General features: G+C 41.6%; 1 protein-coding gene across 2 annotated transcripts; it reads left to right on the top strand.

Moving 5' to 3' along the window:
- The first annotated feature begins 46569 nt into the window (after positions 1 to 46569).
- LPAR1 (lysophosphatidic acid receptor 1) lies at positions 46570 to 119447 on the top strand. Of its 2 annotated transcripts, none has more exons than XM_071424479.1 (4): positions 46570 to 46825; positions 71140 to 71310; positions 82729 to 83476; positions 113698 to 119447. In XM_071424479.1, the coding sequence occupies exons 2-4, from the start codon at positions 71251 to 71253 to the stop codon at positions 113997 to 113999; spliced, it is 1110 nt and encodes a 369-aa protein (XP_071280580.1). In that variant the 5' UTR covers positions 46570 to 46825; positions 71140 to 71250; the 3' UTR covers positions 114000 to 119447. The 2 variants fall into 2 exon arrangements, with proteins under 2 accessions (XP_071280580.1, XP_071280581.1); XM_071424480.1 differs by lacking the exon at positions 46570 to 46825 and adding an exon at positions 47074 to 47424.
- Positions 119448 to 144179: the final 24732 nt, after the last annotated feature.

Raw genomic sequence — 144179 nt, 5'->3', positions numbered from 1 at the left:
ACAATGGATTTTTTAAAGCTCCATCCATGACAAAATTAACAACAACAACAACAACAACAACAACAACAACAACAACTGCAACAACAAAAATGGGAGGAAAGGGAGGTAATGGAAAAAAAAAATCCAAAAACCTGTGGTGTCAAGAAGTAAAAATGAAGTTAGTATCGTGTGACACTTTTTCATATACTGATGTACTGTTCTTCACCATGACATTTAATTTCCAACACAAGCTGATATTTCTTACCATATTTAATTCTTTTCTAGCTAAGATGCATGTGGAAAGACAATTCTAATTTTTTTACAGAATATTGGTTTTTTTGCACAGCAAAATCATCTTCTGGGCTGAACATGAACTGAGCCCTGGGATCAGAGAGTAGATAAACATTTACCCAAATCATATGTCAAACTGGCCACCACTGACATTCAGACATACAGTACCTCTTCCTTTCCATGAACTGCACATCCTTTCTGAGCTCAGGGATCTGTCTGGCTTTTGGGAACTGTGTCAGGTTCAGTGGGCAGAGAAAGGTTCAGGAATGATGAATTCCCTGAGGCAGAAGAGTCTTAAAGAGAAGCCAGGGAATGAAAGCTTGCAAAAAGGATGTTGTTGGAATAATTTTGTTAAAAAGCAAAGATTTTTTGCCCCTGATAACAGGAAATTTACCCTGATAAGTGGGCAAATCCAAGCAATCTAGCTATGAGCACTGCTGGCAAAGTAGGAAAGTGCCTTATACAGGATGAAAGGGAAGAATGAGACAAGTCAGAGGTTATTCTGAGCCACGCCTGGGAGATTTTACTTTGTGGTGGAGGAACGCCCTCAAAAGGGTAGCAGCATTGTCATCCCTGTGCACAGATTTAGATTTCACTGGAATTTGTGGAGAAGTAATGAATTAACCCAAGAGAAAAATTACAAAAAATAAAACTTTTGCTGTCCCTTTAGGGTTGCTGTCATCCTACCAAGAGACTGTGAGGCTAGAAGTATGGTGGGAGCATTGGGTCTGGGCAGCAGGACCAGGGCTGTTTTTCTCACCCAAGGTAACGTAAGAGCAGTCAGTAAAAGTCCCAGCCTGTTTTGCTCTGAATGCTTATGTGCTGTCTCTGTGCAGACTATGAACAGCATCACATAATTACTTTTAAGAACAGCAGTCCAGAACCCTAGCACTGTCAGATGTGTGCCTGTTGCATTGCACTACAGCCTTTCCCCTTTTCTGCCCATCTGCTGCGTCTGCTGCAGCACAAATGGAATGGGAATAGCAGACAGAAACCAGTGAGGTCACAAGTGATTTATCCTTCCTTTCTGTGGTGTTGCACTCTCATTGCTGGGACCAGAGAGGGAGCATGCTGACAAGGTCTCCATCGTGAGCATGCTCTGGAGAGCCAGAACTGGCTGCTTCATATGAACCTGGGCCAGATCACAACCAGGGGCAAAATTCATCTGAAATTTGAGAAGATGTTTTGATAATTTTGATGACAGATTCAGCTGTAGGAAAAATTAAGGTCTTGCTTGGCTCCCAACACATGTGAAAACCTACATTGGCATTATTAAATAAAGACATAAAACAGACCCATCAATTTAGTTTTGCTCCTCCCAGAGAAACATGGTCAGTGCTCCTCCCAGTGAGGAGAAGCTGCTGCTCATTTCAGCCTGAGCAGAGAAGGAATAGTCTACTGTGAGTGCCATTTTAATTAGCGTTAATGATTTTGGCCTTCACTCTACCAGCGAGATACATTTGCTCTTTTATAAGGTAAGGACATGAGCTCTAACTGAGAGATCTATCTAGCAGGACACACTGTACACATCACTAGCTCTGGGATTTGGACATAATGAGTTAGTTTCAGCTACTGCAGCTCTGCCTCTGTTGCTTGAGGTAAAGTTACACTGGGATGAACTTGAGTCAGTGTTCCTAGCAGTATCTCTAATATTCTTGTATTATTTGATGGGTGGGGCTGGAGGCATAATACAAGATATTTTTTTTTCTCACTGAATATTATTTCATAGCATTCCTTTGCTAGGCAGAAGTCTAGGTGGAAAAGCCAGGCAGGGCTGAGCCTACCCCCACATCTAGCTCTCCCGGGATTGAGAGCAGCCCTGAAGAGAAGAGGTTGGGGCTGTTGCTGAATGAAAAATTCAATATGATTCAACAAGGTACACTCACAGCCTAGAAGTCCAGGCATGTCCTGGGCTGTACCCAAAGCAGCGTGGGCAGCAGGGGAGGGAGGGGATTCTGTTCCTCTGCTCTGCTCTGGTGAGAGCCCACCTGGAACTCTGCATCCAGCTCTGGAGTCCCAGCACAGGAAGGACATGGATCTGTTGGAATGAGTTCAGAGGAGGACTGTAAAGATGATGGCTGAAGCACCTCTCCTACGAAAACAGCTAGGAGCATGGGAGTTCTTCAGCCTGGAGCATGGGAAGTCTTCAGGGAGACCATGTAGCACCTTCCAGTATATAAATGTAGCCTACAAGAGAGCTGGAGAGTGATTTTAGACAAGGGCACATAATGATAGGATATGGGTAATGGCTTTAAACTGAAAGAAGGTGGGTTTAGATTAGATATCAAGAAGAAATTCTTACTGTGAGGGGCTCAATGCACTGGCACAGGTTGTTCCGAGAATTTGTGGATCCCCTGGAGTGTTCAAGAAACGTTGGATGGGGCTTTGAGCAACCTGATCCAGTGTGAGATGTCCCTGTCCATGTTGAGGCAAATTGGAATTAGATGGTCTTTAACATCCCTTCTAACCCAAACTCTTCTATAATTCCATGATTTCGGAGGGATGAGCAAGCAGCTTGGCAATGCCACAGCGCACCTGCAATATTTTGCTATACTCCTGATTTGACAGACTGCTCCTCTGGCCCTGCCACAGATGTGTGCAACCATGGCAGGATCACACACTCCTTGCTGTTGCTACTTAACTCCTGTTCTGCAACACTGAGCTTTGGATAGCCTTGGCATTCACTACTGAAAGTGTTTGAAGTCTCCTCTGGTTGGATGGACCATTCCACCACCACTCTTTCTTTCAAGACAGCATTTCCATTATTTCCAGTATCTACAACAGAGGTCATCTTCCCGTGCCATCAAATAATAGACAAGAACTTGCTTTCTGACAGTGGAGGAGCCTGGAAGAAATCTTCATGTATTTCTTAAAAATCTGATAACAGAGTTAGCTTCTAAGCATGAAAATACATACGACTTTAAATGTCATGGTGGAATAATATCTTGCAGATATTAAGCACAACTGCTGACTCCAGCGTCTAAGTATTCAAAGGGTTCCACATGGGGCATAACCTTCCTTGGGAGTGATTGTGCAGATTGCCTTGTAGTTTCCTGTGTTGTGGTATTGAAAGTCTGGATATGTAACTAAAATATAGCACTAGATTTTTGGTGAAAGAAACCTTATATGAGACTAAAACAGTCTCATGAACACAGCTAAAATACCTTAACAAGGCAGAAGATCTGTGTCTATATGTCTTACTGTCATGTATGTCTTTGCTGTTGCTCAGAACAAAAACCTGACCACATGCATGTAAAACATACGAACACAGAAATATTTAATCCTATTTCATTGTGAAATAATAGGAAGCATGCTACTCTTGTCCTTGGCAAGATGGTCAAACCTGCTGCCAGGAAGAGGAAATGCTTTATGTGTAGAAAGTGTAAGATATACTTAGGAGTAAATCTTGTAAGTCTGGGTGTATCTGAAATATGCACATTTCCAGGCAGATTTTGCTGTCACTGTGAACAGTAATAAAAGTTGTGTTAATAGGAACAGGAACAGGATCAGACAAACAGTGATATCTTAGTATTTTGAGATTTACAGTGTACAGGGTCTGAAAGAAAATAACTCTTCATTACTGCTGAGAATTTGGATATCATGCAGGTAACAAAGGCTGGAAAATACCTCTTGTGCCATCCTTTCATGTTCAAACACCGGTCAGAGGCTGTCACTCCAGACAAAATGCAGCCCTTTTAGGATAAGATTGGAGGAAACTGTTGTATTTAAAATTTGTCCTCTGGTCCCCAGAGGATTATTCTTAGAATGATTATGAACTTCAGGGTCTCCCAAAACTATCCAGAGAAAAGCTGATCATCACTTGCTTGGATCTGATAGCATTTGTTTGACACTGTATAAATTCTTGGGCAGCTGATAAAATGCCTGGCTCAAAATAGAAATCTGGCAGTCCAATGAGATGGTGCGTTCCCCTTAAGTTATTTTACAGGGTAGTTCATGGGAACCACTGAGAAACCCACTGAAACCAATTAGTTGAACTGTGTACCCCTCCTAGAAACAGTGTACATTTATTACTCTGGGCCATATTCAAATCACAATTCTCTTAGTAGGATGGTTACAAAAACAGAAAAACTGTCTTTGGAGAGATTCACATGACTTTCCAAGCCAGGTTTTCTGAAAATGCAGAATGATAATGCATGAAATATGCCTGTCCATTACACCAAGCTCGTGTGTGACCTTTGATGTCCTCCAAAGGGAGAGCTGGATGTGGGTGTGTTTGCAGAGCTCAAACTGATCCATGCTCTGGGAAGGCTGTCAGGAGCCTCCCAAGGCATCTGGATCTTCCAGAAGGAAAATATCAAAGTTTTGTAAAGGATTTCTCAGCTGTTCTTTAGCTGATATGTGTTCTTATAACTTATTTATCACCTCCAAAGACAGAAATCTTTTTTTCCTGATTTTCTTATCTTACAAATTCTCCTGCTATTTTTTCTCCTGTGTCACTTGGCAGTTTTTATGCCTGCAGGTAATTAAAATTTGTACATATGCACTTCTGTTCTGAAAATGAGAAATAATACTGGAAAAATGAACATGTAATGTAAAATAGCCATTACATTTTTTCCATTTTTCAAATGATCTCTAAGGGAATTTTTAAACTCATCCAGTTTTGAATAAGTATTCCCTTTTCCTCTTCTTGTGGAATTGGAGAGCCTCCCTCTCCAAATTCAAACAAACCATTCATAATGTACCTTATATATGAAAGATCTTCATTTCCACATGTAAGGCAAAAGAAAATTACCACTCTTTCTTCTGGTTGTTCAGTACATTCCCACATATATTAAACATGTGTGGCATGTCCCACCAGCCAGCTGTCTTTCACATAATTGTGTGTGTGCTTGGAGACACTGCTGCTAAGTGGCTATGTGTTGTGCTATGTGTTATCTCTGTGTTATGTGTTACCTCTGTGCTATGTGTTACCTATGTGTTACCTCAGTGTTACCTCAGTGTGACTTTACTGATGGCTGTCAGTGCAAGGTTTACTGGGAGGGATGGCACCTCTTATTAGACAAACACATCCACTACTGACCAAAAACCAGACCAGGTGACAGGCACACAAGCTTTCTCTATATGTCTGAAACCAAAACAACAGACTAGAAGCTAAACATGTGTGGAAATTAATGTTCCATTTTCATAATTAAAGACATTTTGTGTCTCTGGCACAGGGTAATGTCAACAAGGTTTTAGAACTCTTAATGCCTGGGAGGGGACACAGAAAGAGAAGGGATTCATTTCCACCTCTAGGGAGTCATTTATGAAGTGGAGAAGAATGTAATTTTTTTATATTTTTAATACAGATTGGGGAAGGCTATAGAGGTGTAGCATACATTCTCCCTGAGTCAGTCCAGTGCCTTCTGTGCTCTGGAACACATTTTTTCAGACGGGAAGCTGAAACAGCACGAGCCGATCAGATAGTGTCTCCAGATAGATCATGTACATAGGAAATGGGCCATTAGTCACTATTATTCAATGATTTTTGCAGGAGACTCCTTTCTCTTCTTCACTAAGGCTCCAGGTTTTGTACAGCACATTCACTTCTGCACCATTCCGAGGTCGGCATTCCTGCAGGGTAATTGGAACCAGCTGCTTACCTACAAAAAAGGCAGAAGGGAGAGGTCACAAAAGTTGAATTTTTCTAGCCAGAGACATCCCTTTGGAGATAAGGATGTCTTTGACGGTGATATTTACTGTCTATTTGTCATTATAACTACTGCATCATTTTCTTTTCCTGGACACCTACAAGGTCTAGTGGCCCTATTTCTGTGAAGAGTGAGTGCATTTAAACTCTGTTTGGCAAACTGCAATGACTTTTTTCCTCTCCATAAAAGCAAACCTGTGTAACTGCACTGTCAGTGCAGTTAAATGATTATATATGCAAGCATTTTCAGGAGAGGTTTAGAAGGTGTTAACAGTGAAAGAAGACACTTCAAACTAAAGAGATTCAGCTGGGGCACAAATCCCTTAAATTACTTGAAGCTCAGGAAGCCTTGGCAGGAATGTGCTTCCTCACTTTTTGACAGACAGAGACAAAGAAAAGCCACAAGAAAGTTTGAAAAATATTACCTGGCTTCTCCTGCAGATAATTAAGAGTGCTTAATTTAGAGAAGGTGCATTTGCACATAAACCTTCAAACAGGTTACAAATTATACAAACATCTGTTATTTTGTGCATGTGTTAATGAGCTGGGAAGAAATAATTTTCATTTTCATCCAAAACTGAGACATGAAGCCTGCCTAGGAGGTGGACGAGGGGACCAAGCAAAGCTGATAGAATGGCTTTGAGAGGCATAGGAAGGAAATTGTGGTTTCATTGCTTTGTAGGGAAGCAACTGCAATGCCACTGCAGTATTTTCCCCCAGTGACTCCTTGGAAGTTGCAGGGTCTGCCACAAAGGGCCAGGATGTTTAGAGTGAGTGAAGGTGCAGTTAGCTGGGCTGAAACCTCCCATCTCAAAAAGCTGGGGAAAGATGTAGGATCTGGGTGAGGGGGGAAGAAATACCTGAGAGTGGATGAAATCTGAGCTGCAGCAGTAAAGCAAGAGAGGAGAGAGCTGTAGCCAATATTGTCTTGTTTGTACAGAGGAGTGCACAATGAGCCTCAAGCAGCTCTCAAACTCTGGGTTGGATCACTGTTGGTCAGGACTAGACTAGGAACCTATAGGCTCTCTCAGAGCTAGGAGTGGCGCTGGTCTACCTGTGAAGCAATGAAGTTTTGGTTAGCATCATGAAATGTATGCAGATGTCCACAGCATAAATCTGGAGGTTTTACAGAGTTGGAGTGTTGCTGGGTTCCATCCTGTCAGGCACTCTGTGAAAGTGACTAGTCTCTTCAATCACCATGGTGGCGTCCTTTTTATTTTAGCAGCTTACCTTGTGTCCCTACAAGGGGACAAAACATTCCATGTTTTAATGAAGAAGAACCAGTAGTGTTCAGATTTCTTTAAAATTATATGATATTATCAGAGTCCTCAATGTTATGATATTTGTTCAGAAATCTCAGGAAACTTCTAGACAGAACTCAGTCATGAGGAATTATGATGTAACTGAATGCTACTAGGAATGTCAAGAATCTCTGTCCTTGGCATTTTCAGCAAATTACAATCAGCAATTACTTCAGCCTTACAACCCTTACCTAGCCAGGATTTCTGAGATTCTCTGCAAACTCAGCTTTAGACAAGCAAAAAGTTCCATGGGAAAGTTAAGGAACCACCAAGCTTAACTTACTGTTTCTTCATCACAGCAATGCAAGCAACAACTTATGCTTTGAAAAGAGCATGAACTATGTCTCTAACAACAGGTCTGTGTTTGATCCACTTCAGATACTGCTTCTGAACTTCAGCAAAATATTCATCCATTTTTGATTTTGTGGTAGCTCAAACACAGGGTATTTTTGTATCTTCTCTACTTTTTTTCTTAAGCATTTCTTACTTAGCCAAACTTCATGTATCGGTATCACTCTGTAAATGAATTCTGCAATGTTTTAGAACCACTCTGTTGCCTTTGTGTGTTTTGCATGGAGAAACAACAACTGCACATGCCTTGGACCAAATAGTTCATATGTACGAAAAAGGCAGATTATTCTGGTACAGAAGGGCAGAGGCCTGAAAATATTATCTGCAATCCAAGCAAGAAGTGAATCAAACCAAATACAACAGTTTATAGATATCCCAAGTATCTTTTCAGTATCACTGACATCTGCCCATAGCTGGCCTGCAACAGGTGATGAAACCATAGGCAATGACATGGAACTGGAGCAGAGTTTGTAAAGCACCTGTCAGGAGTGGGTTACTGGAAACAGAGGTCAATGTGCCAAGGGATGCTGACACAGAACTTACATGTAATTACTGAGTTCATGATATTTTCCGGAAATGGAAGAGTAGACATGAGTAATGCCCACTGAAATCACTTAGAATAACTGTCAGGCTGACTGATGCAGGCTGTATCAATATATTTTCCGGGGTGACTTGTAGCATGTCTCTTTCTTCAGAGAAAAATATGGGGATTGTGTGTTGACCTAAATGATCTATGCCAGAAGCATTTTGATACCGTATGTGTATGTTAATGAGAGGAAAAGTCTTCAGCCTGGTCTCAGCTCGATGACACATCCCAACATGGCAGATCCCTCGGGCACTTGCTGGTACTGCAGGTGTGCCCCAGCACAAGGACAGAACAAGCATGCTAACACACTCTCCTACCTTGAGAAATACCAAGACATTTTATTTACAGCAACTTCTAACTTAAAAGCCTGCCTGATAGCACTTGAGGAAGGAAACAATTAAATAAATAGTGTAAAATATTCAAAAGGGAAAGCACTAGACAGGAACTTCAGAAGCGGTTTAAAGCATTTTCCAATTACAATGGAAGTTTTAGAAGGAAGTGAATGAAAATAACTACTCTAGCATTCTTTAGATAGTCGGCATTATTTAGAAAAAAAATACATTGAGCTATTTGTTTTATTTAAAAATAATAAGATTCCAGGGAAAGGAAAACCAAAACCAGTAGCATCAGCAAAGAAAAAAAAAAAAAAACAAACCAAAAAAAAACCAGGGAGCTGGATGTAAGCCTAGCTGAAGTTAAATAAACAGTATAACCTAGGCTTTGTTTGCAATCCTGGAAGACTGAACATAAGATAATGCAATGTGTGTAATAATCGTTAACGAGTTTCATAAAATAATGGGTTTGGAATAAAAAGATAATATAAGGGTAGAAGTATGATAAACCCATGGAGATCAATTAGCTCTGCACTTGAACTTTTGAATGCAATGAATACTTTATCAAATTTGGGACTGCACTGGATAACTCAAAATATTCCATATGTATTCATATGGAATACATATTCCATATGTATTCATATGTATTCCATATGTCTCTGTGCTATGTCATACTCCAAAAATCATTACTGTCTCTTTAAGGCCTGTCGGCTGGAAAGGGAATTGTGGCACTCGGAAATGCCAGGACCTTTTTTAAGGTCAGGGTAGCTCAGGCAGGAGCTCTCTTGCCTTTATCTTTCATTCTTGTCGGGAAGCTGGGATGGTGCAAGGCACAAGCCTGTTTTTCCTCCTTCTGGGATCCCAAGCAGATTGCTTCGGGCAGATCTCCAAGCAGCAGCCCAAGAGGCCGAACTTTGCGATCCTGAACTCCTGAATCAGGCAGATTCCACAATCCCTGTCCACAGCCAGGAGCTGGGGCTGTTCGGGGCCAGGCCATCGTCCCTCAGTGCTCGGTGGGACCATTCCATTCCCCTGCAGAACACCAGCAGCTCGGAACCACTGCCAGCCAAGGGAGAGGCCTCAGAGAGGCTTGAACTGCACATTGGATGAGTTCTTCTGTTCCTGACTTCAAGACGTCAGAGCCTCTCTGTCAGTTCATCAACAGAGAGACTGGCAGACAACAGCCACCACCAGAGAGACTGAGGGGGCATTTCCCTGGTTTTGGACTCCAGCTTTTCTTTTTGTTTGGTCCTGGTTCCCTCTTGTTTGGGGGAAGTGGGAGTTTTTGTCATCACAGTGGTCTCTCCTTTTTGGTAAAAAAGGGAATGGTTAAAAATAAAAGGGATGGTAACTCATTTTGGAGTATCTTCCCCTTAAATTGTGTTAAATCCAGACAGGCATCCACTGTACCCTAAGAGCCCAGAAATATTTAACATATTTTCCATATTATTACCCACTTGAATCCCTGCAATGCTTTGTGGTGTTGTGTATGTTGGATGTTTAGACCATTGCTGCTGCTTCCTTGTGACTGGCAGAGAGGTCACTTCCAGATCCACAGGTGACACAGCTCCCACTTGCTCATCACCTTCTTGGAGGCAACATTTCATAAATGGATAATGGGGTGGTGGTTGTCTTCAGGGCTGGATCATGATCCTTACAAAGCCAACAACCACCCACCTGGGTATGAGATGTGATTTTGGGCTGTGTCTTGTACGTGAAACATCTGACAGTGGTTTTTTACATGGGTATTGGTAAATCCAGGGCAAAGAGAGAGGCTTTCTGCACTACATCACACAGAAGCCTTTGGTGTTTCTGGGGTTGCTTTTACTTTTCTGGCAAGCAGTGATACCAGTTGTGGGATCAGACTGCCCTGTGCTCAATTTCCTACTCAAGCAAAGACATTTTTGGCACTCTGACCAAAGGAAAGTCCCAGCCTGGGAGTACACACAACCAGAGATGGAAATGGAACAAGTCCTTGGCAAATTATGTTACCCATCTTGAAAAAACTAGGAATAAAAAAACCAACAAAACCAAAACTCCCCAAGAAGTCAACAGTTGCAACAGTTTCCAAGAAGCTGTGCCTCATTACTGCAGACAAGTGCTGGATGCTGAGGCTGTCAATCACATACTTTTTCTTGCAAAAGTCACTGCCATCAAGGCATGTTACCTGTTGTGGTGTCAGCATGACATCAGTCCAACACCACCACCATGGCCCCAAGTGCTAATGGTTACACCAATATTACGCCATTACTAATTAAATTGTGCAACAGGCCAGGAGCACACGCCTCACATCCTTCAACAGAGGCTCATGTGGATGGGTGCCCTCCAGCCATTTCTGTACTGGAAGGGAATCAGAGGCCTCATGCAAAGGACTCTGTTGAGTGGCTACAGTCAGGGACACTAGAAGGCAAGTAAAGCAGATGCCAGTTGATCTGTTCCTTTGGTCTTGCCAGATCTTTCAGCTGTCACTCTATCCAACCTGCTGCAGCAGACATTATTCCAAAACACAAAATCCTGAAAAAAATGCCTCAGGACACCTAGATTAGAAGAAAACATCCTCAACAACTTTTGGTACTATGTAGTGACTTCCCTTCTCTTTATTTTACAGTTGCTAACCCTGCAGCAATTGCTTTATTCACATTTTTAAGCTTTTTTTTTTACCACTGTGAATAGTGGAAACCTTGTAAAAAGGCATTTCCTGGGGCTTCATTCATGTTCGTTCATTCAGTGTAGCCTCAAGCAAACAGCTGCATGACACAGAGGACAAACAAGGGAAATACAACTCAATTTGATTAAAAAAAACACACAGGAAAAAACCCAACAGTAATATAAAATACTTATTTTTCTTCTCATTTTCAATTTGAATTTTGGAGTACATTTATTAACCACTTTTTCCCACTGCTGCATATCGTTATGAAGGCTACAATGGCAGCAGCAATGCATAGTCTGTGAAGTTCAAGAAACAACTTCATGAGCAGAGATGGGCTCAGAGCTGTGTACAGTGCTCGACAAAAGGTGCAAAACTTACCATTTGTGATGATGGGCAGTCAGCTCAGGATCATAGTACCACAGAGTTAGTCTGGTGAAATTACATCAATCTAACCAAATCCATTTCTTACTGTGTCAAAACAGATATAACACCTTTGTCAGATATTTAACTTTTCTAAATGGATTTGGATCTAAAACAAGCCCTAAAAGACATGTAGTGTCAGTGGGGATTCTTTTTTTTTTTTTTTTATGTGATCTAGGAATTGCTGAATTTTCTGAAAATATTTCTTACCAACTCTGTAGAGTTTTTACCAAAAGCTGCAGGACTGAGATGACACTGACGTCTCCTGATTTTTAGGTGCCCCTATTAGTTTGTATTCAGTGTGAGACAGTCAGGATGTGAATCAATGAAGTGGTGTAGTTGCACTTGTGAAAAAAAGGACATTTTTTGAAAAGTTGAATTTGGTGGTAAATTTTTCTAAAAGCTTAGGCTTACACAAGGACTGTCATGATTGTTTTATTACTCAATGCCAGGTTTGCTATTCCCTTTGTCCATTTGATCTTAATGAGACACACATTGCAAAACCTTCGTGCTGTCTCTAGGGAATACATACAACCTTGCATGTTTATTTAATGTCAGTTACTTCAAGACCACTTAGGATGAGGGGAAAGAAGAAGGCTTGATTCCTGCATGTGCAAAAGTAAAGGCATATACAAGCTGTGTTATGAGATTAAGGGAATACTTGGAATTAATTACTTTCTGCCTTACTTTGAGAATATTATATGCTGGTCTTGAGGAGTGCTGCTGATGTCATCTGCCATGAAAGCACAGCTGGAGCACAGCGTGAAGGCAGCAAATCCCTGAGACAGAATCACACTCTTGGTATTTCAGACATGGCCACGTGTGGTTTTCTGGCAACTGGGCTGTCTTACAGAAAGGAAGTTTGTTTGGAAGCAGAAACACAGATCTGCCTGTACAGGTAGGAGAGATTCCTGCCCAAAGGCAGGGTGGCCCTCAGAGCCAACGTGGCACAGCCATGCACTGGCTCTCACGCACTCAGTCAAGCCATGGCCTTTGGGGTCTGTCTGCACCTGCACGCTGACTTCAGCATAAAAAACAATGAACATTTCTCACTTCTGTGCTACAGAGATGTCTCTGTACCCAAGCAGGACAGAGGTACCAACATAGAACAATAGATTGAGAGCAGCAAAGAGGTGAGGAATGATGGTCCCAGTTTAGCAACAGGAAGGAAAGGTTTGGGTTGAAATGATATCACTCCAAGTCCTGCACGTTGCCTTGAACCTCAGGCTAGGAATCTGAGCTCTGAATGATGGTAAATTCCCCCCTTGGCATGTAAATCCTAAACCAAGAACCCTCTGTGCCAGGGTAGATCCTAACAAAGGTGTAGAGAGAAATACCTTGTTGAAATGAGGACTAGCTGTACTCTGAATTTTCATGGTTTAAAACTTGGAAAAGGAAAGTCAGGCAGAGCTTAGTATAAATCAGAATGAATTAGGCTGTACATTTAATCAGGGCAAAATTACAAGTGTAAGTGCACAGCAGTTTTCTACAGTGCTGCCTCACATCTTGTTGATGAGCAGCATACACCCTTCCACTAGCTCCCTTTTCTTATGACACTGCTGTATCCTGAGTCACTGTCTTGAGTCCCATCTTCTTAAGACTGGACTTCCTCTAACCTCAGTGCAATAAAGAAACCTTTGCCTAGGAGTCTATTAGTAATGTAGTGGTCTTTTCAGAAGTGGAGGCCATTTCCTCCTGCTTCAGCCCTTTATCTTCTAGATCTTGGGCAAAGCATTCTCTATACTGTAATGTGAAATGCTGTTAAATTAATGATATTGCAGATATCTTTACTCATTTTGATAGAGTTATGCTTTCTCTTTCCCCATTACTTCATAAAAGAGCAGCATATCATCTGTATTGACAGCTCAGTAAAGGCAATGTCATCTTTCAATTGATATTTGGCTGCACTGTGAATTGTTCTGCTCTTTTCTCTTTCTTTTCCTGCACAGCTGGAAATTAATTCCTCTTCAGTCCTTTTTGGGATGAGGTGAAGAGTGGAGAGAGAAAAAAAAAACAAAACTGGCAAGGACAGCACTTGTTCTAGATAAAGTGGAATAAGCTGAAGTTAAACAAGGCAGTGTCTCCTCCTCAGCGTTAAGCTGACAGTTGGGTCAATGCTGGATTTGTGGAGCAGCAGCTAAAGTGTGGGGAGCATAAACTAGAAATGTTCAGCAGTTTGGTGAGAAGGGGGTTGGCTGCTGACCAAAGGTTTGGGCATAGGGCTGTGAAGTGGCCACACGCCCTCCTTGGCCTAAAATGGAGGACAGAGAGAAACACCCTGGTGTTTCACACAAGCTGTGGCTGACCCCTCGTTTGCACTCACTGGAGGTGGTGAAGCCTGGGTGTAGTAATGCAGCCACCTCCCTCCCTCCCTCCCTGGGAACAGGGTAAAAATTACAGCTCGTAAAAGGCATTTGACACAACTGCAAAGGATGAGAACACAGACTTGAAGCGGAGCTGAGATGCACAGGGCTCCTCCTGAAGCACAGCTTGATGCGGCAGAGGAGCTCCGAGCGTGACTCAGAGCCGGCTCCTCCCCGTCAGGGCTGCGGGACGGCTCGGCAGGCCGCGATCGGCTGAGTCACCAGCTCCCCTGCCTTCATGAAGCTCCGAGGGGAAGAAATTAAATCAGACCACGAATCCAGTGAGGTTTTATTGGGGTTTTGCTTTTGGAAAGTATGCTGTGGGTTTCTGTTGGGCCTGAAGTTTTTCCACAAGCCATCTCAGCAGCTTCCCTGCCTACCTCTCCAGCCCACTCATTCACATATACTAACTTGAATGTGTATTCTGCTACCAGCTCAGAAAACATAAAGCTTCCAATTAAGATTTTAAACTTACAAGCAGCAGAAGCAAAACCAGAAAAACAGAAGTACTGGCTTAATTACCCTGAAGCTATTTAGAGTAATGTTAAGTGACACCAGTTGTGAAGATTCCCAAAGGTTAACCACACACCTCCTAATTGCTTTGAAATTCTCCGCTGTTCTTGCAAGAGAATTCACAACTGCGACGGCTGGTACAGAGAAGTCTGAGGAGCCACAAAGAATGAAAGGCAGGCTAACAAAATGGGGAAAACCTGTAGCTTGTTCAAGGCGGGACATAGTTATTAACAGGAAATCCCTAAGGTTCCATAAAACCCAAAAAATACTAACTCAAACTTTCAAATTAAAACCAATGCAATGTTTTCTTCTGTTTGGCAGCATACAACATGCTAATTAGGACACATCCTCCTACATGTAAATACTCATAATATTCATTAGAAGTTAATAGGAAAATGCATTACAGCTCTTTGTTCTTTCAGCAGCTCCTTACATTGGGAGCATTTCCTTGCAGTGAGTACTTGTTCTTGAATGCCAGTCTTGGTCTGTGTATGATGCTTCCTTAGGCTGATGTGTAGAAATGGCACAAAAAGAAAAGAAAAATAGCAGAATGTAAGCAAGACTCAAACACAGAGGCTGGGTTTTGCCCCATCTGCCCTGTCTGGGCTATTCCAAGCAGTGAAAGGAGAACTAGAAAGCTTAGAAGTAATACATTGTCCATTCTTCTTATTTACAGGGGTTCTATATTGATTTAATTGTTTAGGTATAAATACCCTCCAAGCAACACTGGCCCAGCATTCCACATGGACAAAACATACAGAAAAGAGGGAGAAAGAGCCAGAAGTTACAGCTGCTAGTCTTTAGACTCACTTCAATGCAAAACCCTTCAATGGTCAAAGAGAAGGGGTTGTCAGTGAAATCTTGAAAGGGACTGAGATTCCCACTTGAGTTGAACATATTGTACCATACAATGCTTTCTTGTCCTTTGATACAAGTTTTTTCTCTTTGTAATAGCTCCATTCATTCATATTTAACTTTACCATGTCATTCATAATTTCATCTATATTCTCACAATTGCTTTTTCCTGAACATGCTTACTTGCCCTTTTTTCCCAGAGCTCTCCAACAAGCCACTGTCTTTCAAGCAGAACAACATATCAACAAGCCAATACAGCCATAAAATGATAGCCATAACTTAGAAGAAATCTGGCAGTCACTGGTAAGCCTCTGATAGCTGTCCCCTAAATGCCAGTCTAGTAGGAAAGGATAGGTATTTGCTTCTGTGACCCATGCGTGACTGCCACATCACTTATTTAGGGCGTAAAGAAGAATATTGGCACTGCACTACTGAATGTAAAAATTACACAATGTGATGTTTTGGGGCTTTTTATTCAAATCTTAAAATCCTCTCTGCATTTGCAAAAGTGTTTTGGACCTAGGATTCCACAGCTATTTCAGTTCCTGTATCATCATCCAAAGTAGCAGTTTAACAGGTTAAACTGTTCAGCTGTCACAAAGCACAAAAAAGTGGCATCACCCATGTGTGTGTGCAAGGATATATTTTTCTATCACCAATGACATTTCCAGTTTGCTGTCACTGTGTGAGTGCCTCTGGATTCACTCCCAGTAGAGGGCAGAAATCAACATGAGGTTCACCAGGCACAAATTTGATATTATCAGGTTTTGCCAGAGATGCTCAGCAGAGATGTGCCCAGCCCAAAATTTTGCATCCAAAGGAGATTTGAGAGAGTTTGGTGTCGCATGTGGTGCTAAATTCAATATTCACTGAAGTAGCAGTGCTCTCATGAAAAGTTCTTCATCCAAACATCACCAGCTTTTGAGCATTGCAGTTTGAACTTGATTCCTGTCATTCAGATCTCTCTCAGCTGTAGAGTTCTTTGTTTCCAGAGAAGTGAAAAGCCTTTTTTTTTAAGCACTTTTTGCAGGTAATGTATTTTTAAGTTCTTAGACATAATGCCATTATATGGTCTGTATAGCATACTGTTCAATGCTTCCTTTCAGGAGTATGGTACTTGTAGCATCTAGATCCTAACAAGTCAGAAAACAAAGAGGGAGTTACATTTCAGAAAATAGTGTCTGTGCAAAGCAAGTACTGCAGGGGCCCAAGCCTTTTTCATTCAAACTATACTTCCAGAAAGCAAAGTTAAAATACATATGTGAGAAACTCCAGATTGGGAATGACCTGTATTTCAAAGCCATTCTTCTTCCTTTCCTTTTCCCATGAGAACCATTCCCCATATATCTTGCTTTCATCTCCTGCCTACTGGTGGTGACCCTGTCACTCTTGCACCAGAAAAATATAAAAGGCCCACAGAAGGTGTTATTTCTACCTCTGAGGACTACTGATGATCTCAGAGAGGCCCAAGATCCTCACAAGGCAGCAAATTCTCTCACCCTGTTCCCTGAAACATATTTCTTCTTTAATCTCGTTTAAAAATATGCACAAAAGGTAACACATAACTTGTATCCCGTCAAAAAAACCTGAGTCTGTAAGTAAATTATATTTCTAAAAATTATCACAATTTTCTAAATGTTTGGTTGTTATCCTTAATATTGCATAAAATCTAGAAAATCACTGTGGCTCTTGGTTTTACCTTTCTGTGATCTCAGTCTTGCAGGCTTCATTTCACAAGAACGCTCTCTTGTTTAGGCTTGGCAAAATATGAGATGAAAAATTAACCTCTGCATTTGCTCTGCAACACTAATTTGGTGAAATTCTTAACTGCATCTCTTTACCTGTGGTAATGGTGGCTGACAAAGAATACCAATAGCTGAATACCTTCAGCAGCTGAGGTAAGGAATGGTCTTGAAACAGGAAGGAAAGAAAAAAAAAACCCTAAAACATGTCTAAACTAAGAAGAGAAATGAACATTTTTCTGTTCTATATGATAAACTGGGTTCCTCAGTTAAAATGAGGAATAAAACACCCTTCAATAAAAATTCTTACTTCTTTATATTTTGCAATAGTTTTTTCTTATTTGCATGCAGCTAGTCACTGTGTATCAGATCAGCAGTCACAATCCTCACCTGTAAACTGTGCTTCAACTGTGCTTCAAGACATTTTGGAAGGAAAACAGGGAGGGAGGTTCTTCTTCAGTTCTGTTTCTATGTCTAAAAGCTTATTTCTGACAAGCTTGATTGGCAGTGGTGTTCAAGCTGAGAACTGACTCTTCTGAAATACTTTGCAGATGTGTTTCTGGGGGCAGCTGCCGTTTGGAAAGAGAGGCAGGGAAGTCACTGCTCGCTCACACCACACACCCTCCACCCTTATCAGTGGCTTATAGATCTCGGTGACTGTGTCTTCCAATTTTACCAGGAAAACCATAGTCAGAGGTAAGTGTGGAAGAACACTTTGCCCACATTGGCTCACCTGGTTTAGCCTGCCTCTCTGCACAGTTGAGAGCAAGGGTCCAAGGCTGCAGCTGAAAACATCTCTGCCCTGATATTAAAGGCCACAGAAACCTCACTGGCAGAGGAACTGATACCTAATGTGAGCTGAGCTGTTGATGTCTTAGATACACAAGACTTCCTTTTGTGGTGCAAAGACTCATGCTGCAATGCAGCTCTGTGTGTAGGAAGTGCACTGTGGCCCTGTAATTACCATAAGCAATTGCTTGGTCATACATCATTTTGCAAATAAAAGCCATTTTTGTTCTCCAGTGGCAGTAAGTTAATGAGATGGCAGGTGATTTACCAGATGATGCTATCGCATTTGGAAACTTGAAATGTCTTACAGAATCAGAGAAAATTTACCAGTTTCATGGAATGGTGCTGAAGGAGGGAGTTGTATGACATTATGTGTCTCTGTCCCTTCCTTCCTTCCTGCCTTCCTGCCTTCCTTCCTTCCGCCACTTCCGCCACTTCCTTCTGCCACTTCCTTCCGCCACTTCCTTCCTTCTGCCACTTTCTTCCACCACTTCCTTCCGCCACTGCCTTCCACCACTTCCGCCACTTCCTTCCTCTTGTTTAATATATGAGGTTTTATGTGCTTAATATTCTGCATAGTTAAACTGGTCTGTCCAAACCCGCACGAGTTCTGCTGCCTGCTCCTCTTGCTTCTCTGCTCCTTCTGATGTATTTCACCCTTTAGGCTTTTTTCTGAACACAGGGCTGGACCCACGGCAGCCTCCACTCGAGCAGGACTGACTGCCAGGCTCTGGGAGCCTTCCATCAGGGGTTATTTGCAAAGGAGCAGCCTTTGTTCCATGGTGGAGGAGCAAGAGAGCGCCTGCCTCCTCAGGCAATCAGCATGGCAGTAATGACAGTTGTAAGAGTGAGCTTTTTACAGGGCTACAGAGATTTTTAGTAGGGACAGGCCTGATGACAGCAACCTCAAGATGTCTGAAATACCACAGGGATCCTCTAATGGGATACAGGAATGCCTTTATCCTCATTGACTGGCTACAACTGGAAAGACATATGATTTTAATTTTAGCTAGCTCTGCACCATTTCAGAGAGATATTTACAAGAGTATAAATAGACAGAATAGCTCTGCAGGCCAGCTCATTGAAGCACCCCAGAGCATAACCCCCTGCCCCCAATGCCACAATACAGGACCTACAATAACACCTGATGGAATAGACAAAAACAACCACCGAATGGTTTCATGCTTAATACATGCAATTTCATTTATTTTTTCCTGTCTGAGTACATTTGTGCCCCTCTGCTGAACAGACAGGGGAAGATAAATGCTGGACTAGTCATCCACAAGGGGTCTTTTATTACAAAAGCATGTAAGCTGCCTTCCCCTCTAATAATTTTGTTGTATTCTATAATGGATATTTTGTTTGGTGGGGTTTTTTGTTTGTTTGTTTGTTTAATTATATATATATATTTTTAGCAGGTGTTCTTTTAGGGTTGGTATGGAATTGGAACACCATGATTATACTGAAGGAGATAGCTGAAATAGTATTCATGTTTCACATGACAAAAAAATGATAGACTGTTTTGAGGAAGGTGGCCCTACTAGTGCAAACCTGAAGGTTTCTGAGTACAGTAATGACAGAAGAGAAACAGAACGTAAGTCAGTAGCATTAAAAGGATCCAATTAGGAGCAGATTAGTCTTATTGCATTAGCAGAACAACTACAGAAGAGTGTCTGAAGGTCTAGAAAACCCCCCAGGGATAGTTTGTCATTGGTGTACCTCCTGATGTCCAGAGCAGAAAGGATGCCTTATGCTTTGTGAATTAGTCCTGCTAGCGAGAATCAAGGCACAGAAGGCAAAGCATCTAAGTCCCATGAGACATTTTTCAGACTTTTTAAAATTTTATTTTTTTAACTGGCTGTGTTTTGTCTATGTAGCTGAAATCTACAAAACCAATAAATACCATTTTTAAATAACATGTTGAAAGCACTGGTCAGCTCCCTCACTGTAGGACTTTCCGGTTTTTCAGTCATGGCTGACACATCTGATAGTGTAAATATGATATGACTTTCTTGATAGAAACTAAACACTCTTAAAAAAAAAAAAAACAACTTTTTTTTTTAAATCTGACACTGGAGAAACCCAGAGCTTCGGGGAGAAGACAAGGCTCAGTCTGAAAGCTCACATTGGAGCTGGACACTAGGGAACTTTGCCTCTGGCTGATATGTTGCTGTTTGGAACGACATTTAATTGTCCTTAAATTTTATTATGAAAAATATCTTGAAACTGTGAGGGCAGAAAAAGAGCACAGCAGGAGGACATGTGGCTCATACATCCTCTCAGTAGTCTGGTGTTCTGCAAAAAAATGCAAGCAAACAAGGGATAAGAGGATTTTATTGGTCTTGAATTGCAAAGATCTCCTTTTATATCCCCCTACCAGACTTGCCAGCACACTGTTCTACCTTTCCTTATCCTTCTTTTACTCCTTGTCCCTGGAAAGAAGAGTAAAAGAACCATCTATCAACCCTTTGATGCTTTTTCAGCAAAATGCCACCCCATCCCAAAGTTGGCCACTGCAGCAAAACTTGTCCTAATGCTGTTGGTCACTGCTTTCTGTTATATGAGGAGGTCCTGAGTCTCCATGCAGTACCTAGAGAGCATGACATGAAGATTATACCTACTTGGTGGACTTGTCTGGCAGGGCTCTTACCATCCAACATTCCCACTTTTGCTGGTGCAAGAGGGGCAGTTGTGCTGCTCCAGTGCAGGCAGGGTTGTGAGTTGAGTGACATTACAGGCATAAAAGTTCTCAGGCCCTGCAGTGAGAGAGGTCACAGTGCTTCAGACAGGTCAGCTAAGTTTAAAACCCTAAGGGAAATCTTACCTTGTAGAGACTGAGAGGGATAAATAATGAATGGCTGTAACTTACCTAGATACAGGCAGTGTGTAGTGTCATATCTGTCTGTACAAAGCAGGGAACAATACTTGTATTTATATATACTTGAACAATACAAAGTAGCAACATACTCTTTGGCATGCGATGTCATGTCTTAACTCAGAGTTGTAACCCTGTGGGAAGGATCTCTGTGGGAAGTTTGGTTATGCTTTTGTTTTGTTTGAACCTGGAGATTGTGCATGTGCTGCCTTGTGCACACTGGTACATATGTGTGCATTCAGAAGCACACTTGTGTTCCCAGGAATGCTGTGACTTGCCCACTAGAGCTGGGGAATCCCAGGCCACTCCCAGTAACCCCATTCAGCAGGCAACAAGTAAGTGCCCAAGTGATACCAGAGAATTTGCTTCCTGGAAGTACTGGGTTACTTTCACTTCACAACTAGTCAAATTTACCTTCCTGAAGCCCTACTGGAAAAGTCAACAGAGTGTCAGGGCTTTGTTAGCTTGCATTCTTCCAAAGGATTATTTGGCAAAGCACAGCACCAAGCTGGTAGCTGCCTCCCTGAGCCCATCAATATGGAATATCAAACAGGAAAAGATAACTGAGGTTGACTCAACACAGTGTTCTATTTGCCATATTAGTAATGCTATAGTGAAGACAATATTCTGTCTCAACTGTTAAATTGCTTTATTATCTGAACACCAACCACTGCTAAAAACCCAATGACAAAGTCACTTTTGGCTTTGACCACTCAAAACTGTCAACTTTAGCCACAGCACTCCCATACAAAGGACACCCAGAAATAAGGTACAATCATCAAGATATCCAGAGAATATCTTTGCCTTTGTATCAGGTAATGGTTCCCTGGGTCCTGCAGAGTCCTGCAGTATTTAATGGTGGATTGCCAGAGGAAAGCACTGGGTAAAGAGCAACAAAATTATGAGGAGAAGTTGCTTTTGCATGATCCTTCCTCAGTGCCTGATCACAAAGCTACAGGGCCCTCAGAGTCCCTTCTGATGGCCATCCCTGAAAGCCATTCAAAGGAATTTAATTGTCCAAGACAGGAAGCACACAGATCTTGAAGACAGAGAACAATTACTTGCACTGGCAAAAATCTCTATTATAACCATTGAAAAGTAACTCAGGAGTCAACACAGTGGTGCAGGGTCTCATAAGAATGTAAGAGAATAAACTCACCAGATAGTCAGGTGCTGAAGCAGTGGAAGCACAAAGAGGAGACCAGGAACAGCCATCACCCATGAGAACAATGCCACCAAAGTATGGCAGGTCTGGGTCAAAGCAAGGGGGGCAGCAGTAAATCCCAGTGTAGTTTTGGACACAGTAATTCCTGAAGATATTAAGAAGGAAAACCTGCTGTAGGGATGTACTATCTACACAAGAGCATTGTTTATAAATAAACAAGATATTTGCAGCTTAGTGAAGTAGAAGCTGTACAGTGAAAATTGGACTTCAGTTAGATAAGAGACCTTAGATGCACTGAGCACTGTACCCATGAGGTTTCTTAGGGAGAAAATGGGATTATTTTTTTCCACAGGCTATGTAGATAGCACCTAGTAGGCTGAGGCTTGGTGACAGAGCAACAAGAGCTGCCCAGCTACCCAACTGACTACAGAATAAAACCATATTGGTGAGGATTAGCACAAACCAAAAACTGGGATAAACACAAACAGATTCTTCCTAGGAAAAAAAAAAAGGAGGAACTTATTAAATACAGTCACTTCTGACAACACAGATCAATAATAATAATGATGAGACAATGAAAAACCTCCTCTCATCTGGAAAAATGTTCTTCTGACCTTAGGTTCACTGCATGCTGAACTTCTCACCGGCGGGTACACTGAGACCCCTGCTCCCCTTCAGAAAAAGAAAAAGATGCAATGGTAAATAGAATAGTCATCTTTCTTCATATTTTGAAGTTTCTAGGAATTTAATTACTAAGTTTCAAATCATTTTGTATGTAAAATTGTATTTCCTGGCTATTTTTTCATTAAATATTAGTATTCAAAAACTGTAATCATTCTGTTCTGTTCTCCAATTATCTTTTCCAGTAAAGATGTTTCAAAGTCAATTCCTTAGAAATTAATCATAGTGTATTTCTGGGACAACCAAAATTAGGTTTATCAGTGAAATAACAAAAGTGTCACTGCTTAAATTATGGCTGAAATTAAGATTAATTTGCAAGTTGTGAAGGTCAGGGCTGTACAGCAAAATTAAACGTGCCACTGCAAAGCAGATCCACATTAAGTTTACAAGAGCAGACTTTTAGTCTTAGATTTTGCAATGAAAAATTAAAGATTTTGTATCTCTGTCTCTAGAGCAAGCATAAATTTAGGAAGAGAGTTCAGGCAGAAGCACTCAGCATGCCAGTCAATAGACTTCACAGAACAAGATCTTAGGTCTTACCATAACAAAATTAGGAACTAGAATAAGAACTCCATTTGAAAGGTATAGCATTAAGTTTATAGAAGAAGAGAGCCTGCCAAATAAACGTAGTACAAAGCTGCATCATCTTAAGAGAGGAACTGCAGAAAATGAAGCAACCTATAAAGCAAATAGTAATATTTAAAATAGTAATATTTAAATAGAAAAGGCAAGGCAAGGGAAAGCAAAAAGAAAAAGAGGAGAGGAGAGGAGAGGAGAGGAGAGGAGAGGAGAGGAGAGGAGAGGAGAGGAGAGGAGAGGAGAGGAGAGGAGAGGAGAGGAGAGGAGAGGAGAGGAGAGGAGAGGAGAGGAGAGGAGAGGAGAGGAGAGGAGAGGAGAGGAGAGGAGAGGAGAGGAGAGGAGAGGAGAGGAGAGGAGAGGAGAGGAGAGGAGAGGAGAGGAGAGGAGAGGAGAAGGAAAAAAAAAGAAGAAAAAGGAAGAGAAAGGAAGAAAAAGGAAGAAAAAGGAAAAAAGAAAAAAAGGGGGGGCAGGGGCTGGGGAGGGAGAAAAGCTTACAACCAGGCAGAGAGCTTTTAAAAAATAAGGAGTTAGAAGCCAAAGTAAAATCTGTACCATTGCTCCAAAATAAAACAAAGCAAAATAAACCCTTTATCGTTCACAGTCTGTAAGAGTTAAAAAGCTTTCAAAAGGAACACATTGCATTTAAAAAATGGAAAGGTTACTCAAGTGAAAACAACAGGAAAGTTTTGAAAAGGGATTGGGGCAAATTGGCAAGTGACAAGTCTGTCAGTTGGCTCTATAGTGCATATGGAGGTGCTCCAGAACATCCCTACAAAAAGCAGATATGTTCCCACCCCTCTTCTCAAAAAATTTAGGACAGTAGATTTTTCCTCTAGCGTCTCTGAGAAACTTCTCAGTCCTCTGTTTTTCAATCACATAAGGGTTAAGATAAAGGTTCTATTCAGTGAAGCTGAAGTAAGGGGATATTCATTCATGAATTCATTGTATTCTGCTCTGTCCTAACTCTCTCTACCCTTGTAAAAGCCCCTCTCCCTGTGTTTTATTGCCCCCTTTAAGTACTGGAAGGTGCTATAAGGTCTTCCTGGAGCCTTCTCATCTCCAGGCTAAACATCACTGACCCTCTGAGTCTCTCCTCATAGCAGAGGTCCTCCATTTCTCTACTAACCTTGGTGACCTCCACTGAGCTCACTCAAACAGATCCATGTCCTCCCTGTGCTGGGACCCCAGAGCTGGATGCAGGGTTCCAGGTGGGCTCTCACCAGAGCAGAGCAGAGCAGAGGGGCAGAATCCCCTCCCTCCCCTGCTGCCCACGCTGCTCTGGATGCAGCCCAGGACACGTTTGGCTCTCTGGGTTGGGAGTGCTCATGACTGGGTCATGTCCAGCCTCTCATCCACAAGAATCCCCAAATGTTTCTTCACAGGGCTGCTCTCAATGAATTTTTGTCCTAGTCTGTACTTATGTCTCGGATTACCCTGAAGACAATCCTTCAAGTATAAGAGGTAGAAACTTCATTCTGCCACTTCAATTAATGCAATACTTAGCTTAAGATTTATTTTTTAATTTACTAGAGTGATATTAAAAGAACAATGGCAGCAATAAGGAGCAAGCAGGAAATCCATGACAGTAGATTCTGCTTCCAAAAGACAGAAATACAAATTTCATTAGGCATCACTGTGTTATGTCTGAGTCTATGTCTACTGTTAGTCCAGATACATTAAAGAACAATCAGAATTGCAACAGTAAAGATATCACGGGAAGCCAGCATCACAGGTTAAAAGTTTGGGCTGAAATGTATAAGTGATCTATAGAAAAAACTATGCCGAACTCCTTTTGTTGACTAGTCCTCAAAGCACATTAAGAGTAAATTGTTTTTTAGTATCATATGTTTAAATTTGCATTTCCATTTGAGTTATATAAAACAAAGAAGTTCTAAGAAAGCTACAAAAGTTAAGGTGTGGCAGTTTCCAAGATAGTGAATTTATGTCTGAGAATGAGCTGTTTGCCATGTGAAATCCAGGAAAGTAAAAACTCACAAAGTGACAAAACTCTCTTTTTAAAACATATCTGGGACACATGGATTATTCCCATCAATTACTGTGGAGCACCAAATGGGAACACTGTGTGCTCCCCATAAAGAACTCCCTACACCACCTCTCTAGATCTTAAAGCAGTACTGCAGTCAGATGGCAATGTCTGCCTCAGTAAGGAGACAAAACTTGCTCTTGGTGAAGTATATCCTCAGTAGCAGAAAAAGCTACACAGCTTAATAATCAAAAAAAAGGGGAAAAATTCCCCAAAGGGCTGGATCTAATGTTTGCCTCATGTTTCCTAAAGCTGTCTTCCGACTCCAAAGCAAACATGATTAAGATGGCTATGATGTGTCTGCATGCAATTGCAGAGCAAACTGCTCTTAGTTTGTTCTCTGCCAATCTGTGACTTCCAAAGGTTACCTTACATTATATTTAGCTAAGACATGGAAGCTCTGTTGCAACAGGATTTACATACTCTCAATGACTCTGCAAGCAATTATGTTCTTTGCCATGTGACACAGTAGGTTAAAAGCACAGGTTTTTCTTATTCCTGAAGCCCATTTTTTTCTCTCATAGCAAAAGGAAAAATTTTAACTCTTTATCAATTGAAGCTGATCCTTATTATATAACTAATGCCTTTATTAAGAAAAATACTTTTTTTTTGTTAGTGTTGTTTATTCCCCTCTTAACATAGGAAATGTGGATTGAATCTTCAGAGTAATTTTTTCTGATACTGAGGGAAAACTTCCATCTAGGGATTAGAATGGAAGGGCTGTATATCCAATTTCATGCAGAGACCACCATTACAGTTTGCATCTAGTATCCGCTTGAGTCCAGACAACAACAAAAGGGGGTTTTTGCTGTAGAAGCTATTTCTGTTGAAAAGGTTTGTACCATACACACAGGGAAGAGAATTTGGATGGAACATATTTTTATTTTCTGAAAACTACCCCCCTTTTTTTTTTTTCTTTTTTCTTTCACAAAAGCAACCACCCTTTTTTTTTTTTTTTCTTTTTTCTTTCACAAAAGCATCCCATGTGACTGGAACTCTGGTTATGAGCTTTTAGGACTAAATGGGAAGCGGAGATATAGTCTAGAATATATTAGTCATGAAGCTGCTCAATTGTGGATTGTGAGTATTGCTGAAGTTGTTATTTCCATACTAACAGTCTTCTCAGCACTCTTTCTCTAAAGCATTTCTTAGATATAGGCTGCAGTTCTAAGGTACCTCAGACTGGGCAAGACTTTAAATTAATATTGGATGAAGAGGACACAGGGAGCTAGGGGGATTTGGACTTCTAACAGGAAGAAGAAACTAAATTTACTCAGAAACTTCCCATGTTGAAATTCTGGAATTCTCCTACAGTTTTCTTTATCTTTTGAGTGACTTCAAGATGGCGATATGAAGATAGAGAAGGGAATTGTTTCCATTAGACAGGAACAATTTGTGCTTCCAGACAGTTTAGTCTTATAGAAAAGCCCAATAAGGAAGGATTTGTTTTGTCCTAGCCCAGTTGCAGAGACTAAGAGATTCTGTTAGGCATCCGTTTATTTAACTGCTTTTCCAAACAGATCTCAAATGTATTAAGGCTGCAGATTACTCCAGACCATATACAAATAGCTGCTGAAGTCAGATGGAAACTTGCTGCATTCACATGTTTGCAACTGCTCCATATCCTCATGGAATGATGAAGCAGCAGGACATTAAATGGCATGAAAAGTATTTGTGGAACTGTGATTTGTTACACTTGTTACCTCTGACCTACTCATAATTCATGCTGAAGGCACAGACCTCACTCTTACCCATGACCCTTTCCTGTGGTAAGAGTCTTTAACCTGTGTTGCACTTGGATGCATGACTTATTTTCCAGTACATCAAAAATATTGTTGACCAGATGCAAAATATTGGAATATCACAGTTCCTGAACAGCATCACATCCTTTACTGAGGAATCTCTAATCCAGAGATTATGCCATCCTTTCCTTGCTTGGAATGTGTCTTTGCTCTGGAACATGAAAGAATGTCATCTCCATTCCTCCCTGCTGTATTCCTGGTCTGAATTTAGGCTCATGTCAGGATGCTTTAGTGTCAAAATTATTATTTTTCATTGGCTTTCATTCTATCCAGCACTCACAAGCCACCCAGGGTAACTGAGAAGGAGCTACCTTCAATTATTTTTTCTACTTTGCTGCACAATAGGTGCTCTGAGGAACATGCTGTTATTCTTAGGGATGGTGCTGTGCAGGACTAAGAGTTGGGCCTGATGATCCTTGTGGGTCCCTTCCAACTCATATTGGAATATATTCCAACATATTCTGTGACATTGTGATTTTGTTGCTTTGTTCATTAAATCAATCAAATTAATACCAAAGTGGCTGTATCATTGAGACAAACAATATCCAGAGACACAGACTTCTAAGTTCTTTGTGTGTGAAAGAGTTTGGGCTTGTTTTCATGTTATTGGTTCTGAGAATACTGAGAAAACTTTTGCTGATGCACATGCTCTAAAGATACTTACCATCTTAGCTGATGAAAGGAAAAAAAAGATGACTTCTTTGCTGGAGGAAAATGACTTATGTCGTAAAGGACATACAGCATTCTGCTGAGTGAAAAGCTTCTTTGTGCTAACAACTGGCAGCCTCTTCCTAACCTCCCCAGTCTTTGATCAACTAAAGAAAGTATTGCTAAGGCACATGAGTAGTTTTCATATTTTCCTAGTGTCTTGGAATCCTCTTTTAATTCATTGGTGGCACAAAGTTTCCTTGCAAATCTGTTGTGCAGAAGCTGCTGAGGTCATGCCAGTACATCAGAAACAGTTCTGTGTGCATGCAATAGGCAGAGCTTGGCTCTTTGGGCTGAAGATTGAGGCAGAAAGGAAGGAATGGCTTGTTTCTTCATGGGATGAGCCAGAGACATAAAATGATCCTGTGTACACATTATATTCAGTGCAGGGCCATGAGTGACAAAGAGGGGGCTCTTGTGGTGTTATTTGAATGAAGAACAAGCAGAAGGCTTCTTTATATGCATTCTGTTTTCAAACCATAAGGAGATTTTCCTTTAAGAATCTGGGTTCTGGAAGATACAAGCAGAGGCTGAAAAATTCAGACTATTTTCTGTTCTAAACAAGAGTTTCCTTCCGCTACTGACTGATTAAATACAATGGCAAAATACAGCAACCCAGCTGTTTGGAGTTCTAAGGATTGGAAGGATTTAATTAATTTTGGGATAGTCAGTTATACAAGTGCAACGTATAAGTGATAATTAGTTGGTGAAGCAGTGAAGCAAAGCAGGAGGAGTTGCCTTTCTTTCTCTCTCTGCTGATAATCTTCCACAAAATGAAAAGATTCAAGGCTGAGGAAATGTCCATTACAGAATGTGCTCACCTTTCCTTGCAATACTGTGTTTGTCCTACTAAAGCCAATTGGTGGTTTGGCAGTGTTTAAGTGTTGGAAATACAAATGCTTGCAATGGCAGCTCTGCCTGTTGCTTCAGCACAAGCAGAGCTTTCAGTCCTAGGTGCGACCCCATTTTTCCCTCAGGGTCTGCTGTCTGTATTACAAGCTGACAGAGGAAAAATATCCATCAAGCAGAACCACCTCCCACAGAAGTCCACATGTTCACCACATGTTTTCCTGCCTCACCCTTTGAAGACTCTGCTGGGAGCATCTGTAAATGTTTCCTCTCCATATCGGAGGAGACAGTGAATTCTCACTTCCTTGAGTCAAACCCTGCAAACTCTGCAAGAATTTCAACCTGCTACTGACTTAGACCTCCAGTGTTAAGCAGCACCAGTGGAAGGGTTGTGATAACCTTTCTCCAAAACTATGGACCTTGTTACAAATACTAGTGTGTTAGTAAGGAGTTAGCTGACCTGGTGCACTGAAGTGATCACAAGATGAATATGAGAAGCTGACCATCATATCCTACACACGTTCACCTGTTCTGTGAATTTACAAAAAAAACTGCTCAGATATGCCACATTGGAAAATGGATGGGAAAAGGAGTGGGATGGATACAAAAGAGCTGCATCCATGACAAGAGTGGTCTATAGCCTAGCTGGCTGAAAGTCAGTGGAGGAGAGCCTTAGGAGCCGTCATGAAGTTATAGCAGCTCACCTGTCAGTGACTTGTGGCAAAGAAATCAGGAAGTGCATTTATGACAGTGTCCTCCAGGAGAATAAGCACTCTTCCATTGATTCCAGCAGAGGAATGCAGACAACATAGTCAACTAACTATAGCTGCAATTTAAGTCTTACTTGGATCTGATACTATTTTATAACCAGAAAATGAGTCTGTCATGTGAATGAGGAGGAGTTACAGGACTCCCCACAGTGACAGTAAATTGATGTGTGCTGCTGCCACAAGACAAATATTTCAGCCTACTGTCAGGTGCATAGATAAGAAGAGGACCTGAAGAAGTAGCTTGCATGTGTTATTCTGATGGTTGTCTGCCCTTTAGCTTTTCCCAGAGGCCCTTGAAAGCATTCAGGATCTTAGCTCTGGGTATGTGTAGCTCAGGCAACTTGAGGATGCATGAGGACCCCTTCAAGAAACTACTAGATGCTGACCACATGAAAAAGGTATGATCACAGGTCACAGCCATGGTATAACATCTGCCTTCCATCACTTGGCCAGAAACACTGGCAATTTTAGGGTGGTTAGTTTTGCATATATGCTACCAAAGAAACATCTATGTGGAATGCATGCACACAGGCAGCCATACAAACACAGGCTGCTGAGACCAGCTGAATGAATGAGTTCAACAAGGCCGAGTGCCAAGTCCTGGTCTTGGGTCACAACAACCCCCTACAGTGCTACAGGCTGGGGAAAGAGTGGCTGGAAAGTGGCTCAGCAGAGAAGGACCAGGGGCTCCTGGTTGGCACATGAGCCAGCAGTGTGCCCAGGAGGCCAAGAAGGACAATGGCATCCTGGCCTGTACCAAGAACAGCGTGGCCAGCAGGAGCAGGGCAGTGACTGTCCCTCTGTAATTGACACCAGTGAGGTCACACCTTAAGTCTTGTCACCAGTTTTGGGTCCCTCACTACTGAAAAGACACTGAGGTGCTGGAGTGTGTCCAGTGAAGAGCAATGGAGATAAGAAAGGGTCTGGAGCACAGGTCTGATGAGAAGTGGCTGAGGGAGTTGGGGCTGTTTAACTTGGAGAAAAAGATGCTTGAAAGAGACCTTATCACCCTCTACAACCACCTGAACGGAGCACATCACCAGGTTGGTCTCTTCTCCCAGGTCACAAGTGACAGTGCAAGAGGAAATGGCTTCAAGTTACACCACATTTAGAATGGATGTTAGGAAAAATTTCTTCACTGAAAGAGTTGCAAGGCACCAGGTTGCCCAGGAAAATGGTGAAGTCACCATCCCTGGAAGTGTTTAAAAATGTGTGGTAATGGTGCTTGAGGACATGGTTTAGTGGTGAACATGATGGTGGTTCTACCTTTACAGCTGGATGATTTTAGAGATCTTTTCCCACCTTAATGATTCTATGACCTAGCCCTTCTTTTATGACCATTCCTGCAAAGTTGGGCACTGTGACACAATGTGACAATGAGTTGTACCTAGGGACATTTGTGCTGTCAAAAGTGCAGAGGCAGTTTCCATACTTACACAGGATTAGTATTGTCAGTGCACACTGACACTGTCCATCCATGACAGCAGGCAAACTTCTCTAGGACCAAAAGAGCCAATAACAAAGATTTCTTCAAGCTATTTTGGAAGCTTTGAAAGCCAGTGATTTGTTTTGCATGTATCTAAAGTGAGCTAAGTGGATGTATCTAGTCTGTACAGGGCTAAGCCTATATCCAAACTGTTCACAAAACTTTCCATCCATTGCTCCTTTTACTTCATGGAGTACAGCATTTGCAGAAAACTTTTCAGATTAGATACAGTTCACGACTTGTTTCCAGACATCATGGTTCTTGCAATCCCAGTTTGGAGCATTTTGACAGTAATTTTATGTTTTCAGTATGTTAGAGGGATGTCTTTTTTTCCCTCAGGCATCATTGCTGAGCTCTGCCATAGTTTCTTTTAAGTTGTGGATGTCACATATCCTTAGCATTAGTGCTACAACTTTTTTGACTGCTGCTCTGTTGTTTTTCATCTTCTCAATGCAGCTTGTATTACTGACATTTCTATTAGAGTGATATTAATGATATCTTGGCTAAGTTCCCACATTTCACTGGAAATTGTATTAAGGTGGAACTAACTCTGTTTGGAAGTCCCATGTCTTTTATTTTATTTTTTTTATGTGTTGTTCCACCCAAATCTGAGGATGTTTGCTTTCAGTTCAGCCATTTCTTCTCTTGCAGATTGTCACTTGGGAGAAGGCTCTGCATTTACCCACTTCACTGTAGTTTCTGCTTCAATCATTAGTTCTTCACTTACTTCTTTTGCTTTGCATTTGCCTGCTCTGTCTGCTTCCTCAGGCACCTCACTCCCCCACCTGGAATTTTCCAGTGAGCTTTGCAAGAGTTTTCATTGTGGTTTTTTTCTTTCCTGAGAAATTCTCCACATCTCTCTGTTTCTCCAGTTCTTGCTCACTAGATTGATATCCAGTTGTTCCACATACAGTTTGATGTCTGCTGTATCTGGATAATGTCAATTATTCTTCCAGTGTGCCTTTTCTCCTTTCTCTCAATCCATTCCTCAGTAAAGAAGGAGCTTCTTGCAGCACTGTCTTTCTTTTCCAGTACATGTTCTGTCTTATATTACTGCATCTACTCTGCATTTTCCATGATCTGACTTTTCTTTGCAGGAGCCTAGCTGCAGTGTTAGCTCAGCTCTCTCTAACATGCAACACTCCTTAAAATAAAATCATGTATTTCTGAGAACGGACTGTTCCTCTTACTGTGACTGTAGGAACAAAAGTGCAACATGATCTTCTTCGTCACAGAAATTATAATGCTTTCTGGCTGAAGGACAGGAGTTCTGTTTCTGCTTTGTGGGTCCTCCTGCCAGTGTTATTTGTGCTGAGTAGTGTCTTGCTCAGCTGATTCTGTTCTTGAAATCAAAACAGGAACCTCAGAATGAGGAAGAGCAAAGGGATTGGTCCTAGTGTTATACATTTATTACTAAAGATTTTGCTTGAAGTGCTGGACAATCTTCACAAACTTAAAAAAAAAAAAAAAGACCAAAAACACTACCCCAGAACCAGAGCATTAGGAAACCGTTCCATTAGGAACTCAGCAGGAAGGTGAAAAGTTTAATCAAGTGAAAAACAGGGTAATAGACAGCCGTTGGAGATTGTGGTGTAGATACATTTGTACAAAAATATTAATGAAGTACGTTGTCAAAGACATAATACCTCTAACTCAGCCATATGTAAACAGGCACAGTTTCAGATGAGTAAACCAAACTTCACCCACTTAAACTCTGACTTCTTCCTCGTATGTGTCTGTACACAGAATCTGCATTTGAGAAAGGAGGAGTTTTATTGGTGCATGTTTTGATACATATCAATCATTTTTAAAGCAATTTTTATTTTCTGTAATCAGAGCTGGGCAAATTTTGGACAAGTCTAGTTTCTTCTTTCTGGTACTTGGGAGCTCCCCAAGTTTTCAATTGCTAACTCTGACAGCAATTACATGGACAGCTTTGAGCAAATCACTATATCCCTCATTCCTTAATGGATAATGCACCTCTTCCCTGTCTCCCACTCGCTGCTTATTTAGAGTGAAAGCTTTAGAAAGTATGAATATCTGTTCATATCTGGCACAAACAGTCCTGATCCCCTCGGGTGGAGCCTCAGAGGCAGGAGAGATGCTGCTGCAGTAGAAAGAGTTTCCAGATAAACCAGCAAAGGACTAAGATGCAGTGAAAGGTAAGCAAGCAGGTGAGCAAGAAACACAAGCACTTTAGTAGCCATGACTCACAGGAGCTTTCATGCTCACTCTTGCTCGCTAACAGCACAAGGCAAGAGCTACTCAGTCTAAGATTAAACAAAAGAGCTGAGATGTGTAATTCTTGGTAGGTTTGGGTTTTTGTTTTTTTCAACATAGACACAAGCTTTTTAACACTGCTATGGTTTGGTCTTGTTTACGTGTTTATAGCTATGGCTCCCCCACTCCTAATGATAAATGATCCCTTCTCCCAAGGTCAGTACTAGTGGCTTTTGTCAGAGCACACCTCTCAAAGACACAAGAAGGTGGTATTGTGTGTAAACAACACTGGAGGACTTTTATTACAAGAGATATTCAGCATGACAGAGGTGTTTATTAGACCTTACTTAGAAGTCTCTTTCATAGTAAACTGACTGGCAATTTGAAGTAGATGCAGATAAAGGGGGTCAGTGTACTTTGAAAGAAAAAGGCCCAAATGAGAAGGAGGAATGTGTGTCCTTTGGCATGTACATTTCTGCTTCCAGCAGTTACCTCAGCCCTTGAAAGGCAGCCTACCTCTTCTCACTGAAATGTTCAGATACACAAACCATGTATTGATCAAATCTTAACATGAAATCTAAAATCAGTCATGCCTATAGGGCAAAACAAGTCTTTTACTGCTGGCAGGAGAGATTTATGGCATCACCAATGACTCCAGTTTTAACAAAAATGAAAGAGAAATATGCTTGCTTTTAAAACATTCTTCTTAGGTGAGGTCTTCAGATATGGTCTAAACTTATTTTTTAAAAAAGCACAAGTTATATGTTTTTCCCCCACACTGCTGTAGCATATAGATGACTGGAGAGCACCACAATTCTTGGACTAAATGGAAATTTTGACTGATAATGTTGTTTGCAAAAGGAAACAATAAAACATATGGGATAATATTGAAGACAAAAGGCATTTTACAGTTTATTATTATTATTATTATTATTATTATTATGCCATACATTTGGTTTTGCCAACTTCAGTTTTCTTGCTTTTTAATAAATTTTTGCTCTAGAATCGCAGAACATTACACAGCCTTCCAACATTTCTGCTCTATACCCAGTCTTTTTACTCCATGTGATTCAACAAAAGGCATCTCCTTAACACAGTTTTCCTTAATGGCAGCAGCACACTGGCAGTGGTGGAGTTAGAAGAGGGTTTGATAGCCATGTTTGCATCTTTGGTGTTGTCCCCAGCACCAAGCTATCCATATGCCAAGTGCTTCATGGACCAGAGGAGGAGGAATGTTTAGAGTTAGCCTGCTTTCAGATTTGCTGCACAGTGGAAGGGGAACTTTATGGGTCACAGCTGTGCTTATTTGATGGTTTCCTGGCTTTTTATAGTTCTGCCACCTGTAAGCCACCAAGTCTGCCATTGCACAGTGGTGGGTGAAGCTTCTACAGAGTGGCTCTAAGCTGTGACATGAGCATTTTAAAATCCCAGCACAGGATTTGTTTTGCTCTTGGAGATCGGCTGGCTTTTGTCATGGAGGCCCCTGTTTTTTTCCCCATGTTCTGTGTCCCTGCACCACACGTCCTGTGTTCTGTATCGCTGAGAGTCAGGCCTGCCATTTCCACTGCCAGCTGGCAAAGCAGGGCAGTCTGGTGGCTGTGATGCCATCAAGGAGCTCCAGTTCATGTCCCTTTTGTCATCATGGCGGTTTGCACAGAGCTGGAAGTGGGCAGCACAGACTGAGACCAGGACAATGTCCGTGTCAGTAAGAATGCGTAGCAAGACGTGGTAAGTAGTAAGACACTCTATGCCAAAGTATCTTTTATGTTATTTAGAACTCCAAGCCAGGAGTCACATGCTTTCAACAGCTAAAGATGTATGGAGTGGCTGTGTACCAACTGCATTTTTGTTGTTTGCTTTAAACTATAGTACTTGTGGGTTCCACTTAAACTGATGTTTCACTCTTCTGGAGACTGTCAAAGCCTGGTTTCTGCCTTAAGGAGTTTACAAATCCCTAGAGTTACTTTGACCAAGTTTTGCATTGATGCATTTAAATGGAACATTTGAAATGAGAAATATGTATTTTTTGACTGGAGTTACTAATTTCAGAGTTTTCAAGGCTCCCCTCTTTATTCCATATTCTGAGGGACTGCCCTCTTGAAACCTCTGACCCTGGCATGCTCCAAAAATCCTGGGAGCTGTTCAGGACTGCAGCAGGTGCCCAGCTTACAGATGGGTCCCAGAGCTGCACATGCCACCCTTCTCCTCCCTTCTCCTCCCTCCAGCCTAACCTCCACTACTCCATGTGGATGAGAGTTTCTCAGGATGATGACGTTTTAGGAAACAGATATTTTTTTACAGGCAGCCATTCACTATCCACCTCCAGATAAAATAATCTTCCTCCAGATAAAATCCATATGTGGGTAGAAGAGAAGCAGATTCACTGCTCTTGGTAGACTCTTGGAGGCAGAGTGGAAACTAGAATGGGATGGTACAGACACAGAGAGTTATGTTCTCATCATGCCAAGGATGCTGAAAGGAGCTTTTCCTGCTCTGCACAGGCAGCATATTTACTATGAGAGATAACCTATTTCTTGTACTCAGAGAGTATTTTGTACTTCCAGAAATGTAAAGCCAATAAATTTTTGGCGTAACAAAGCCCAAGCTCCTGACTCAGTAGGGAGCAGAACAGGGAAGTCCTGCTGCCTTTTATTCTCAGGCTTCATCCCAGGGAGCACGAGTATTTGTTCTGCTGAATGGGCAGTGTGAGGAGGTTTGCAATTTGAGGAGCAGCACTGTGCGCAGTCCTCGCTTGAACGACTGACCAAAAGAGCATCTGGAAACCACCAGTCCTGAGTCACAAGAAGCACATAGCTTCAGGCTTCCTGTGAATGTGCTAAAATACAAGGCCGTATTCCTATTTTGAATATGAGGGATGTTTTCCAGTCACACTCCTTTCAGGTACTAAGGGGACTCACAGGCCAAGCTACCTAGGCATACAGTGGTGTGGACGCTTTCATATAAAAGCCCCTTAAATTACATTGGCCCTTTATTGACACTAAGACCTTGATTTTGACCCCAAACATTAACTCATCATTGCCTACATGACCTCTGTACTTTGTGGTAGTTACTGATTTCTGGAGTTCACACATGTTATGCATGTGGCTGTGTGAATGACTTCATGGTCTTCTTCTTATTAGGTACTACATCTCCAAAAAATGTAAACTTTCGCTTACTGCAGTAGGTAAAAGCTTGGCTAAATCATACTAGGCACAAAGAATGGGTCACAATTCAAAAAGGAAAAAGACAATAATAGGGTCCAGAACAGTTTTTCTGAGAATATATTCTTTAATGTGACAAATTTAAAAGCTATTCTCGCAAAGTTCAGGAAGGCATAATAAGCCATGGTACTCAAAAGGCTTACTTAGCACATTGTACAGATTGTTATTCAAAATTTAGAGAATGTACACAATGCCAATCCTCTCAAAAATATTTTTTTAAATCATTTTGCATCCGGATTTTTCCGATCTCGCACACAATAGGTAACTTCTCTTATTCAGTGCTTACAGAATCACATAAGCTCACCTTATCTGAGTCGCAAGAAGATTCACTACCATGCAAGAGTGTTCACCCTTGTCTAGGAAGAGCCCAGAGAAGTGGATTTCACTTGACTCATCCAGCTGCTCATAGTCCTCAAACACTCCTTAAAGAGAAAAAAAGATAGATTCTTTGCAGTCAAATAAAGGGAATTCTTCTTTTTTGTCATTGCAATTTTCAAAGACATGTATTTTTTACTATGTGTCAGAAAGTAAGACGCATTTCTGGCATGATGGATCAGTGACTCAAAATGGTACCTGGGGGATTTTTTCTGAAAAGAAGGATTATTTCTGCTTTTTCTGTCTTATTTTTTCAGGCTATGAATCTTGTCCAATAGATGCCAGCCAAATGGAAAGAGGCACAGTGATATTACTGTTTCCAGGGATTCAAACCTTACTCCACCTGAGTCAGAAATAATTTCTTTGACCAAGAGATTGGGTCAAATCCATGGCTTAATCGGTTCTTCCCAATTAGAACAAGTTCAACAGACAGCAGTTTGAACAGGGCAGATTTGTGAAGCCTCGATGTTACATAGCTCAAGAAAGTGGCCACAAGTGTGTGCAGTTCAGCAGTAAGGCTCCCAGAATATAGAGACAAACAAGCTTGCACCCTGACCCATTTCTTCCCGTTCAACCTCAACATTTTGCAACTTTTTTTTTTGAGAGGTTTCGCTGAGAAGGAAAAACTCCAAATTTCAATATATCTGTGTAACTGCTAAAGACCAAATTTCTGGTTGAGCAATTTAATAATGTGGAGTTTTAATCCACTTCCCTGTAGGGCAAATGCAGTACCCATTAACCTTCACAGGGCACATGCACCTACCTCAAAGAAAGAAAATGTCTGTTTTCAGATTTCATGCACAGCTTATGATCTGGAGACTGAATTTTGGCCCAGAATCTTCTGCGGACAGGTTCCAGAACAATTTGAAGATATCAGTCTCAGGTGGTATATTGAAGATTTCCTATTGCATTTGATTATTGCATCCACTTAACAATCATTCAAATGGTGCATGTTCTTCATTAATTATAAAATAATTATAAAATATTTTTAAACATCTTCATAAAATTACCATTATTCTACTGATGTTAAGCTCAAATATTCAATTACAAGTTTGTCTCCTGACTCCTATGAGGAAAAAAATGAATGTCCATGTTAATCACTCACTGTTAACTTTCTGTTTGTTAATTCAATCCCAAAACTAGTGAATACCTTCATCTATTCTACTCTGTTGAATAGTAGTAGTGGGTAAAACCATACAGCATGGCCTGTTTCTAATTATCCTCTCATGTTTCCTCCTAATGAACAAAAAATCTCCATTTGGTACGTTGCCTGTTAACCTCTGCAGAGGTCAGTGCCTCGTTCCTGTAATGCAGCACACTTTTTTCCCTTCCATTTTGACACAGTTATTACTTTCTGGAAGGCAGGATGTTTCTTGTTCAGACTGATGCACAATCAAGCTGGCCCTTTTCACTCAATATATTACGTACTTGTGTACTTGAAGGCTCAGAGAAAAGTAATTAAGTCTGACCACAAGTGCAATAGCTGCCACAGAGGTTGCCTTGGCTACTCATCCTCTGTGTGCAAAACTGATGACTGATAAAACATGTTTTCTATAAAAATATATACATGCTCTTGGCTTGAAGATCTTAAGCCATGTTAGAGCAAGGACTTGAAATCAAATATTGCTAATCCTGAACAATGTGATAGCCATTACTACCATCAACAAAACTATAGGTATCAGCAACCCATATTCTTCTGCCTACCAAACAGCTTATTTCTGTCATGGTCTAAAAACCCCAGTTCTGTGACAGGAAATTTGAACCAATATACTCTATTGCCAATTAACAAGCTGTTAGTTACCAGCTGTGCACTGAGAAATAAATAAACGAACACATAGAGGAACATCTCAGCTCTGTGCCTGACATCTCTCCTCCTCCCTTTTTACTCCCTTCGTTACACTCAGCCCCTTCTGACATGTGAGTGATGACTCAGGGGACTTGGTTGTTGTTCCTTTATTTTTGCTTTTTTCGTTCCTGACTTCACTGCCCCAGTAGAGGGTCCTCACAGGCTGTATGCCCTCCTGAGCCTCCTCCCTGCCCCTCCTGGGTGACTCTTTGTTCGGTGCTGCTTGAGAGGCTCTTGAAGGGAAAAATTAAAAGCCAAAATCTGATGGGGCCCCAGGTTTGTTTTATGGCACAGAGCTGGAGCTATTTTTTGTTTCTCCCAGTGCTAAGGAGGTCACCATCAGGGCAAGTATGTCTCCAAAGAGTTACTATGGAAATTACCATGCACTTTGAACACCTTTTTCCTAGTGAAAGAAAGGAGAGCTGTGCATCTAGAAATCTTGGGAAATCACAGTCCAAGCCAGACAAAATCTGTCAGCTGGTCAAAAAAGTGGATGTGCCACCAAGAAAGGTGTGCTCATCTTTTGAAAATATGGGGTTAGACTTCCATCAGGTTTAAAGTGGCTTTAGTTGATGAGGTCAGGGACTCTGTCCCCCTACTTTGCTAGCATTAAACAAATGGCTTTCTACTTGTTTTCCATTGAAGCCCTTACTCTGCCTGCCTGGTGAAAGAAACACAAAAGAACTACAAGAACAATTGCAAACAAATGCTGCAAATACTGCATGTGGGATTGTAAACACAAGCAGTGATTCAGCCCTAAATGGCAAAGGGAGTAGCAGGCAACCAGGCCTTCAATTATTAACTAACAAGGCTGGACTGACCCCAAGGTTCTCCTCTGTGCTGGTGAAGCAGAGCAGGGGCATTTCACCGAGTGCCCAGCACCAGCGTGATTGGGAAAGCAGTGCGGTGGCAGCCAGCCACTAGAGCACTCCTAAGGGTGCAGCAACTGGATTACACAGGCTTTGCTCCTGGGGAGCTGAGAAAAACCTTCAGATATCTTGATCATCCTAGCTTGCTCTCTCTAGGTGGGGAACAGAATCCAAGCCTACACATCTCTTTCCATCTGCGGTGCCCCAGAGTGTCCGCTCCCCGTATTCCAGAAAGACACAGAAGGGTGTCCTGCAGCTTCCTTGTGTGCCAACACCTACAGGATGGGTGTTAGATAATCCTAACAGTGTCTGTGGAAAAAGTAATAAGATGGTGTGAACACCATTCTTATAGCTGGAGATCATTTCCTGTCCTTTAGTGTCCCTGAGACATGATGCTGAAGTTCAGGAGAAGCAAACCTCACAGAGCATCTCAGGAAAAACCTGGGATGTTCTTCTTAGAGAAATGGAGTGCCTCCAAAAATGGGCTTCTGGCTCTATTATCTGGTATCCATGTCTCCTGCCTTCATGCTAGGGAGGGTTGACATGAGAATTTCCCCCTGCCACCTGACCTCTGCTTCTTTCTTGCTGTGGCCCTGCCCCAAAAAGCAGTATCAGAGATAACTAATCTCTACCAACACCATCAGGGGTTCGGAGGAGCTAGGGGAGCAGAGGAAGCAGAGGAGCCCCAGGGAAGAGAAGAACTTGCCTCCAAGGGTCTTGTGAGCAGTCTGCATCCACACTTGTCTACTTCCGTTTTTTCCCTCCTGTTTGTTCTTCATTGTTTTTTGGGTTTTTATTCATTTTACTCTAATTTTAGCTTTCTTAATAAGTGCAACCACAAATGAATTGAAATGGAAGTAAAATGAGAGACCTGGGGTCACTTCTGATACTAGGGATTGGAGTCTTTCCAGCCTCTCAAAAACAGGTGTATAGCAAAAGCCCTGCTCTGACAGAAATCCTTTACTCACTGCTATATTCTAATATTCTAGATTTTTTTTTTTTCTTTATGCCTTTTGGTCTGTTCAGACGTGAGGATCAGTGATGAGCCACAAAGGATAGAAATAGTTTGTCACCTAACTACACCAGGCCTTTTTGTGACAAAAAGTGTCTGCAGAGCCACAGTGAAGATAGAGCCAGTGTTGGAGTAGAGTATTGCAGTGGAGGGAAAGTTTACAGAGGAGCTGTGTAAGCCAGAAAAATTAAACTTCCTGTGGTAACATACACATGAAGTGGGCTCCTAGACTGTTCATTAATTAAGCTTGGAGACCGGAAAGATTATTGCAATAGGAATTATGTTTAATAAGGAGGCATCTGCTCAGGAGGAAAAGTGTATTTCCTAGTGCCTGACATTGTTCCTGTATTTGCACATATCTGGAAGGAATTTCTCCCAACATACCTACAGCTATGATTTTCTTTTGTCCTACATATCCATCACAGGATAACCCTGTTGACTATAATGGACTGTCACCTGGAATGCATTTTCCTGTGCCTTGGAAGAAAGAATATATTGTGCATGGATCCTGCATACATTATTTAAATTGAAGAACTACGAAAAACAGCGTGAAATGTATTCATCAGCTTGACTGACAGAGGTGTTGCACACCTGCAGGTCAGTGGAAAGTGGGGACAGAGGCATCTCCTCTTTTGCATTCTGAGGAATTCTGAGGTTATTGAAGGTTTTTAATGGTGGTGCAATCAAATCATTATAAGCAAAAAGCTACAAAATCAAATTCAGAACAATGAATGCATCAGTTCATTAATGGAACAGTTCCAGCCATCTGGTATTCATATGTTCTACACTGGGGCTGCTATTGTGCAGACATAAATGACCCAATCTTACCTTCCAGCAAGAGCTTTCATTAACTAAATATATCCAAATTCTTTATTGTTCAGCTAGTATTACAGGTTCTATCCTGTGTTTTGGAAAGGCTGTGTTTTGGGGGATTTTGTTCAGTTTTGGTCAGTTAAATCTTCAGTCCCACACTATTTCCTCTTTGAGTTTGTGTGTGTGTTACCCATCTCAATGTGGACATGGCAACTCTTGGAAAACTTTTAGTGACTTCTGCTGCTGAAGCTCTGGAAAAGACAGAAGGGGTCAATTATTATTTCAGTAAAAATAAAAACATTAAGAAACTAGTAAGAAATACTGTCTCTGAAGGAAAAATTCTAACGTAGCACTGAGTTTTTCACTTGGCATTATTTACTTTTTCAAATGATAGCTCCAGCAGCTTTTCAAAGCCCACAGAATCCCAGAATGGGTAAGATTGGAAAGAACCACAGCAGGTCATGTGGTGCAACCTCTTTGGTCAAGGAGAGTCATCCCAGAGCACATAACATGGGATTGTGTCCAGACACTTCTTGAATATCTCCAGTGAGGGAGAGCCCACAACTTCTCTGAGCAGGTTGCTTCAGTTCTCAGTCAGCTACAGAGTAAAGAAATTCTTCATGTTCAGGTGGAAATTCCTGAGCAACAGTTTCTGTACATTGCCTCTTGTCCTAGTCCTTGGTACCACTGGCACCACCAAGAAGAGCCTGGCTCCCTCCTCTTGGCACTGTCCCTTCAGATATTTATAGATGTTGAAGAGGTCCCCTCTCAGTTGTCAGTCCTTGAGGCTGAACAGGCCCAGCTCCCTCATCATTTCCTTGTACAAGAGATGTTCCATCCCCTTTGTTGTCCTCTGCTGGACTCATTCCAGGAGCTCCATATAAGACCTGGCATTTAACCAGACCAAACTGGTGTGCAAAGTTATATACAGTACAGAGGCACGGCACTCAATTTATTGGTGTAAAAATATCATCCAGTTCAAAATGAAAGGGCACGGACAGGATAAATTATGAATTTTAGATGCTGTCTATTGATGAAGGATTGCTGTTGGAGTAGGATTTTATATTCATTGGACCTTGAGTTATAGCCAAAGGGGCAGGTGCTGGAGCAATGGACCCAACAACTGCTGCTGCACTTGCTGAAGGTAAAGCTTTCCTTGTTTTCCCTGTATCTGCATTTCCCTCCTCATTAGAAGAGGGATTTCAGCCATTTTGTGGCAGACCAGAGCCTTGTGCTTGATGAAAAGACAAATCAGAACATTCATTATCTAGTCATCCCTTAACACCCTACAAACAAAGGTTTTTTCAACAGCCTGGAAAGAGAAGGCCGAATGAGTAGCAGTGTTCGGGCAGCATAAATGCAGAGCTCCTCTGAAACAGCAGTGATGACTCAGCCCCAGGCTCCAACACAGGAGTTCCATAGAGCTGAAGGACATGTGGAGGTGTCAGTGCTGCAGCCATCCCATGGGAGATGCCTGCCCAGCCTCCCCACAGCTTCCCTCCATGGAGCCTGCAGCCATCCCTGAGCCATGCTTACCACAAAGCCAAAGCTCTTCCTCATTGTCTCGCCTCCCTTACCACAGTGGAACCACAACCAACAGCTTCCTGGCCTCCTGGCACCCTTCTGCCCCCATGCATGACCCAGACAAACCCCATATTTGCTTCACACAGCCATCAGCTCTCTTTGATGCATCTCATGGCACGTGATCCGTAAGACTCCTAAGAGTAACACAGAGGTTTATGGTTCTCTATGAGTTGTTACTGGATCACTCACTAATGCACTGAACTCCTTTGCATCTCTGGCCATAACTACCTGAAGCATCTTGCAAACCCTAGTCCAGTCATCTCAAGGCAACTTGGACAATGCAAGTGCCAGGACAAACCCAAACCTTCTTTCACGAAGAGCCCTGAGCCCTGGTCACTTGGACAGACACTGCTCTTATTTCTTGTGCAGGGATTGTCTAAAGAGCCTGATCTGACCTAGATTTTGCCAGAGAGGCTATGACAATCAACCACCTCCTCTGCTTTTGTGGCTATATTCCTAATCCTCAACATGCTCAGGCACCTATGGGCATCCATTTTTCCTTCAATCCTGGCCTTGCAATCCTGCTGTTAGGGGTTGGGCATGGGCAGAAAGCCATGAAGAGCCAAAGCTTGGCTTCCAGGAGCACTATGATCACATTCACTTTTCAGCAATCTGCTACTCTTCAGAAGGATTAGGATATCCTCAGGTCCAGACAACAGGAGGCTGAACTGGGGAGAGACAGAGTTTCCATGGAAAAAGCTGCTCTTTTGCCTTGAGACTTAGAGGTTTTAGAGGAGTTTGTGGCTCATAGAATGTCATGCACTGCTGTTGCATCATAGCAGCAGCTCCGAGGAGACTGAACCAAGGCAGAAGCACTGCCACAGAACAAAGATGACATGGATAGGAATGCTTTCTTTCTGCAAGACTTCTGATGTGTCTGAAGTATCTCTGGAAAACAGCATGTTTTCTAACTGTAGGTAATGTCATTTGCTCAGTTTTCTAGCTGTAGGTAATGTTATTTCCTCTTCATCCTGTTCTGAACAGAGATCCCCAGCATGTGAGCATTGGGCTTCAGAGAGTATGTACATAACAAATGAGCAAAAAGTCAAACTCCAGAGAGTGCTTTATTCTTTGTGAATTGTTGGAGCTGTTCTTTGTAATGTACACATGCTTTAGCAATCTGGGACTCCCACAAGTGGTGGGACTGTAACAAACAAAAGCTGATCAATAAAAAGTGACTATACTGTTCAAGTGTCTAGTTATTCCAATCTCAGACAGAGCTGAAGCATGCCATTTTTTTTTCCACAGGAATTAGTAGTGATCTCATCAAATGTTTCATTCAAAGCACTGAAAATTGCACTGAAAATTTCAGCACATTTCCAATGCAAAATGAAATTATCCACTGCTACCCACACCAGAGTATGCTGCATAGAGAAGTGACAGAGTGAAGAGAGATCTCAAGTGTAAATTCACAGAATTTTTTTTAAATTAAAAAGACCAGAGGTACTTTCCAGGCCGAGACCAAAGAGGAATTAGATGTTTAACTTTTCTGGGTTTGTATGACTAATCTTGCAGCCACTCAATTGAAACTTTATGAATGCTGAGAATGAAATATAAGTATATCAATGTCTGCACATGTTAAGCATACTTATGATTTGAATCAATTCACTAAATTGAGCACATGGAACTTACATGGTTTGTTCTGGAAACAGAAGTTTTTCCAGACTGAAGGATGTGAAAACTACTTCCCTATCTAATGCAATTCAGTACATCTGTGTGTGATTACATAAACACGTCTCAGACCACAGAGCGACACAGCCAAGTCTCATAGCAGTTACATTCATTAAACATCAGACCACGTGATCTTCCCTGGACCTTCAGTATTTGCCTGTTTGTAAGATTTACTGAATATTCCCTATATCTTCTATTTAGACCAAGAGTGGCTGACTGAGAATTCAAGATATTATCCTTGAATAAATGACAAGTCAATGTTTCAGGGCTGAGCAATCATGCCTGAAGTCACTAACAGAAAACAAAATAACTGAAAAAACATTGCTGCTTTAACTACATCAGTTCGCTTGAACTGGACTCAAAAATAGTTTTCTATAAAATGTTTGCAATCATTTTACCTTCATGAAATTCCATCTCATGCTCATTTTCCCATGAGCTCGGGATGCTATTTTCTGCTATTTTCTTTCAGGGGTCAGTAGCTAGAGTTGCTGCAGAGGACATCCTAACCAGCACTTTTTGAGTAACCATAGGGATGCTAAGCAGTGGTGATTTCCAATGTGCAGATGTAGTAGCTCTTAGCAGCAAGTACTGTCCTACTGAAAAAGACTCCTGCATGCCTGAGGTTGTAAGTCCCACCTACAGAGATGGGTAAATCTTATCAGATCACCCTTTGCTCAAAGCTTTGATTGCTTTCAAGTTAATCTTGGCTCTTATAGTGGTATCTGGGCAACTGGCTGAGGACAGGACAGATTCTGTAGACATGTACAGCCAGTTTGTGTCCCAAAATGATGAATAAATCTGGTTTATAATGAAGCTACAGCAGATACACTGCCACAAGACTGGAATAATCAATTCTGCAATCTGAAGACCTGCTTTCTAATCAGTGACTCATGTATGTCACCCTTTTTCTGCCATCAGGAGAGGACACATGCAGTTTAACCACATTGTTTCATGACTGGAGTTGTCCAGCCCGGATGTGGCCTGTGCATAGGTGAGAAAACTACTAAGACCTGTCACCATAATTGGTGTATAGAGGCTAAACAATCTATTAGAGCTTGTAATAGAACATGCTTTTTGGTCACCTCTTGCAAACACTTGGTAGCTTGCTTTGAACAGGTAGAAGATGAAATCTAGCACATTCCAAAATTAATAGCCTGCTGAGTACTTACCAAAACTTTTCAGCATGTTCAAGTCTAGTTTCAGAGCAAAATTACAATGCTGAGTACAAAAACAAGGTCTGTGTGGTGACAACTTCCTACAGAGAAAGCATCTCCCCAGCCATGACAGCAAGAGACCTGCTCTCACTGGTGCCAAAACCTTTGTTAATAACCATACCTGTGGTGCAGCAGATATTGCCAGTAGCTATAGCAGACAGTGTCATCACTTTGTGGATGCCACACAAGCAAACATCAGAGAATTGTCTCTGCTGCTTTCTGGTTCCTTAAGAAATACGAGTGCTTTTAGTGGTCTTGGTGCTTCATGATAGGCTTTTGTGCTGCTGGAGGCACTGATGGCTTGCATAGCTGTAGGTAACCTCCCTAGAAATCTCACTACAGGGGTTAGAAATGCTTAGCCATTTCAGCTACTGAACTCTAAGTGTTGTGCAACATATGCCTTTTCACTTGATGCAAGTACATGCAAAAGTGGCCTCTAGAATGAATAAATCCAATGAAATCTGGCTATTGCACACTAAAAACTTATGGAGGGCAGGAGGTGAGGAAGAAGAAGCACTTTGAACCTGGTTTTGTATAATAAAATAGTTCTTCTTATCTGGAAAAGTATCTGTTGTGCAACCCTGTCCCTTTCCAAGGACGAGTGCTTGGTGAGCCTGTAAATTGACTATTCCTTGACTGGGGCTCCCAAACGCCTCTTGCCCACATCGGCAGGAGACTCGAAAGTTTCACGGGACGAGAACTGTGGCTGTTCCAGAAACACCTGCATTCCACCGCCGCGCAGCCCCAGCCCCACCGCACGTGCCCGAGGCAGCCTCCGCGGCCGGCCGGGCTCTGTCACAGACCGAGTGCGCAGGCCGGGCACGCGTGGGCTCCGCGGGCCGGGCCGGGCCGGGCCGGGCCGGGCGGGGCGGGCACACCTGGGCCCCGCCCGCGGAGGCGCGCAGGCGGAGCGGGGGCGGAGGGAGGGAGGCCGTCCCGTCCCGTCCCGTCCCGTCCCCTCCCCTCTCCGTCCCGTCCCGTCCCGTCCCGTCCCTCTCCGCTCTGCTCTGTCCCGTCCCTCTCCGCTCCGCTCTCCTCTTCTCTGTCCCGTCCCTCCCCGTCCCTCTCCGCTCTCCTCTGCTCTGTCCCGTCCCTCCCCGTCCCACCCCTCATTCCTCCCTCCTTCTCTCCCCTCCTCCCTCCCTCCCTGCCTCCCTCTGTGTGCGCCGGCGGCGGCGGCGCCGCGCTCCCTCCAGCCGCGCCCGCGCAGCCCCCGCAGGTAAGCGCAGCGCGGCGCGGCGCGGCGGGCCCGGGGGCGGAGCGGGGCGGGGGGTCCCACCATTCTCGCCCGCGGAAAGGTGCCCGCTTCCCATTGCCCGAGGGCTCTGTGCCCACGGCGCTCTTCGCCTGCTCTCTTTGCCTGTTTCGCTCGTGTTTCCGAACCTGCTCCCGTCCCGCGGCGCGCAGTGGCGTGCCGGGCGGCGGGACTTGTCGGGGTGCTCTCCGGCGAAGGGCTCCTCCGGGGTGGGCTCGAATGAGTTCGAGGCGTCGGGTCAGGCTGCTATTCCTGCTGGGCTAGCGTCTCCGGGGCTGGCGTGGAATAAGTGATGGGCACTTGTTTGATTAAGGAACACTAACAGGACTTACTTAGGGGCTGCCCTCATACTTTTCTTTTTTCCTTTTTTTTTTTTTCCTTTCCTTTCGTCACCCCTTCCACCCCGAAATCTCTTTGGATTTATTTATACAAAATTAAGGCAGTGGAAAAAGTCCTAGATAAAAAATGGTTGCCACCTCTCTCTCCTGACTTCAGTCCTTCGGACGAAGAGCCTGCTCAAGTCCGATGGGAGTAGTGTTGGTGTATCCGTGATGTTTACAAAGGTAAAGGACGGGGCGAAGATGAATGACAAGCACAAGGGTGTGATTTATTAGAGAAAGACCGGGAGCGGGGAGAGCAGGAGGGAAGCTAGAGGACAAAAGCCGTTAGCAAACTGAAGTGAGAAGACAGAGGTGGAACCAGAGGGACCAAGTTTTTTCCTCTCACTTCTTTTCCTATGTTCTTTTAAAATAGCTCCACAGTGGGAACGATACCAAAACACTGCTTCCTATGGAAATATGTGCAAAGTTTGCATTATCACAGAAATGTTGGAATGTCTAAATTTCATTTTCTTGGGGATATCTCTGTGAAACAAACTCACACCTTCACAGATTGCAGTTGTCTGTGAATGTTAGAAGCTGCCTAAATCCCCCCTTTCTTCTTTTTTTTTCCCCCATCCTTATTTGCTCCAGGTTTGGGTTGGTTTTCTGTACATCTTTTTCTTAATTGTTGTTGTTTGCTTGTTTGGTTGGGTTTTTGTTTGGTTGAGGTTTTTTTGAAGTTTCAAGGCAAAATAACTTGGGGGAGACCCTGTAGGCAACTTGTTTTCTCGAAGTGTGGGGGAATTGTTTTAGCAATGTTTAGCAAAATTGTTTTAGCAGCAATGCTTTTGCTGCTAAGAACTGCCGCAACTCTTATCTTTTCAAAGAAAGTTTTTGCATGCTAGTTCAGGTTTGCAGTGTTGTACCATTTGGTCTAAAATGAATCACTTTCAGGTCTGAGAGTCATGTTTCAATTTGGCGGCCAGGGCTGTGTGCCGTGCAGCCTGTTACTCTTGTGTGAGGATGGCTATACAGCAGCACTAAAATAATATTTCTGGCAATTTCAGCAGTGGACTGAAGCAATACTGTTTGTGCACAGGCGTAAGTGAAGCTCTGCCCTGCAGCTTGCTATTACTGGCTCTAGGCGTGCCGCGTGTTTTTCCTTAACTGATATGGGCTCGGACTTACAAAGCAACTTGATAGGCCTGTGTTTTACTGTTGTTTTTATTAAATATTAACCACACAAAATTAAATGCTGTTCTGCTCCAGAATAGCTTGATGCTGTCTCATCCTGTACAATTGTTCATGAATGGTGATTGTTTTCCTTTTTCTACGGCAAATAACTAAGGAAATGTTGCTTAGGAATACTGGGAAGCACTGCTGCATGATCAGTGTGGAGCTGTCTCTATCACTCCCTATTACAGACTGCAGTAGTTAGACCCTTGGCTGTTAAAAACCTTGTTCTGAGGACTCAGCAGTAGCGGTGCTGGTTGAAGAGAGGAAAACATTGGCTGGTGTCTGCTTTCTCTTCCTTTGCTCTTCAAAACAAATATTGAGGGTCAAAAGGTTAAACAGCTTTTGAGATGAACCACATGGAAAATGCAAAATTAAAGTAATGCTGCACTGCATACCCAGCTTTAATATGTGAACTCCACGTGTGAGTAACAGACAATCTTATCACTGTGAGCAAAAATACTTTATGGTCATGTGGTTTTCATCAGTAGCTCTGGAAGATTGTAGCTAAAATATAACTCCTTCTCTGCTTAAAAATGGGAAAAAATAAAAATCTGACTTTAACTTGGTCTTATAGTGTTACACAGTTAAACTATTTGGGGAATCCAGGAGAGGTTGATGAAGAAAGTGCTTTGCTCTGCTTTGTACTTGCATGGGATTCACTTTGATATCACTGTGATGAGCTCTTAATAACACGTTAATGAAGAGTTTGCTGTTTCTCAGTGGCCTATCCATATTGAACTTGCTCTGTCTCATATTCAGAGGTTTAAATTAAAAGGCAAGTAATTCTTCTGAGCACTTTATTCCTTTGGGAGACCACCAAAGGAATACTCCCTTTGAATACCCAGCAGTTTGAGCACTCTCAGAGGTGAGCTGCCTTCTCCAGATGTCAGAAGAGCTGGCTTTGAGCACCTCTAGGTGGTGACCTGCCAGCACTTACTGAGCGCTCTTGCTGTGTGTCTGGCTTTTTGTATCATATGGATGCAGAGAAAATTGAATGCAGCCCTTTTGCCATCAGGGCTGAGTGGGGAACCCTTCAGAGGCCATTACTTATGGTCTTGGTAATGCTCAAGGATATGTGGAAGAATTTGAGAGTGGTAACCAGTACTGTACGGCAATTGTCCTTTTCACTGCTATTTCCCTCACAAAATTAGAATTCGCTACACAAATGCAATTTCCTCCCTTTCAGAAAGAAAAGTGCATGTAATTTAAGGGACACTTAAATTCAGCTTAAATCCATCTAAGTGGGATATTTGAAGAGATCCTGCTACACATAATGCCAAGAGAAAGATGCATTCAACTGTTTTACTGAAAGAAGAATAGAGCAATCAATATTTGATCCTTCCAGCATCTTTAGTTACTGGATTAGTTCTTTATATGTTGTGCATTTCACTACTTCATCTTTCACAATGGGCTGTATTATTTTTTCCGTCAGTTTAGTAGGGTGAAAAGAAACCCAACTTTTGAGAAAAGAAAGTGTGTCTTTTCTTTTTCCATCTCCCCATGTCCTTTTCTTTAAGATTGCTTTCAGTTTAGGTATGGTCCTCATTTGTTGCCTTAGGAGTTTTGATAATTTGAAGGGAGAACACTGCTCTCCAGAAATGTTTGATCATGAGGGACTTGAGGCAGTAGTGGCTTCAGCTGGCAGGGGTTATGTAGCATCTGATGTGGTTTTGACTTTTCCAGGTGTCACAAGGTGATACCGTAGAGATATGGCACTCCTCAGCAGTGCTGCATGAGGGCTAAACTTACACACTTCATGTTTTCTCCCCTGTGTTTTTCTTCATAGCTAAAGCAGAAGCTTAAGACTTCATCCGTGGCCCATAAATGTCAATGGCAAAATCTGTAGTGGCACTGAATTACTTTGGATCATGTGCAAGGCTGATGGGTTGCTTTGACAGAAATACAAAAGTATTCCCAGGGCAGAAGAAAGTTCTGTCAAGGAAATGAGAGCTGCTGTTCTACTTACATGTCAGGGAACTTGAATTTTGGTTTTCTCCATTTATGTTTTCAAGCTTAGTTCTTTTAACATGTAGAAGCATTGCCTGTGCTTTCTTGCACTTTCATAGATGTATTGTTATGGTGTTATGTGATGGTGAACATCTGAATGTCTGGTACCTTGGTTTGATTTTTGTTGAAAGTAGGGGAGAATTCTGAGAAGGGCCTGTCTCTGTGTACCCAGACCTCTCCTTCTCATCTCCATTGGTGTTTCTTGACTGCCTGACACACTTTCTGTACTCCCAAGCTGATTAACAGCACACCTGGCTTGCAAAATCTTGGTAATTGCTTGGATGAATGTTGCATTCTAGGGTCAATTTTCATTTTTAAATGACTGGTGTCTCTAATTGTTGAAATACTGTTTCTATTTGTACAACATTGAGCAACCAGAAAAGAAAAGGGCTTATGTGCTGGTGCTGGTTTGGGTAGTACATGTGTGTCCCCATCTCACATGGCAACTCAGGTGACCGTGGCATTTCTCTTATAAACTCTTGACAAACAACTTTGAGGTTGTTAAGGCATTGTATTTCTCTACAGAGGAACAATAGCCTAGCTTGGATTAGTGCAAAGTGTCCAGAATTTCCCGATAGGCACAGCCTGGAATAGTTTGTGGATCATGTTTTTTTCAGTCCTGTCCTGCTTTCCTACTGGATCTGGGTCCTTCTTGACCCACATACTGTAGGCAGTTAGGTTAGTGCACTTAAAGAGGAGAGCACTGGTGCCTTTTCCTCAGAAGTAAAGATGTATTTCTTCTTAAAAAGAAAGTGAATCTTCTCCCTTTGCTTCTGGCAGGCAAAAGCAGCCACAGACTTGCGGGGCTGCTGTGGTTCAAGGCGTCTGGGTAAGGCATGCCTGCCCCTGCCAGCAGCACAGCCAGAGAGGGGGAACCACATCCCTCCTCCTCAAGCCACTCCCAGGATAAATAGCCTGGACAGGGTTCTGGCCTGGGGTGTGTGCAGAGTGTTTTGCTTTCCAAGTGCCTTGAAGATTTGTGCTCCTGGACTCTTTGATGGATAATGGCCTGGCTGCTGGGGAAACAGGAGCAAAGGGTTGTGCCTTACTGTTTCCCACTCATGCATTGCAATGTGGTCTGCTGCTGAAGTGATGGTAGGCAGTGTGGATCAGTGGCACAAGAAATGCCTTCAGTTGCAGAAGTGGGGAGGCTGGATCTCTTTTAGAAGGAAAAGTATTTTGGGAGTACAGATACTATGATGCAGAGAACTATATGTAGACTTCTGTGCCAACTGAATTACCTTTATTTTAGACTTACTTAACTTGAGAGGAATTGGAACTGCCTTTTTTTTTTGGCTTCCATGTGATATACTCTAGATAAAATTCAGAGGTCCTCTTATTTTCTTTTTAAAAATACAAAGGTGATAAATATGAGAGACCAGTATTATCTCTCTGGTTTTGCTTCTTAGTGTGACTAAGAGGCAAACACCTCCTGAAGTAGATTTTTGAAACTGCTGAAAAAAAAGTCTGTGAGTTTGATAGTCACGTATGATAATTCTTAGTTCAGTGTGGGCCTCATGTTGCCAAATTACAAACCATTCTGGCTTTTCTGTAGGAATTTACATGCCACAGTGACCTTTGGAGGAGGATGAATTTAACAGGCACTAAATACAATACATCCATTTCTTTGCCAGCTAGAAAATGTATTGCATATTGCAGTGCTTGCAGGAGCAAGCCTGAAAGCATTGGATTGACATCAAAGGCAAGATCTTTCTGTACAGAATGCTGGAGATTGTGAGAGGGGTAAAAATCTGGCAAAGGGAATGCATACTGTTTTTCATTGCAAGCCCCTTTCCCTCCCTCCTCCATCTTTTTAGGGTGTGTATGGCAGATATGAAATGGTGCTGGTACATTATTCATGGGAGCAGAAGTTTTCCTTAGAAGTATTTTTGCCATCTGAGGAGGATTGTTTTCATCCTCCTCACCCAAAATATAGCTAAAGTAGTATCCATTTTTTATTAAGAAGAAGTTAGCTACAGCAATAAATGTTGGATGAATATTGAATGTTTGCAGCATAGAGAAATTTGTATCTTCTTTGAGTAAGTGGGTGATTATTTAATAGCAGTGAGCTGAACATGAGCTCTAGCAAAGACTTACTGGAATCCAAGCAGAGAAGAGAGATGCTGTACAGGTCACACCTGTTTTTAAGGTGGTAATACTTCAGGTTGGTGTTTGTAGGAAAGGAGAAAGGCTGATAAACTCTCAAGCTTTCATAGCTACACAACTTTTGAGTGTGGCAAGTGTTGTTTTGTCTACTCTGAAGGGGTTTTGATAAAGGGACTGTAGCTGCTGGATTTCATTAAGTGTTTAGTCTTTGATAGTGCAGTCTGTTTCTGACCCGTTGTGGTTGTCAGATCTGCCAAACAATGTCCTTGAGCTGCTGCTGGTGACAGGGCAAGGGAGCTGGGATGGTATTGCAGAGCTGCAATGTGAGAAGGACAGCAAGCCTCACCCAGCCAGGATGTGGGTGTCAGGGTGGGTGTCACGCCTCACACAGCCACGGTGCTTGTGCAGAAGAAAACTCAAGTTTGTTTGCTGCTCAATTCTGAATCAGTGTTGCTGGTGTCAAGTGAGGTGGAAGGGCTGAAGGAGGGGTGGAAGGCTCTGGGGGTGCCACCAGTGCAACATTCACTGTCCCTTCAGCTCAAAGCACAGAAACCCAGGGGGTGTTGAGCACCCCTACCTTCCTGCTGCTTTGGATCAAGGACAAGCAAATTGTCAGTGGCACCTGCTGCTGCCAGCTGGATGGCTGGTGGCAGAAGACCTGGGGGGAGGAGTTCAGGTTAGTACCTCAAGCCAATGGCAGTGTCAGGAAAAGGTCACCTTGCCCCTAGATGTTGCCTTGCACTGGGAGGGACTGTGGTGGTCGTTATTGTGCTCTGGTTTTTTTTGGTTTGTGTGTCTACCTTAGGTGTTCACTGACTCTCTTGGTGGGATCTGTTTTCTCGTGGCTACTGTGTTTTTTTTTTTACAATCTCTTACTGCAACAGTTGTGTCGCTTCTTGGGCCCTGGAGCTTTCAAGGTTTTGTGGTTGTGTTACTATTTTCACAGTTACTTGTAAGCAAATATGAAGTAGCAAAGGGTGGCAGTGTGTATGTGTGCCTGACTCCGGACGCTTTGGAGCTCTTTCACTGATATTCCAGCTAATATAAGTCAATTGTGTGCTTTTGTGCATAAATGAGTTGTTGTTGCAATGCCTATTGTGATAGGTGTGTTTTCAGTGATTGTCTGTAGGGACTGGATCAGTATTTCAGTGATTGGAGGGACTGGATCAGTATTTTATAAGATATGTACAGTCCTCATATGAGTTGCAGTGGAAGGGGTTTCATGTGGTTGTGAAGATGTAATGTAGAATGTAAAGTGGAAATTTGGCTACCTTGCCTAAGGTTGTGCTTATAGGAGTAAACTTCATAGCATGTTTCTGTACTTGCATGCTAACTTTGAATATATAAAACTAATTATTGAAGTAAAAAGCACTTGGGAAATTGGGAGGGGAATGTTAGATACAGAAGCATAAATTCAGACTGATAATGGTCAGTTTGTCAATCCCAAAGGAGAGTAAAGTGCAGCAAGGTCTGTATTGCTGCTCTGTTGCAAGTCAGTGACTATTGCACTTGGAAGGTGTCTTTGCAAAAGTGTACACAGCCCTGCTAAAGTGTTGTATGTTGTACTGGCAAATTATTAGTACAAGAGAATAACCTGAACATTTCCTGCATCCATCTGAGAATGTCTACAGGAATTTCTGTCTTGTCAGGATGAACCAGCCAACTAGTAAGAGCATGATGTCTTGTGTGCCTCAGTGACACTGGGATGTACTAGGAGTGGTGTTTGAGCATATGTTAACCATCCACGTAAGCATTAGATTTGGTAGAGGAGCAAAGCCTGGGCTTTCACTGAAGAAGTCATTGGGATTTTCAGCTGTTTCTATCCACGTGTCTCCCTGTTTGTTGTTCCATTCCTGCAGACACAAGTCCAATGCATCAATAGGTCATTGCCCCTTCATTCCTCTTGCCAAGGAAATGGAATTCCCAAATTGTTTTTCTGAGATACTGCAGCAGGACAAACAACTTCAGGGAAATGGATGTGTGGATAGGTACCCAGCATTCAAGGAGTACCATCCTGAATGTGACTTGTACTTGAAATGTCTATATTATAAATGTCTATTGAGTTTGTTGGTCTTTCTGTCTTTCCTTTTCCTTTTTATCCCACCCAAAGATGTGTCATATGTGGAGAGCAATTCTGTGGAAATGAGCCACATATCTTTGAGCTGCCCTGGGCATGGTTTCTGCATAGGGCTTTGAGAGCTAGCAACATTTCAGGATTGTTTTGCTCCTCCTAAATATTTTGATGAAACTGCTGAAAACTTTACCTCAGAGCAGTGTATTTCCCTGTACAGAAGCCTTGCAAAAAAAAGACTTTTCTGAATTAGTGTTGGCATCCCTAATCTTTTAGCTTTCTTGTTTACAGTAGTTACAGTGTCCTATTTCCATGCTAGTGGGACTGGAAACTGACTGAGACTTCAGGGTATTATTATAATCAGAACAATCCTGCTATTAATGAATGAATTAAAAATGGGTCTTTAGAATTATTCAATTTTGCAAAGAGTTTATAGGAATAGCATAGGTTAATGCCTGCTTCTCCAAGAAGTACAGTGTGTTTTTGTTTCCTGCCTTGGATTGCCTAAGTTTCACATGCAAAAGCATCCTAGGAGGTTCAGCCTAGAGGAAAAAAATTCAGTGGGAGATGTGCAAGCTGATGACAATCTGATGACAGGAGGGAATTATAAGATTTTAGAAAACATAAATGTCTTAAAAATAATGTGCCTGAGCAAAGGCTTATGCCATGGTCCTGCATATTTCCATCCCCAACATCTCTTCCACAAAGTTTCTTGCCATCAGTTGCACAGATTTTTATGACCAAGTTCTGTTTGAGAGACTTGCTTACAGCTTTTTCAGTTCTTCCTTCTAAATTGTTCCTAATATGCTATAAATATTAGGAGGGGATCTCTGTGGGGATCTTTGGTGTAATTTTTGTGTGAAAACAGTTACTTTTTCCCTCAGAAGAGCAGCACAAAAGTGCGGGAAGAGCTTTGGCAAAGAAGCCACACTGTGCTCCTTTGTGCTTCATGTGAGAAAGGGGGGAGGGAAATACTGAGTTTTCTTGGAGCTCCCAAGATGAGGTAACATTTCCTAATTGGTAGGAAACGCGAACGTGCACTCACCATGCATCTGCCTCTTCCAATTGCTCCAGTAGTCATTCTGTGCTCTGTGTATTCCTCTGACTGTTCCTCTTGTGGTTTGATTAACTTTCTTCCCAAGACCCTGCAAGTGTCATCTCCTGCTTGTATTAGCTGTGTCTCCACTAGAGGGGGGTGCCAGTGTTGCTGCAGCGGGAAATTTTGAGGATTTGGTAAGTTACGGTGCTTTACTCTTCCTTCTCACCTGGCAGTGTTGCCTGTTGGGTTAAGTGGAGTATTCTTGGAAGAAGGCTGCTGCAAGACTGAAGGCAGCAGCTGACTAAGTAGTAGATATTGGGCTACTCCAAAACACTGTACTGCCAGCATGCCATAGTGCATTTTTGTGTAGAATTATAGAAGGATTTGGGTTGGAAGGGACCTTAAGGGTCAGGTAGGTCCCAGACCCCTGCCACAGATAGGAACACTTTCCACTAGACCAGGTTGCTCAAAGAGCTGTGCAGCATAACCTTGAACAGTTCCAGGGATTGAGGAATCCACAGCTTCTCTGGGCAGCCTGTTCCCGTGTCTCATTACTCTCACACTAAATAATTTATTCCAAATATTAATTTATACATACCCTCTTTCTTGTCAATTACCCCCTGTCCTATCACTACATACCCTTGTCCCTTTCCAGCTTTTTTTATGAGTCCTCTTTAGGTACTGGAAGGTGCTATAAGAGCCTTCACTTCTCCAGGCTGAACAACCCCACTCTCTCAGCATGTCTTCATAAGAGAGGTGCTTCAGCCTTCTCATCATTTCTATGGTCCTCTCTGAACTTGCTCTTTCTTCTGTTAAGAGATCCAGAAATGGATGCAGCACTCCAGGCAGGATCTCCTGAGAGGGGAGTATAAGGTTGGCTGACCAAAGAGAGGCCACTCAGTAGTGGGAGGCTGAAAATCAGACCCAGCATGACTAAGTGTGTCAGGGAAGAGAGTAGCTGTGCATGGGCCTCTGGCGTTGGTGTCATGGACACAGCTGGTGTGTGCAATTGTGGCATGCCTAAAAAGTCTGGTTTGTGGGTGGATTTCAGTACGTTCTCCTTTTGTGGCCTGGATCCCTTGAACTTCTTAGTTTATTTGTGTGGTCACAAAAAAAGTCTTAGTGGTTCCCAAGTAATGCTTTATGGCTTATGCTTTTGTTACAAGACTGTCTGAAGCCGGCTTTGAAGTGTGTATTGTTTAAAGTTTGTACCCATGCTAATGTGCACCAAGATCCAATGGAAGAGCTGGAGGCAAACTACTAGTTAGTTCTTATTTTCTTTTTTCTTTAAGAATAATCCATTGATATTCAGTTGTGCTTTTGTCCAATAGGGTTGGGTTTTTTGCATTTCTTACTCTTCAACAAAGATGCAAAAGGAGTTTATCTAAAAAGTGGTGAGACAGACTGGATAGTGCTCGGCCACTAACCTTTCGGTCATCATATGTGTTAGAAGATAGGATTTTTTGGTTTTGTTCTGTTTTTACATCAACTCCATTCTGCCTCCTGGCTTTCTATTTTCACTTGAATTTGTGGCATCTCCCAAATATTCTGATTGAATATTTGTTGTTTCTGTTGGGCATTGTATATATTGAGGACTTAGTCAGAGAAGCAAAATAATCACTGAAGTATGGTGTGAATTTACAACAGCCTACTTAATTCATGTGACCTCTTGCAAGCACTAAGAGCCTGTCTGCTAAACACAACTCAGAGCTAATCCAAGTCAATTCTTAAAGTGAATTAGTCAAGCTGTGAGCTAATCCTCTGTATTTACCTGCTTGTTCAGATAGCCAGAAGCCTAAGTTGCTTTAAACTTCACTTGATAATGGAAAGGGGAAGGGTCAGAGGAAAGGTGATGAAGTCTTGGTGTTTTCTTCATATCTCTCCCTTCGGGGCATATTTCAATTGTGCTTTACATTTATAAATCCTGAATTCATAGAATGATCAGCATAAGCTACCCAAGGCCAAAACCCAGTACTCTGCTGCAGTTCTCTACTAAGCATCCCTGACAGAGCCTGCTGCTGCTCCCAGGGTATTTTGCGAAGTCTGTTACTTCTTGATCATCCATAAAAACTATTCCACAAAAAGTCCAACCAGTTAAGTTGGTATACTGTAAGCAGCAGGGACCATGATGCAGACTGTGAGGACTAGGAAGCCCTGTTGACCTATGCCAAGAAATTAGTAACCAGCCCCAATTTTACAGCAGGGATTCACAAATTCTGGGTGTATTGTTCTGAGGACACCAGATACTTGCATGATGGACAAGAAGTAATTCCCTTTCATTTGTCAACATCAGGATTTTTGTTGTCTTGAGCTACTGGGTTTGCTCCCCCTCCATTTTGACAAGATCAAAGGTAAGATCTTATTTCTGGGTCATTGCTGTCTATCAGATAAGTTTGTTTGTGGCCTTGGGAAAGAGCAGTGACATGAGAATAGGGAATTTAAATCCTGTCATTAAGATAATTCTTTCTTATTGTTAATTCTAAGCTCTTTCAAATTTCATTCAGGTTAACTTTGCAAAATACAGCACTGCAGAAAGTGTCTGGAGAGCAGTCAGTTGAACCAATGCAGATGTTGCATAAATATTTCTGAAGGAGCATGACTGTTATTTCTGGTTTGAGGGGTTGATAAATAGTTTCTGTGTCTGCACTGGTGGTGGCCTGAACCATGTTAAGCTATTGCCTTAGAGTCTCTAATGTATTGTTGTGAGTGAGTGGAATAGTTGGCAAATTTCTGTTTCAGATAAACTAAATTAAACTCCTGTTTTTGTATCATTGGTCATGGCACATGTAGATCTATACTGAGGTGGTGCCTTTGTAATTTGGGATTTGAGGTTTGGCATGCTTAATTGTGAACTTCCTTGGCTTCAGCTTTTCCAAATTATTGTATTTTGTGGTGGTTTATTCTGCCTGAAGATTGAACATCTGTTTTGTGGATGTGGGGTAAAAAGGAAGTATTTGTTTTAAGGCTGGCCCCCCTCAAAGCTGCTTAGAGAATTGTGACACTTTGTTATCATCCAGATGGTTTTTTTTATCTAGCAAAAGGATATTGCCTGAATGTTTAAATACAAACTTGTTTCAGAAGAGTGCCAGCCTTCTGCTACTTTTCTGAGTTTAAAACAAAAGGTGGAGTTTACAAATGGAGTCTCTGTTGCTGATCCATGAAGTGTTGAATTTGTTATTTCTTCTTGGAAACAAATATTAAAATTCTTTTTAGAAGTTTTTAGGAGATTAAGTTCTTGTGCTTTTCCTGCTGAGAAGTGATAGTTTGGAGAAAAATATCCTTATTTCTGATATAGCTAGAATCATAATCATATAATGGCTTGGAAGGGACCTTAAAGATCATCTAGTTCCATGCCCTCTGCTATGGACAGGGGCACTTTCCCTAGACCAGGTTGCTCAAAGCCCCATCCATCCTGATCTTAAACACTTCCAGAGATGGAGCATCCACAGTTTCTATGTGCAACCTGTGCCAGTGTCTCACCACCCTCACAGTAGAGGATTTCTTCCTAATATATGACCTAAATATATGACTACTCTCTTTCAGTTGGAATCCATTCCCTCTCCTCCTGTCTCTACATGCTCTTCTAAAAAGTCCCTCTATCTTTCTTGAAGACTCTCTTCAGGTCCTTGTAGGCTGCAATTAGGTCACCCTGCAGCCTTCTCTTTTCCCAGCTGAACAATCCCAATTCCCTCAGCCTTTTCCTATAGGAGAGGTGCTCCATCCCTCTCAACATCTCCTCTGGACAGAGTCTATCAGGTCCATGTCCTCCCTGTGCTGGGACCCCAAAGCTGGATGCAGGGTTCCAGGTGGAGCAGAATCCCCTCCCTCCCCTGCTGCCCACGCTGCTTTGGATGCAGCCCAGGACACATTTGGCTTCCTGGGCTGTGAGTGCCCATGGCCAGGTCATGTCCAGCCTCTCACCCAGCAGCACCCCCCAGTCCTGCTCACAGGACTGCTGTCCATTCGTTCATCCCCCAGCTTGTGTTGACACTGGGAGTGTCCTGACCCAGGTGCAGCACCTGTTCTTGGTCTTGTTAAACCTCATGAGATTCCCATGACCCCACTTCTCAAACTTTTCCGGGTCCCTCTGGATGATATCTACCTGCAAATTTGCTGAGGGTGCACTCTATCCTTCTGGCTATGTCATTAATAAAGCTGATACAAAAGCCCACTTTGTCCACTGTTATATTCTTTAATTATATTAATTAATAAGCAAAATAATAATGACAATGTATTTTGAGATAAATTCTGTCCACTACCCTTGCAATTCCAGTGCTCAGAATAATTTTAATGAGCATCTCCTTGCTCTGTCACTCTTTTTCTCCCTCTCTTTTTTTTTTTTTTTCTTTCTAATAACAGAAGAGACAGAGGAGGACAAAAGCATGCACCATACTTTCTTTTATACACACATGTGCACATAGTGCTGGCAACAGTTAATAATGTATCTTAGATTATGAACTATCTATGGTTACTTTGAACTTTTCTGCCTCTTCATTAACTAGTTCAAATTTCATGTCTGTCAGTAGAAATAAACAATTTCAAAAGAGTTTCAGAAACTGTTTTGAAATTACTTCTTTTAGGAGTACTTGGTACTATAGATGTCAGTATGATGAAAGTGTATATTTTGAAAATACAGTCACATGACAGCAACTTCATTGTGGTTGTGCTATGAGAGACCATCCATATTGTAGTGACTTGTTTTCATAAGCCTAAGCAGGCTGGCATTATTCTCCTGGAGTTGGTGTCTAGCTGTATTTTTCCTGTTTATTTTCTTGTGATTCTGGAAGTTTAAAGTAGTGAGATAATGTTGAAATCAGATGATTGCATGAATTATCACTCTGGAATCTTCCTAGTTCTTTAAGTCTCTTTTACTTGAAATGCAAAAATTAAAAATTCACTTTCAGGAATATCTTCCTGTTCTGGTATTTACCAAATAAAAAAAAACACTGTGGAGCTGCTTCTTCATTTCTTGAAGATGGTGCTCTAAAGCAATTTTTGTATGTCTGTGTGTTTGGTGTGATTATTTTTACACTGACCTGTTCATTGTGTTGAAGAAGCTCCTAATACTTCCCAAGAGATGTGCATCTACCAGCCAGCATCCCTTGCATTAAGGCAGAGGCTTACTTTTCCCCCAGAGAGTGGGAAGAGGTTCTCCAGCCTTAATGAGTGGCAAAGGAACAATCATCTCTAAGCAATTCCTAACAAGCAAACACTTATGGAAGTCATTAGGAGAAGCTAGATAATGACTGAAATAGTTCTAGGGGTGCTGGATAGTAATGGGAAGGCAGACTGATGTGTTGGCTTTAAAGGGCAAACTGCAGGAAAATGAGAAAACTGAGGAAGCCATACAGAACTATTTTTGAGTTCTCACACAGTTCTGCTTTTCAGAGAAGTACGAGGCTTCAATATAAGATGAGGTATCGTTCTGGGTTGAAAAAACAGCAACAAAATGCTCCCCAAGAGATGGGTGTGGAATGGATACAATATGGAAATAATCAGGAAAGGAGGTTTAGCAAGTGAGAGAATTGCACAGAATGGTGCAAACTGACCTAGGTCAGGGAAGTATGGAAAGGATTCTGGAAAAGGACAACTTCATAAAATAAGTGAAAGTTTTGTGTGACTGCGAATGAGAGTAAGTGCCTCAATCTGCAGCAGAGAAAAAGGTATCCTGTGTTCAGCAAGGAAAAGGCATATGATTCAGTTTTTGGGAGCACAGTCATGACAGTTCTAGCAAAAAAAAGTTGAGATGTTACACTCCTAATTTTCTATTGTCTCATTTCCTTTATTTTGGTTAATTTCTCTTCATCAGTATGCAGAAAAAATTGGCTAATCTGCAGGATTGGCCTGCTGCTGATGTGAATCCAGTTTGTATCATTACTGGAATGACTTAGGGTGAATGTGTTCATGACTTCATATGTTACAATGCCATATCCTATGGGTTTGTCCTTTCAAAGGATGCCTTCTGTCACTTAATAAAATGTGACATTTTCTTTTCCCTCCAAAAACCCCAAAATAACAAAATACACAATACTAAGACAAAAACAATTCCTGAAAGAATTAACATCTTGTAATTTTGGGAATAATCTACTCACTTAAGATCATCTGGAGGTCCTTTCTGGGGCGGGACCTCAGAGCACATAGAGGAGAAGGGTAGACATGTGTAGTTTAATTACAGACTCTTGAGCTGTCTGCCCTTTGGTGGAACCCCTGTCGTGATTGTGGTCAGTCTGCTTTTGTCATCCTCAGAAGGGGTATGAGGCAAATTAGAGTGGCATATGGAAAAGATTACCCTGCAAGGTAATGGCTTGAGGATATTGTTCTATCTACTGTTTGGTTATTTTCATTGAAAATCTGGGAAGATAGGTTTCTGTCCTTTTATATATTCAGATTGCTCTTCTGCTTTTATTTGGGGATGTGGGCAGGCTCTCTAGCCTTGCCCTGGTGGGGTCATTGTGAAGGTGCCTTTGCTGAACCACCTTCTTTGTGACAGCAGATGATCTCTCTGAGGGAGTGCAACTGCATGATGATACTATTTTATTGTTGTAAATTAATTCAGTGCATGATAAATTGTTAAGGTGATCGATCATCTCCCTAATCTTAGCATGGGGAAAGAGGACAGTTTCAGACCACATTCCCTCACAGAGTTCATGAAACTAGCTTGGTTAAGGAGCCTCCACCTGGGACATCTTTGCTGAACTTGCAGGCTCTATTCTATCATGGGAAGCCTTAGGAGCAATCTTGCAGTGCTTGTATTATTGAAGCCAGAACAATGATCTTCCCCAGATTAGCCACAGAGCTTCTATTCAAAAAGGTTTGAATGACATAATTATTTTTTTCTGGTTTGAAGCACAGACTGCACTGTGAATGCAAATGGATTCGATTTGAGAGCCTCTGTTGTAACCTTGTGTTGTGGAAGAGCCCACTGAATCTAAGGGCAGTTTTTAAAATTTGTATAGAAATAAATTTCTAGCCTCTAATCACTACTGAATTCTTCATCTTTTTTACTTACCTAAGAAAGGCCAACAGCCGTATTTTGGAAGTAAAGACTGAGGTAATGGAAACTGGAAATCTCTTTTAGCCCCAGGAAGTTGCAAGCATCCCTGCGGCAGCTTTTAAAAAGTCTAAAAGTCTTTGAGGTGTACAGTGTGATTTGGTGGAAGACAGAAGAGAAGATAGGAAACATGAGCTTCTTTTTTTCTTTTTTTTCTGGTTAGTAATGCACTTTGGAACTTCTGCATTTTAGTTTGATCTTTAAGTGAGCTTTCATGTACGTTTTGGTTTGGGGTTTTTTGTCAGATGCTTTTCAGGTACCTGGGCATCTTGAAGTTAAATTTTCCAAGGTGTTGTCTTGGTTTGCTTAAATAAAAGCTGAGTGCTCTGGCCAGCTGATGCTGTTTCAGTGAAGCAATCTGCAAGCTGATAGACAGCTAAACATGCTGCTGTTCTGCTTTTAATGCTGTTCATGGCTAAAGAGGTGGTTGCACTTAAGATTAATGTATGCTTTGGGTGACAAATTGCAATCAAAGCAGGCATCATACCACACAAAAGCAGATGCATTACTTATATGGAACCATAGCAGTAATAAAATCCTTGATTCTTTGTTGTATCACAGAATTACTTCTAAGACAATTGTTTAGGACACTGTCGTTCTGAAGGGGCAGCAGTGGTGTCGGCATTACCTGTTTTGACATGTTCAGTGATTAGGTTTCATCTGTAATTAGGAGAGATTTTTGTCCTGTTTTTCTGGTTGTCAAAGTCCTGAGTGCTCAGATTGCTGAAAACAAAGAAAAAGAATCCTACAAAACCACACACTCATACACAAAAAAAAAAAAAAAAAAAAAACCAAAAAAAAAAAAAAAACCAGAAAAACAAGAAAAAAACAAACCAAACAAAAAAAAATCCCACACACCACAATTTATTTTTTTAATGACAGTGAAACATTCAAAACACTACATTATTCTTGTTGCAGGTCTTCTTCCCTCTCCTCCCCTCCATTTTAAGCCTCAATGATATTTTGTTTAGGCAGTTTCTGTGTTTTGTATTTATTATGTCAGTTGGAAAATGACAGTTTTTAATAATTGCTCTGGGTATGTTTGTGCTCAAAAAGTACAATGCTTCATCAACAGCATGAGTTCTGTGAGCAGAAGTGGCCTGGATAGAAATTGATGCTGTTGGATTCACATTCTCAGATTGCAAGAGAAAATTCTGGTCTCTTAAACAATATCTGCAAGGAATTTAGATTTAATGTCAAAGTGAATGAACTATTGACAACTGCAAAGAAATTACTGGGTCCCTAGGGGATTCCTCCACAGAGACAGGGATTTAATGGAAAAATGTTTCTAGATATAAATTGATTTCCTGTAGTGGTTTGGGTAAATATATGCACTGTGTTTTGGGGATGAGGTATTATTTATATAAGCATCTTTTATTCTGTGTAATTATTGCCTGTCTTTGGTGCATATGTAAGAGCTTTTGCCCCTATATAGCATGCTAGTCCAACAACAGCATGAAAAATTCACCTTGTTTCCTGTATCTCAGTTTCTTCTGCAGAAGTGAACAAATAAGCTCAGTTTTGTTGTAACTTCAGTCTGTCTTTGATCTTTAGTCTTAAACTTAAAAATCTGGCAAACTTCTTAGGGTTTATTGTAACTTTTGTTAATTTTGTAAGTTTTTGTAACTAATACCGAAAGTATCCCACTTTTAATGCTGGGAAATGACAGAGTCAGGTATGTTTTACTATCAGTTTTGGTTTTGTTTTTATTTCAGTGTTTGCAAGGTAGAGATTTCCTATTGCTGTGTCTGAACCTTTTCATATGTTAGCAAATCCCATTCTATTTTTCTAGACAGTGAAGTTGGAGTCAAGAAATGTCTGGCTTTACTGGCAGGGACTGTTTCCAGGAGGGTCTATGGTGCAGCCTAGCACAGGAAATGTGGTGAGCTTGTCCCTTGTTTTTCGAACTCCCCTTCCAGACTTCCACAACCCCTCAGCAATACATCACAAATCCATTTTCACAGTGAATTTATTTATTCTTATGAAGAGCTTCCAACTGGGTGAGAAGTTATAGCTCTGTAGTTTTTTCAAGCAGTCTGACCAGTGATTAGAAACAGCAGACAGGAAGGCTTGGGGGTGGACATATTTGTAGAACTGGTCTTCACTGGGATGATGGAGGCACTGAATGTGCTGTAAGAACAGGTGTAACCTGCGCATTTTGTTGGTAGTTGTACCAGTTTGATAGCGAACCAATGAGAGATTCCAAGTCAGAACTACAGTTTAAAAGGAAAATTGAAATAAAGGCAGAAAACACTGGCTTAAACTGACAGAGTCAGAATACAACCTGACACTCTGTTGGTCAGGGTGGTGATAGCAGTCCAGTTAAATGGTGGATGTGGTTCTGTTGAAGTGGTGATCCTGTAGTAAAGTCTCGTCCTGCTCCCTTGGTGGTTGTGGAGTTCTTGAACTCTGGGAATCCAGTAGTGGATGCTCTGGTGTTCCAATCCTCAGAGTATATCCAGGTAGGAATGCTTGGTTCCTCCCTCTGGGCAGAGCATCTCACAAAGGGCTGATGTAATTTATGAGTCATGCAGTGACACCTTGATGTTCCATTAGCAGAAGATATCCCTCAGAGAGAGCTATCAGGGATGAGTCATGGAAGAGATAAAGAGCACTCCCCCACCTGGTTTTAACAGCTTATGAAAATGGTGATAGAATACATACTTTTGGTTACATCTTACATTGTAACCTAAGACAGTAATTGGTCTGAAGGTGTGCTGATTGTTGCAGTCACCATTATTGAACATGCTTAATCAATGCCGTATACTAGATCTATTTCAGTACTTATTGCCATGGTAATAAATAGTGGATGTGATGACACTCTTTATCCTGCCTTCTGGAGAGGGGTGTCAGGTAATAGAGCCAGGCTGATACCAACCACTATGCAGAATTTGCTCTGTAAAATATGTGTATCCAAGCACACCCTATCAGCAAAATTTGATGGGGACCGTTAATTTTGTGCTAGCTTCCAAACTGTTAGTGCATCTGCTGAGGCAAGAGAAACCATAGTCTCTTTGCTCAGACATCAGAAAGTGATGAGGAGATGGTAGAGAGTCTCATTAAATGGAAAAAAGTTGCTCACTGTTGTTCAGAAGAACTTTAGGGCAAGTGTACATCAATGGGCTTCACCATCTGTCTGGAAATCTTCTCTTTTATTTCTTTTCCGCTTCTTTTGCCCAACACTGAATCACGGCTATTACCTTCTTGCAGCTCTTTTAAGTATTGAACAGAGTGCAGGGGGTTTTCCTCAGCTGCATATACAATATCCCATGGAAGAGAGAGAGGGGAGAATTAGGAGGAAATTGTAAAGATCATAACCACTTCCACTGAAGAATACACTAAATGCAGATAGCTTGGCTTGCAATCTGCACACACTGAGCTATCTTCATTAAATAGATTCAAAACAACTTAAATTAGTTTGGCTTGTCCTTATGCTTTGGTGGTTATCATGGTTTTTGGTGAAGTAAACTCAAGGGATCTGCCCAGGAAATTCAGTTTTTAGAAGTAAAATGACAAGATGGATGTTGTCAAATTAAACAATAGATTGTTCATGCAGTAGCCCTTGGGCCAGACAGGACGAGACAGGATGTAAAAAGTGTACTCTACACTGCAGCCAGGGAGAATGGACCATCCTGGAATCTCTTGCAAGTACCTGGAGAGACTCAAGGACTCAGAACCTGTGGGATTCTGAAGTCAGCAATACAAAGGATCCAAGGCATCCTACAGCCTGGCTGAAAAAGCATATCGGGCAGCTTATGGGAGGGATCAATCTGCTTCAGAAGTGATTGGCACCAAAGTATAGCTCCTTCTGGCACGCTGGCTGCCCAGTGCTGGGCTGGATATTCAAAAGGAAAGTCCCTTCCACACTTCATGCCACTGATGCCATGTGGAATAAGTGGGATGTGCTTGATCACACAGCAAAATCAAGTAGGAAATCCAAATCACTGGAAGTAATCATGGACTGGTACAAAAGCAAAAATTTCAGATTATCATCAGAAGTGGAGGAGGAGGTAGTGGTGATGTACTGAGGAGACCTTACCATATTGTCAGCTGCCTGAAAATGGGAAACTATTTACTCTTTCTTTACTGACAGTTTCTGCCATGTCTTACGGGTATGTCAAAAATGAAAAGCTGCTCTATGGAGTCCTGTATGGCAAGCTGCGAAGCTGTTGATGGAAAAGTTGGATCAAGTCAGGTTGCAGGGTTTAAAGCCATCCAGCAGGCTTTGGATATCACTGAATGAGAGAAGTGGCCAGTGCTCTATCTCTGCACTGATTCATGGATGGTGGCAAATGCTCTGTGGGGATGGCTGGAATGATGGAAAAAAGACAGTTGGCAGCACAGAGGGAAACACATCTGGGCTTCTGAATTTTAGCAAGACATCTCTGCCTGGGTAGGGGAGTTGCTGTAAACGTGTGTGCTGTAGATGCACATGCACCCAAGAGTCAGGCTTGTGAAGAGCATTGAAACAGCAGACAGATGGATGAGCTGCTACGGTTGAAGTGTCTCGGGTGGATCTGGACTGGCAACAAGAATTGCTTCTGGCTCAGTGGGCCTGTAATGCTTCAGATCATCAGAGAAGAGATGCAACACACAGTTGGGCTTGTGAGCTAGGAGCGGATCTAACCATGGCAGTACCTCCCAAGTTATCCATGACTGAGACCTGTGCTGTGATCAAGCAGGCCAAGTGAGTGAAGCCCCTATGGTATGGTGGGCGATGGTCCAAGTACAAGTATGGGGAGGCCTGGCAGATTGACTACATCACACTGCCCCAGACACGCCAAGGCAAGTGCTACATGCTGACTGTGGTGGAAGCCACCACTGAATGGTTGGAAACCTACCCTGTGCCTCACACCACTGCCTGGAACACCATCCTGGGCCTGGAAAAGCAAGTCCTGTGGAGGCATGGTACCCCCCAGAGAACGGAGTGTGACAACAGGAGTCATTTCAAAAATAGACAGCTGGCCTAGAAAGCAGAGGATTGAGTGGGTTTATCATAGTCCCTCCCTATCATGCACCAGTCTCTGTGAAATTTGAGCAATGCAATGGACTGCTAGAAACCACATTGAAAGCAATGGCTAGTGAGTGGGACCTTCAAACATTGGCATCTACATTTAGAGAAGGCCACCTGGTTAGTTGACACTAGAGCCTCTTGTATTGGAGCTCTACTGTTTGAGCTGGCCGTGCCCAATCCAAACCTCCACGTACTGTGGAAGGGGATGAAGTTGCTGTGGTGCATATGAGAAACATGTAAGAGAAGACAATTTGGATTAGTGCTGCCTCAAGAAAAGGTAAACCCCTCCATGGGATTGTTTTTGTTCAAGAACTGAATGTACTTGGCAGATAATGCAGAGGGATGGGGACACATGGTGTGTACCTCAAAAGGATTTGCTTTTTGGGTGAGAAGAGTCTGTAATGTTGGTTGCAGAATGACACTGCCACTATATTCCATAACTACCAAGGACAATGGGTATGGATGCTCCAGATACAGCAGTTGTGAGCTCCTCACAGAGCCCACAGTCAGGGACTAAATGAACACAACAAACATCTTGGAGGGACGGCCACTGACTATGGAATTGATACCTGTGTTTGTGTGTATCTGTATATGAATGTGTGTAAAATTGGAAGGTGTAACACTGGGGCATGATGCAGATGGCATGGAGTAAGGAGTGGATAGTACTTGATTTTTGGCCAGGACAGAGTTAATTTTCTCACAGTAGCTGGGAGGGGTCAGAGCCTGGAGCCCTGTGGGCATGCCTAGGTGGTTGTTCTATGGCCCAGGTGACCACAGGGGGCTGGAAGTAAGGGAATCTTGCTTCCAAGAAATAGGAGAGGCTTGCAGTCAGGAGGAAAAACATGGGCACAGACAGTCTGTGCATGGTTCATCATCTTAGGGGCAGCATGGCACCAGGTTGGTCTTTGAGCACTTCTGCATGTATATCACCTTCTCGATGTATACTTATGTTATTAACAGTGTTGCTGTTACTGTTTGTATTCTTATCTCAATGCTGTTTCCAGTAAATTGTTCTTATCTCAACTTGAGACAGCAGAAAAACACCCGTTGTCCTACCTATCACTTCAACAAGTAGTAAAATGAAATTACAGGACAAGTCATTGCTGTTGCCCTTCCCTGGATGGCATTCACTTGTCCTTGTGACTGGTAAGGCTGCCATGGCGGGGTGATGTATTTATTTGTGAGCTGAATGAATAAATTGCAAGCAGGATTGTTTAGTGAAGGCTGCCAGAGGCAAGTGATGCCAAATGAATACTTTCAGATGGCAGAAATTCAAAAGTGACATCTGGAAGTGTGACATTTGTGTGAGATCTTTTTCTTACTTTCTCACCTTTTTTACATGGTGTTCAAATGTTTTATTTTCTTTGATGAGTTTACAGAACCTAACCATCTGGGATCAATTAGTGCTTTACACTATGAGCTGAACAGACTTCAGAATTTTTTTTGCTTAGTTTTTCACTTTTTTTCCTTTATGATGCTCCATAGTAAAAATGTTTGTTTTCTCTCCTTTTTGTTTGACAGACAGGATTCTAAGCATACCTTTGGTTTTGGTTCTGACATTTTTCTCTAAAGTCAGCTTTAACTGTAATTATTTCCCCCCCTTCATTATCCAAAAATGGCAGCATTTCGGAATTAAGAGAAAAATTTTAAAAGAAACTAACAATGACTGTTGTAAAGTAGGTGCACTGAAACTGCTGCTTTTAAGCATGCCATGGGAAGAATGGAAAAATTTCTTCTGAGATCATATTTAAGTTACAGTTGTAACAGTTCACAAGACATTGATGAGATATATGTTGGTTGAGGATTTCAGGCTGTTGATAGAACTTTACTGTCAAGTTGCAGAAACTTTCCTAAGTCAGAATTCCAAGCTGATGCTATCTGTTTCCCTTATCTGTCCATAGAAAAATTAGTGGATTTCAGAAAATTCATTCAATTCTCATTTTTTAAATAAAACAGGAAGCCCGAAGGTTGTGTTTGTTCTTTTACTGAGTGGAGACTATCTTGGAGAGATGCTGCAGCTCCATTTTCTGCCCTCCCCATGAGTATAGGAGAAGAAATTTGGAGCAGGGAGTGGAAAGAATGAAAGGTTACTAGCCAGAATTGAGTAGGAAAGAATAGGGGTCACTGGAAAGCTATATAAAGATGGAAAAAGTGATCCTAGAGCTTGGAAGATGAGACAGCTACATGTGACGTAAGGCATGTGGGGATGTGTTGAAATGTGAAGCAGGCATTTCAAGATGATGCTTTTTAAGAAGGAGGAATAATTTCCACAGTGGCGTGCAAAGGCTGAGTTTAAATTAACAAGACCAAAAACAAAGACATAACTGAATCAGAAAAGCATGTGGAGCATAACTTTCCTACAGCACTTATCTGTTCTTTCTTGGCTTGGTAAGTGTTGCCTTTGAAAAAATGAGCTTATGGCAAGGAAAGTTACTGGCATTGTCTGTGTAACTATAGCATGTCCTCAGTTTGAAAAATACCACAGAAGTTTGGAGTAATTTTTGGTATGTTTATTGGATGCTGATTACACTTTGCATGAGTAGATTTCTGCAATGACTTGCAGAATAGGAAGTGACAGATGAAGACAGCAATATGTGTCTCTCCAAAATCCTTTCTGTGGTGACTAATTTGTGGGTTGTGTTGTATATGTCTGGTCTCACTAAGGGAAAAAGCCACCAGTTGTCTTAGTCTACTTTAATTTTTTACTTTACTTTAATATTTTTTTTAATGGAATTATTATCTTGGACATTTACAGGGGTTTCCCCCTCCGCCTCTTTGTTAGTTTGTTTTCTGTGCACACAAGAGTGGAAAAAGAAAAGAACATATATATGGAAGCTAGACTGACCTTGATAAACATGATAGCTGTGGAGATAACTTCATTCTGATAAATCAGCTGAGCAGATTTTACAGTTCGGTATATTCATGTACTGCAAATCTGCTACTACCTGGGAAAAATGGCTGTCATATTTTTAAGTCATAATGTGTAAGCTGTTTTTCTTAACAGAGAAGAAAAGTTCATGTGATCACTTAACTGAGGGAATAAATGTCTCCTGAATTCCAGGGAGCAATTCTATGAGTACTCTTTTGTGGGGACTTTTTTTTCCCTTTGTTGTGGGGGAAAAAAAGTCAACACAGTTACAATGTTCTGTAGGTAAGCATATTTCCTTGCAAAAGAAAAGCAGTCTGTGCATTAGTCTTCTTGCTGATTTCAGTTTGTGTGAGTCTAGTTTGTGTTGCAAAGTGAATTTTTTTCCTGTTCTGGATCAAATTCCAGTATATCTATTGAGACTTCTGCAAATCTGTTGTGAGTGGTCATGTCAGCAAGTGGGGCTGTACAAACTCAGACTGGTTTTGCAGCAGCCCAGGGTCTTAGGTGTTGATTGCCTACCCAGTTCTCTTGTTATTCTCAACAGGTTTTTTTCCTTTACTTTTAGGAGTAAATATCAGTATGACTAGAGTCTGAGGAAGGGCTTCTGTGTTCCTACCAAAAGCTTGCTGGTGCAGAGGAACAGGCAAAGAGAGCAGCAGGGGCATTTTGAGCTACCATGGATGTCCCCACCGATTTGGTGCCATCATCCATGATGTCCCAACCTGAGGTGATTGAGGTGAGTACACATGATGAAACTCTAGCAGGTGAACTGATTAAACCTCTTTTTTATTTCCTCATTGAATCCTAGCCTTTTCTCCTCTCTTATTTTGAGTACTCAGGGGACTTTTCTGGAAATACTGTATTAAAGACACTCAACGCTTACTAGGACTGTTGTTATACTTTGAGACATAACATTGCTGTGTTATAGTACTATTTGTAGCTTTTATATCTGAGCTGACATCAAATGCCATGGGATATGGCTTTGGGAAGTTTGGGTCAGCTGGCCTGGTTGTGTCCCCTCCCAGGATCTTGCCCACCGCCAGCCCCCTTGATGGAGGCGGTGGAGGCTGTGCCAGTGCTGCTCAGCAATAGCCAAAACAGCGGTGTGTTATCAGCACCTTTCCAATTACCAGTGCAAAGTGCAGCAGTGCTGTGGGAGCTGTTAAAGGGGAAATGAGCTCCTGCTCAGCCAGACCCATTATAATCTCCACCCCTTATTCCATACCATTTATGTCACACTCAGATCCCACATAATTAATGTATCTTCTGACTGTTCCTTTGTATTTATTTCTCATTAACTGGAGCCCCTTCTTACCCACACATACAACTTAAACTACATCCTTAAACCATCTCTCTACCAAACATACATTTGCATTAACTACTGCTCTTTGGCAGATAGATATTATTATTTTCCTGTTTCATGGGCTTCTTTCATCCCTCCAGATCTCCAGTGCATCAGGATGAGTGGTCAGGACAGGACCCAATGGTATACTTGATCATTGAACACCAACACCATCCTGGCCTGGGTTGTCATTGCATTCTCCTTGCTCCTCACAAAATTCATTCTTCATCAGTTCGTGTCACTCATGCTACTTTACTTCCTGCAACATACAACTTACACCACAGAATGTTTTCTCCACCAGGATTAAATCTCCTTGAGGCACACACCATGTCCTTCCACATTACCCACCAATCATTACCCACCAAGTACACCTAGGTCCTTGGGTAAAGACAATCCCACAAATGGGTTTGCTTTAGTGGGAGGAGAAACCCACTCTGACTTCCCCAGCCACTTCCCTGTGTATTGCAGGGACTGTATCTCTTCCCACAGTGTGAAGGGATTTTGTAGCAGATCCCCTAGTGTTTACCAGCCAAATGGCTTCTACTAAATTTGCAACCCAGTGCTACCATGCCCAATTCCCTAATGCTCTTAATATGGTCTTCAGCAGTCCATTATACCTCTGAATCTTCCCAGAGGCTCCTGGGCTATAAGGAATATGATATATCCATTCAATGCTGTGTTTCTTGCCCAAGACTTTCTGAGGTTGTTTTGGAAATGAGTCCCATTGTCTGATTCAATTCCCTCTGGTGTACCATGTCACTACAAAATCTGTCCCTCAAGGCCTCAGATGGCATTCCAAGGAGTGGCAATGGTTTACAGGGCATGCTTACAGCCAGACAGTTGTTGCCTCTACCATGGTGAATACGCAGCTCTTGCTTTGGTGCGTTTGTGGCAGTGGCACAATGTAGTCATTTTGCCAGCCCTCACCATTTTGGAAACTCAGCCACCACCCTCTATTCCGAGGAGATTTCACTCATATAGTTTGCTCGATTGCAGCATGTTTCATATTTGTGTGCATCTAAGGATTGTTGTTCAAGACAAATGCCTTCTCAAAAGGAGAATAAGAGCAGCTGTAGTGTGAGAATGAGCAGAAGGAAAGCTATCACTTGTAAGGGACTTGATGATCAGCATGGTCACCTTTCTGTTGTGTTGTATAAATGCACATATCCTGGGTCTACAGAGAGTTTTCACTCAATAAATCTGCCTGGACTTAGATCACTAGGCCAAAGACTAGAAATAAATAGGTTCATTGATTAGTAATAGAGAGGTCTCTCTCCACACTCAAGGTTTAGGATCTCTGCTTCAATGAGGTTTGACTTGGGAGCCAAAAATAAATGACAACAAGAAGCAGAGGAAAGACTGGTATCTCAGTGTAGGAGATTATGGTAGAAGAAGTACCATTCTCTCATCCTTAAGTTGCAAAAGTAGGCTCAAAATTGGTGTCTGTACAAGAAGACAATGTTTACATGAATTCCCACAGATTTCAGTAAATCGTTGTGGATATGACAGTTTATAAAAGTCTTCAATCATATATAAATATCTTCAAGCATCTCCAGACAATATGCTGGGAGCCATCTATATGTTTCTGAGAATAAGGAAGACCTTTTAAACACACAAGGACGGATATATGAGATACATATGTAAAGAGACAATTACTAGATTAAATATTGAAGTAAAGCACTTCTTATACTTTCACTGCATGGGCAGCTTTTGCCTTTCATGTTTGGAATGAATTTTTGGATACAGTTTAGAAAACAACATTGAATAAATTTTTTTTTTTTTTTCCCCCAGAAGACATTATTTTGCTTTTTGAAATTGAGGTGCCATGGTGTGCTGCAGAAGTAATTTAGAGACTAGTGTTTTAAGGGAGGATTTTTTTAAACTTGGAAATAACCTTGCATGCCTTTTGCATGAGCTAGACAGCATCTTAGTTGCAAAAGAAGAGTTTTGCGACTTTACTTTTAATTTTCTTTTTTTTTTTTTTAATCCTTGTCTTTAAACTTTCCTTTGGCATTGCCAGCATAGTTGGCTTCCTTCACATTTGGTCAATTTAGACTCAGAAGTAAATACTACCTATTTTGCATACCTTCCTATGTATACGCATACATGTTTACACATTGCAGTAAAAAATACTCCACTACTTATCATCAGTCCTTTAACTCCACCAGGCAAACAAATTTATTTCCCTGGGAGAGATTCTCAGAGACCTCAGCAAGACCTTTTTTTTAAGCCAGAGCTCCTTCTGATAGATTTTTGCTTGGACTTCAGTCTTACAGCTGCTCATTGTGGCACCACAATAAGAGAAGTTTCTGTTAATTTAGCGGCAAATGGCATTTTCCCAAGATTTGTGTCCTCTGAGTCAGGTAACAAAAGGCTCACATTTTATAAAAGTTTTTGAAAGTCACTCCTGGGTACCAGATGTACTGCAATGTGAAATTGCTAATACTGTCTTAAATATTCTTACAGCTAGTGTGTCAACATAGGGCCTGCTTCTGGTGCTGCTCCACAACCCTCTATTGAAGCAATGCATTTGCCACAGTCATGTTTCTTCATACCCTCTCACCACACTAATTTATTCAAATCCCCCCTCTTCTTTTCCACCCCCAGAATCTTCTTACCAGACACAAGTAATGGTAAGAGCAGAGGCATCCTGGTCATGTGTAAAGGTGAAGGATAAGTAAAGTTTCAAGGTAGTTTACCTGTCTATAGCTGTGATCTGAAACAGAAAATAGTTAGGGGACAGCATTCACAAAATGTCAAAGAAGTCAATGAAACAAAAAATTTCCTATATATGCTTTGAGCTTTTTGCCACAGGATGTCATTGTAAGGCAAAATGATCTCAAGTTAATCACAATAGACCACAATCTAGTGATTTCTGATTAGATAAGCTGTTCTGTTCCTAAAGAGAAATAAAATGTAACAGATATTTATGATTTTTAATTTGGAGATATTTTTATACATGTTATGACTTCATACCTCAAATATGGATAAGTAAAATGATCTCATAGAAACCTGACTAGTCTGATAATGCATTAAACAAAGTTAAATAATTCTGTAATAATTATTTAGCATCCCAGAGGGCTTTGCTGTTTGCAAAAAAAAGAAACATCACAAGTAGTGACCAATATTGATTAAAGTATTCTCTGAAGTAATTAGTATTTTCTCTTTGTGAATGGCATGAGATGAATTCTGCAGTAAAAGCTTTGAAGAAGTAATGATTTGAGCTCCAGTTACTTAATGAACCAGGGACTTCCAACAGTGCCTCAGAAATGCTTAAAACAAGAAAACAACAAAAATTCATCATTCTCTCTTTGCTTTTGCCAGCAGTGGATCCTACCAGGCAAATACTAGAAGCAAATGAGTACTGCCTTAAATAACTGCCTTGCAGCTGTTCCAAAGAGAAATCCAGAGCAGTTTCCATTAGAATGGCCTTTCATGGCCAGAGCCAAAAACCACTTCTCCCACTCTGTGCCATTGAACACAACATCTCTATTTTCTCCTCACTTTGTTTGAACTGGGGGGGAAGAGATTTAAGCTATCATTGCCACAGAATGGTTATCCTTCTTATAATATGCTTGAGAATTGTCTGCCGTGAGCTGGCACGGCTTTCCCCAACAAAGTGCAACAAAATTTGCATTTTGGATTTGGTGCCCAAGTTTCTGCAGTCAACAAGTGTGTGGATTTTTTTTGTCCCCCTTGAGCTGAATAAACAAATTAGCCTTGTTACCAAAACAGACCTCTTGTGGTGGTAAAACAGTAAACAGGAGAACAAAAGGAAATGGTGGGGCTGGAAGAAACAATTTGTGATTAGCTGTATATCCATCCAGTTACAGACATCATAGGAAAAACTAAAATACCAGTACATCTTTTTCAAAAGTTATTTTACTAGATGAGATTACTGGAGGTTCAAAATGCATCTCCATTTTGTTTAAAGTAGACCAATACTGTCTTAAAGGCAACTGCTCAGTAAAGCGTGTACAAGTTAGTTATAGAGACCACATTGTTTCTAAAGTTTTGAGACAAAGATTTTTTTCTATATTCTGTTCATATATTTCACAAATATCTCAATATATCAAAGCAAAAGAAACCCAAATTGTCTAGCATATATTTCATTAAATAAATGTACTTGTTTTACTTTACTGTATTGTAAACACAGAACAGTCTTCTTATTTCCATCTGTAAATCTCTATTTTGAGTCCCAAAATGAAATTTGCTATGCATTTTGCTTGTAGGTTAAACTCTCCCAAGTGCTCACTTTGCTGGTTTGCTTGGTGAGGGGTGATGGGAGGTGTGCCCTGGGGGTGGAAGCAGCCCCAGTGTAGCCCATAGCATTTTTTCAGCATAAAATTGCTATCTTTGAGCTGCTGTAGCCAATAATTAACTCCCAGCTTGGTTTACTAACTGGGCTTAAAGGATGCCCATTGTAAATAATGAAGTGATTTATGCATGAAAACTCATTTGGGATGTTATAGGTGCAGACTTTTTTCCCCTCTGACTGCTTTCACTCTGGCTTTCGCAGTGCATAGATAGGACTCTGTGCTGCACCTCTCTCCAGAAAATCCGTCCCAAGGTGGGATAACCTCCGATAAAGGTCTGTCCTGCACTGCACTCATCCTCACAGCAGCATTCAGGGACACACAGTTATTTCCAACAGGGCAACAGGGGGTGAGCTGGGCAAAAAAGTGGAGCAGCCCAATCAGCATCATGGCAAAGACATTTTCTGAAGGCATAAGAGGTGGAATATTTCAGTCGCTGAATGAGATGATGAAATGTAATTGTCTTCCTGTGTCTCCCACAAAGCCGCGAAATGTTGAGCCTGTGCCCATGTTTGGCTAGTTTTTGTGAAGCTCAGCTTGTCATGAAAACTACCCCAAAGGAAAAAAAGTTTTAAGAGCTTTGCAGAAGCCCTTTCTGTACTTTGGAGCATTTGGACTTAAGTACCCAATTTGGGCTCAATATGCTCTACCTGCACCACAGCCAATTACTTTTTTTTTTGCAAATATCTCCACATTACAGTGAGGATCTCTGTTTGAGCTGGGATGACAGATAAGGTATGGCAGAGAAAAAATAAATCCTTAGTAATCAACATATATAAGCCATTCTAGGAATGTAAGTGAGGGTGTGATATGTAGAACTATGCCCTGATTCAAACAGTCTTCATTTCTTCCTCTACTGGAAAACTTCTCTATGAACATTTATGTAGTACTTGGGAGGGACACAGCTCATGAAAATGAAAATGCTGGATCTGTGGAAAAGGAGCAGCAATACAACAGTGTGTGAATTGCTGGCTAAGTTGTGGCTGGATAAGGCCACTCTGTCTTTTCTTTTTCAATTCTTCTTTTTAATTAATTCCAGCTTTTAATTTCTTAAATCTCCTTTTACTTGCAGAATTTTGGAAGGTCAACAACCTCACTGGTTTTTTAGCCAATCTGTATAATCATAGTTAATCAATGGGATCTGTTTCACTTGTGAATTATACCTTCCAAGAGTAAAACTGCCTGTTTTCTCACTGTTGCTGGGGGCTGGGTCTCTTTAATACCCTGAGTGCCTAGAATGTTAAGCTGCATTTTCAGGTATAAACTGTAGGATACAGAGAAATTCTCAGTTCAATTTCAAGTAGTTGTCAGCTTGACAATTTGTCAGCTCTGAGACTCTGTAGTAATACAGTCTGCTACGAAAGCATCCTAAAAATTACTGGATGTACTAGCTGTTGCCACACAATCACTTAAGTAACTTTATGCTTTAGGATGTTTTAATAGCATTAAAGGGATCCCCTTTAGAGATTAAGAGAGAGATTAATTTGCTCCTGTCTTGTCACCTTTGTGAAGGCCAAAATGAATCTAGTGAAATGAAGTAACCTGCTGTGACAGACCCACCCCATCTTATTATACAGATTTATCTTTAAGCCTGTTGAATGGTTATGTTGGGAAATGCAATTTTGAAGAGGAGGAGCCATTCTGTGTTGGTGACAGGGTTTCCTACTTCCATTGTGCAGATGAAAAATATGTCTGTGCATAAGGCTATAATGAATCAGAACCCTTGTCTTGTGACTTCATGTTGGTTTTTTTTTTACTTCTACTTTTATCTTTGAAGGAAACACATCTTTTCTGCCTTATTTTAAATCTTTTCTTTCATGTTCTGCAGTTTGAAAAGTAGTCTATGTTTCTCATTAGGTAATGGACAACTGTTTTTGCAAATTGGATTTTTTTCCTCATCTGTTGCAACTTTACTTTCATAAACCCCATGTTTAGCAGTTGTGGGTTGATGAAGTATTTACATATTGATTCAATTATGCCTATACTTACTTGCTTGTCCTTATTTTAAAGACATTCTTATTTATATCCTTCTTTGGGGATTTTGAAGTTGGTAGTTCCCTGAAGTTTTTCAGCTTGACCCCTTTCAATACGTTGGTAACCTTAAGATATTTACGTAAGCTGAAAGCAGGGATACTGATTTCCATTCACTGCTTCACAAAAAGTAAAGATATAAGAGAGTTGTTATGGTTTTTTAGTCTTAGTTTACCACAACAATATTAGAAAAATTGTTTTTCATCTCCTCTGTGTTCTGGGTTCAGAATTCAGCAAAAGACAAGAAAGAGAGGAGCAGAGTGTGTTTGGAGGGTCTAGGGTTAAGATATTTTTAAGAGATTTCCTGGATATGGATTCTTTATTTGTGGCTTACAAGTTTGAAAAGTGCTGTAAAAGTCATACCTTAGTATTCTAAGAATGTTCCACTCTGCTTCTCTCAACAAGAAATAGGTGCACCCATGGGTACTGGGGGTGGGGAGACAGTAACCTGCCTTTTTTTGTTTTGTGGATCAAGGAACTCTCAACCTCTGAGATTGCAGAGGGGTTTGTAAACTGATCATCTTCCCCTCCGGCACCTCATGCTAATTAATGCTTTTTTTAGGCAGGATCAGTCAATGGTATTTGAAAACTTTTTGATGTTTGTTTTCCACCCCAAGCATCTCTCCATACACCTTACCAGGTGAGCAGCCCTCACTAGGTGAGCTGTCACTCACCATGGAGCTGGCAGGATGCAGAGATCCCTCTCCCCTTCTGCTCCAGGCAGGCTGTGTGTTCTCCACTGCTGTCTCCGCCCCAGGAGGCACAGGTAGTAATGGGCTGCTCTCCCAAGGACATCCAGTGGTCAGGCTATTGTGGATCCAAATCCTCATCCTGCTCTTTGGGGTGTGATGCAGAGGTGGCACAGAAGCAAGATGAATCAGGCACCAAACATGGGAAAGCTGACATGGGCTCTTCTTCCCAGTGTTCCCACTGGCACCCCTGTGGTGTGATACCATATAACCAGAGGAGAGAAGACAACCAGGCAAATAATGCCTGAAAAGGCCAGTGCCAAGGTGAATTGAATGACTCATTGCTGAAGAAGAGTGACTTTTACTTATTAAGTCCTGGTGCCAAATTCCCTGGTTTGTGTGCACTGTGCTGTGGTTATAACTATGTCTCATGATATTAAGAGATTGAATTCCATTTTCCAAAAAAAAAAGTACATTTTCTTCTTCTTCGATTTGGGACAAATGTGTCTTGGGTCATTTTCATACAGCGAGAGGAGACTTTGCTTTTAGCCTGCTTTTACTCTATTTTTCTTTATCTGTCTTGTTGGTTTATAACTCAATGTTTACTTCTTCCACACAGATTCATCCTAGAGGTTTAGTTAACATGGACAATTTGCAGCTCAGTTTGTTTTAAACTTCTGTTGAGATATACTGAATGGATGAGGTAAATCTCCGGGCACCACACATCTGGCTTACACAGGCAGTGAAACACACTGAGTGAAACTTCAGGAAATTAAAATATAAACTTCCCTGCCCCTTTTCCTGCAGGGGCAGGAGAGGAGATGGGGTCTGCCTGCTTGGATATGCCTTTGTGGTATGTTAACACTTTGAGTACTGAGGGATATAGTGCATTTCTCTCCTGCTTGAGCCTTTCCAGTCAGTATCACAGCTAAATGTGATGCCTTGGGATTTTTATGTTTGTGACCTGAGAGGTCAAAACCTTCCTTTAAGATATACAGTGGCATCCAAGAAAGCTGATAATCTGGAAGTCCCCTGCTGGAATTTTTGCCAGCAAACTGTCTCATCTTCTTCTCTTCTTCCCCTTGGGGGGGTGGGGGGTGCAGGGCACAAAAAGATTACTTTTACAGGAGATCCTAGATTTTAGATTAGAATGCCTTAAAAACAAAGCTTCTCCAAAATCCCTTACATGAACACAGCATTTTGTTTTTCTGTCTTCAAAATGAGAGAAGCAGCAAGTGAGCCTCATGCTAACTTCTCTGAGATTGCTCAAGTGCTGTCATAGTTTTAAATTGAACAAGTCTGGCTCTGTAGCATTTTACATACCCTTATGTGTCCATGTTCATTCCACCTTGGCTTGGCATTTCATGATTAAGTCATATTTTTTGTCATACTTTGTTTCAGATTTCAAAATAAAAGGTAGGGGAGAACATTGCACAATCAGGGAATAATTCACATTTTAAGCCCATGTGCAAAACAAAACTACAAAGAAAAAAAGAAGGAAAAAGAAAATAAAAAGCATAATACTGGCCACATTTTAAATTTCTGAATTAAAAATTCATGTTTTTCCAGGTGTAGCACGCCTCTTTCCATAGGAGCAACAGTGAAGCAGGAATCATTACATATGGGCAGCAGACATATGAAAGAAAAAAACAGAGTGACAAATACACATGCAAAGAGAATTTATTCAAGATCACAAGTGTCCACTAGATCCTGCATCCAGATATCCCTACAGAGACTAAAAATCCTGTGCATTACATAATTAATGCAGATGTTGGCAAGCTTTTATAAGGGCCACTAATTCATTCATATTACTTCCTCTCTCCCTCAAGGGTTCTTATACTTGACCTGTTATTACTACAAGGTCTTTAACCAAAGAATTAAAGCCAGATGTCTTGTAGCTAGGTCTCCTTTTGTTAAACGTCCCTTATAATATTTTTTTTTTTATATGCAACAGATCCTACATGAGAACTTTCAAAATTTCTTAAATAATTAAGGCTAAAAGGCTTCAAACCCAAGGGTTGATGTATCCTAGAGGAGCAATAAAGGTATTATACTCACTGTGCTGAGAAATACTATTTACTCTAACTTTTTATTATCCTGGGACTGCAAATGTTTCTGGTCAATGTTTAGGCTGGAGGTAAAATCTTTCTTAAAAGACCTTTTTTCTTTAACATAAATTTAAACGTCATGTAGTCCATTTGGGATATAGGTGGAAAGTTTTGTATATTGCTTTATTGGAATTGGCTTAATTGCATTGACAAATGTAGAAATGAAAAGAAATAGAAACAGTTTTGGGTAATTCTAAGGAGATCTTTATCAGATACTATTTTCACTTCAGTCAAGCTATGAATTCTGTTTCCCAGTTCTGTATGTTTTTGTTTTCAACAAGAAGGTTAGGTTGGCTGTAAGACTTCCTGCAGAGTAACTGGAGCTGTCCAAAACCTATGGTTAACTTTGTATGTTTTAATGGGAAGAAATTGCCGTCTTTTAGTGTTGTCGATCTGTTCCTTGATTTGGCTTCTTACCTGCATTACTAAAACTGGTCCTGTTTTTGTAAAAATTCAAGTTTAGTCCATAGAGTTCCAGAGCAATAAAAGCAGAGAGGCAAAGGCAGATCGTATATAGAAAAAGACTTTTTTGACATGTGTTTCTTGGTTTGATTTTTTTAAAATTATTATTTTTACATATTTGCTGTTTACCCATGCTAAACAAGAAACCAGATTTTATTCAGAGGGGTTTCTTTTCCTAAGGTTTGCCTTTTGGGAATTGCACCTTGAGAAATTAAATGCAACTGGAAAAGGAAACTCATTAGACATTTTCTTATAAGCCAACAGTTTTATCCAAAACTTCCACATTCCAGTGTGGAATATGGGCTGGTTTGTTGTCCCCCTTGCCGTTCTCAGCAGAGTACTCTGCAAAAAAAATTAATCATGTGTTCTCTGACATAGCCACAACAATAGTTATTGCAGGAAATAAGGGTGAATGCTTTTAACACTAGTTAAGCCAAATATTACTTTTCTTATTTCTTGGCGTACTCCTATTTCAAATTGGAATAAGTCAGTTCTGGTGGGTTATATTTAAAAGCATTGTGTATTTCAAACCATTTCTAGAAACGTGGCTGGTGCTCATAGAAATGCTATGTCATGCTTCCTTTATTGTTCATAAAAGCACTTTTTACGGACATACATTATCCCTTGTAATTCACGGTCTCAGAACATACTGACAATTGTTATTTAGGGTGCTCTTCCCACATTTTAAGATGGGACAAGAAGGAATACCCATGATGGAAAATGGAATGAGTTAAAACCTACTTGGGAACATAATGCACATTTCCTCCTCTTTGAAGAACTATTCTTCCACTACATTCAAACAACAGTTCTGTGCACTGATAACATAAATAAGGTGTTTAGCAGAGTTAATTTTTCTTAATTATGAATTGCATGCCTTTAACTGAATCTCTCAGCAGAACTGCTTGGCCAGAAGCTCTTTTTCTATGCAATTTACAACTACATCAGAAATCATGCTGGCTCCCAGAGCAGATGGAACCATTTCTGGTTGTTTCTAATCTGGTTGCTGTTACTAGATTCCTCAGAGCAATTGTTCGTGAGTTGTGGAATACCATGTAGTCTGCAACAATTTATTTGTTCTGAGGCATGTTCCTTTCCTGTCCCCCTCCCAGCTCTTTGTGTATGTCTTAGCCATGAAGGCAATCATGTTTTCAGTTCTGATGTCATTCTGGATTTTTTTTTCTCTCTTTTTTTTCTCTCTTCTTTCAGTCCACAGCCATGAGTGAACCACAGTGCTACTACAATGAAACCATTGCCTTCTTTTATAACCGAAGTGGAAAATATCTAGCCACTGAATGGAACACTGTCAGCAAGCTTGTAATGGGACTGGGGATTACCGTCTGCATCTTCATAATGCTGGCCAACCTCTTGGTTATGGTGGCTATTTATGTCAATCGCCGCTTCCACTTTCCTATTTATTACTTAATGGCCAACTTAGCTGCTGCGGACTTTTTTGCAGGGCTGGCCTACTTTTACTTAATGTTCAACACAGGACCCAACACTAGAAGACTGACTGTAAGCACCTGGCTTCTCCGTCAGGGTCTCATTGATACCAGTCTGACAGCCTCTGTAGCCAACTTGTTGGCCATTGCCATTGAGCGGCACATTACGGTTTTCCGAATGCAGCTGCACACTCGGATGAGCAACCGCCGGGTGGTCGTTGTCATTGTTGTTATCTGGACTATGGCCATCGTCATGGGGGCCATCCCGAGTGTCGGATGGAACTGCATTTGTGATATCACCCACTGCTCCAACATGGCACCGCTCTATAGTGACTCCTACCTGGTCTTCTGGGCTATTTTCAACCTGGTCACTTTTGTGGTCATGGTGGTCCTATATGCTCACATCTTTGGGTACGTTCGCCAAAGGACTATGAGAATGTCCAGGCACAGTTCTGGACCCCGCAGGAATCGGGACACCATGATGAGCCTCCTGAAGACTGTGGTCATTGTGCTTGGTAAGTGCCTACTTTGCCCACCCTGTTCTCCCTGCTCTGTTTCTTAACAGGTGATTTCAGTAATGCATGCTCAGCTCCTGGGGGTCAGCAGAATTTGGAAGACACTGGAAGAGGTGCAGACAATAAGGACACCCGGAGTTCACTACTGTGACCACTGGGACTATCAAGCTTATTTATGGAAGTTGATGTGACATGGTCACTCAGCCCTGTAACATGAAACCAGTGAAAATGTAATGTGGTGGTTTTTTGCAGCAGCACATGTTTAAAATCTTTTGTAGCAACCTATTACATAATGTTTGTCCTTTTGCCTTTGAAGATGCCAAATGGCTTCCAACTTAAAATAGTACAGGGAAGGCTTGGTATTCCACTGAAATATCTGTTGTCTCCTTTTTGCCACCAAAAAAGGTGTTGTGTGTATTCATGTGAAATTCCAGTATATGGAGCACCTCAGGAGCTACAGGCTATTCACAAAAAGATTGTGTGTTAAGCAGGACTGCATGTACCCAGTCCTATAGTGTTTGGTGCATTTGCTAATACAGGAAGGTAGCATGTGAGATACTGGTGTTCAGCACACTGCTCAGGAGGTGCGTAGGCTTCAGTGTTTGGCATGAGGGAAATACCATAACACATTTTGGATTCAGGAGGTTATTGTAATTTTGTGTATAGTTTTACTAGGGTTTTGTCTGGGGCTCCCAGTTTCCTTATGCAGAAGCACAGCCTAAAGGCTGAGTACCATTTCCTATTGATCTTCTTTGCTGTTTGTTCTGTTCTTTGTTCCTGCAGATGATAGTGATGGTGCAGGTTGTCTCCTTGTCCCAATATGTGTTCTCACCTATTAGGTCTCCCAGTACAGTACATGTGTCTCCAGCTATCCCAGTAGCCTGTTGCATCAGATGGTTGACCTAACAGTTCATAAATGCAATTGTTATGCAGTCCACAAAGCCCAAAACTTAACCCCATTTCTCTCCTTGACATTATGGTTCTCATAGGTTTATGCTTGATCTTTCTATCACAAACGTAGCAGAAGGGTGACAGAGATTGGGTGTGAGTCACTGTGTCAACTCACTTTTTAGTTTAAGAATTTACATGTTGTACTCTGACCTAGTAATTTGCTTTCTAACCATAATATGAATTGTGCAGTTTACTAACCTGCTAAACCATTGATAAGATGTATTCCTTCATGTCCTGCTCTTCTCTTCAAGGAAGGAACTTATATGAGTTTTCCAAGGGAGACTGTAGTGGTTGGTGAAACCTCTCCTGACCTCCAGTTGGTTCAAAAATCTGTCCTTTCCCATCTCCATTATTCTTATGGCAGAATGAAAGATGAGCTTAAGAATACCAAGAAAATTTGGGGTTTGCAGTCCTCTTTTAGGAAATAGCTCTTTGTTTTCCTTCCTGAAGACATTATTGTTCATACAGTATTTCCTATGAGGTGAAAGACTAGCTCAGACTTAAAAAAAAAAAAAGAAGGCAAAAGACCCCAAAAACACCTACTAAAAAAGGTGGATGGAAAATAGAAGGCATTTCTATCAATGCAATGTGGAGTTGTAGCAATAAGCAGTCGCTGAATAAACTGCAAATGTCAGCTAATCCCAAGCATGAATGGTACTAGACTTATTATTTTATTAAATAACTTATTATTTTATTAAGTAACTTACTATTTTATTGAATCTGTTCAAAGGAAACAAAAGTGCTTGTAGACACTCTTTATCATTTTTGCAGCTCCCACCTTGGTATTATTTTGCAAAGAGTTTGGGGTTTGGTTCAGTTTGGCTTTTTCCCTAAGCAATGTGGTTTCTAGAGGAAAGCTAGAGGAGGTCAATCATAGGCCTGTAGTGTAAAGAAGCAGCAGTGCTTTCACCTCCTTACCACCTGGGAGGCACAGTTGCAAAATAAAGATGGTTGGGAAACAGCTGTGGGTTTGCTGTGTAAATTCTTTTAATTTAAGAAAGAAATAAATAAAGAATAGACTGAAGACAAGAGTTAGGCTTTGGGGTAACCACAGAGACTTTGAGGGAGTTAAATATTTGTGCATCAAGGTGTTACCAGACTGCTATGTACACCATGAGAAATTTTCATTAGTTGCCATCAGCTGGGAGTATCATCCCATATTGCTGAATTTGCACTTCATGGGGAGGATTGTTTTGTGGTTCTAAAGAAGAAAAGCTAAGCTTCACTTCAAAGGACTTCTGGGCAACAGATATCACAGATATCAGCAGGTATCTCTCAAGCAAATAGTGTGGTCAGCATGTTGATCAGGCAGGTCTGGCGATGCTCTATCAGTGTTTACAGTCTACTTGTAAGTCTGGCTTAAAGTTTTCTTAAGCAGAAGATTTAATTTCAAGGGTCATACATCCTGAGTGCCTTCTTGAAAAGGTAGTGCTTCATGTTTATCTACTGGAGCTTTGGGAAGGGCAGAAAAGGTGAGTGTGTTAGTCTGCATGGAGCAATTTGCTGAACATTTATCTCATGTTATCTGGCTTTTTCTACATCAGTGAACCTCAAAAACATGCAGGAAAAGAATCCCTGCCTTTCTTAACGGTGCAGATCAGAGTAATAATATATTGCTCAATACATTGAGCAATGAGGTTTGAGGCAGAAACCAACTTTTTGCAGGAAGTGAAGCTGGGAAGGAGAGTAGTTTATTCTGAAGATGCTCCTCCCTCCTCTCCTTCCCCACAGTTGAGTGGGGAAAGGAGCTGGTTTGTGTCAGCCTGCTTTACACAGGAGAAGACAATTCATTCTGGAGGAGAGGGAGGGTACCCTGGGATTGAAAGGAAAACAGAACTGGGGCTCTGGGTAACCCTGTGAGCATTGGCAGAGGGAGGCAAACCATTACTCATTTTAGAATCTTTGTTAAAATGCTGCTCAGCCATAAGTAACCCCATTGTGAATTGGGCAGCAGTGAACTGTTCATTTGACTTTTAAACTTCCATAAACGGGTGTCCTGGACTTGTCCTGCTGGCTTACTCCCAGGCAAAGCCATGCTGCTGCTGCTGCTGCAAGCAGAAGAGCATCTTTTCCCCTGCCTGCATTCTCACTGCGTTTGGGAGGCAGGAGGGGGAGGGAATAACACAAGAGCTTCTTGTTTGTTAGCTGCCTAACACGGCCTGCCCTCTTCATGCCTTGCTGCCTTGCTCCAACAGGAGAAGAGCTGCCCCAAAGGGGTGCAGTCCTCCAGGCAGTGATGCTGTCAGCATGTGCAGGGAGGGTGCCAGCTGCCTCTGACAAGAGGGTGATTGTGTGGGGAGGGCTATGGCCGCTTGACGCACTGACTGGAGCGGTCGGGATCTGGCACACTGCGTCATCCCACAGAGCGGGTGGGATGCTGAGTCCTAGCAACAAGTCAAAAGCAGAGAACAGATTTTTTTTTTTTTTTCATGCCCTCTTGTTTTTTTCCTTGAGTGAAATAGTTTAAACAGAAGGAAGTGATTTCATAGCTGAGCTCTTTTTTCTTTTAACAAGGCTGCTTTTGAAATCTTTCAAAAGTAACAAGGAACATAAAGCTCTTTCTCTAAACCATGCCTTTCCTTTGCATTGGAACTAAGGAAGAACTGATCTGTGTACTGCACACAGCCATAAAATCATGTCTGGTTTGGCTTGCAGCTCAGTGACACTTTGCCTTTCACCACCACCATGTGTTCCCTTTAAATGAGCAATCAGGGAACTGGCAGAAACTGAGCAGATACATCAGCTGAAACTTGGCATCCTCTCTTCTGTTCTCCACTTTTTCTCATGTTACATTTAAAGACAAAGCTAAACTGTTTTTCTGCTGGGGATCATAGTTAGACTCTGAAAGCATTTGTCAGGGCCAGTTTGGCCCAAAAATGGATGACAATATCTAACTATTGTTTTAAGAAATAGTGAAAGCACCAACTTAAGGATTTCAGAGCCCAGGCCTAGATAAACTAGCTCTGGTCTGGATTTCCTTGGCTTTGAATCAGTCATGAAAGGCTAGGGTCTTTCTGAAATTTTCAGGTGCATACCTGCATTTCTAGAGAAGTACTGGCTTAGAATGTTGCTGTTGAAAAGTTAGTCTTTATTTCTCCTCCCGAAATGCTGATTAAATATCCATCCTAATTTGTCACCTCTCATTTTTACAGTGTGGATAACTCTGCCATATACCTCCATATGCATCTTTGGGCATTTGTCTCTATTTAGAATTTAGACTGTGAGATTGTGATACTGAGGGTTTATAACTGAATTTCAAATAAGCACGATACCAACAATCCTTATTTGTATTTTACTAATCCTGATGATTAACTTTCTATGTTGGGTGAGCTCTCAATGTTGTTTGGCCAAAATTAGGCATGCCTGTTGAGCCAAGAACCACAGCTAGCCCCCAGGATGTAGGGAGACCAAACAATGAAATCAGAATTGTTTACCCTTTATGTTCCTGGGAAGTAAAAAGACACTTAGGACCTTCCTGCCCGTAGAATCATCCCCTTTGTTTGCAGAAATGTGGTTTACTCTGTAATATTGGGACATTAATGTGGGCACAGATAAAAAAGCTGAAGGTTCTTTTTGTATAAACTCTGAGTTTGTATAAATTTTGATTTAAAGGAGTCTCACAGTGTTTGAAGACAGTCCTTTACTTATTATAATGAAGAAATAAATGTAAGAAAAACATCTGGTAGTTCAGTTTAAACATCTGGAAGGGTAGAACTGCTCAGCAACAGCTTTTTTCCTGCCCTCTCTGCATCAGTTATGAATTGCATGAGACTTATTTTTGAACTTTTCTAGCTTTTCTTTCACATCTAGGTACCAAATGGGAGTGGAAAACAACAAAAAAAAACCAAACCTGTTAATTCACATGAGTGTTCACATATACTGTAGCTACACCATTGAAGAAAATAAAGTACATTATTGATAACTTTACTTTTCTGAATGGTTGTTTTGACAGCCAGTCTGCATTTTCACTTCCTTTTCCTTCTCATGCACTAAAAGCACTTGATTATCAGTAAAATATAAAGACTATGAAATAATGCTACAACCTGACTGAGAGCACATGGTGTCTTGACAGAGGCATATCTTTGTTTCCATATCCTTCATGCAGCCTCAGTCAAGTAATTAACTGGAATGGCTTATCTTTGTTGGCCTTAAGGCTTGAACAATATGAAATACATTTCATCAGTTACCAAGGCTGTGGTCCTGGACTGAGATGAAGATGATCATATCTAGACAGAGCTTGGTTATGGCATCTCTCAAACTTTGACAGACCCTCCCGCCTGTAGAACATTATTCCTGTGGGCCATAGGAAGCATCAGCCCTCTTTGCACAGTGCAGCCTATAAGATGATCTTTTGGGGAAGCCAGGGTTTAACTCTGAGCCCAGTGACTGTAAGAAGACAACTTCACCTATTTACCTCCTCCTTGAGGAGTCCTGCTGCTGTTGGGAGAGGTGAGCTTTGCAGCAGCCCTGAGATAACTGAAATTGAGGATGTTGTCTTAGCTTGGAGATGTCCTTCCACCAGGTAGCAGTGGCCTCGTGGGGAGAAGAGCAGCATCCAGTCAGGTGTTTTTCTTTGTAATTATTACATTTTTCATAGAGAGTTGGGCTGGGCAGTAACATCATGCTGAAGTTCAGACGAGAGCAGCATTTTTCACGGGTTCTTGTCTGGAAGTGGTGCAATGTGAAGCCATAAATACTGTGTTACCCTGTGGTCTGCACAGGGGGCCAGTTCAGAGTCACCAACCCTGCCTGACCCCTGCACCACAGAAATGTCACTTGTGTATTGATTTAATCCTGACAGAAAAACAGGGCAATAAACTCTGTAGTTGGTGCAGACAACACAAGTCTAAGCATCAATGAATTTCTGTTCTAGCATAAAGGTTGCAGTTATGTGCAGTCCCAGTGTTTTTAGATCAGTATATTTTAAATGTGCATATACTGTGAGTTTAACCTTACAGTCAAGTAATTGATTACAGTCAAGTAATCTGGGAAATTGTTGCCGATGACTGTAGCCTAAATGGAGAGCTCATAAGTTTAAAGGATAAAATCTTGTTTCATAGTATGGAGAGCAAAGGTTTGTAACATGCTTTCAGAGATGCAGTGTGACAGCAGTGCTTTCAAGCTGTATCATCAAATATTTGCATGAAAAAGTAGAATCTTGATTAAAATTATTATTTTGGCACACCTTATCTATCCTACTGGATTTTGGATGACTTGGATTTTTCACTCTTCCCCCTCTTCTCCTTCTGGCCTTAGGAATAGTTCTGATTGCTGCTCAAAAGCCTCCTTGAGGGAAAAAACATGCAGTTTAGAGAATCCATGGTTTCCAGGCCTTGCCATTTCCACTTACTGTGAATTATGTATTATCTTTTTGGTTTTGTTGTTGTATTTTTTTATTTCCCCTGTGCATCTTAATGACATTTTAGTATTGACTTAAGTAACAGTGTACTTACAATTTGCCAGTAGATGAAGGGGAATAAAATGTATTCATTCATATTTGTTAGAAGGTTTAATTGTGAAATCATTGTGATTTGATAACAAGAACTTTAACTCTTAGTCAGTGATTCATAACAAGTGTACTAATATTTTTATGTTTGTAAATCTAAATATCTGTTTTCTATTTTCTTGATAAATACAGCTTGATCACTATATTAGACAGGTCTAGCACTGTTTTCTAACAGGAAGAGAAATTTTCACAAAGAATTGTTAAAAATGCATCAGGTTTCCTTTTTCCAGTTAAAATAGTGGAGGCATGAAAACTTGCCAAGGATCTATGTACAATATGTACGTGATTACACAGGGATTGTAGTGTGTTTTAAATTTAACACCCTTTGTAGGATTTTTCTTGATTGCTTGATATATTTCATGCTGCTGGTAGAAGCAGTACAGAAGTGTGTGCACTGTCTCAAAATCTCAGTCACTAATCATTTTTATTGTCATTTATAGTCCAGCAAATGAATTCTGGTGGATCTTCTTGAATTTTTTCTAGTAGTCCCAGGCCAAACTCTTCCTGTTACTGGCTGGCTGGTGAGAATGCTGAAAGGAAAAATAATAAGGAAGCACAGGATCTGGAAATTAGAGTGAGGTCAGTTTGTTTGTGTGAGAAACTTCATAAGTAGCTTTCTTTTCCAAAACAAACCCGTGCAAGCTCCACTTGATGAAGCAGAAGTTACTGATGCCTTCTATCCAGGCAACTTTCACCGAACCCAGAGTACAGCTGGATGTGTAGAAAGTCTCATTGTAAATGTTTTGTTTTATTTCTTCACTGACACTCTCAGTTAAAGCTGATACATCCCTGGTGAATGTCTTTTCTCTAAAGTATTCCAGGTATCCCTACAGCATTCAGTGCTTCGCCCTGGGGAGTCCATTTAGAAGTTTTCTCCTTCTTTCCCCCTTCAGCTAAGAATCAGAATTATTTATTTTCATTCAAAATCCTTTGAAAATGCACTTTGAGGACCCTCCATCATTTCCCAAGACAGGAATGTGGTTTTATTTTATTTTATTCTTGAGAGGGAAAAATGTCTCCAGTAAATACATTCTTTTAAGTATGATGAAAATGAGGCCTTGTTTAACAAAAGTCTTTCCCCTGACTTCAGTATAATTTATTACCTTTTCAGGGAAAAAATAAATTTAAAGGGCAGATGAAAGATCTCTTCATTTTTCCAGGAATGGCCAGAAAGGAGTAAGCCTTAAGTAGTACTTACACTTCACATTTTGATTTTAAAAAAATTATAAACAAAAAACTGATTCTTCTTGCTTGCATAGGTTTTGACCTTTACCAAGAAGCTTCTAAAAAATAATTGCAATGGCAAAAGTAGGTATATTTCTCAACAGGCCCTGAGAATTGATTTGTATTTTCCTTTAATTTGATAATAGGATTTGGAAATCACATCTTGATCTTGAAAAGTAGAATCCAAGATTTTTCACTTGGATCCAGGTAAAATAACAAAATGCTGACTAAGGAGTGATATTCACTTACTGAAAATCCACACCAAAATCAAAAATTAATTGGTAACCTATCTTGCTCTGATATCAGACTCCACTTAGCAGTGCTCCATCCATGAGTAAGGAATCATCAACCTGGGCTTCTGCAAAACAATGCAGATGGGCATGTTTTTTGGGACATTTGCCCTAAAACAGAGGCCTTGGTAAACTTTGCTGAATACCCAAGTCAGAAATTGTTACCAAGAATTTTGAAAATCAGCATGTACAAGAAGGCTTACAGTGAAATGCCAGCACATGGCCAAGTCCTGCTGATCTCTCAAAATTTGAGAATTTTGAATTTTTTGGAAGAGAAGATGGGAACCCGTCCTTTCTTTAGAAGAGGCAACAATAGTGCTTTTAAAAAATGGCTGCTCACAAAATAACATTTTTGTCCTCTAGAAAGCACATGGTTGCATGGAAAATTTGCTTCTAAATGTTTTGCTTATTTTCTTCATGGACCTTCCAGATTATATTTCTTGCCCCCTCAGCTAAAACTGATATATCTTTGGCAACTCCTAAAGGAAAGCATTTGCAGTCTGAAGGTATGGGGTAAGGTCCTTGTCCACCCACTGGCTTCTGTTTTCACCTTTGTGATACCATTTGTCTTTCCCATGGTTCAGCACACCACCCAAGTGCTAAGTGCTAATTTACAGCTAGACCTCAGCTTCAGAAATTTTGTGAACAAAAATGCCAGCTGTTAACTAGTCTCATTGTAAAACTGCATTCAATGAGGCACTGAACTCTTGTTTGTTTCCACCAGTGGAAAGAAAGCACTGACAACAACAGACTGTTTTGTGCAAGAGAAGCAGTGGTCCTCCTTCTGCATTGCTTCATTGCACATGAGCAGTATGATTAAGTATTCTAGGCTTGTTTTTTCTGGGATTATCTGTGAAAACAGAAGAAAAACAATTTTCAATATCAAATTTCACTTTCAATTTTCAATATTACTTTTGCCTTTAGAGTTTCAGTGAAACTATGGCTCTTAACATCAAATCACAGAGTTACTGCTGCTGACAAAACTTGCTGAGACATTTGAGGTACAGCAGCCAGTCGGTGCAGTGGGAAATGGTCAGCAGTGATTGATAGCTTTCAGACAGCAGCCATGGTTCTATCCTTCTAGCCTCAGCATAAAAAATGTTTATCAAAAAGGCTTAGTTTCTGCATTTTTTTAAATTAAAGATATTTAGAATCTGAATATGGAAGGAATATATGATTGAGTTGTTCTGGTGGCAGCAGAACAGCTTCCTCTTTGCATGTTTCCTGCTCATGGGGATGCTGTCACTGAGCTCATTGATGGGCTACTTTTACTTTCTTTTTTTCTTTCAAAGATATTTTTAGGATTTTTTCCTTCCTTTTTTTTTTTTTTTTTTTCCCAGCTGGTCCACCATAAGTTTCTCTCAAACACTTACACATTTGGTACCCTTCTTTAAAGCTGGAAGCAACAATCACAGCAGAAGATCCCCATCCTTTCTGTAGTTCTTGTTTGGGAAAACTTTGTGTCACACTTCTACTTTCCTCAGCATAAGATAATGTCTCTGAAGTTCATTTTCCTCTATCCATGTGGACAAATGCTGATATTATGTCCAAGGGTGCTGCTTGTGTAGTGTGACAGGTCCACTGCTGGACACATATCCTCTCCCATCAATGCCTAGAGGACAGCAAGGGCTCAGAGTTTATATGGAAGGTGATGAGACTTTGGAAGCTATGACATCATTTGTAAATCTGAGGTATTTAATTTGCATGCTCTGGTGTTGTCCATCCGTCTGCGCTACTTAGTGACGTACTGGAGCAAAGGGAATTGCTCTAAGTGAAAATCCTTTATTTCCAAACCCACTAGCAAACAGGAGGAATTTGAACAGGGATGAGCGCTTTGAAGTTTGTGGATAGGGTGATGTAAAGTTCTGCAACTGGGAAAGTGAGAACTTGGTCTGTGAAACTGCCCCAGACATATCTGCCATGGGGGTGGCCATCTGCTGCTGGTAGGAGAGTAGCCTCTTGTGTGCTACAGAGGTTGAAGTAATTAATTCCTTGATGTTGGCATTAAAAGACTGTGAGGTTACTATAAAGAAAAAAGGTTGAGACGTGTTTGAGAGAAGTGAGAGAGTAATTCTGTTGCATTTTTTGTGTTTGAGTAAGAGCTATCTGCCTGGGTCTTTCTGTTTTAATAAAGTACTTGGTATCTGATTACAAGTTTGTTAATATAACCATAGATATGCGAGAACAGTTAAGATTTTTGAAATACCTTCCTTCAATAAAGAAGTCATCTCCTGAAGAAAAGGGAGGGGATTTAGCTGTTAAAAGGAGGAAAAGCTGCCAAGCTCTCCTGGATTCAGTACTTTTCTTGTTCTTCTAAAAGCAGTTTTAAAGGAACTGTTTCACATCTTCTGGTATTGATATAACCTTAGAAAGAACTTGTTCTGACACATGGCATTGATAATTCTCATCTTCCTTGTTTTAAGTTGCTTTAAGGTGCTCATTTTTTACTTTTCTAGAAAAGTACAGAGAGTAATTTATAGATGAATTTTCTAAGCAAAAGTTTAGTATATAGAGAGTAAAAAAATATTGTGTAAAACTATTGTGGTTTTGTAGAATGGTTGGTACTTTTTCTGTAGACTAAAATTGAAAATGGATAGATGCCATGTTGGGAGACATAGCTGTAAAGGTGCTGGGTGCCCAGGGATCATTGCTAGCAGCCTGCTTGCTGTCTGATACTCAGCCTTGTGAGCACATCTGGCCTTCCAGTTGCATTTTGTATTTAGCCTCCTTCAGCAAGGAGAGTGTAATATCTGAGTATATTGTAGCATAACTTCTTTCCTATTGTTGTTACCCACACACACAGAAAGAAAAGGTGAATGCATATTGGTTAATAGACTGTAATGCCCCTGTAAACCATAGGGGCTGAAAATGGTCCTTCATTGAGAGTGATCTGCATCCGATCCTTGCCTATTTAACTAGAGTTCTGCACAAGATGAATTGTGTGGGTATCTGTCTTTCCAGCAGAAAAGCTTGGCTTGGTTCACTCTATGGGGAGGAGGGATCAATTTAAGTAAGCAAAGTACTTAGTTTGAAATAAGTAATGTAGCATTCTTTAGAAGACCTTTCAGCCAATTCAGCCATCAAATACCTGAGTGCTGCACTCACCATGTGTAGTCCTGTGATAAAGCAGAAGGCGTTCAGGTACAACTGGCCTGGCCCCAGCAAAGAGGGCGAGAGGTGTGGATAAAGCCGTATGCACTCCAGAAATACTAGCTTTTAAGCACATTCCAGAGAACACAGTACTGATTGATGCTGTTTCCCATGAGATTTTCCTTTTATTTGGTTTTTTTTTATTATTATTCACCCTCCTGCCTCTCCTTTCCCTCTGTTCCCATCTCTTCTGCTCTCTTTATTTCTCAGCGTTGCCTTGCCCCTGTTTGGCTGGCAGGCAGGAGCAGCACCTCTGACAGCCAGCTTAACTGCCAGGGTAATTTGTGGGAGCCTGAGCTGTCAAAGGATGTTCTGGGGCCTTCACAGTAGAGACCACCCTGTCCTGGAGAAGTGGTGCCCCATATCACATGCCTCAGAGCTGGATTGGGCTGCCAGACTGTCCTGGCTTGTGGCATGGCATAGAAAAGCAATTCCAGGCCTATTTCCAGAAAACAAAATGTAGCCACCTTCCTGCAAACCACTATCGTAGGCATAAATATCCTATATATAGAGATTTACCCTTAGAAGAAAGAACAAATGGTTTTTTTCCTGAATTATTGGAACCAGGTTGTGCAGGCCCATCTGTTCCATTTTTACCCTGGCAGTTCACCGTTTAGGCCTCTGATTGATTTATCTCTCTGATTGTAGGAGAGAAGTACCTCAGTGGGAGGAGTACTGAGTGCTTTGCCTGCTGGGTAGGCAGCCATTTGCTTCCCAGCTTCCCTGACTATGCTGATCCAAGAAAGGGGGGCACCAGGATGCAAAAGAGCCTGCTGTCTTTGGCCACTGGCCAGGCACAGGTCAATTTACTACTGCTGCTGAGATTTTGGGGGTATAGGGGTTGGGGTTTTTCCTTAGCTAGCTCCCTCTGCATCCCACAGGAGTTCAGAGAAACCAGCTGGGGCTGAGACACATCCTCTGGTTAAAGGTGTAGAGGGTACATGACTTTCCAGAGCTATAACTTCTCCTCAGTGCCCTGGGAAACCCAACATCAAAAAGATACTTTTTCTTTTTCTTTTTCTTTTTCTTTTTCTTTTTCTTTTTCTTTTTCTTTTTCTTTTTCTTTTTCTTTTTCTTTTTCTTTTTCTTTTTCTTTTTCTTTTTCTTTTTCTTTCCTTTTCTTTTTTATTTTTTCATTTTATTTTATTTCATTTCATTTTTGTAGTTGTCTTGTACTTTCAGTTCCTAAGTCCAGGACTTCATTGATCATCAGTAATTCAAAAAGTAGATTCCCCAGAAATAATGGCCAGTTAAGGTTTGATTCATAAGGAAATTGCATCTGGGAGGCATGTACACCCAGAGATGCAGCAATTTTCTAGCATGCAGTGCCTACAACAGTGCCTCAAATTCCAAAATCTCCTGCATTTAAAATGAGCTGAGAGAGCTGGCTGAAGCACAAGTTCTGCATTTGTCTGTATAAACACATGGATTTCTCCACGTGTACTGTTGAAATCTTAGCAGGGACATGAACCAGATTTCAAACCTGGCCTTGACCTTGAAACCAGTGATGAAACACATTAAAACCTTGACCACAAAGTGTTCATAAGCTTTGTACTTTATGCACTTAACTTTAAAACAATTCACCCCAGAGTTTGCAGAGTGTCTCCTGCATCCAGAGGCTACCAAGAATTACCCTTGACTCCTACAGTAGAGGGAATCTTGCAAAGTGTCTCTTATGGGATGTCTTCATGGCATATTGCACTGTTGAATGCAGATTTCCCTCAAAATAACAAAGAAAATGTTATATTTGCCTTTATTAGAGAAGCTTGACATGCTTTTCATTTGAAATTTAGGTTCACTGCCTCTTTTTGCTGCAGTTGCTTTCAAACAGAAGAGATAAATGTCTAACAGATGCAGCAGTTTCACTGAGCGTTTCCTCAGATGTGTGTAAGAAAGCAGAAAGCGCAAGTAAAAATACCAGCCCAAGCAGAAAGCTTCTGTTGTAAAGAGTTAAGTTGGATTTTTTTAACAAGAAGTACTGTTAGTACAGTGCACAGCCTCTAGTCCTCTAGTACCCTGATAGAATTGCCTAAATATCTGCATGTAGGTAATTTTGAAGGCAGCATTTTGCAGCAGCATGTTATGGTAGGGCTTCTGTGTGTGCTGACGTCTGTGATAGTAAGAGATGTTTGTTGCCACATCTTGAAACAATATCCTCCACTTCTGTGACACAGACTGACCGCTTTCAAAAAAACGAGAGAAGTCCACATACTTAGAAGATGGGTAGTGTACTTTTTTGTTGTTTAAACACCTCTATTTCTCACGCCTCAGAAAAATGAAACACAGAGTTATTGGAAACACGAGGCACATTACCAGCTTTTTTAAGGCCTGTGAAAACAGTTATTAGGCTAGCTGTGGGTTTGGAAATTTGATGAACCAACATGAGAGGTATCAGTAAGAGAAATATCTGGAAATATTTAATGATTCAGTAGCTCAGTTCATGTATGAATTGTTCTTTAATTTAGATGGAGGACTTGTGTTAGAATATTTTCACCCTTTTTGATTAAAGGGTGTCTGGGCATATTGCAGTTTGTGCCCTTGGTATGAGGGTTTTCCAGGAGACCCCTTATTGCTGTGACCACAACTGCCCTCTTCATGGCAGTGTCTTCTGGCTCTAGGACTTGCTTGGAGTTCAAAACACTCAAGAGCTGATAAAGACACTTCTGTGGTGCTGTCACATTAAGAGTAAGGCAAACCTTTCTGACACATGAAGAGTAAAGAAATTTAACAGGGAAATAAACGCCTTTGTGTTCCAGCTGGTCCTCAGATGTCAAAGGGGCTGGTGGTGGCTGGGCTTAGATTCTGGGTCATAGACAAGTCCACACTAAGTAACAGAAATGCAGAGGCAATGCAGCACTCTAAATCCAGCAATGTCCAATAAGCACTACTCCTATTACAGACTCACAGGTAGAACAATACCATGCAATACACTGTAAGCCTAGTCATGCCCAGTGAACCCTCACAGCCAGAACAAAAAGGTCTGGTGGCATTCAATAGCACTCACCACCAGGTACAAAACAGTATCATTTCATGAGCAACAGAGATGTGAGTTCTTCTTGGATTGCTCATAATCAATACACTCTCTGTGAAAGCATGCTTGAATACTTAACATACAAATAATGCAGGTGACAAAAATGCATTAAGTTGTGAGATAAGTATATGTGCTAGAAGTGTGATGACAACATAAGCTAGCTTTCTGAATTTCCCCTTAGTATAACTCTTAGTATAGCCGAGTCTGACCCAATAGGTGTTCCTGTGGGTGAGGAGATGTGTACAGCCCATTGACCATGCCTGGATACATTGAGAAAGGACAGCTAGGGTTAAAGATGGAGAGGTGGCAAGTTAGAAATGGCTCTCTTCTGCCATAAAATAACTCTTGGGTTTTTCTCTTTCCATCTGGCTGACACAACACAACATTTCTCTGGAAAAGAGCGAGTTTTTGTGGTGTCCATAAACTTTTACATGTGTCTGTTGCAGTGATATGCATTGTTCTTGCTGGCATTGCCACCTCTGCCTCTCCCTTTCTCTGTGCTCTTGGACAGTGCTCAGATGGTGACTCCTGTATATGATCATCTCACTGCTTATCTCAAAGCCTCCTGACAATGTCTGCTGCAATCAGCTAACCAACTCATTTCTTTACTTATTGATGATTTTGCTCTTGCCTGTGCACTGCATCGTCTACTCTGAACATGTGAATTTTCCACTGAGAAAAAGCTTGCATTGCAGCAACATTCAAGCTCAGACTTCACAGCTAGCAGCCGTGTTTTACAGCCACAAGTGAACCTTGGGAGATCTCTGCATTAAGCCCTTTCCCATCAGCCCTGAACTCCTGCACAAAGTAACCCTTATGGATATGGGAATTAGTCTGTCATGCAGAATAAGGAAGAGATGAAGGCTGTGGGTCAGTTACAGGTGCCTTTTTTGTTGGTTTTTTGTTTGTTTCTTTTATGAATGAAACATACAGCCGTATCTGCAGTAACATACTGCCATAATTGCATAAACATGGAACACATCAAAGCCAGTGAACATCCAAAAGGTGGATTTCAACAGTTGCAGTTTTAATCTGTAGGGAGCTCCCCTGGCCCACAGAGAAAATATGAGATCCAGTACCATTTGAGACAGTAACACTGTTTATAACTTACTGGAACAAAACTCTCCTGTCTGGGGAGGGTAAGAGGGGTCCAGCAGTACTGCTTCTCCCCATTCTCATTCATTCCCTCCCCCAGTCACACACATTCAGGTTTTACAAAACCCCATGGTTCAGGGACTGATGCAAGCTTCTCCAACCATGGGTCAGGTGGGAGGAGAGCAAAGTTCACCTAAAAGCCATGTCAGTAAGGGGGAAGGGTGGCTGGACTGTAGCCAGGATGATATCTTGTGCACTGGGGCATGGAACTCACCAACCCAAGAGACTCCTGTGGCATCCCAACACTGCAGGCTTTGCAGAGTGCTCAGCCAGCTTCGCACATGAGCTCCACAAAAAGTGGATTAAAGTGTCAGGGAGTGAAAACTGTCCTGCACAGACCATGTTACTTGCCCCATACCTGTAACTTAGCCACTGATGCTGCATTCTTAAAGGACTTCCAGGTGGTGAAACTTGAATGAGCCTTCTCTAATAAATGCAATTAAAAACAAGAGGACACACAACAAAAAATATAATTAGTGAATGCTTGTTTTCAGAAAAATATGTACTGGAAATACTGTGAAATCAACAAATTTGCAGTAGGTCAGACTGTTCATGGCTATGTATTCTCATGCTCATAGATAATTAATGAGCAGGATTACAATATCAGGGTTTGGATAGCATACAACAGCAAGAACACCAATGACAGTAAAGTGCTTGTGGTGTCACAGGATGCCTAAGGAAACTGAGTGCTCATTCTTTTGAAGGGCAAATAAATGGGCTCATACCTTGTTGCTTGTCTCTCCTAGAAAATACCAGGGACACAGAAATCTCTGCTCCTTTTCTCCCCTTGTAGCTTGCAGAACAGTTAGAGCCCAGCAGATAAAAAGCTTGCAGTGGTGTTTGGTTTAGCTCCTTATTATTTAAGACACAGCTGTGATCGATCTCCAGGCCATAAAGTTTATAAGAAGGAGCTGGAAGCATGGGCTTTTCCTACAGCACTGAAATGGCCCCTCTGCCTTGCATTTGTCTCTCATTTAGCTAGCCTGACTTTGGTGTGGCTGCTGCTCTGAACTCTGTAGAAAAATGAGGAGAAGCCAGCAAGTATCACCAGGAACTTCAAATGAAGTCCAGCAAAAGCTGATCTGAGTTTGCCTCAGGGCTTTTTCTTTATGCATCTTCCATACACACTGTGGCTTTGTTGGAGCTTACCTCAATGTTGCTTGAATATTCCATTGTTAAAACATTTTAAAAGAAAATAAAGTCATTCCTGAGTGGTGTCCTTCAGCACATTGCTGAGTAGTTAGGAGAATTTTAATCTTTTCTGAGAAAGAAAAACTTTGTATTTCATTTAGAACAGCAGAGGTACTTCTTAGAAGCAATTAAATTGCTGAATAGAAGGATTTTGCAAGCGATTTTCTTTCAATGTACTAATTGCTTGTTTATCTCTTTTATTTTAAACCCAAAAATTCCTCAGTGGAGGGCCTTTTTGCCTGGAAGGTCTCATTTTATCTCATGCAGTTTCCTGTTTACTTTAGGCGCAAGCCTAAAAGTATCTGCTAAAACAAAATAAAAAACCAGAATCCTGGAGAAGCCTTTCAGATTCATATATCAGCATGTCTGTCCCAAAATAATCTGACTTGAACTACTGTGGGCAATGATGAACTAAAACATCAACGTGAACTAAAACTAAGAATGATCTCACAGGTAGTAATTTGGGGGGGGGGGGGGGGGGGGGGGGGGGGGATGGGGTATTGGAGGAGGAGTATTCAGTGGAAGAGCTTTGATTAGTTAGAATTGCAATAAAACATATTTCCTGTGTCCCCAGGTTCTACCTCCTGGGCATGTGCTGGTAATATTGAGCAGTGCTGGTGGGCACAGCCTTTCTGCTTGGTGTGGTGCTTTTTTTTTAACATGGAGCAATACCAAAGCTGGGAGCAGGGATTTGAGGAGGTGTCTTTTTTTTGATCCTCTCAAAGTGCTTTAGATCCTGTTTCACCCCTTCTGCTACTCTGTCAGTTTACGCCTCCTCAGCCCCTTAGGTGGGCTGCAGCTGAATGTGCAGCTGCTGAATGTAATGCAAGTGGAAATGGTCTTTGTGGTTTGGTAGCAGTCTTGGTCCTTTACTTCCTCTTCCATCAGGCAACAACTGACGTGTGCTAGTTCGGTTTTCTATTTCACAATCCTGCATCCACTGTATTGTTTAAAGCAGGACACAATACAGTAGATAGCCTATGCATACTAAGACCTTCTTTTGAGGACTGATAACCGTGCCAAAACTTCTTGTGGGTTTCCACAGAGTGTGGAGGAGCCTTTTGTTTTCCTTTCAGAGCTTAGCTTTCAATGCAGCTGTGGTGATTGCAGTTGTTTGTTTTTGCAATTGCTTGTGGGAGTTAGTGGAGTGCAGTATCTTTGATGGCTGACTCCCTGCTTGTATGCTGTCCCCTCCCTTGAAGCCAACATCCCAGCCCTGCACCTAGAGCCTGTTCACACGGAGGGTCAGGGCAGAATGCTCCACAGACGTGCCTGGAGATGGCACAGGATCAGCCGGAGGGGATTAGACAGCTATAAGGGCCATCAGATGAGACAGAACATATTAGGCTTGCTTTCTGGATGCTTCATCACTGTCTGCACAAAGTCTCAGGCATTCCAAGTGTGAAGCAAATGCTTTCACAAGTATTTTCTGTCTCTAGCAGCCATGGTGTGATCTGCATTGTATGTCATTATCTGCCACATCTGATGGAACTGTTATTAGCGGTTATTTTTAAAAGTAGAGTTCTACCCTGCTGTACATAATGGTGGTCTGCTTTTTTACCAGATCAGCTTGGTCTGCATCTTAAAGAGTTGTTTAAACTGTCTTTTCTGTTTTGAAAAATTCTATATTGTTTAATTTTCAGCTGGCAAAGATTTTACTTTGGATGGCATATAAATCCCTCATCACTTGAGGACTGAAGTCCATGGCAAACAGAGTGCTAAAAGGGAAGAGTGTTCAAGTTCTTGCCCTGCAGAAGCAGCACATTCACTGGCAGATCCATGGGGAGCAGCCCCTCTGTGAGCATAGCCATGAGCTCTGCCCTGGCAGCAGCATCTCTTCTCTGTGTCACTGTGAGAAACAAGTTTGCATTGCCCTTGGGCTGAAGACAGGTGACAGAAGAGAATGATTACTGTTGTCTTTGACAGCCTCATTAGAGAGGCCAAGAGTTCAGTGGGAACTCCTGCTCATGCCCAGCAGCAGAAAACCCAGGACAAAGCCAAGCAGCAAGGAAGGCATGCTGCAGAGAAAGCACCAGTGTTAACACCTCTGCTTTCCTTGCATGGTAGAGAGGGGCTGGATCTAAATGACCTTTGTCTGGCACTTCTCATGAACATGCCTGAAAGAGATGAAGGTGGCTGGGAGTCAGCCCACTTTTAGCACAGACAGTTATTTCAGTTTTTTGTTGCTATTCAATTGCTCTTTCATAAGAGGGTGGGAGTAAGGGAACTGAAAGTTAAGAGACTTAGCACCTTTTTTTTTTAAACTTCATCATTGTTGTCCGCTGTTATATATAGCCAAAATGTACAGTTTTTTATAGGGACACTGGAGCAAACTCTGCAAGAGGTCAAAGGAGTCACATCCTCAGAAATATGCAGACTGAGTAACCTTCAAAAAAGCATGATAATGTGCTTTTTTGTGGTTTCAGAGGCTATTTATATGGCAATCTTTAAGCCAAGCAACCAAGGATGTGGTGCTAGCACAGTCCAAGCACTACTCTTGGGTACTTTTAGATGCCATACTTTTCTTAGCAGAAGTTAAATTTAGAACAGGAGAGCAGACTGCCAAAGGTAGAAGACTGTTCCTGTAAGCCAATGGAAACACAAGGATCTGTTCTGTAAGCCAAATCAAGCTCACTTCTCCAACAAATGCAGGGATTTTGGGGAAGCTTAGTTGTAGGGGAAAGGGAGAAGGCATAGGGGGAAAACACATCCCTTGTCTAACCCAGGAGCAGTTTTAGTGACTAATCCTCTAAGTGGATGAGACTGGGATGCCCTCATTTGTAGTCATGAGGGTGTAGCCACATACCCAGGGTTTTACACCAGTGTGTACTGCTGAGAGAAGGAGCTAGCTGAAGATACACCCTTTTCCCCCCAGATAATGCGTGGCAGTGTGATTCTTGATGATATGACATGAAAGAAAGGCTAGGTTTTATTAGAGCTCTCTTCTGTATTTGTCTGAAAATTTTAAATCTATCTAGATTCTGATATGGTAAATTATTAGAGAAGCATCAGAGAAGCTGCCCCTGGAATCCATCAGCAGCAGTTAAACATTTCCAGTCCTATTCACTGAATTTCTCATTTGAAGTATGGAAAATACTGTTGTTACTACACTGAAATTATGCAGCAAGCATCCTAATGGGGAATCCAGAGAAATCTGTGAGAGCCAAAAGGTAGCTGCATCCCTTTAAACAATGTCTTATCTTCACATTGTGGAAATGCAGAACAAAACCTATATTTTCTGCCCTGGATACCAGCCTCAACCAGATAATTTTTAAAAGGTACATGTAGAATTAAGTGCCAAAACCTAGAATTTACCCTTTTGATAATCTGTAAGTATATACTTCCCACAATCAAAACACAGGTGGTTCTCTACTCAGTGCTTCTCCTGTGATATGCAATGCCACATCTGTCTGCTCCCCTCCGTTTTGGCAGTGCCATTTGTAGGTGCCTCCCTGATGGTCTGATAGCCTGAATAATGTCTGCATTCCCTTAACACAGCTTGGATGGTGAGGTGTGCAGACAACTCAGGTGATAGTGCCATTCATGTGCAGTCTGTCCCAGGCTGCTTTTGCTTTAAGGCAGTAGTTTGATTTGTTATAGTCAGGTGAGGACTAGAAAGGCTTTTCTAACTTGTCCAAAGGCAGACAGATTTTCCCGAGCAGGTTTATCCTAGAGTGGCATTCCCTTATCCTTAGGGGCTTACCCTGTTGCCTATTTCACTTTGGAGTTGTACTCTTCATTTTCTGAGAAGCACAGCTGTCAGCATGGATTCGCTTCTTAAAATCACTTTGTGTGACTGATCTTAATTCAGTTCCCTCAAAGGATGTCTACCACAGCTTAACCAGATAGCTATAATCAGGTAAATGTTAGTATGGCTATATAAATTAAAAGCACACACAGTTTTCTTGCAGTTCAGGTAGAGCTGGTAACACTTGGTAACACTTTCTCCTATTCAGAGTCTGGTATTAGCATGTTAAATAAAATAAGTTTTATTCCTATTAAGCGAGCCAACAGAGGCTAATATTTTTCTTCTTGTATTATTAGTTTAATCTTATGTAGGAATCAAGGCAGTCCTTTACATATTAAATTGCATCCACCCAGGCTTCATTTGGAATCTTGTGTTGCAACTGGAGCTTATCCAAACATAATACCAGTAACACTTAATGTCCTTAACAACAAAGGAAAATACAATTAAACAATCTCACATAGCAAAGTTGTTTGATAGCTGCTAAATATGCTGTATTGTTTGAGTGTAGCATTCTGACTGTGTAGCAGAGTACCACAGAAGTTATATGGATTTCTGTAGGAAAAGTGGGCAGAACAGGGCTTTTACAACATGGCTGTGAATTATTTTTCTGTGATTGGAAACTGCAGCTGCTAAAAAAGCAGTAAAACACCCAAGTCCCAAGCACACTAAATGTACCTTGCAGAAGCAGGCAGAGGACAGTCCAGCCTGCGAGCCCTGCTTGCATGTGCCAGCTGTCCTGCCCTGGCCTCACACCACCTCTTGCAGTGAGCCTTCACTTCTGCAGAAGCGTCTTCACGTTTTAGGAGACCTGGTGACCTCCAGCTGCCCCGCATATGGGACCTGAAAGCCTCACCCAGACCCTTCAGACAGGGTCCTCTTGCTGTGCAGGGAGAGGTCTCTCCCCCACCGGAAGTCCCAAGTCATTCCTATGAGCAGTCAGGGCCCCCAAAGAGAATCCTAACCAAGTTTGGACTAGGGAGTGGAAACAGGTTGCCAGGTATGAGCTAAAGGTTGTTTATTGGACCCATTAGAGCAGATTCAGAGAAGGGCCAAGATGATCAGAGGGCTGGAGCAGAGGCTGAGAGCATTGGGCTTGTTCAGCCTGAAGAAGAAAAGGCTCTGGGAAGAGCCTATAGCAGCTCTCAATACCATAAAGGGGCCTTCAAGAACACTGAAAAGGGACTTTTTACAAGAGCATGGAGTGGTAGAACAAGTGGGAATGGCTTTAAATAGAAAAGGAGTAGATTAAGATTAGAAATTAGGATTAAATTCTTTACTATGAGGGTGATGAGGCACTGGAAAGTTTGCCCAGAGAAATTGTGGCTGTCCCATTACTGGAAGGGTTGGTGGACAGGGCTCTGAGCAACCTGATGAAATGCATGGCATCCCTTCTCATGGTGGGAGGTTAGAATTAGATGTTTAAGGTCCTTTCCAACCCAAGTCTTTCTGGGATTCTATGGTTCTTGCTTCTAGTTTTCCCCAGACATCTCTTGCCTGCTTTTCTTTTTCCTGCGACCCAGGGAGACCAGTACCAGGAGCCTGTTATCAGCTGGGCTTATGTGTTCATTTTCCAGCCAAGCTACCAGCAATGATTTGGGACTGTAGGAGTATGTTTTCAAGTTAGAGCATAAAGACTTGTCTAGAACACTAGAAAATTGAAAGAGACACCAAAATTTCCTCTGTGTGTCAGGTTTTTTGGCAACAGAGAAACTCCATGAGGACTACTGTTTTTCTTTACACAGAGATAAATAATCAGATTGCTTTGGCAACAGCCAAGCTTTTATTCAGACATGAGCTTCACATATCTTTATGAATTTAGAAATCAGTTGAAATGCTGACCACTGGCATTTAATGACTTCCTGTTTTTGTTTAAAATGCTTTCTATAGATAAAAGCCTTAGTTTCTCCCTTTTAAGAGGGGCAGTGCACCATCTCTCTCCTGCACTTACTAGGTCAGGAACAAATTCCATTTTTCTTGTGTTGAGGGATTCAAATGGATACAGATAAATCGCAGCAGGATTAAGCTTTTGCTTTTCTTTTTAGAATACGTTTTGCACATTCCTTTGTGCAAGTTGTTCTTTAAAACCATTACAAGTATGTTCTACAAGAGGGCTATTCAGACACCTTTGGTTTGCAGATGTCAATTGAGAAACCCTCCTGGTCTCTTCCATTTGCATTAGCACTGGAGTTCTCCTTCAGAGATGTCAGCTGCGGGATACTTGAGGGCAGCTGGATCAGCTGGCCAAAAACCAGTACACCATTTGCAAGACTGCAAGCATCAGGTGGGGAATTACGTCAGGTGTTAACCTGGGCTAGAGTTTGGCAAGTACCCATGAAATAAGCAGATCACTTCTGGTGGGTTGCTACTGCCCAGTTTCATTTTCTCTTCAGTTAGTTTTATTCTGTTATTGGTCCTCCCCAGTCTTTTCTGTCTTTTTGCTGTTTCACACTGTCAAAGCTGCAGATGCTACAGGGATACCACAGTGCTTGGAGACCGTGCAGTATTGGAAACATCCACATCTGGTACCAGGCTCTGTGGAAGGACCACCTGGTGGTGTCCAGGTGGGAAGCCATGCAGCAGGTAGGATCTCCAGAAGGAAAGCCAGGAGTCTGAATGTCAGCATACCCTGCCTCCAGCACATGCCAGTGAGCACTCAGGGCAGTAAGCACAAGGTGCCGCAGAGAGCAAGGTCACAAAGATTCCCACAGCTGCCACTTGGGAGTCTGGCTGAGGGGAAATCTGCTCTTCATCACCTCTGGTCTGGATTTGCAAAGTGAAGCAGGGAGAGAAGATGAAAGATGTTGGCTCACTCTGAGATAAGGGAAGGTATGATCACTGTAGATGCAGCCCTACTGACCGCAGGCATTTTGTGTCTGTGTGTCTCCATGCTGCTCAGAGATGGTGGCCATGCAGCTAGCAATGCCAGTGGGATTATTGGCTAATGCTTGTTGTCAGCTCCCTGTGTAACACCATAATAGGTCAGATGTTTCTTCAGTTAACCCTTTGTGTAGCAGGTATAAGTGCCAAAGTGTGTCTGGTTTAAAAGAAAGACTTTGACCTAAAGATTTCACCAAGATATTTATGTGTTTTCCAATGGGGGCAATGTGATGATGTGAGTGCTGGAAGACAGCAGGTAGAGCAGAGGCCAGCCTGTAGTAAAGGAGTCTAGGTGCCACCAGAAGCATCAATCATGGTAGTCAAGAGAAAGAGTTTTTTACTTTCTTTTATTTTAAATGAAAGAAGGTGATGAGGACTGGATGGATGAAAAGACACACATGAAATACTAAATATTAAGGCCCAGAAAGAAGTGATGGTAATATACACAGGATTTAACTCTTTGGGTTTGAGGCTTGCTGGTCCTCCCAGCTCAGCCAGAGCACAGGCAGAGCCCCAAGGCTGCTTTCATGTTAAGTCATTAACATGTTTTAAACCAGACAAATGTGTGAAGATGGAAGCAGATGGGTTCTTCAGAGGAGGGATGGTTTGTTGACAAAGATAGCCATGCCTTAAACACCAAAAAATTATGTGCACCTTCAAAGGTGAAAACAAATGTTTGAAGCAGACACATTCTGAATTCCTGCTGAGAAGAGGAAACACATTTTTGAGCAGGACATGATTTCTCTATTCCTACACAATCCTGCCATTATTTTGTACAAAGTCTGGCCAAACTTGCTAGCTGAAATTCCCAAAACAAGATTCAGCAAGGGGTTGGACTGAGCATGTGCATGTAGCTGTGGAAAAGTAGGGAATCAGGGATCTGATGCAATACTAGCATAACCAGTTTATTCCAAAATCTCTTTACAAACCATGGGTACAGTAGACTGAAAAATCTCCCAGACCTAACAGTTACAGAATTCATGCACAGTTAAGATATTTGATAAAGCTCAGGATAGGGTTTTATCTATAACTTGCACATTTAGAGCTGCTCAGCTCCCAGGAGACTAGAACACAGATCCCTAGGGACGGGGCATAGATACTGTCATGAAAGACAAGATAGTGGCTTGTATCGCCCAGCTCCTTTCATATGGTCTCTAGTTGTGTATTTTCTCTTATGTGCTCACATCTTCCTGCTTCAAATCATCTTAGAAAAGTATATGTAAGACAGCGTTGCATGAATATTAATGTAGTTTTTTTTATGTTTGCATTGTTTCTCATTTCCTGTTTTACACTGTTTTACATCTTTCTTTCTGGAGATATTTCCTCTTTCTTTCACACACAGCCTCACAAGATGAACGTTTGGCTTGAAACATGAAGGCACCCATAGTGTTAAAGTCTCCCATAGGCACGTCAGAGAAGGCAGCATTTTACAATCAATCAAAAACTGCAGGAGTGTGCTATGAATCTCTCACTCTTTCATAATTCATACAGCTTTCTTCAATAAAGACAATAAATAATAATATAAAATAAAAATAAACAGCTTCAATAAATGAAGCTGTTCTGATAGCACCTTTTTCAGCATGGCCATCCTTACCTCTACCCTGTAGGCAGCTCTCCCCCACCAGGGGTATTTTTCAAGGACTTTCCTTCACTGTCATCCTTCTCAAGTCTTTTGGAGTCTGTGGATTGAGAGGCAAGCCTTTCATATATCAAGTTCTTCATAATTTTTCAAGTTTAGCACACAATTAAATCTATTAATCTAATCAAAATGTGGTAGTCACATTTTATCTCTTCACATGAAAATTCCATGGGTCAAAGCAAACATTACCTCTAGGTTAATTATTTCCAGCAAAAAATACAAAAAACAACAACAGTGTTTTCATCTACCAAGAACTATTAGCATATATTGTAATAGTGTTGTGTCAAAATTGGGAAAAATTAGGTCAGACTAGAATTAGAAGAATCGCTTCTACACTCTGTATGTTTAGAGCATGATAAATGCTCTTCGTGATCTTTGGCATCTATAATCATTCATTCATTTTAGATTTCATGCTGTCATGTTTGTGTCAGGGGAAAACAGTACACAGCTGTAAACAGGCACTATTGCAGTACTTGCAGTACTTATCTCTCTCTGTTCAAGCCATGCACAAGAGAATGCTCAGTGTGATAAGAAGGACTATTAATACAGTTTACAGATGGCTAGGACATGAAGAAGTGCAGTTGTGTTGCAGCTGATGAGCTTGCACCTCAGCTAGCATAGCAAGTGGCTTTCCCTGATGAGGGTGGGATTGAATCAGAATGTCGAAAATGCCAGGCACTTCTACAGCCCTTTTTGGCTATGGTTTTGTTAATTAAAACAAATCATTCTCCCAGGGCATTGCATTTAGCCTGCACCAAGTGCAGAAGGACTCTTCTCCCTGCTGGTAGCAGTGATAACAGTGACGTTCAATGCCCTTTCCTCTCTCAGTCGCTGTTGTCCCAGAGGAAGAGGGGGTGCAGCTGCCTGCCACAAGTACCACTCTGAGGGCAGGAGGGGATTTGGAGAGGTCAGCAGATGGACAAGAGTAGAAGGGCAACAGCAGCAGATTATAAATGTTCCTGCAGTTCAGCTGGAATGCATCTTTTCTGCTTTTCTGTCTTTGATATGCTAGTTCTTTATCCTATTCCTGTAATCCTTAAAAAACTGCAAATACAGGAGAGATTTTTTTTTCTTCTCTCACTCCCTAAAAGAGGCCCTTTCAGTATTTTTCCTCTCCACACAGACTGAGGAATTTGCAGGCTGAGTGTGAGCCCATGCCAGATATCAGGGTTAACACACAAGATGAATAGAAGAGAGCACATGAAAGGGACACAGTGTGGTTAAGGCAGAGAAGAAGGGTGTTTCAGAATAGGTGCGCATTGACAAGAGCTACATCCCTCTGGAGCCTCTGAAGGACAGCAGTGTATGACTTGGCAGAAGCAGAAGTGCTTCTTTTATTTTGCTTTTTTGAGTTAGAGGAAAACAAATGTTCACAGAATAAACACAGACATAGGCTCTCCAAGGCAAAAGACAAAAAAAAAAAAAAAAAAAAAGAGTGCTGCTTAGGAAACACTTTGCCTGCTAACACAAGAAGCTTCATGAGTAGCCATCCAGTCTGGTATCCTAGTAATGAGTGACTAGCTCATCAGTGTTTATTCTTGTGTAGTTTATTTCTTTTCTGCTGCTGGTTTTTGGAGTTGTTTTCTCTTTTGTTCTTGCTCTCACTGATTTTTGTGTGATTTATCATGGCTGGTTTCATATGCCTACTGCCTACAATAGTTTTTAGTCTCTTGCAATCAAACCTAGCTATGAGGCCTTGTCTCATTTACCCAAGGGTTTCCAACATCCAGCTACCATGGAAACATAATCTGCACTGATGCACCAGACAAAGGCTCAAGACAGATGAGATGTAGTCATATCACGGACACTGGAAAGCCTCCAGTGGACTTCTACCACAGCTCTGCAAGACAGACAATGCACAAAGAGTCAGAGTTTCATTTCTTATTGTGACGAGAGGTATCACACCTCAGCAGAAAATTAGATTAAGTCATAAGTGCTTTTTTGTAACTCATTCCTGCTGTAAAACATGCTTCTCAGTCCATAGGGATCCTTCACTCTTTTAAGATGTGCTATTTTTCTGGTTCTCTCAAGTTTTCCTGTCTAATGGCTAGCCATTCACCCCTGATGGGCATTCAGCCTGATTGGCATTCCTTCTTCACCCAGCCCTCTGTGGCCTGACCCACAGGACAGACCTTGGCCATGCTCCATGGGAACATTCTTCTGCTGCAACTGAAGAGCTCATTTAGCTTCTTGCAGTGCCATCACCTTTGAAGGACTGCCAGGGCTGGAGGTAATATCCCAAGGTGCTCTTCAGCCACCCAAAGACATAAAGTCTGCACGTTTTTTCAAGTGTGTTGGGCTCTCCTAGTGCCAAAGACATAAATTTGGTACAACTCTGGCATATCCACAAAGGTTCAAGTAACTGAATGCAACAGATCTTCTTTGTATGTTATTGTAATTTAGGTTTGACCAAGTTTGTAAAATGTTAAGATGCACCTGGAAATTACTAATACTGTAATTTAGACTGCTCTTAGTTCTGATTCTGAGCAGAAAAACATCAATACTTTGGTGTATGATTAAGGCTTTCCAGTATATGGCAGCAGGAAGCTTTTGGATGTCTCTGTTTTATTAAATGTGGTATTTTTAGATCTTCATTCTTGGTGAAGTCAATTCACAACAGATTTCTGGGAGGGGAAGAATTTAATTTCACTTCCAGCTTACTTCAACAAATATTCTAAGTAAGAGGGGAAAAAAAAAATCAATCCTTGTTTTCCTTTTTCATGCAGAAAAAGAATTCCATGTTTAACCAGATGAAGTTTCCTAAATCTGAAGTATTAAGAGCCTGACATTTATGTTTTCCTCTGTACCTAATTCGAACACATCCTTACCTGAGTGATGCTTCTCAGTATTTTCCAGTGTACCAACAGTTAAATAAAGCAAAGCTGAGGCACTTTTGTGTCACCATTTACAAGCACTTAATAAGCTGCCAGAGCCATTAGCATGGGGGGATGTTTTGCTAGGAGCAGAAGAGTGACAACTTGCACAATGGTGACTTCCTTCCAGAGCTGGGTGGGAACACAACTTTTGTTTTTATCATTTTTCAGTGTAGCCTGAGCTGCACAGAGCAAGTAGTTGGTTGTCAACCACAGTCCACTTTTTCTTGAGTGCAGCCAATCAAGCCTCAGCACATAGGTTATCAGACCTGTCTGAGATACTGAGGAGCCCAGAGAGGCTCAGGAGCTCCATCTGAGACAAGTGTTCAGTGCAGTGCAGTGCAGTGCATGTGGATTTTTCTGGATGACTTTGGGACTTTCTCAGGAGCAAATTCCTATCTGCCTCACCATAGAGCTTTTTGTTGCTGTTTCTAACATATCAAAAATTATGCCAACAGAGCGTTCTGTTATTCTTTAGCAACAGATTAAAAAAAAAATGGAAAATTGGAAGCCTTCAATTGCAACTTTGAACAATGCTATGAGAGCTTTCCTGCTAGTTCCATTGTTTCCACATTGGACTTTCCTGCTACAGGCCTGGTGAGGATGCTGTCATTGTCTTTTGTCATTCACTGTAGATCCTATGACTTGCAGTGTTCCCATCTCTGATGTTGTTCTCCCAAGGCAGCCTGTAGTGAAGAAAATACATGCTTAAACTAAAACAAAGTGCACTGCTGCCTTACTAGCTAGGAGGCTGAACACGACATGCACAATTTCAACAGTGACTTGTTGAATTTGAATTAATGACTTTGTTTCTGCAAAAAGCAGCTCAGCAGAGCTATTCTGTGCAGGGGCAAATTCTATCAGCATGGACAATGCTGCAAATAAAGGAATGCAGTTTTCTACTCTTATGGCAACGGGCAAAAGGAAGGGACAAAAGCCTCTAGTCCTTTGCATGGGTTTCAAGTACTCTTTTCTAGGACTGCTGGAATCCAAAAGAGCTGCAAAAAGACAAAAGCTATGAAGCGGGTTCATGTGTTTGATGCCACCTCAGATTGGGAGAGTTTCATCCCCATGCTGTCAAATTGCTGCCAGGGACCCTAACAAAGTCATTTGGTGAAAGAGCTCGATGCTTTGACCTGGCAGCTGGCAATTCATCCCCCAGCTTCTTTCCATTGATGAGCTTTGTTGGTCAGCAAAGCGATAGGCATTGAATGGCACCATTAGTTGCAAGCAACCTCAGTTTAGGGATGCTTTTTGGCGTGTAAAAAGCCTGTGTATGTGGTTTTCTGGCTGGTAATCAGTGTCTGTCCCCTGGCGTATATTGCAGGCTTGCAGACCCTTTGGAAAATCTTCTTCTATTTGATCTACCTGGGTTTGCTGTCCAAACTGCACAGTTTACAGTTGTCACTGCCCAAGCTGGAAATTGCTGGCACCTTCTTGGCAGGCATGGCAAAGTCTGCCTGGTGTGGGAATTGACTTAGGTGCTAGTACTGCAAGAGGCCATCACTGTAATAAAAAAGGGAGCAGTATATAAACAAATAAATACCACAGTGACGGGAGAACCAGTTTGAAAACAGCGCTCTCAGCGTAGTGCTGGGAAGTCCTTATTGCTGCTACCCGTGCTAATCCTGCTCAGTGTTGATAAGACTTTGGTTTCCACCTCAGTAAAGCAGCCTGGAAAATCTCAGGAGCCCTGTCTTTGTTCTGACATGACTGGTGTGTAAGGGCTTCCCCAGCAGAGCTTATATTTAAAGTCTCGCTAACCTCCTGTAACTCCTGCAAGGAGTTACAATCTTCCTTTAATTCAGTACTCCCAATAAAGTACAAAGCATTTGACTTAATTTCTGCATTGAGCTCTGAATTTTGTTCTGGGCTTTGTTCTCCTCAGAGCTTTGGAAAACAGAGAAAGGAGGGGGGAAGCATTTTAATCTGGGTAAGACTCTGTGGCTTTGACACTATTGAAGCCTGATGAGCCTCTGAATTTTGATTGAATAGACCCATAAGAAAAGAAGTAGATCCGTTAAAGGACGGCATTTCAGTGCAAGAAGGATGTGTGTTTAGGACTTGCCATTACATAATGGGGCTGAAATGGGTTAACAAGAACCAGGCTTTCTTTTTCTTGAGAATTGCTGCCTGCACCACTCTTTTTCTTTCTCTTTTTCTTTTTCAGCACTCACAGAAAGGTTTTCTTTGTTGTTATAAGTTTGAGAAGTAAATTGTAGTATTATTTCTTCTGATCGAGAGATTGATTAGTCAGAGGTCTCTAGCTGAAGGGAAAAAATGTTCCTCATTATCAACTTTAAATGTAAATGTATTTGCCAAGCAGAGTTTCAGATGGTGGGGGGCTGGGGCTGGGGTTTGGGGGTGTGTCTTGCTCTTTTGATGTGCTGCCCATAACCATTTACAGATCTTTGAAAGGCATCCCTCTCATTGGGTCAGTGAAAAGAGAGTGTGGGAACAATGGTCCTGAAAGAGAAAATTAACCATTGCTGCTTCTGTCTGGATGGTTCTTGTGGAATTTTGACAAGTAATGGTGTATTGGTATATTTGTAGACTTTGTGTTTTGTCCATTCTTTCTCTTTCTAGGTGCTTTCATAATCTGCTGGACCCCAGGATTAGTCTTGCTGCTCCTTGACGTTTGCTGTCCCCAGTGCAATGTCCTGGCCTATGAAAAATTCTTCCTGCTCCTGGCAGAGTTCAACTCTGCCATGAACCCCATCATCTACTCCTACCGGGACAAGGAGATGAGCGCGACGTTCAAGCAGATCCTGTGCTGCCAGCGCAGCGAGAGCACCAACGGCCCCACCGAAGGCTCAGACCGCTCGGCCTCCTCCCTGAACCACACCATCCTGGCTGGCGTCCACAGCAACGACCACTCCGTGGTGTGACACCACAGCCTGCCCCTGGCCCACACAGAGCAGCCGGCGTGGCCCCAGGGAAGGTAACCCACTCATGTTTTCTCAAACACTAATGGACTACAAGTGCATCTTTTCCAGGGGGCCTGGCATACCAGCGCAGATTGCCCTGTCCACAGGATTGGCCATGCTGCAAAGCCTTTGATTTCTGCTTTGAAAAAGTAGAAAGTAGTTGCTTTGCAGAAGAGGCCATCAGTGACCCGCAAAAGCCTTGCTGAGACTTTGTTGGACTTTGCTGCATCTTGGTGCCAGTCTGAATCAACTCTGATTAATTAAGCTTATACCTGCTTCACTGCATTTACATGTAGCCACTTAGTATTTTTAAAAAGGGAGTAAAGGGGATAAAAATATGCCTATCATTTAATAGACATGTAATATGTATCACCATCAGCATGCTTGTGATGAACATTTTCTGTGCAGGGAGTAAAACTGTGCTCTAGTCTTTGTATCCTTAGCCACACTGTCATAACTACAGTAAAAAGAAAAGTATTTTTTTCTAACACAGGCAACAGGAAGATGAGGGAAACTGACTCTTCTTACCTTCATTACTGGTGTTAGAGAATGCATGTTCTGTGTGTATGCAGATTGTTTTAATTATGAAAAAAAATCTCTTTGTAAAGTCTGCCAGAAAGTAGAAAAACATAGACTGTATTCCAGTGTTTGTTTAGATTATGAAATAAACAGTACATTAGTCACAATGTATATAAGGTTCTTCTTTGAAGTACAGTATGAAATTTGTAACATGTGAGGGGTACCAAGTTTTTTATGGGTAAGTTCTTAAAGTAGGACACATCCCTAAGGCTCTTAAAGGGCTACAGTCAGGTTGGTAGATTAGAAAAATTGTATTTATGGCATATTCTTGGAATGCTTTTCTTGTTCATGGCAAAAAGCATATGCATTTTTAATGGCAAAAAAGAAAAGGTGTGTTTTTATGGAATCTTTCTTATAATTGAAAACAAAACACCTTCTGCATTTTTGCACTGAGAAATATTGTAGGGTACCATTCAATTGATGCCTCCTTCATTTCAGAAGAAGTGGGCTACTAAGAACCATGGCACAATTTTATGTTGTGAAGTCAACACTTTATAAGATAGTCATCCAATGCAAATGACTAGACCATATTACAGATAATAGCCACACATGTACACTGTTACAAATACCTAAGCTAACAGGTGTGTTTTTTCCATATGAGACTGTTTTGAAGAGAAATGTTACTCATGTGAATATCAGTTATCAAGAATCACTGATAGTAAACAAAACTCATCAAGAGGGATACATGTGAGCAAAGGTGGGATCTTGCTGATAAAAATCTTGGGACCTCTTTCCAGGAAACTCTGTGTTATCCTAACAATGTAAAATATATCAACAGTAAATTCCTGGTGCTGTTCTCGTCATTGTAATTTGTCTCTATAACGAAAAGAAAAAAAAAGGGGGGGGAGGAACAAACAAACAAAACCAAAACCAAACAAACAAACAAAAAAAAAAAAAAAAAACCCAAGGGAAAAAAGACCACACTCACAAAAAAATAACCCTGCAAAACAAAACAAAAAAGCCCAGAGATATATATCCTTCATTGTACCATACTGGAATGTAACTTAAGGGATGATATTCTCCCATTTGGGCAGGGAAAAAATGGAGAGTGGAGGGTCAGCTCAGCAAAATCCAGTGTTTTCAGCATTTCTTGCTTTGAGGAGATGCTTGGATTTTGTGCTTCCAAGCAAAAAATTGCTTGGAATAGGCAGTTCCTTGCTTAGAGAGGGAAGAGAAACAAGTGAACAAATCCTGCCTCCACAGAATGAAGTGAGAGTTATGACACTGCTTTCAGTAAAACTGAAATCCACCTGAACAGTCAAGCTAGTTTTTTGTGGACGCTGTGGAAGGTGGAGTAGGCAGAAAGAATAAACATTACATTGTCTGCCAGTTGACCAAAGTTTTGAATATATCCACTGGCTTTGAACAAAACCAGTCTTTTTTCTGACTGTATTTGAGAGCAAGTGAATGTACAGATGGATTTGGTTTTATTTGCAGAACTGTACTGAGAAACAGAAAAGCAGGCTGCATGAACTTTTTCATTTAAAAGCATCTGCTTGCTAATCCACTCATATTTTTTCCTTAGTGCCTGCTTGATACTTGAACTATGCAGGTAAGCAGAAGAAAGGAGAGAGTAAGACTGCCTCCAAAGACAGATATCTCAGTAAAAAAAAAATTCTTTTTCTCAAGAGTGCTTGGAGTTCCTTTCTTCCTTGGATCCAGCAAGAGCACTTTTTCCTGTCCCTAACATCCCCACGAAAGTAGAAGATCGTAGACACTTTAGGCTAAGGTTTGGAGGTTTTTGAGCTGAGGGTTGTCCTTTCCAAGTGTTCTTTTCACTGCTATTTGCATGCTTTTATTGAATCTCATCTGGATAGGGTGGGAGGATAATGTTACAAAATAGCAGCAAATCATTCACCCTAGTTTAACCTGCTGGAAGTCTGGTGGGTTTTGAAAAGCCATGGGTGAATAACTTGAAAACAGGAGGGGTGTGGTTGTTTGAACATGGGTGGATCCAAAGGCCTCTTATGAAGACAGATGCCCAGGGAGGTTTTCTGTTGTCACTGTGATTGTGACAGAGGGCAGTTACTGTCCAGGTACATAGTTCAACCCAAGGAGTCACTCAACAATTCAAGAAGGTGAACCTTTTGAACTCTTAGCAGCAGTTAAATTCCATTGTCAGGTAGATTAATCCAGGAGCATGTCTGACAGCAGGTGGCTTTTCTTCTAAAAGGTGAAGTGTGATGTTTCAGATCAAATGCAGCAGGAGGAATATTGCTTGTACAATTCTGCTAGAGGAGCTCACCGAGCCTATGGCTGCTGTATAACAATTTGATTAGTGCTTTGTGTTGTTGACATGTTGTTCCTATATCCTTAAGAAATCTGATCTGTGAATTGAGTAGTTCTTTGCAAGCTAATGAAATTAAAGCTCCAGTGAGCAAAAAGAATAAAAATCAGAGCCTGGAATGGAAGGACCCATTTCCTGTGTTCCTTAGAATGGTTCCCAGCCATTTGTTGTCATCTCAGAATTTTTTTAAGTTTTGATCTTCTATTCAGTTTTTCCAGCCACATTGTGCAGTTGTAGAGCTCACTTCTGCCATGTGAAAACATGGTGCAAAGTACTTAGGGAAAAAGATTGCCCCACTTATTTTTACTTATCTCAAATTCTTCAAAAGGTTTTAGAAGACTTCTTAAAATACCAACGATCCTCCCACAGTCATTAAAATTCTTTTGTTGCTGATTGCTTCTGGTCCAAGTAAATCCTCTTGAAGTTCAAATGTAATGGTGTTCATGTCAGCAATTGTAGTGGTGGGAAGTTGTGTAATAAAAGGAATATGCAGATCAAGGAAAATGTGTTTTTCTACTTCATGTATTTTCAGTGGCAGTATAAATCTGAAAACTAATTAAAAAGATGGCCTTTGAATTTTAATTCCCTGTTGCTGTGATATATACAGAAGCTAGGTAACCCATCGGTCAGAAAAAGCACAACTTTTTCTATAAAAGATTGAAAATATATTCTATGTATGTTTGACACATTGATTTTCTTGTCAGCACCTTTTTTTTGTTCTGAGTTTTCTGGGATCCCTTGGCAGCTTGAGGCTGGCTTCTGTCTGAGCAGAAAAGCTAAGCATACTAAAAGCTGAGCAGATAGAAGAGAGGGCAGACCGAAAAAAGGCTTTTGCACTGATTCCTAAATCAGTGCACCAGTAATGTCCATAGTGCACCAGTAATGGAGTTTTTTTAAATAGTTGCTGCATTGTTTTTTTTTAACTCTGCCTTTACCAAAGAGTCACAGCTGTAGCAGCATTTAAACAATCAGGCAGCAAAGGCTTGGAGTAGACCACTTGGTGAAAAAGAAAGGGCAGGCCTGCTATCTTCATGGGGCAAACTACACCTGGGTAACTTGGATGTCAAAGAGTAAAGGACATGTCTTACGTCCAGTGTTTTAGTTCTCCTTCCTCTGCTATGTAACTTCTGAATATCAACATAAATTTGTACCAGTATAGGATTGCACTGAAATTAAACTTTTCAGGTCACAGCATGGGCTATCTTTTGATCTGTACTGGTGTGGTGGGCAGGGGTTTAACCATGGCCAGCCTGGATTCCAGGAGCAGTGTGTCAGTGGAAACTGAAGTGGGCTCTGCTTCTGAAGCAGGTTTTGTAGCTTTTTCTGACCTTTGTGTTGCTCCAGTAGCATACTACCAGATACCATATTTTACTGTAAAGCCATCTAGGGTTTCTGTCTGTGACACTGCTGCAGCCAGCTCTGTCTGCAGTGGGTATCCTCAGACAAAAAACATGCAGATTTTTCTGTGAAAGAAATAAAAGTCCACCATGCAGATTGGTCTTACCAGGTGGAATTAGAAAGAAGACCACCAATGGAGAGGCTTTGATACAAACACCTCTGGCCTGTCTTTCAGTCTGTGTGAATCGAGGTGATGCAAAGCAGAGTGGGCAAAGGCATTTCTCTAGGGCATTGTCCCCACTCTGTGCAGGAGGCATGACCCCGTCCCTAGTGTTCCTGTCATTGTCTCTTCTAACTTCAAGACTGGATGTAGCTGGCAGAGGTCAGTCTTAGCAAACTGGCAGATTTTTTCCACTCACTGCAGAGGTAAATACAGGCTTTTCCTTTTTCTGGTCCTGTTAAGGGCTTTCCTGTTATTGCAAGTGTACCTGTCGTGTCCTTTCAAACCAGTTCTTGCTGTGAGGCATCAGTCTGTGCTGTACTCTGATGTCTGTAAGGAGGAGATTTGCAACTGCAATCTCATTTGTTCAGACAAATTGCTTGGCTTTTCCATTTTATTGGAAAGGCCACTTCCAATAGAGAGTTAGCTTTACTGGCATCCACACCTGTCCAGCCACAGCTCCTTAAGAAAATGTGCCCTTATCTTTCCTTCCATTTTCCTCTCTTAGAGGATTTTCTAAGAAGCTATTGACCCAGCTTCTCTTTTCTAAATCTATCAAGAAGACAAAAAAGAGGTTTATGTTTAAAGAAAACAAACAAAACAGCCAAACCAAAACAAAACAATTACAATAAAAACCTCACAAAACAAACTAAAAAAACCACAAGAAAAACACAGAGCACATGGATGTTAAACTATGCTGCTCTCTTCTGCGGTACATGGAAATCAACACACTGATAACTGCCAGCATTTTAACAAGAGCCTCCATGAAGTGTTCCCTTTTGCCTGTGATAAAATTCTGATAACCAGAAGTGTATGTGGGAGACTCAGGAATCTGTTAATTTTTCCTGTTTAAATAAAGCCATGTTTGTAATTCAAAAGTATTGAGAGAGCCAATGAGCTTTGGAAAACAATTTTGTTACTAAGTGCACTTACTGTAAATGTTTAGAGGTTGTATCTAGTACAATAAAGTATTTGGCATGTGTAATATGGAGCGTGAAAGAAATACCCTTTTTCGGGAGAGCTGGTATTTTTGAATGTGGAGGGGAATTAATCAAAAGCTGTAACAAGACACAGGCTTGTCTCTTCCAGGAGATAGCATAGGGCTAAAACACAGGGGCAGCAAAGGGACAGGTCATTTCCAGTAAATCACTTAACCCACTCTGTGATTCTTATATGCCCACCTTCCTTTCTTTGAAGTCCATATTTGCACTATTTTAACCTCAGACCTCATCTTGTTGCTATAGAGAAAACATTTCCTGCACAGAGAAAACAAACTTACTGCTTCTTTTCCCTCTTCCTATTCCCTCCTTCCTCCCTCTGCTTTCTTCCTTTTCCTTTTGCTCTTCACCTTCCTTTCCTTTTTTTTTTTTTTTTGTGCATGGACATTTTTGTCCTACAATGTGTTCCCAGTTTGGATTTAACCACAGAAGGTTAACTGAACCAAATCTGGTTGGCTTATGTATAGAAATGGATGTGTGCACACATAGATCTGCATAGCCATAAGAAGAGGGCAGAAGTGAAATAAAATTATTCTTTCAATGCTGTTTGAGTATAGGTCTTTATGACTCTATTTTTCTGCTAAATCCTATTTCACATTTTGAAGAAAAGAGGATTTATGTAAAGGGTTCATTAGCCCCCTGCCTTTTGCTAGAGAAGCCAATCACTTACACACTGATGGGAGCCAAGTGTCTGCTTCAGCAAAATGACAGAAAAAGAAGTTGGTGTTCCTAATCACTCTAAGCATTATTACGTACAAAAATAAAAAATGAGAAGAGTTCAAGTTTTTTCATCTCCCCAGATCCTGGTGATTCATGACTAATGCCTTGGTGCTGGGCTTTCCATGGCATGGCATGTGTAATATAAAGAAGCCACATAGAGCTTGATTACTGGACATAATGAGCAGAAAGCCAAAACATAAAATTCCAAAATAAATCACGTCTCATGAAAATGCACTGCAATACCTCTGGGATTTTCTGCTTGAGCCCTGGATCACCATTTGCTGGGAAAGCCAGACTGTTTATATGGCTATCTGTTAACAATAAATACACAACACGTGCAGTGTTGCAGCTCTCAGCCTCGGCGCACAGTAGGAGACGCGCAGAGCTGGATCTCTGAGAGCAGAGATCCAGAGCACATTTGAGATCACAGTGCCCAGAGCCCGCAGTGCACTTCCCTGCATCGCCTGGGCCAACACTCCCTTCCTGCTTTGTGCCTTTTTGTGCCCCTTCAGAATAGGTGTGTCTGGGTTGGCAGCACTGCCTCTCACGATCTGGACCCAGCAGGGGCAAATGCAAGTCAGCCTCTTTCATGTTAATCAAAGCCCTTCTCTCCTTAGCTGCTTAGACTTCACATGGTTACAGATCTGCTACTCACTCCTCCAGTCTTTGCATGCCCAACATCTTGCTGAACATTTTTGTCCACCCTTCAGAGTCCTTCCAGTTCCTCATTTGTATTGCGTTTCTCTGTGCCTCCTCTAGAAAGCCTAAACCATCTTTGTGGCAAGATTCAAGGTGACAGCCAGGCATTTTACACCACAGATGCAGTTCCTTTGTAATTCCCTGGAGGACAAGGTGGAAATGGAGTTAAAGTCAGTAGGCAGCCTGTCTCAAGTGGTGTTCCCCAGGGCCCAGTTTTGGGGCCAGTTTGGTTTAATATTTTTATCTATGATGCCTGAAGGGTGTCACTAATCCTGGAGATATTTAAAAGATGTGTTGATGTGGCACTTAGGAGCATGGATTGCTGCTGGGCCTGACAGTGATAGTCAATGGTCTTAAAGATCTTTTATAACCAAAACCATTCTATGTTTAATGGGAAATAAATAAATACAATATATAGAGAAAAAGGAGGTGAAAAATTGTGAGAAGGAAGAGACAATGCAGAAGATACTCCCCTACCTTCTGTGCAGAAGCCTTTCAAAGGCTTTCTGGCAAGTTCAGGAAAGAATTCTTGGTTGTTGCTTTTGTTCAAAAGGAAAGAATAATGTCCCTTCCATGGCATTACTTTTTTTGTTTCTGATGAAAAACTTTGTTGGTTTAGGTGTATCTAATTTATTAAGAGATCAAAAGGCCAACTGAAACAAGTAGAAGCCTTCCCATTTACCACCCACACTGAGTACAAAATTAAACTGTTTTTATATAAAGGGTGTTTACCACTCAAAAGATTGAAGGATGCTTCAAGGATCACTGATATAGGTTGGGGTTTCTCTATTTCTCTGTCTTTCCAGAGTTCATGACATCTGGATATTTTGTTGCTTATTCTGCGACAGATTTTTAAGTTTGTACATTCTTTTTGTCCTCAAGTGTCTCTTTGCAATCCTGCTTTTCAAAATATGTAAACACTCCTTAGTTCAAGGGAGTTACTCAAAAATGTGCCTGATTTGAGCTAGTCCAGCTGCTACTGCCTTCCAGACCCCTCTCCTGTCTGATCACAGTGAGGTCTGATTTTGAGCCACAAATATATGCTAACAAGTGACAATTATTTTGTTTGTGTCAGGGCAAATGTCAGTATCATAGATATGTCTCTACAGCTAATGCAATGTTCTTCGGGCAGGCTGGCTGCCCATGTGGTGTTTCTTAAAGAGACTCATCAGGAAAACAGACTTTCCTGAGCTGGACGGGGTTAAGAATTTGATAAAGGTGACCAACCTTTCTTTCATTTTTGAAACATCATTCCTACATCTTTGCATGAACATGCTTAGAGGTGAGCTGTTGTTTAGTCTCCAGATCATCTGTCCTTTTTCCTGCTGCTCAGACGTATGCACATTCCTATTTGTGCTCCTGAAAAAGCCTGCATATTTTCTATAAAGTGTAAAACCTGATTTTCAGTCCACATGCTTAAAAGCACAAGGCATTCACACCTGATCTACCAGAGAGAGAGTGCACAGCAGAGTGGGAAGTGTGAGACCTTGACTGTCAGACCTCTTTACTTGACAGCTGGTCACATGCACAGTCTGTGTTTTGAGGTCTCCTTTGGTCTGAGAACACCAGACGTGTTTAATGACTTATTCTAAGGGCACACATAAAACACAATTGTGACACAGGCAATTATTTTGTTTAGCCAAACTCCATGAAAACTTGCAGGACTGGAAAACTTTCAGGGAAAACTTGAAGGGTATACTTTTTTATTTCTATTTTTTACTTCTGTGCAGAAAACTGGATAACAGTGGGCAGCATTACTTTTTTTTTTTTTTTTTTTTAGTCAAGAACATACCCTGAATCTAAGTAAGAGTTCCAAAATCCTGGGAAAGCACAAACAACAAGACTGAAAGGTGAAACTACTTTTTTCTTTTTTTAATTGCAATCCATGGATGACAGCTTCCTTTTTCAAACAAACCATGTCTAACCTAGCTGCTGTAGGAAGATTACTGTGCTTGAAAACTGCTGCCAGCTTCTGAACCTGCCCTGCCCCCTGTGAGCTCAGGGAAGGGGAAGCAGTCAGGGAGGTTTTGCTAACCCCCCTGCCAAGGCTGCATGGTCTAGCAGGCAGCAGGGACCAAACGGGCTGTGGAGTGGGGGGTCACTTGTTTCTCTGAGGTGTGAAATCAGCCCAGGTGGGCAGCTGTGCCAGAGCAGCCCGGCCAGGTGAGGCAGCCACAAACGAGCCACAGGGCCATGTTGCAAGAGGGACATAGCAAAAAATGTTTGGAAGGAGTTATATGAAATGGAGACAAGCTGGACTACCCTCTTGTCTGCCTCTAGCACTTTACAAAGAGGTGGAATCTCTGTAGAGATACAGCAGAACACCACTAAATTGGGATTGAAGGACTATATGGTTATAATGAACCCATAAAATGGATTGTAAAGATTCAAGACCTGGCCCAGAGAGCAAGGATATAAATTTTGTATGGGATGAGACTTGAGAAGGAGGAGGTATCAGAGTGCTCCGCTATGAACTCAGGATGGGATCCTCTGCACTGTCCCTAAATCATGCTTTAAAAGCCAAAAAGGACAGGCGAAATAATGTTGCAGCGTGCGTCCAACCACCAGTGATCTCTGACCCGGCTGGAGATGGGCTGGCACCAACACCCTGAGGGATCTTCAGGGCGTGCAGGAAAACTCTGGTTCTGGGAGCTCAACAGTGGTGTGGTCATGGGCAACAAGGAAGGGACGGGTACAACTAAAGTGCCAAAACTGAAGATATTTTTTAAATAAATAAAAGGACACAAACAAGGGTGAAAAACAAAACATAAAAAGGGGATAAAAAGGCTGCTTCAGAAGACCCTGATGTGAGGCTGACTCATACACACACAAACACACACACACATATATATGTGTGTATATATATATATATATATATATATATATACACACACGTATATATATATATATATATATATATATATATATATAGTCTCTCATAGAATGTTCTAGAAGCCTTCTGGGCTGTTGATTTGCATGGCCACCCCCAACTGGTCCCAGAGTCCTTGGTGAGTCCTTTGCTCCTCATCATGAGCTGTCTGGATGTCATCAGTTGTGGCTTCTTATTTCTTGAGGCTCACTGTTTCTTGTCTGTGATGTGGCTGTGTGGCCAGTATCTGGCCTGTGCCCTCCTGGGTAAGCTCCAAAAAAATAACATATATGGCTTTGAAAATGTGAGAGGCTTCTTCCAGGGGTGTGTTAAAAATGACAGCCTGCTGGCCCCTCTGCCTCTGCAGTGTGTACTGCACAGAGGAACAACTCTGGCTTGCTTTGCCTGCCCCAAAGGCTGCACTACAGCAGCAGAATCCATCCCACAGCAGGTACTGCCAGAAGGATGCATGTATCCTGCACATAGAAGCACAATGTGGGAGGTTTTTTTCTGTCTAGCATTTGAGTAACATTTTAAAAGTTTATTGCAGCACAGTAACAGCCGAGGTAGACATTTTATTAATTAATTATTAATTATTTAATTATTACTGTTTAATTATTAATTAGTGAGCACCAGACAGTGGTGAAAGAAAAAACATCTAAGTCATCTCTGCAAAAGTCAAATTCTTGCTTTTTCCACTCATGTTCTAATGAACAGTGGCATAAAAGGAAGCCTTTATAGCATTGTTTTTTCCCTAATGTCTGTGTTCTGTTCTTTTACTTGCAAGGCTAGCATTTTCAAAAAGCATTTGCATAGCTGAAGAAGCATCAAGTTTTATTAGAGTAATTTGGCTCTTAAAAAATTCAAAAACAGTTTTCTTCACAACTGCCTTAAATGTGCACAAAGGTGGCTGCATTCATTTTACTGAGTTTGATAGAAGAGACACAACTCAGTTTGTGTCAAGGTATCCATGTTAGTCTCCTATTGCTTGTGCCAGTCCAGGTTAATCTGGTTCAGGAACTAAAAGAAACTGCTCTAGTAAAAGGCACTTTTGTTCCAGTGTCTTGTACTTCTATCTGAAGGTATAAGCATTGAAGAAAAAACATCACATCCAGTCCAACATGTGCCAGTGAAATTTTTCTCGTGTAAGCCATGGACTCCTAAGTAGCTCAGACACTTTTGAAAATATTGCTCTTCATCCAAATAAAGTAAAAGAGCGGCCAATATTCAGAGTAAGTGGCTTTACTAGTAATGTTACTTAAAGCAACCTCCCACATGCTTCACCTTCAGTGAGTAACTCCATAACTGAAATGCCTGGAGATGGTCCAAACAAAACAGTGTGTTTTCCATTAAGAGTGAAAAAAAAATTACACAGCGTATAAATTTACAATGAAGCCATGTTGTTTGCTATGAACTAGCAGTGACATACATTTGATTTTAGTAAGAAACCCCATAATTTCATTAGTTAACACTGTCTGCAAGTCAAGCATACAGTGAAAAACAAAGCAGATCCAGTCATTCATCAAAGAATTGTCCATCAATAAGCTCCTAAGCCTTTGCAATCCCACCACCGGTCTGGGTGGGCTTCTGCCTCCTCCCCCTCCTCCTTCTTCCCTAATCATGACCAGCCCATTCCTGGCTGGATTTGCCCCCACAGTCAGCAGTGAAGCACCACACTGAGGAGGGCTGTGGTTCTAGTCCCAGTGCTTGCCCCTCTCCTGGAGCTCAGTGCCAAAGCACAAGGCTACCACATGATACAATGCAGAAGTCCAGACACTGTGCCACCCCGTGCCTTACCTTCTGGTCTGCCTCTAGTCCAGACACCCAGGACAAAGTCAACAAATGCAAGGAATAATCAAAAGAAAGAGGAAATACAGCCAGATGAATAAAATATTGTGCCAAGAATCCGAACGCAGAAATTACGCCTGGCTTTGCCACATGTTATATACAACTAGGCAATTAGCCTTCAGTATTTAAGTTTTCCATTTCAGTAAGGGGTATTAGGTTTATGCCCTCTGCTCCCTTTCCACCATGAGTTCTACAGTACGGGAAATACCTCTTTGTAATGTGTTTTTGCAGAACCCAGAGCAATAAATGAATGTGTTCATGGGAAAACATTTCCAACAGCAGATGAGGCCATTTCTACATCAGGACTCGAGTCACTCTGTTAAACAGCTCTGTCACCCCACTGACTCACTGTCAACTTGGGCGTGAGCTGGTTGGTAATCTTTTTACCTCATTCTTGGAGGAGAGTTTGGACGAGAGAGAATTACATAAGAATCAGTTGGACACCAAGAAGTAGTAACGAAGGAAGAAAGCAAAATAAATGTTCAGGGATTATAAACTAAAAGGAAAATTGTAGAAAAAAATAATGGATTAAATGTAAAGGTGAGAAACTCCTTGCAATTAAGCTTTGCTGAACCACAGACAGGAAACTAATGGGCTGCTAAGCTTGATTTTCTGCAGGCCTGGAAATGAGGAAGCCATCAAAGGACTTGCTGAAAAGTAGGATGCTGAAGTAGAGTCCACCAGGAAATGGCTGTTTCCTGAAAACCTGGAAGGATTGAGTTACTCAGCAGGTTTATCATTTAAACAAACCCCTTACAGCTGCTGAGGAAGGTTATGGAAAATCAATGGGACCATGTAGGCCTGTGGAGTGGTGTTGAAGGGGGAACCTGTGGAGCTTGGGAGGAGAGAAATAAAGGAATGGGCTTTGCCTGAAAAACAGGGAGCAGAGACATTCAGCTCCAAAATATGACTAAAGCACAGAGCAGCATCTGTTAGAGCAGACGTAGTTAACAAGAGATCCATTATGGAGGATCTTGGCTGGAGCCTACAGCATCAAACTCACCAGCGGCTGAGATGGCTGCTGGATGGGAGCATGAATCCACAACACTCTATGAAAAAACATGACCTGAATTTTCCCTGGTTTTCTCCCCTCGGGTTATGGTCCTTTCAGGCTTGGTGATTCCTCAGGGGCAACCAAGAATTTTCATTCACAAATCCTAAGATGAAATGGGATAAAAAGGGCTCTGGTGACCATGTCAAACTGACCCTCTGTGTGCCAGCTGCAAGCTCACTGGGACTGATTTCCACCACACTCTTTGCAGGATGGAGGCCAAGCCATCCAGCTGCCAGCCCCAGTTTCCTGTTGTGTTTAGTTCAGTTGGACTTATTTCTTTCCTCCCCTTTCTGATGGCTGGAAACATATTCCTTGCTTCCCACACCAGAGCCAAGGCCATGGCCAAGGCAATGTTTTGCTGAAACAATCAACCTGACAGTCTCTTGCTAAATTTTGTTGTAACAATTAAATTCAGAAGGAAGGTAGTACATTTGCTCAAAATAAGCCTTAGGACAGAGTGTTTATGTCTCTCTGTAGAGACAGACCAAAAGGCAGAAAGGATTTTCCCCTGCAAGTGCAAACATAACTGAATGTGAATGAGGCATCCAAGACAGACAAGGTTGGTGCTATTGGAAGGGATTTCCTTCTAGCATAACTGAAAGTATGAAATTCTAATGGTGTCGTGCCACATGAAAGCCTTCTCATTTAAGTTGTTTTGCAAGATCATTGAGTTCAGAGGTCTGTAATCTCCTCCCAGGACACTAAAGGTGATGCAATGAAAGTCTTGCTGATTTCAGGGACTTTTGGGTGGGAATATCCCTGCCGTGGAAGGAAGCAGGAGTTTCACCAATGGCTCCAGGGGCTGAAGCTAGCACAGAGCTTCCCATATTGCCCAGCATCTAGCATCTGTATGGGATGTTCAGGATGCTCAGGATGTCAGTACCCACTCAGCCCTTGGACATCTCCCTGGAAGCAGAAAAGAAGGTAGCACACCAGGGGTTTAACTGGAATGCACAACACCAGCCATTCATGTCTACTTTATAAGCACATTTTTCTGTTAGGTAAAACAAGTGCCCTTCAGGCAAGCCAGTGGCCCTTTTTAGGAAGAAAAATAGTATCCCTTTTTTATCAATTCTCCACCAAATTTGCTGCAATGTTCGGTGCACAGGTGGGAACTACTTCTGCAATAAGATCATTAACTTGTTTGCACAGTTTTGCAGATAGCATACCCTGGAAAAATCAATTGTCACAGGTTTAAATTCCTACTAAAATAGATCTTTTAAGCTGTTTACAGAACCTCATAGGATGAAATACAGGAAGTGGTGTTACTATCTCCCAAACAGTCATGGTCTTATCTCATTTCTCTGGAAATGCCAGATGATCCTATTGCAATCAGAAGATCAAATCCAGGTGTGCTCTAAGACCGTGATCAAAACCTGGGCACTGCCTTCTATACTTTTTTAAATAGGAGTTATACCTGTCTTTGACATAATCTCTGAAAACTCATGAAAATAAAAACAAAGGCCAAAGTCCATACCAATATTCAGGACAAGAGCAAAGGTTCCCTGTACCAAGGACTGGAATTAGGACTCTGAGGTGTGTCTGTGACAGCAAGTGATCAGGCTGTGGATGGCACAAGCATGGCTGTGGGTCACTCACAGTAGCTGGGTGAGTGTTGACCTGGATCCTAGATTTCCTACTGTCCTAATCATTATCCTCATAATATTTTTGGGGTTTTTTAAAAGTGAAGATGAAGTTTGTAATTTGAAATTATACCGATGCAATGGCTGAGATTTCCAAAGAAAACCTTTCCACATTATTTTAGATGGAATTAGTGCTCACCTTGTCACAACCAGTGAGAATCTTAAACCAACAGTGCAAATGAGTTTCAGAGAAACATTTCCACCCTACCTCACAGTCTCCTACAAAACTGCCACTACAATGTGTGGGCCATTCATAGCAGACATATTTTGGAGAATTTTCAGTCAGGAGTGGTTGTCAAAAAACTGGAGCTCTGAAATCAGGTAGTGATCAACATCCAGTGGAGATAATGCCTGTTCCCTGGTACATTATCCTCTTTGGGGAGGCAAGCATGTGTTTGGAGACCCAGTGACACGGTGGCACCCTTGGCAAGAGACAGAGGCACTGCCAATATTATCAAAAGTAGGTTTTAGAGTAAGTGGAACAACCTGCTTTTCCTGTAGTTGTTTTTATATATTGTAGGCATTTAAAACCTTGTATTCATAGAACCTGAACACAGAAATGTATTTACTTTTCAATTTTTCAATTGAAGTGTTTGTCTACCCACTGTTCTTCTAGAAATCTAAAGAATAGCTGAGAACAACACTATTTCCCATTTAGTTTGATATTCACTGTTTTTATCTGCTACATAGTCAGATAGCCACCTACAATAAATTTTTCACTGGTATACAGTGACTTTCTGTAAGGTACTTATTTTTCAGCAAATAAGTTGGCATCCAAAAGTAAACTGAAAAGAAGGATGAGCAGAAATACAGGTGCAGTGTTTGGCGTATAAGTTCCTTCTTCACCTCAGTTTGACCCTGTGGTGAGCTGTTCCCAGAAGGCATTTCCTGAGTTTGTTCATCTGCTGAGGGGCAACTCACTCCCTCGTGCGAAAATCCTCATGGTGTTGTGATGTTTATTATAAACAGAGGTCATGGGGTGGTCTGGAGAGAGGAAAGCTTAGGGAATGTATAGGAGACTGGCTGAAGGATACTTTTGGTGTATGCTTTATTGGCCAAAAGGATGATCTTAATCAGCTGAAGAATGCTCACAGTTTCAGGCATAAAGATGGGCCATCTTTAGAAAATACCTAGAATATCTGGCCTCCAAGAATTATTTTTGGGAGTTAGAAGGCTGGTTCCAGTATCTCACCAGCCCTAGTAAATCCCAAAATGTGCCTCTCCCATCTCCAGCTGCAGCAGAAGGGCTGAGGGGCCAGAGCTGCTCTGTAATGACTTGTCTTCAGCAAACTCTGAAGCACAAGACAGCAAACTCTGAGAGAGTAAACAGAAATAATGCAGTTGAATAAGGACGGGCTGCTGGAGGTCTTTCCAGAAATGATCCATCATACATTAGCATGGACATGTCAGGATTGCTGACTTCATTTCCTATTATTTTGTGAATGAGCACTTGTAGTTATTGTGGTAGGGAGAGAACTTAGCTGAATGATGACTCTAGGAAAGGGATGTCACAACAACATTCACAGTATGCAGAGGTGTTAACAGCAGGAAGGGAGAAATTTTTGGAAAAAGGAAGTGTGGGACCCACAAAGAGGAAATGGAAACTGAAAGCACAGCCTTCATAAATGGAGGATTTTCTCTCTAACCCAGGCAGCGGTGTCACTACAAAGTAGTTTGAGAATTACTGCTTTGGATATTCCAATCCAATGCACACAGTTTTTCACCCAGGAAAATGTCTCTTTCATGTAGTTGTTTAAAACAACTTCCTCATTATTTCAGAGGTGTCTTTTTCCATAAGATTTAACACTACCCTGTTTCTGAAATTGCTGCTACAATGCCACTACAGGGAGGAAAACAGCAAAAACCAGTACAAAGAATTTGTCTGTTTAGAGTATCATTCATCAACTACTATGAGATGGAAATAAGTATGGAAATGCTGACACAACCCAAACACCAGGAAATGCTTGTGAACCCAGCTGAAATCTGAGCTACAGCAGACCTGAGAAGGGGAAAGGCAGGCAGGCAGGCATCTGTCCTGAGGCACCTGAGAGGAAAAAAGAAACATTGATGCAGCAAGTAGAAAATGTCACCATCTTCCACCAAGAAGTTCATGCATGCCAGAGGGCCCCAAAGCACTTTACAGAATGTCTGTATTGATGCTAGCCCCCAGGATGACCGTGGGCCTTGGGAGAAACAGATCAAACTTTGTGTTGGCACAGGAAGATCTCTTCATCCACAGCTGTTGTCTTTCTGTAGTGAAACAAGAATATGGAAATACATTGTCATTGCATACCTTAGCTCTGCATCCAGAACAGGCAGATTAATCATCTAGTCTGTCTTCTAAATTATCTTAAAGTGAATCAAAACATGTGCTTCTGAAGAAACTGCACAAAGAGCCATAATCATGTGAGATGTGCTGTAAAAAACTATCCCAGTACTTAGGGCTGCTCATATTGACAAGTCTCTTCCTGCAGCTGGAAAATACATATTTCAGCAATGTGATGGCCAAGGGATTAATGGAAATTCTTGTGGAATGGATTCTTGCAAGAAAGGGTGTTATTAAGTGACCTTTCTCCTATAAAAATCTAGAGGTGGTCTGGAAAAATCCGACTGCTTGTAATAACTCCAAGCTGCTAAAACTTAGTTTGACCACTGCAGAAGCAAACTGTCTTCCTTAAAAACAAAGGCGAATTCCTAATTTTCCACTAGCTGGGATGTTGATTGCTTCAGCTCTGTTGCCACATACCAGGGCTCTTCCCTCTTCACCTCTCCATTTCTCCATTTTTCTTTGACCATGCTCCTCATCTTCCAAGTGCTTCCTGACTCAGTGATGCTCTGACAGTCAGTTTACTCCCTGTTGATTACTTGCTTTGACCACAGCTTCTTCACATACTTTCCATAAAAATTTCTTCTATTTCTGGGTCATACCCTCTGCAAGAGCAGAACATGAAGATGAACTCAATATTTCTATATTTCAGAACATTCAGTTAAGGTACACATCTCTCTGGTTTGAGCTCAACTCTTAGTCTCATGAAAAAACCTTTCATCAGTAGCTCTGGCTGTCCCAAGCACAATTCTTCAGGAATATTCAATCTCAGCATTTCTTTGTGTCCAAGTGCTGTAAGAAAAGCAAAAGCAGTTTACACAATCTAGGAAGAAACACAGCTCCAGAAGGTGGTCTTACAATGAAAGCTCTCAACAAATTAGCTGCACTTGTCTATCTGAAAATATGCTTTTTTGCTACCTCACTCTCTCCTCTTTCTCTCCCTGCCCTCTTGTTTCCCCCATCTGTTGCATGTTTTCATAAATATAGGACATTTTTTTTTCTATTTCCTGAATGCTTCTGCATCACCTAGCACCATAAAGTCCTAACTCTTTACAGAGAGCCCTTGGATACCACCAAGATTTTTGCAGCAAATTTAGACCCTTTAAGTTAGAGTCAAAGGATATGTTTTGAGGATTTGTTCCAGCAGGAAGAAATAAAAGGTTTGGCATTTTATACATGCAATGATCATTACAAAATTATACTGGTTTTTATCCCAAATGAGCCCGCCCTACAGAAAGAAGTATCTGGGAGGTTCTTTTCTGCCCATCCTTGCATGTTAAAGCAAGATAGAGTTTGTGCTGTCAGAGAAATGGCATGCTAAACTCATAAGCTGCATACTTGGTAGTGTGGAGTGTCACATGTGAGATTCTGTCTCACTCTGTTGCTAAGCCCTTTAAAATGCTTTCGAACAAATAGACAGTTACTCCTCCAAGGACTGATTCAATTGTAAAACTGTCTTTTGGATCGGTGAAGATATGAAGCAGGCAAGAGATTTTCTGATGCTCTCTGGATTCCACAAGTTGAAATAATCTTGCTGGAGAAAACAAAGTCAGTTCTTTGGGGAGTAGTTAACATGATTTTGGAAAGATACAGGATAGATTTGCATTTCCTGGCCATTTTTCCCCTTTTTTCACAGTACTTTCTTCTCTTCTTTTGTATGCATTAGAATTTCTCCCTTTTGTATTGCATATGCATTCCTTTTCTGTATCTGTATGCTATTAACAAAGATGCTGCAGCAGGAATAAAAATAGATGCATAAATGGTAATATCTTCCCATTTATTAGACCCATTGATCTGTGACCACCAGTTGTACTGATTTTAGTGGGAGTGAAGGAACAGTTAACCGTGACTTGGGCAAGGAGTCCCAGCTTGTCCCTGTTGCAGGTATGGGGTCATTCCTGTAGTCACAGGGAGAAGATGAGTGGCTGCATGCACTTGAACAGAGACTGTTCAAGTCATAGGAAAAGTCTGAGGATTACTTCATACAACTCATTCAAGACTATTCCCAGCCCAGTTCCTATCAGCAGTCTGGTTAATGAATCAAAATTCTTTGAGCTGGCAACTGTTTTTCATGAAACTGTCCTGGGATGAATTTTTGGCTAGTCACAGAGGCCTGTTAGTAAGAAATAAATTTTCTGAGCAAAGAACTGGTCTGGGAATTTTATCATGTTGCAGTGATACAAACATATGCAAAGATGAAAAATTATTCCCGAAGCCATTCTAAAGAAGAGAAAAAATAAAATTACCTCATACCAAATCTCTTCTCATAGTCGCATGCCTTGAAATTAAAGCTATAGGAAATCATTAGCAGGTTTGGTAATAACTCCCATTACTTTTAATGAAAAACTGCTACAGAACTGCAACAACAATTCCTATTAATCAACACAGCCCCATCAAAGTCACTCTTCAGCTTCTGAAACCTAAAGTTTTATCCTGAAAAAGATTACAGGAAAGGCAAGTCATCCTAGTAGTATGGATCTATTCTACAGGATTCTAAATATCCACCCACTAGACAGGAAGGGCATCATGCATTGCAGAGCAACCTCAGTTCTAACTTGGATGGAAATTATATTGGAAAAGATTTATAATAGGTTAATGTAAGATTTCAAATGTTTCATGTTTAATGTGTGTCATGAAGGATTTCCAGTAACTCTGAAATAAGTAAATGCTACAGGAAACTCACTGCCCTTTGGACTCCTTAAAAATTGTTACCAGTCACTAAGGCAATCTAATAAGCATCTATTAATAAACTTTTTAAAGCCATTTTAATAAGAGTCTTCATGAAAACTATGATCTATGTTTAATTTCTAATCCTTCTTCATCCACAAGTCCCTGTTTTGCAATAAATAATCAATGCCTCTACTTCACTGGAGGTCATGACCAGATTCGCTGTTTCAAAGGAGATGTTCTGCAAGTAAACTTATACTGATTAAAGAAGGCAGAATAGATCTCACATCCCCTGTTATTCTAAAAGTGGAATTTTTTTTCCATAAAGAAGAAGAAAAATGTCTGCAGATTCATGGAGGGATAGCAAGTATGAGATGTTTTCAGACAGTTGCAATGCAGAAGTCAGAGCCAGGATGGGTGAGGCCCTATGCCTGCCAGGCACATAGGAGCAGCAGATAATACATTCCTCCAGATGACAAAACCACCTGCCCTGGCCCTGGCAAATTGTATCTGTACTCTGACTAACTTGTTAAACTTACCCTGCCTTGTCCTTACTGTTCTGCAGTAAAGCAAAAACCATCTGTTTGCTTTAACAGAAGGAAAGAGCATAAAAGAAGGCAACAAGGTGGTTTTAATAGCTTGGCTCACAAAGCTAGGAAAAACTTCATCACACAATTAGAAAGTCAGATATTCTGCACACCAGTTCACATTATTAGAAAACGTTCTGTAGAAACCTCACTAAGAGGTGCTCGGGGTGAATTGGTTTCCACTTTTTTCTCTGTAAAGCTGGGTGGAGTTTTTAAGGACTAATTATGAATTAGCACAGCAGAGTACTAAGGACACAGATGGAAAGGGAGGACCTTCAGAGACTCACTTTGGAGAGGGAGAGGTTAATAGCAAAGGTTGGTCACAAGGGCTGAAATTTGGAAGATGTGTGCTTGGTGCTCTTAGGAGAGCATGAAAGGGAAGCTTTTTTCCTCCAACTTGCCTTGTGTTCAGCTGTAGGGTAAAGAGAGGAGCGCCTGTTTTACTATCGTCTTTTCCCAGATAAAATTTCCCTTGAGAAAGGAATTGGGTTTTCTTCCCTTCCTGTTTCCTTCTCCTTTATTAACAGTCCTCTTATGAAAGACCAGGAGCACTACATGAGTGCATGGCTGTGGAAAGGTCCTGCACAGCATGCTTTTTCTCTAGTTTTGCATGCTTTTCTGCTTGTTTTTCAGCTGAATCCCCTCTCTGCTCCAGACCCCTCCACTGTGTGTCACTCATGATCCATAGCTGGGCCATCTGTACATAGAGACCTTGAAAAATGAGCCCCTGACATGTTGGCTTCACATTGTCCCTGGCACTTCCCACAGCCCCAGCTGGTCACGTACCACCCTATAGTCTTCATGGGCTTTTAATGGATCAGTACCTGGAAGTCATGGGGGTACATGATACCATGTTGGATTTTGCGATTTTGGTTGCATTTGGGTTTTTTGGTATTTGTAAAAAAATTTGGTAAATTTTTCTTAGTATAGTACTTCAGAGCTTGGAGAACTCAGAAATAGTGCCTTCTCCCTTCTCTCCTTTCACCATAGATGCTGTTCCTTTCACATCAGCAGGAAAATGAGGCAGATTAGTGTGATTTATATCTTGAGAAAGCTGGTATTTTGCCAACAATCCACTTTCTAAGTCTTTTGGGTGGAGAGCCCGCTTGCACCATGATTAAATGCCATGTGCTAGCTTGTTTCCTCTTGCAGTCAGAAACTGAACACCAGCAAAAGCAAAAGGAGGAAGCCTGAAGAAGAGTATAAAGATATTTTTTACAAAAAAAGACCAAAAAGCAGGAAGCAGCAGGATGCCCAGGATAAATGATCCAGCCCTTACATGTGATCTGCTTGTAATAAAATAATAAAAATCCTGAGCCATTTGCCATGTTTACAGTGCCCAGTGGAACAGGACAGCCCTGCTATTTGCTCCTTCAGAGCCTTTTTGTTCCATGTATTTTCAATATGTTGCCTGTCTGTACTTTTATCTCTGAATTTCACTTTTCTCCTCTTGTTTCATTTTTGTGTTGTGCAGGAGAAGCACAGTGCAAAGCAAAGGGAGTAGAAGTGTGGCTGTGGCTCATTCCCATGCTGACTTGGTGCAATGCAGACAGGTGGCAATAAAGCTGCTGGCTTTCATGAAGATGTGTACCTTTTTGTTTTTTGAAAACATATGATGAGTACCTGTGTGAAGTTTGCCAGTTCTGAATTTTCTCGAGGTGTTTAATACATTAATTTGATTATTTTGCAACAAAGTCTTCAAAACCTGTCCCTGGTTGGCTTATCTTTTAAGTCAGACCATCTGAATAAAGATGTCTGTGGGTTTTGTCACTGTAAGATAGCAGGAATCCACTTGTTAGTTGGACCATTGAATTATTTTGGCCTTAGGCAAAAGGCAGAGAAGGAAAAAAAGAAGATATTAATTTGATACGTGCACACAGACTTTCAGCCATTTTCCATTTTCACATTGTCCTTTTTCACTTCTCTTTTCTCTTGGCTCTCCTGCCATGAAGTTACTTGTTTGCCCTTGACAAATATTGGACACTTTCTTTCTAATTGGCAACAGGTTTGGGCCCAAAGACCTTAAAGTCAGGCCTTCACCAGTCCCTTTTGCTGAAATAAGGACCCTTCTGACACTGCACCCACATTTTCAGCATCTCTAGATCTTCATTACACTCAGGATAAAAAATAGTCAGCTTCTTTTCTATCATTTTTTTTTAATTGATGGAATGAACTAAACTGAAACAGTAGGTCTCTGTGAAATTCCTAGCTTGCATGAAGCCACAAATGACACATACCAGAGATCAAGCACACTCATTTCTGTACCATTCTGGAATGAACAAAGTTTCAGCCCTTCAGTGTTTTCTGCCGTAGCCCTAAGGATTTCTTTCATACTTTCTGCTTTTTACTTTTGTTTCGTTTTAACACAATCATTGCTATATAAATCCAGCAATTCAAGTCACCTTTGAGCATGTGACCTTGTTATCTCTTTTAAAATCGTGTATAATATTAAATTTTGACATTGACTTAATATCATTTCTGATTCACTTAATCATCTGATAAGAAAATAAATGCATGCATAAGTGTTTTTTCTGTTCTGTCACAAAGTAGCTATGTCACCTCTTTTTTTTTTTTTGGATCTTTGGCAGCCTCTTTCTTCAGCCTTTTGTAATTTCATATGGATGGCTGTTTTGACATAATTCTTCATGTGTAATGAATTATTGTGTAACAGTATACTCAAACCATGAGATCAACTGAAGGAATATATGGAGACATTAAAAATCTGTGGTGTGAAGTGCAGCATTAAAACCATACAGTGTACAGCTACATCTCTGGTTACGTCAGAGGTGTAATGGAGAGCACAACGTCTGAGAAACTAAGACAATGCTTTTTACATATTGTTTGAAAACCCATGAATGAATGCATTGCTTTGGTACCAAAGCCTAGCAATAACCCTAAAATCAAATATCCAAAAGTTGTGGCATTGCATTAGAAGCTATTTATAGTTTAAAACAATGCCTTTAGGGCAATTTTGCTTGTCTCTCCTCTTCTCTAGAATTTTTCCAGCATATTACTATCAGCTACAGAAAAGTTCAGAGCATATGTGCAGACTCAGACTTAAAACCAGCATTTGCAGAATTTGTTATCTTAAATTGAATAAACAGGGATGCTTGCATTTGAAACTAGATGGGGAGGTTACTTTGTGTTACTCTTTCACCTGCTTTTTGCCCTACTCCAATTAATCTCTGGTCACTCAGGCCCCCCCTAGCTTGAAGAGAACTGAATGGCCAGGTTTCACAAGCTGCCTTAAAAGACCTAATCTCTGGTTTTAAACCGTCTTTTTTGCACTTTCCTGCATCAATGGCACCTCTGTGGTAGCCTGCAGTGTCAGATAGAAGTCTCCCTGACACAACTCGTACCTTTGCAGACTTGTTTTTGGACAGACTGTCTTTGCCCTCATATTGAGGGAATTTGCAATGGAGTAGCAGAGAGTTTTCCTGAAGTACTGGCTTGGGGCAGTCTCTACAGCTTGCAGAGAGGGCATTTACTACTTTTGTTTTTTTAAAGGTAATGACAGCAAAGTTTTGAAATTTGTAGCTAGCAGCATTGCCAAAGTTTCCTCTCCTCCCTTTGGAGGCATGCCCATAACTTGCAGTAGTGTGTGGTCCAAAACACTGTGAGAGGTGAAGAGGTGTCTACTACTTTTGTAGAATCTTTTCTGACCTCTGGTCTCAGAGAATGCTTTCTTCAGGACTTTGACACTAAAGCACAAACAATACAAGAGTGGATAATTTGAAGGAAACTCTTCTTTGGAATGGAGGTTGCTGACTTATTGCTGTCCCTTGGGATTTACTTTGGCTCAGCTCAAGTTCAATCCTCCAAAGTCCTGAACATCTCCTGCCAGGGACTGGGCCTTGTTTTGTTTTCAACTGACCACAGTGATTTATGGAACTCCTGGAAAATTCCCCCAACAATATTGTTTAATTGTTTGTTCATAAGTCTCCTTTGGCTAAGGAGCTGAGGAAGGGCATCCAGAGCTGCAAACATGAGCACCTCCACTACCAAAGCTCTGTAACAGCTTCCATGTTTTACAATGTGAAACACGGTATGTGCTCCCCTCTGGGAGATGTACATTGCCCCATTGTTTGAGGCACGTAATGTGGCAGAGGCTGTGACCCTTCTCTTGCATGACAGCCACCACTTGGCCACAGATGGGACCTGCTGAGCAAGGACTGGAAGACCTTGTTCTTCTCACAGTGCTGACTGCAGGAGCTCCAGTGCTTTACGCCCTAGATAGGGACAGGCACCTTTTTTTGCCCTGAATAATGCAGGAAGATCACATCTTTAGGGGAGAGTTTCTCTCCCACCTGTAGCAGGACCTCAGCCAGAAATTTATGTGGCATCTTCACTGAATAAAAGGAGTTGGAAAGAACTTGACACGGTACATGTGAATAAAAGGGTAGACAGGGCATATGTATCCTCCTGAGTTTGGCCTGCTGACAAAATGGGAGACTTTAAAAATTACATACACACACCTGTAATGAAAACATTTCAGAAATCCAGCACAGACCTTTGTAGATTATATTTCTGAAAAAATTCTTACAATCTCTCTGCACTCTGTAGCATTAATTAGGAGAAAGCACTGGCTGAAGACCAGTTTATTCTGGATTTTGTTGTTGTTGTTGTTGTTGTTCTGATTCAGTGCACATTACTGTCACAGAATGAAGACATAAGGATTGAGTGACAACAGGTTTTCCTCTAAGAACCCATATCTCTACCCATTCTCTCTTAAGTTCTTTAATAAAAAGTAACCTGTTACCAATACAGCCTTAAATATCTTGCAACACCTGATGCTTGCTGTTTCCTGTAAAAGTTTTACATTCCCCCTACAGCATGCATTCCTCCTCCTGACAATTGGGCAAGGGAGCATTTGCAAAGCCCAGGGATGTAGTATCACCATGAGGTCCATGGACCTACAGCTTTGCTGAGGGAAAAGAAGAAGATGTAGCAAAGGATTCACCAAAAGGATACAAAAAAGCTTCCTGGGAATGCTCCGGAGTGAAATGGGCAGAGAGCCACATTTCAGCTCCCATTTTCTATTAAAGAGAATAGCTTGACCCCTCACATACAGAGAGATTCCCATGGGGTAATTGAGCAAATTCCTAGCTCTGCAAAAGCCTGTGGGGTAAGATTTGCCAGTTTCCCCAGTACTGGGGTCCACAGCAGCCCCTGCAAAGATCAGCTTCTACTATGAGGAAGGTCTGTACTGCTCCAGCAAAGCATCTGAGCACATGGTTGGAATTAAACATTTACTTATTTGTTTTGCTGAGTAGAGGAAAGGAATAGAATTGAGGCCAGTGATAAGGAAAAGGTGATACTTTGAAGTATGATATAAAGGCAGAGTTAACTCATTGAGTTATGCACCTTTTGCAGCCTGTAGAATAGCATTTAGAGAAATGATTTTCTGTGTCTTGAAGAAAGTGCATATCTTGCTTCCAGATCCTTCTTATTTTTGGAAAATATCTGTTGCATTTACTGTGGCTTTTCCTCAGACACCTTGTTTTATCCTTCACATGTATTATATTTCTCTGCCACTGCAAAAAAATTGCAAATGAAGTAAACGCTGGATAGAGACCTCATCTCTACCCAGAAAAAAAATCCTACAATGCCTCTATCTCTATTTCAGAAGACTGAGTTCCACCAAAACTGGAGGTATTTTTTCTTCTGCTCCTCAGCAAAGAAGGAGTAGCACTCTCTTGAGTCTTTTCATATTGTGGCATTGATTTTTGCAAAATATTTCAGGGGTTTTTTTTATCATAACAATTTTCCATCATTTATTCCTCTTGTAAATTTATCTCCAAAATCTCTTCTCAAATTTGTCGGTACCCCACCATTTGTATAGTATAAGGCAGATCAAGAGATGTGAAAAGAACATGCTGGAGTCTGTTTCATTATTCAGCATCTTCATGGAACCTCCTGACCACACACAGAACAGTCATGAGTAGTCTCTATACCACGAGATCAGAGTATGCAGAGTGTGCACACAGCTTTGAAACTGAAGATTTCAGTGGAGATGCCAGACTGTCATGCTCTCAGGACTCACATCCAGGGCGGAGGCTTTGATACCAGGGGAGACAGGCAACTGCATGCCATTACTTCAGCTGTTACAAATTAGCCCTGTAGATCTTCAGTTCTGCAGCATCTGGTAGGATAACAGAGCTGCCAGTGTCATGCTTTTTGAGAATAGCCTCAGGAGTAGACAGCATGGGCAGCATCAGGTACACTATTCATCTTTGGCAAAAATCTGAGATTGGCTGTCCATTCCTGTTGTGTGAAAGGCTCTGGAAACAACTGGCCTGTCTCTCATCTTGTTTCATCTCACTGGACATCAGTGTCTCATGTGGTCACTGGTGAAACAAATATGTGTGTTGTTCTCTCACAACAGGTTTGAGATAGGAAGTGTAGTGAGGTTTGAAAAATTCCCCAGAGTGGATATGGCAGAAAAAATTAAGCAGGACTCATGATTTTCAGCCTCTACTAGCATGGTCCTTTCGTTCTCAGTACACCTTAAAAGACGTCCAACCCCTTGAATTTCTGTGCCTTTCAAGAGCCATGGAAAAATTCACAAAATAGCATCTTTTCCCACCTTTTCATGTATCCACAAAGAGAGTTGAGAGCCAAACCAACCAGCAAAAGTGTGGAATTTCAGAATCTTTCCATAAAGATCCAATGATGTGCAGAAGTACTTACCAAAAAACACCTTGAACATGAGCCATGGCTTAAGACACATAATTACTTTACTGAGTGCCTAGTGGATAAAATATGCCAAAACGCTGCTGCTCTCATGCCATTGCTTCTTGACTCCCATTCCCAGACTCCAGTGGGGTCACAGATACATGAAGCTGACTGCTGGAATAACACAAAATAAGAGACAGGTTCTCTCCAAAAAAACTTGCCTTTAAGACCTAATCTCTAAGTTAAATATATGTGGATAGATCTTTTATCCTGTTTCCAGCCAGGACTTTTGCAGTAGCCAAGAGGAGGCAGGGATACAACCTGGAGATTATTCTATACCACCTCATGTCATTGCTAGGCAAAAGGATTTGGGGATCTGTTCCCAGGAGAAGGGGTCCCTGCCAGGTTGGCATACTGTGGTGCAGGGAGTGGTTTGGTATCGTTGAGAGGTTTCCCTGTGAATTGTTTGCCTCTTTCTTGCACCCGCTGTAATTAGTATTGTTGCCATTGTGGATCATTGTCCTACCTCATTGCTGTTTCCAGTAAATTGTTCTTATCTCAACCTGTAAACTTTACCTTTTGTGCCTCCTGTTCGCAATTCCAGCCACCTGTAGAGAGAGGGAGAAGGGGAGGGATAACAAGCCAGCAGCTCGAGGTTTGGAGAGTCTCAGTGAGAGTGTTTACTTGGGGAATACCATTGCTAAAGCATGATAGCCTTCTGTGCTCCTGGGATGCACTTGGAGCATTGCCCCGCAGTCTGCCAGTTAGAACAGGACCTAAGCCATGATCCCACTGGGCCAAAAGGAAAAAGCAGAAGAGAAGGAAGAAGCAGAAGAGAAATAACTGGAAATGGAGCAATATACTTTCTCTCTGTTCACTATACATGGGCTTCAGGCTTTTCCTTGTCTCACAAAACTGTGGACTTCTCACCAAACTAGAAGCTCCAAGTTTCAGTCAATCTCTGTTGCTGAGCTTTTTGCAGGCAATCTGGTCCATACTCCCAGACCATTTGGGTTCTGTTTGTGCCTCATGTGATTTGGATCAGGAATAAAATTATCATCTGTATCAGCCCTCTCATTTCCTCATTTGCTACAGTCTCACACCTATCCACTGTGGCTCATCTTTTCCTTTCTATCCCCTGGTGGTGAACTGTTGTTCAAAACACTGTGCTAAGCCTTCAGCTCTTCTACCATGGTCAGTTTAAAAATCAATAAACTAGCCAAAAAAACACCCAAACACCAACAGCTTCCTATTTACCAACACTATACTACTACTAAAAAATCCCTGGCCTCTTAAAAAAAACTATTTAAATTTTTAGGAAGAAATTATATTTTCCAAGAGCCTGTCTTCCAAGAGTGTCAGTTGGTTCCTTCAGACAAGGATGGCTCCCAGTTTGCAGCAGCAAATTTCTGTTTTGGCAAATGCGAGCATTGCCTTCAGAGGTTTGATTTAGTGCCTGCAGATGTGGTCTGGCTGCAGGAGCTCCAAGGCAGATTAGGACCAAGCCCTCCTCCACAGGCAGAGGCATCTTGCTGGTACATCCCTGGACCTCACTGCCAAGAGAAGGTTGAGAGCAGCACGTATCCTTGCAGGAGACCCTAGACATGGCTGAGTCTTCTCATTAGGAAGCAGGACACTGAGTGAGGTGGGACACTGGGGTGACATTTAGCTCTCTCCTGTTGGCACTGGCTTAAATGGGGCCAGGACTGTGTGAACTGGGACTCTGGGTCATGATCAATTTGATGCATTCAGGCTTGGTTTCCAACAACATGTGAGATTATGGGGAGAAGTTATATAGTCTCTCTAAAAAAAAAAAAAAAAAGGTATACTTACTTATGGATTAAAAACTACAGCCTCAAGGGACATGTTTTGAGCAGTACTGGATTTTGCAGCCATCCTGCAGTGCACGCTCTTACTTTGTTTGTGAGGCAGGGGGAGGAAAACTGCTTTCCTTGTGATCAAAAATTTTTTGCTGGGCAACTACCAGACTAGATTAGTCAGGCATGCTGAAGCCCATCTCTCCTACTCTGATCAGAGCTGTCTTGCTAATAGTTGTGTAACTGACAGCCTTGTAAATATTTATGAGCTAATTCCCTGCCCTGAAATGCAACGGCTGTTGTTTCTAAGAGTCCATAGATGCTGTGTGTGGCCTGAGACTGCTTGAGTTGACAGGCATTGCCACAGGTTTGAGAGCACACACAAAGACACTCGAAATGTGCAGGCAAAGAGAACTGTGGTCCAGAAACAAAGCATGAAACAAAAGCTGTAAACCTTTTCTGTCCCCCTCCTGGAAGCAATATCAGCTAGCCAAGAGTCAGTTTGATCTCCCTCACAGGGCATGCAAGGAGAACTGAACTGAAGGAGCTGTTAAATGACTTTCAGCCAGCTCTTCCTCATGACTTTTGCTTTTCATGGAATTCTGATTTGGAAGGGACTCACAAGGATCATCAAGTCCAAGTCCTGGCCCAGCACCTGCACCCAAGAGTCACACAACGTACCCAAGTGCATTGTCCAAATGCCACTGTGACCACATCCCTGGAGAGCCTGTTCCAGTGTCCAACCACCCTCTGGGGAGAGATTTTTTTTCTAATATCCAACCTAAACCTTCCCTCACAGATGCTCCCTCAGGTCCTGTCACTGTCACCACAGAGAAGAGATCAGTGTCTGCCCCTCCTCTTCCCCTCACAAAGGGAGTTGTAACTGCAGTGAGGTCTCCCCTCAATCTCCTCCAGGCTGAACATACCAAGTGACTTCAGCCACTCCTCTAACAGCTTCACCTCCAGACCCTTCATCACCTTTGTTGCCCTCCTCTGGACACTCTCTAACAGCTCAATGTGGTTTTTATGTTGTGTCACCCAGAACTGCCCCCAGCACTCAAGGTGAGGCTGCCCCAGAGCAGAGCAGAGCAGGACAATCCCCTCCCTTGCCTGGCTGTGATGCTGTGCCTGATGCACCCCAGGACACGGGTGACCCTCCTGGCTGCCAGGGCACTGCTGACTCATGTCCAACTTGACACTGACCAGGATACCCAAGTCCCTTTCTGGAACACTCTCCAGCCTCTCATTCCCTGTCCTGTCTGTATATCCGGGGTTGCCCCCTCACAGATGCAGAATGTGGCACTGTCCCCTGTTGAACTTCATACAGTTGGTGATTGCCCAGCCCTCTCATTTCTCAAGGTTTCTCTGCATGGCCTCCCTGCTTTGAAGGAAGTCAACAGATTTTCTGATTTCATTCTCCTCCCAAAAAAATATTCTCTGCTGTTGTCTCCATTGTGGCAGCATATTCTGTGGGTGTGATTTGAGTGTGCATCATATTTTGGCAGTCCAGCATCCCCTAAAAAATAGACACATACCTTCTACAAAGCATCTGAACACCAGAAACCTGTTGTCAATTTCTCAGCCCTTTACTCTCTACATCTGTATAGCTTGCTTTTGTTTGACCCTCCTCCACACCACAGCACAAGCCACGCAACTCAGGTGCAGTTATAGCTCCTCTTGGGGTTTTTTCTGGAGGGAGAAACTTACTTCTTCCTGAAATTTCTTAATTCTGTTTAGATAGAAAACTGCAGGTGATTTTTATTTGGGCTCTTTTTTCTCATCCATGAGTTTCTAACTTTCTGTATTTCCATTTG

This window comes from Agelaius tricolor, unplaced genomic scaffold (assembly GCF_023055355.1).
Source record: "Agelaius tricolor isolate 1412-34295 unplaced genomic scaffold, bAgeTri1.0.p SCAF_4, whole genome shotgun sequence".
NCBI lineage: Eukaryota > Metazoa > Chordata > Aves > Passeriformes > Icteridae > Agelaius > Agelaius tricolor.
This window is presented reverse-complemented; position numbering and strand designations above follow the sequence as displayed.

Excerpts from the sequence above, each read along its gene's own strand:
- LPAR1 (XM_071424479.1), top strand. The coding sequence starts at position 71,251 with ATGGATGTCCCCACCGATTTGGTGCCATCATCCATGATGTCCCAACCT. Across the intron at positions 71,311-82,728 it reads CCCAACCTGAGGTGATTGAG|TCCACAGCCATGAGTGAACC; the intron begins GTGAGTACACAT and ends CTCTTCTTTCAG. Across the intron at positions 83,477-113,697 it reads GACTGTGGTCATTGTGCTTG|GTGCTTTCATAATCTGCTGG; the intron begins GTAAGTGCCTAC and ends TTCTCTTTCTAG.